The 134,979-nt window shown below is 45.2% G+C and overlaps 1 protein-coding gene across 2 annotated transcripts; it reads right to left on the bottom strand.

Annotated features, from left to right (window-relative positions):
• Positions 1-20,794: 20,794 nt before the first annotated feature.
• LOC120946840 (guanylate cyclase 2G-like) lies at positions 20,795-115,024 on the bottom strand. 2 transcript variants are annotated; one of them, XM_040361626.1, is made up of 22 exons: positions 114,612-115,024; positions 109,563-109,911; positions 103,689-103,813; positions 98,346-98,522; positions 91,998-92,142; positions 85,564-85,699; positions 82,008-82,111; positions 79,128-79,294; positions 75,473-75,625; positions 72,878-72,964; positions 59,885-59,989; positions 53,324-53,395; positions 50,517-50,685; positions 43,382-43,537; positions 41,187-41,364; positions 40,958-41,098; positions 34,259-34,451; positions 28,093-28,267; positions 27,232-27,330; positions 25,390-25,481; positions 22,948-23,055; positions 20,795-20,881 (listed from the first exon to the last, which is right to left on the bottom strand). In XM_040361626.1, exons 1-22 carry the CDS (start codon positions 114,966-114,968, stop codon positions 20,858-20,860), a joined length of 3,312 nt encoding a protein of 1,103 aa, XP_040217560.1. In that variant the 5' UTR covers positions 114,969-115,024; the 3' UTR covers positions 20,795-20,857. The 2 variants fall into 2 exon arrangements, 1 of the variants encoding a protein (XP_040217560.1); XR_005750791.1 differs by lacking the exon at positions 20,795-20,881 and having other exon boundaries at positions 22,968-23,055; positions 27,228-27,330.
• Between the last annotated feature and the right edge of the window lie 19,955 nt (positions 115,025-134,979).

Here is a 134,979-nt window from a genome sequence, read left to right as displayed (position 1 = left end):
TCCACTTAAAGATGGCTTGGCAGGAGATTGGTAATCCACCCAAAGGTAGGACATTGAATAATGGCCCTAACACTGGCAAAGCCCATGGCAAGACTAGCAAAGAAGTATTTGCTCTTTACTCCTGTAGCCCTGTTGTGATTTTCAGCCATTTAAGAGGATGTAGATATATATATATATATTGCAGCAGGTGGAGCCAGAGAGCACATATTTGGAGGCTGCAGTACAGAACAGACATAGAGATACATTTCTACAGCAAGGGGCTGGATAACTGCATTTCCCAGGAGGCTTTGAGACAGGAAGTTCCAGGAGAGAGGGGAGTCAGGAGGAAGTAGTGAGGAGAGGGAGTCTGAAACAGTGACCAGGGAACACAGATCTGCATCACAGAGTGATTTAAGACAGCTTGTGTCAGAGCTGTGTGTTTGCCACTGAGACACAGGCTCTATGCAATAGTTCTTGGAGAGACTGATGTTCGTCTACTGAAACAGAGAGAGACTGTGTTTTGAGCGATCGAACTGAGGCCTGGTCGCAGGGCCGATCCAGCCACCGGAGTAATCCAGCCTGCCCAACTGAGTGAGTACAGCTGACAGAGGTTATTGCCAGATTCCCCAGACGGCCCCTAGACGATCTGAGATGTCCTGCCGGAGGCTTTAAAAGACTGCATCCATTTCACAGACGTCGGTCTGAGGAAAGAGGGACACTCGCTTCCGCAGACAACCATCCTCCTTCCCCAAAGAGACATTGGAAGTGGTGAGCGGCCTTTGGCCATTGCAACAAGTGTATTTCCTACATCTGTCATACATCCAGGGCCCCAACGTTGGCTAGCCTAGGACAGAACTCTTTATCTTTGATGCCAGGCGGAAGAAACCACCGACAACAAACTGGACACCATCTCCCATTCTGGGACAAATCATCGCACCTAGCCCCAAAGTCAAAAGTCTGGGAGTCACGTTTGACACCTTCATGACAATGGACGCACAAATAGGGTCCGTAGTCAGCGGGGCGCACCATTTGATGCGCCTACTACGCAGACTGATTCCATTTATTCCTAAAGAAGACGTAGCAGTCGTGGTGGGAACAATCGTGAATTCCAGACTGGACTATGCAAATGCCCTTTACCTCGGGCTACCCAAGTACCAAATCGCTCGTCTCCAAGTCGTACAGAATACGGCCGCCAGACTGGTGACTGGGAAAAAATCTTGGGAATCAATCTCACCTTCACTGAGATCCCTTCACTGGCTGCCAGTGAAGGACAGAATTGCATTCAAAGCACTCTGCCTGACACATAAGTGCATCCATGGGAAGGCTCCTAGATATCTATGCGACAAGATCAAACTACACAATTGCAGTCGCATTTTGCGTTCCACCGACCAAAATCTGGTCAAGGTTCCTATAACTAAATACAAGTCCAAAGGAGAAAGAAGGTTTGCTTTCCAGGGCCCCAGGCTTTGGAATGCCTTACCAACCAGCATTCGGTTGGAGCAAAACCACCTGTCTTTCAGAAGGCAGATCAAAACCCTGCTTTTTTGAAAGGCATGAGACTTAATCAACAAGCGCCCAGAGGCGATTCAGTTCGCATGTGCCGCGCTATATAAATTTTTCATTCATTCATTCATTCAGTACTACTGGCCAGTAGTTTAGGGTGGGGTCGATACTGCTAAGTATATAGATATATTACTGTTCATCGCATTCAATCTAAACGTATTATCTCATTCTGTTATTAGTTGTATTATATTAGAGTGGGGAGACATTAAGGGCTTTTGCTCTATCCCACAGTCATTAAATCTGTTATAAAACTTCACAAGGTGTGCTGGTGTGCTGTGGATTCATTGTTTGTGGTGTGTCACAGAGGTGAGACAGAAGACCCGATAATTCAGCGGCTCCTTCGGGGGTGAGCGCTACACGTGGGGGCTCGTCCGGGATTTCTTCTGATACCTCTCGCAAAGTGATAACCGCACAAACGAGCCAGCAATGGATCCAAACACCGCAGCAGAGTGGTGCAAAGAACAAAATGGCCAATTAGGGCTGAGTATAGTAATGGACATTCCTGCTGACAAATGGACAGAGGAACAGATCCGTCAAGCAGTAACTACACTAGCACCTGACCAGAAAGTGTTTGTAATAGACACGAAAATAGATCAAAAAGTCTCCCATACCTATGCCCTACTAGAATGGAAGAAAGGAGTCCCAACCTGCTTCCAGGGTGATAGCATCCAGCTAGCCGGAGAAGTTAAAGCACGGTTATTCCCTCTACTCACCTCAGCAAGTTGTCTGGAGGGACCAAGCCAGGCCATGTCAGACACAGTGGAAGTAACTACCACTTCTGTACCAACCACTAACTACCCCCAAGCTTCCTTCTTCATGGACATAGGAAAACTGGTAGAGAGCGTTAGAAAAATGTCCTCGCCATCTGTGAACTATGGCTACAGGAAGTTGAGAATTTTTTTCTGGAGTGCAGCCTGTACCTCCTGGAGAAGAAGAGTATGAAACCTGGATGGAACAGGCTATGCAAGCACTGGAAGAATGGGATGTTCCAGAGGCTCAAAAGAAACAACGCATTACTGAAAGTCTGAAAGGCGTTGCAGCAGAAGCCATCCGAAATTTGAAATTCAGTCAGGAGTCTTGTACAGCATATGACTATCTTCGCATGCTACAAGATGAGTTTGGGCGCACAGAGAAAGCTACAGATCTAATCTTCCTATTTGAACACATGTTTCAACGGGAAAATGAGCAGCTTTCCGAGTATATTCGACGACTAAACAAAATGCTATACCAGATTGTACTAAATAAAGGAATAGAAGCCAGGGATATGGATCAAGTTAGAATGAAACAGATCCTGAGAGGCGCTCTGAGTTCCGATCCCATCTGGATCCAGTTGAAGACCTTACAAGGGGGTACCTCTTTGCAATACTCTGATCTCATTAAGATGGTAAGGGAGGAAGAGGCTATCCTAGAGGAGAAAAAGAAGGGCTCAGGATTTTCATTTCCTGCTGAGGTTCGAACGCTCAATGTGTCGAATGGGAATTCAGAAGTGGAGCAATTAAAGGCTCAAGTTTCCCAGCTGATGCAAATGCTAACCCTATTGTCTGCAGGTGTCAAGTCGCCCCTTGAAAAAGTCACTTCAGAACCAGTTCCTGAATCTACTACTCAGGTGGTGCCTATCAAGAAACCGTCAAACATCTGCTATAATTGCGGAGGAGTGGGTCATTACCGAAATATCTGTCCGAGCCCATCGAATTCAAGAGGAAGTTATCGACCGGCGGGAAACTACAGAGGGCCCCAGTGAGGGAGCAAACTGGGTGCCCAACTACTGAAGACTGCTCTGATTCCCAGGATACCAATAAGAGGCCCAAGTCTTTACCCAGAGCCTCACCTGCTACGACAAAAAGATCCCCTCCCCTGGCGTCTGGTCCTGTGTCAGAGGGAGGCAAGGCACACCCACAACCTAAACACCCGAAAGGGGGAAGAAAACAACCACCACAAGCGAGGAAGAGGGCTAGAGTGCAGCCGACTGGGTCTATGCCTTCTACTACTCCGAAGAAGTTCCCTGACCAGTTGATAGGCCCTTCACCCATTATCCCAGTTCAAGTAGAAGGGGTTTACACAAAGGCTCTCCTCGATTCAGGTGCTCAAGTAACACTGATTTACCGGGACTTCTACCAGAAGCATTTGAAGCATCTACCCCTGATGGAGTTAGAGGATCTCGAAATCTGGGGTATTGGGACTCAGAAGCTTCCATATGATGGGTGTCTACAAGTGAAGCTGGTGTTCAGTTCGGCAACTGTTGGACAACCAGGGGTCTGTGACGCCTTAGCCATTGTATGTCCCCGCCCACCAGGAGCTAATCGAAGTTCTATGATTGTGGGAACAAATACTGACTTGGTGAGACGCCTTATAACTCCATTAGTGACGGAAGAGAGTTCTACTTCAGAGGAGATGCACCCGATGTTGCGGCCAATCTACCAGCGGATTATTCAAGAACAGAGGGCCCCTGCAGAAGTGGGACGGCTTTGGAGATTAGAAAGAGCAGAGAAGGTCTTACAGCCAGGAGAAATGACTAGTTTCCGGGCCTCAGTCAAGTTGAATTGGTCACAACCAGGCCCCTATGTGGTCCTGGAAACTGATCCCAGAAATATGAAGAGATCTGGAGTGGAATTGGTGCCTGAGATAATATCCACCAGAGCTCTACAGCGGGCCCGTGGGAGAGTCTCTGTAAGTGTATGCAATGTGTCAGACTCCCCAGTGACCTTGAAGGCACGGATGCCGATTGGACAAGTGGCCACTGCCACACCCCTCTCACCCACTGAATTGATAGATGGAGTAGACAGAGAGATCCCAGCTGAACGATTCTATCCTAAAGATGCCCCTGTCTCGCCTGAGTGGAAGAAGCGAATTCAGTCTCAGCTCCTCAAGTGGCAAGATTTATTCTCCAAGGATGAGTTTGATGTGGGGTGTGCTAGGAGCACTCAGCACCGCGTTCGCCTCCAAGATGACAAGCCCTTTCGAGAAAGGTCACGGCGAGTCCCATTGGGAGATCTAGATGACCTAAGGGAACAGCTGGCTGAATTGAAAAGGACCAGGATAATCCAAGAATCCAGGAGTCCTTATGCCTCACCCATCGTGGTAGTTCGCAAGAAAAACGGTTCCATCCGTTTGTGCATAGACTACCGCACACTCAACCAAAGAACCATTCCCGACCAATACACTACTCCTCGAATAGAAGATGCCTTACAGTGTCTGTCAGGAGCAAAGTGGTTTAGTGTACTTGACCTGCGAAGTGGATATCACCAGATACCCATGCATCCTGAAGATAAAGAGAAGACTGCTTTCATCTGTCCACTGGGATTCTTTGAGTTTAATAGAATGCCCCAAGGCCTCACAGGAGCCCCAGCAACTTTCCAACGACTAATGGAAAAGACGGTGGGAGACATGCACCTGATCGAGGTACTAGTGTATCTAGATGACCTAATAGTCTTCGGAAGAACACTGGAAGAACATGAGCAGCGGTTGGAAAAGGTCTTGAAGCGGCTGCATGAAGAAGGATTGAAACTTTCCTTAGAGAAGTGTCAGTTCTGTCTGCCTTCAGTCACGTACCTGGGACATGTTGTTTCAGCAGAAGGCATATCAACTGATCCTAAGAAGTTGGAAGCTGTGGCTTCATGGCCGAGACCTCGTAATATTACTGAACTCCGGTCCTTCCTAGGATTCTGCTCATACTATAGGAGGTTCGTAGAGGGGTTTGCCAAGATAGCTCAGCCTCTGAACACGCTTCTAAGAATGGAAGGAGCAGAAGATGAATCAATGTCCTTTGAGCCGGGTTCATCAGCCCACGGAACTAGGAAGCCTCGTGAATCAATCCAGGAGGAATGGACCGACCAATGTGAAAAAGCTTTCCTCCAATTGAAAGGAAGTCTAACACAGGCTCCTGTCCTTGCCTACGCTGATCCTGCCAAGCCTTATGAACTACATGTGGATGCTAGCAGAGAAGGGCTAGGAGGAGTACTATACCAGGAATATGATGGCCTCCTGAGACCGGTGGCATATGTGAGTCGGGGTCTCACCCCTTCTGAAAAGAATTACCCCACTCACAAGTTGGAGTTCCTGGCCTTGAAGTGGACAGTGGTGGACAAACTAAAAGACTACCTGTACGGGGCCAATTTCGTGGTCAGAACTGACAACAACCCACTCACTTACATTCTCACTACGGCCAAACTGGATGCCACTGGGCACCGGTGGTTGGCTGCCCTGTCAGGATTCAGCTTCAGCCTCAAATATCGCCCTGGGGTCAATAACCAAGACGCCGATGCCTTATCCAGGAGACCCTATAGCACAGGGGTCCCAGAAACAGAGTGGACTCATTTGACTCCAGATGGAGTTCAAGCCCTATGCCAAGGGGTGGAGTGCCGAACCAAAGGAATGATTGGAGCAGAGGCCATAGGAGTCATGGCTGCCGGTGTCCCTAAAATGTATTGTAACCCTACACAGCTGAGGAGTGAGGGCCTGCCTACTTTCACGAAGAAGTACCTGAGAGTAGATCAGGCTGAAGATCCTTTGATCGGGTTAACTCTGAGAGCAATGAAAGCGGGTCAAAGAGGGCTCCTACTAACTGATTCACCAAAAGAGGCTCGTCTGGTCCACAAAGAGTGGGAACGGTTGAAACTGCTAGACGGGGTGGTCTACCGAAGGGGCCCCTCGGATGACTTAGAAGAAAAGCAGCAGTTGTTCCTCCCAGAGAAGCATAGAGAAAATGTGCTGAAAGCTTTGCATGATGACCATGGTCACTTAGGAGCAGAGAGAACTTTTAAACTGGTCCGAGACAGATTCTATTGGCCCTGCATGAGAACCGAAGTTGAAAGCTACTGCCATTCCTGTCTAAGATGTATCCAGAGGAAAACTTTACCTTCTAGGACTGCTCCAATGAGCCATCTACAGAGTCAAGGGCCTATGGACCTGGTGTGTATTGACTTCCTGTGCTTAGAGCCTGACACTAGTGGACAGGGAAATATCCTAGTGGTGACAGACCACTTTACCCGTTATGCTCAAGCTTTTCCAACCAAAGATCAACGTGCTCCTACTGTAGCCAAAGTCCTAGTAGAAAAGTTCTTTGTTCATTATGGTCTACCTCAGAGGATCCATTCTGATCAAGGCAGAGACTTTGAAAGTCGACTCATCAGGCAGCTCTTGGATCTATTGGGGATTCAGAAGTCAAGAACCTCCCCCTATCACCCCCAGGGTGATGCACAACCGGAGAGATTCAATCGGACTCTGCTCAATATGTTGGGAACACTGTCGATCAGGGAGAAACAGCACTGGAGTCGGCATATCTCTACCATTGTGCATGCTTACAATAGCACAGAAAGTGATGTTACAGGATACTCACCGTACCGCCTCATGTTTGGAAGAGAAGCCCGATTACCAGTAGATTTAGCTTTTGGCCTCTCCCTTGACCAGACGTCTATTGCCTCTCACCAGGGTTATGTGGATAGACTGAGGAGAAACCTGGCTTCTGCATTTGAGAAGGCCCGTTTGACATCCGGGAGTAGAGAACAAAGAAACAAACGGAACTATGACTTGAGGGTTCGGGTACAGGATTTACAGCCAGGTGATCGAGTTCTATTAAGAAATTTGGGTGCTTCGGCCAGACACAAACTAGCTGATAGATGGAGTTCTCAGATCTACATCGTCTGTAAACAATTGCCTGGCCTGCCAGTGTACCAGATTCGACCAGAGGGAAAGACCGGGCCACTGAAGAATTGGCATCGGAATCATCTCCTACCTCTGAATGAAGCTGTGCGGGTACCAGATAGAGATGAGTCTCCTTCACCCATTCCATCCACTTCCCGTCAAGCACCTGTTACTCGGTCCCAACAGCCACCTTCTACAAGAGAAAGTGAGGACGACAGCGATGAGGAAGATGTGTGTCCGAGTTGGATGTGGCCATCTGAACCTATGGATGTTCATCCAACTATTATGACTCCTGAGCCGGATTTGAGCAATTTGAGACCAGATGCCCCTGAATTTGTGCCTCAAGCAAACGAGGATAATTCTGTACCCTCTCAAGTGGAAAGTCTCTTGCCGGAAACCTCAGTGCTAGAAGATACCCCTGTTGAGCCAGTTGAAAAGGAAACTGAATTCCCTCAGTTAACACAGCAAGTAGAAGAGGACTCAGCAGATGAAGGCCCATCCGGGTTTCTAGAATCAAGGTCCAAACGACTGGTGCGACCTCCTCAGAGACTCACTTATGACTCACCAGGGAACAGCACAGAGGAAGCTATCACTACTGTACGCAGATCACCCAAAGTGTCCACCCTAACCACAGAGGTATCAAAGGACTTGTGTCCAATCCCGACCATCAGCACACCTTGGTGGAGTGTTCCTCTGCCCCCTCCACTTGCTAGACGTTGTCATAGACTGCATCTATCTATGCGCAGTAAAGGTATTCAGATGGTCTAGTATAAACTTTATATGTGCCTTTCATACTGTATATATTGTCTGTAGAACTTACAAATACAGTTTACCCTTTGGGGGGGACCCCAAAGACTTTAAGTAGGGGGAGAATGTAGCCCTGTTGTGATTTTCAGCCATTTAAGAGGATGTAGATATATATATATATATTGCAGCAGGTGGAGCCAGAGAGCACATATTTGGAGGCTGCAGTACAGAACAGACATAGAGATACATTTCTACAGCAAGGGGCTGGATAACTGCATTTCCCAGGAGGCTTTGAGACAGGAAGTTCCAGGAGAGAGGGGAGTCAGGAGGAAGTAGTGAGGAGAGGGAGTCTGAAACAGTGACCAGGGAACACAGATCTGCATCACAGAGTGATTTAAGACAGCTTGTGTCAGAGCTGTGTGTTTGCCACTGAGACACAGGCTCTATGCAATAGTTCTTGGAGAGACTGATGTTCGTCTACTGAAACAGAGAGAGACTGTGTTTTGAGCGATCGAACTGAGGCCTGGTCGCAGGGCCGATCCAGCCACCGGAGTAATCCAGCCTGCCCAACTGAGTGAGTACAGCTGACAGAGGTTATTGCCAGATTCCCCAGACGGCCCCTAGACGATCTGAGATGTCCTGCCGGAGGCTTTAAAAGACTGCATCCATTTCACAGACGTCGGTCTGAGGAAAGAGGGACACTCGCTTCCGCAGACAACCATCCTCCTTCCCCAAAGAGACATTGGAAGTGGTGAGCGGCCTTTGGCCATTGCAACAAGTGTATTTCCTACATCTGTCATACATCCAGGGCCCCAACGTTGGCTAGCCTAGGACAGTACTACTGGCCAGTAGTTTAGGGTGGGGTCGATACTGCTAAGTATATAGATATATTACTGTTCATCGCATTCAATCTAAACGTATTATCTCATTCTGTTATTAGTTGTATTATATTAGAGTGGGGAGACATTAAGGGCTTTTGCTCTATCCCACAGTCATTAAATCTGTTATAAAACTTCACAAGGTGTGCTGGTGTGCTGTGGATTCATTGTTTGTGGTGTGTCACAGAGGTGAGACAGAAGACCCGATAATTCAGCGGCTCCTTCGGGGGTGAGCGCTACACGTGGGGGCTCGTCCGGGGTTTCTTCTGATACCTCTCGCAAAGTGATAACCGCACAAACGAGCCAGCAATGGATCCAAACACCGCAGCAGAGTGGTGCAAAGAACAAAATGGCCAATTAGGGCTGAGTATAGTAATGGACATTCCTGCTGACAAATGGACAGAGGAACAGATCCGTCAAGCAGTAACTACACTAGCACCTGACCAGAAAGTGTTTGTAATAGACACGAAAATAGATCAAAAAGTCTCCCATACCTATGCCCTACTAGAATGGAAGAAAGGAGTCCCAACCTGCTTCCAGGGTGATAGCATCCAGCTAGCCGGAGAAGTTAAAGCACGGTTATTCCCTCTACTCACCTCAGCAAGTTGTCTGGAGGGACCAAGCCAGGCCATGTCAGACACAGTGGAAGTAACTACCACTTCTGTACCAACCACTAACTACCCCCAAGCTTCCTTCTTCATGGACATAGGAAAACTGGTAGAGAGCGTTAGAAAAATGTCCTCGCCATCTGTGAACTATGGCTACAGGAAGTTGAGAATTTTTTTCTGGAGTGCAGCCTGTACCTCCTGGAGAAGAAGAGTATGAAACCTGGATGGAACAGGCTATGCAAGCACTGGAAGAATGGGATGTTCCAGAGGCTCAAAAGAAACAACGCATTACTGAAAGTCTGAAAGGCGTTGCAGCAGAAGCCATCCGAAATTTGAAATTCAGTCAGGAGTCTTGTACAGCATATGACTATCTTCGCATGCTACAAGATGAGTTTGGGCGCACAGAGAAAGCTACAGATCTAATCTTCCTATTTGAACACATGTTTCAACGGGAAAATGAGCAGCTTTCCGAGTATATTCGACGACTAAACAAAATGCTATACCAGATTGTACTAAATAAAGGAATAGAAGCCAGGGATATGGATCAAGTTAGAATTAAACAGATCCTGAGAGGCGCTCTGAGTTCCGATCCCATCTGGATCCAGTTGAAGACCTTACAAGGGGGTACCTCTTTGCAATACTCTGATCTCATTAAGATGGTAAGGGAGGAAGAGGCTATCCTAGAGGAGAAAAAGAAGGGCTCAGGATTTTCATTTCCTGCTGAGGTTCGAACGCTCAATGTGTCGAATGGGAATTCAGAAGTGGAGCAATTAAAGGCTCAAGTTTCCCAGCTGATGCAAATGCTAACCCTATTGTCTGCAGGTGTCAAGTCGCCCCTTGAAAAAGTCACTTCAGAACCAGTTCCTGAATCTACTACTCAGGTGGTGCCTATCAAGAAACCGTCAAACATCTGCTATAATTGCGGAGGAGTGGGTCATTACCGAAATATCTGTCCGAGCCCATCGAATTCAAGAGGAAGTTATCGACCGGCGGGAAACTACAGAGGGCCCCAGTGAGGGAGCAAACTGGGTGCCCAACTACTGAAGACTGCTCTGATTCCCAGGATACCAATAAGAGGCCCAAGTCTTTACCCAGAGCCTCACCTGCTACGACAAAAAGATCCCCTCCCCTGGCGTCTGGTCCTGTGTCAGAGGGAGGCAAGGCACACCCACAACCTAAACACCCGAAAGGGGGAAGAAAACAACCACCACAAGCGAGGAAGAGGGCTAGAGTGCAGCCGACTGGGTCTATGCCTTCTACTACTCCGAAGAAGTTCCCTGACCAGTTGATAGGCCCTTCACCCATTATCCCAGTTCAAGTAGAAGGGGTTTACACAAAGGCTCTCCTCGATTCAGGTGCTCAAGTAACACTGATTTACCGGGACTTCTACCAGAAGCATTTGAAGCATCTACCCCTGATGGAGTTAGAGGATCTCGAAATCTGGGGTATTGGGACTCAGAAGCTTCCATATGATGGGTGTCTACAAGTGAAGCTGGTGTTCAGTTCGGCAACTGTTGGACAACCAGGGGTCTGTGACGCCTTAGCCATTGTATGTCCCCGCCCACCAGGAGCTAATCGAAGTTCTATGATTGTGGGAACAAATACTGACTTGGTGAGACGCCTTATAACTCCATTAGTGACGGAAGAGAGTTCTACTTCAGAGGAGATGCACCCGATGTTGCGGCCAATCTACCAGCGGATTATTCAAGAACAGAGGGCCCCTGCAGAAGTGGGACGGCTTTGGAGATTAGAAAGAGCAGAGAAGGTCTTACAGCCAGGAGAAATGACTAGTTTCCGGGCCTCAGTCAAGTTGAATTGGTCACAACCAGGCCCCTATGTGGTCCTGGAAACTGATCCCAGAAATATGAAGAGATCTGGAGTGGAATTGGTGCCTGAGATAATATCCACCAGAGCTCTACAGCGGGCCCGTGGGAGAGTCTCTGTAAGTGTATGCAATGTGTCAGACTCCCCAGTGACCTTGAAGGCACGGATGCCGATTGGACAAGTGGCCACTGCCACACCCCTCTCACCCACTGAATTGATAGATGGAGTAGACAGAGAGATCCCAGCTGAACGATTCTATCCTAAAGATGCCCCTGTCTCGCCTGAGTGGAAGAAGCGAATTCAGTCTCAGCTCCTCAAGTGGCAAGATTTATTCTCCAAGGATGAGTTTGATGTGGGGTGTGCTAGGAGCACTCAGCACCGCGTTCGCCTCCAAGATGACAAGCCCTTTCGAGAAAGGTCACGGCGAGTCCCATTGGGAGATCTAGATGACCTAAGGGAACAGCTGGCTGAATTGAAAAGGACCAGGATAATCCAAGAATCCAGGAGTCCTTATGCCTCATCCATCGTGGTAGTTCGCAAGAAAAACGGTTCCATCCGTTTGTGCATAGACTACCGCACACTCAACCAAAGAACCATTCCCGACCAATACACTACTCCTCGAATAGAAGATGCCTTACAGTGTCTGTCAGGAGCAAAGTGGTTTAGTGTACTTGACCTGCGAAGTGGATATCACCAGATACCCATGCATCCTGAAGATAAAGAGAAGACTGCTTTCATCTGTCCACTGGGATTCTTTGAGTTTAATAGAATGCCCCAAGGCCTCACAGGAGCCCCAGCAACTTTCCAACGACTAATGGAAAAGACGGTGGGAGACATGCACCTGATCGAGGTACTAGTGTATCTAGATGACCTAATAGTCTTCGGAAGAACACTGGAAGAACATGAGCAGCGGTTGGAAAAGGTCTTGAAGCGGCTGCATGAAGAAGGATTGAAACTTTCCTTAGAGAAGTGTCAGTTCTGTCTGCCTTCAGTCACGTACCTGGGACATGTTGTTTCAGCAGAAGGCATATCAACTGATCCTAAGAAGTTGGAAGCTGTGGCTTCATGGCCGAGACCTCGTAATATTACTGAACTCCGGTCCTTCCTAGGATTCTGCTCATACTATAGGAGGTTCGTAGAGGGGTTTGCCAAGATAGCTCAGCCTCTGAACACGCTTCTAAGAATGGAAGGAGCAGAAGATGAATCAATGTCCTTTGAGCCGGGTTCATCAGCCCACGGAACTAGGAAGCCTCGTGAATCAATCCAGGAGGAATGGACCGACCAATGTGAAAAAGCTTTCCTCCAATTGAAAGGAAGTCTAACACAGGCTCCTGTCCTTGCCTACGCTGATCCTGCCAAGCCTTATGAACTACATGTGGATGCTAGCAGAGAAGGGCTAGGAGGAGTACTATACCAGGAATATGATGGCCTCCTGAGACCGGTGGCATATGTGAGTCGGGGTCTCACCCCTTCTGAAAAGAATTACCCCACTCACAAGTTGGAGTTCCTGGCCTTGAAGTGGACAGTGGTGGACAAACTAAAAGACTACCTGTACGGGGCCAATTTCGTGGTCAGAACTGACAACAACCCACTCACTTACATTCTCACTACGGCCAAACTGGATGCCACTGGGCACCGGTGGTTGGCTGCCCTGTCAGGATTCAGCTTCAGCCTCAAATATCGCCCTGGGGTCAATAACCAAGACGCCGATGCCTTATCCAGGAGACCCTATAGCACAGGGGTCCCAGAAACAGAGTGGACTCATTTGACTCCAGATGGAGTTCAAGCCCTATGCCAAGGGGTGGAGTGCCGAACCAAAGGAATGATTGGAGCAGAGGCCATAGGAGTCATGGCTGCCGGTGTCCCTAAAATGTATTGTAACCCTACACAGCTGAGGAGTGAGGGCCTGCCTACTTTCACGAAGAAGTACCTGAGAGTAGATCAGGCTGAAGATCCTTTGATCGGGTTAACTCTGAGAGCAATGAAAGCGGGTCAAAGAGGGCTCCTACTAACTGATTCACCAAAAGAGGCTCGTCTGGTCCACAAAGAGTGGGAACGGTTGAAACTGCTAGACGGGGTGGTCTACCGAAGGGGCCCCTCGGATGACTTAGAAGAAAAGCAGCAGTTGTTCCTCCCAGAGAAGCATAGAGAAAATGTGCTGAAAGCTTTGCATGATGACCATGGTCACTTAGGAGCAGAGAGAACTTTTAAACTGGTCCGAGACAGATTCTATTGGCCCTGCATGAGAACCGAAGTTGAAAGCTACTGCCATTCCTGTCTAAGATGTATCCAGAGGAAAACTTTACCTTCTAGGACTGCTCCAATGAGCCATCTACAGAGTCAAGGGCCTATGGACCTGGTGTGTATTGACTTCCTGTGCTTAGAGCCTGACACTAGTGGACAGGGAAATATCCTAGTGGTGACAGACCACTTTACCCGTTATGCTCAAGCTTTTCCAACCAAAGATCAACGTGCTCCTACTGTAGCCAAAGTCCTAGTAGAAAAGTTCCTTGTTCATTATGGTCTACCTCAGAGGATCCATTCTGATCAAGGCAGAGACTTTGAAAGTCGACTCATCAGGCAGCTCTTGGATCTATTGGGGATTCAGAAGTCAAGAACCTCCCCCTATCACCCCCAGGGTGATGCACAACCGGAGAGATTCAATCGGACTCTGCTCAATATGTTGGGAACACTGTCGATCAGGGAGAAACAGCACTGGAGTCGGCATATCTCTACCATTGTGCATGCTTACAATAGCACAGAAAGTGATGTTACAGGATACTCACCGTACCGCCTCATGTTTGGAAGAGAAGCCCGATTACCAGTAGATTTAGCTTTTGGCCTCTCCCTTGACCAGACGTCTATTGCCTCTCACCAGGGTTATGTGGATAGACTGAGGAGAAACCTGGCTTCTGCATTTGAGAAGGCCCGTTTGACATCCGGGAGTAGAGAACAAAGAAACAAACGGAACTATGACTTGAGGGTTCGGGTACAGGATTTACAGCCAGGTGATCGAGTTCTATTAAGAAATTTGGGTGCTTCGGCCAGACACAAACTAGCTGATAGATGGAGTTCTCAGATCTACATCGTCTGTAAACAATTGCCTGGCCTGCCAGTGTACCAGATTCGACCAGAGGGAAAGACCGGGCCACTGAAGAATTGGCATCGGAATCATCTCCTACCTCTGAATGAAGCTGTGCGGGTACCAGATAGAGATGAGTCTCCTTCACCCATTCCATCCACTTCCCGTCAAGCACCTGTTACTCGGTCCCAACAGCCACCTTCTACAAGAGAAAGTGAGGACGACAGCGATGAGGAAGATGTGTGTCCGAGTTGGATGTGGCCATCTGAACCTATGGATGTTCATCCAACTATTATGACTCCTGAGCCGGATTTGAGCAATTTGAGACCAGATGCCCCTGAATTTGTGCCTCAAGCAAACGAGGATAATTCTGTACCCTCTCAAGTGGAAAGTCTCTTGCCGGAAACCTCAGTGCTAGAAGATACCCCTGTTGAGCCAGTTGAAAAGGAAACTGAATTCCCTCAGTTAACACAGCAAGTAGAAGAGGACTCAGCAGATGAAGGCCCATCCGGGTTTCTAGAATCAAGGTCCAAACGACTGGTGCGACCTCCTCAGAGACTCACTTATGACTCACCAGGGAACAGCACAGAGGAAGCTATCACTACTGTACGCAGATCACCCAAAGTGTCCACCCTAACCACAGAGGTATCAAAGGACTTGTGTCCAATCCCGACCATCAGCACACCTTGGTGGAGTGTTCCTCTGCACCCTCCACTTGCTAGACGTTGTCATAGACTGCATCTATCTATGCGCAGTAAAGGTATTCAGATGGTCTAGTATAAACTTTATATGTGCCTTTCATACTGTATATATTGTCTGTAGAACTTACAAATACAGTTTACCCTTTGGGGGGGACCCCAAAGACTTTAAGTAGGGGGAGAATGTAGCCCTGTTGTGATTTTCAGCCATTTAAGAGGATGTAGATATATATATATTGCAGCAGGTGGAGCCAGAGAGCACATATTTGGAGGCTGCAGTACAGAACAGACATAGAGATACATTTCTACAGCAAGGGGCTGGATAACTGCATTTCCCAGGAGGCTTTGAGACAGGAAGTTCCAGGAGAGAGGGGAGTCAGGAGGAAGTAGTGAGGAGAGGGAGTCTGAAACAGTGACCAGGGAACACAGATCTGCATCACAGAGTGATTTAAGACAGCTTGTGTCAGAGCTGTGTGTTTGCCACTGAGACACAGGCTCTATGCAATAGTTCTTGGAGAGACTGATGTTCGTCTACTGAAACAGAGAGAGACTGTGTTTTGAGCGATCGAACTGAGGCCTGGTCGCAGGGCCGATCCAGCCACCGGAGTAATCCAGCCTGCCCAACTGAGTGAGTACAGCTGACGGAGGTTATTGCCAGATTCCCCAGACGGCCCCTAGACGATCTGAGATGTCCTGCCGGAGGCTTTAAAAGACTGCATCCATTTCACAGACGTCGGTCTGAGGAAAGAGGGACACTCGCTTCCGCAGACAACCATCCTCCTTCCCCAAAGAGACATTGGAAGTGGTGAGCGGCCTTTGGCCATTGCAACAAGTGTATTTCCTACATCTGTCATACATCCAGGGCCCCAACGTTGGCTAGCCTAGGACAGTACTACTGGCCAGTAGTTTAGGGTGGGGTCGATACTGCTAAGTATATAGATATATTACTGTTCATCGCATTCAATCTAAACGTATTATCTCATTCTGTTATTAGTTGTATTATATTAGAGTGGGGAGACATTAAGGGCTTTTGCTCTATCCCACAGTCATTAAATCTGTTATAAAACTTCACAAGGTGTGCTGGTGTGCTGTGGATTCATTGTTTGTGGTGTGTCACAGAGGTGAGACAGAAGACCCGATAATTCAGCGGCTCCTTCGGGGGTGAGCGCTACACTCCTCTATCAAGTAAGAAACCATTGACCACTATTATAAGGGAGCACTTCTTCTCCCAAGGACTATCAATGCAAGGGGACATTCCCCCTGCCATGACACAAATGTTCCCATTGACCACCACTGTAAAGGGCAATAAACCTCCAAATGACCTTTCAGTGTAATGGGGGTGTAATATGGTATTATTCCTCCCTAATCACCAGTGTAATGGGATATTCTTTCACTGACCATCAATGTAAAGGGGTGCATCCTTCTTTCCACTGGCTACCAAGGTAAGGGGCATTTTTCTTCCCACTGACCACCAATGCAAAGGTGCACTCTTCCTTGCACTGACCACCAATGTAAGGGGGTATTCTTACTCCTACTAACCCTCATTTTAAAGGGGCATTCTTCCTCTCAGTGAACAAACTATGTAAGAGGTCTTTCTTACTTCCACTAACCACCAATATAAAAGGACATTCTTCCTCCCACTGACTATCAATGTAAAGGACATTCTTCTTCACACTAAACACCAATGTAAGGGGGCATTTTGTTTCAATAACCTCCAATAGCTGGGGGCATGCTTCCTTTCCCTCATTTTTCCTCTCAATGACTCCATTGTTTTTTTGCTCTGTGACTATCAATGTAAAGCCTCGTACACACATCCGAGGAACTCGACGGGCGAAACACATCGTTTTGCTTGTCGAGTTCCTTGTGAAGCCGCCAAGGATTTCGGCGAGCCAAATTTTCCCATTCCCGTCGAGGAAAAAAAAGACATGCTATATTTTTGGCCCGACGAGATCCTCGACGGTATCCCCGTCGAAAAGTGTACACACGACCGGTTTCCTTCGCAAAAAAAAAAAAAACAGCAAGCTAAGCTTCTTGCTGGTTTTCGCAGAGAAACTCGGTTGTGTGTACGAGGCCTTAGAGGGTATGGTTTCTCCCACTGAAAACCAATGTAATAGGAAGCATTTTTCTTCACCCACTGATTAGCAATGTGAGGGGGCATTCTTCCTCTATCTAACCCCCAATGTAATGGGACATTATTCCTTCCACTGGTCACTAATGTAATGCGGTACTCCTTCTCCCACTGAACACCAATGTACCGGTCATTCTTGCTCGTACTGTCTCCCACCAATCACCAAAGTAAAAGGCAGCATTCCTCCTACCACTGACTTCAATGTAAGGACCATTCTTTCTCCCACTAACCACCAAAATAAGGGGAAGCCTTTCCCACACTGACCACCAATATAAGGGTTATTCTCACTTCTACTGTCCACCAATGTAAGGGGCATTTTTCTGCTTACTGACCACTAAAGTAGCAGGGGGCATTCCTGCTTCCAGCTACTCAAAATAAATGGGACAGTCTTTCTCCCACTAATCACCAATATAAGGAGGCACTCTTTCCATTGATGACCAATGTAAGGTGATATTATTAGTCGCATTTACCACCAATGTAATGTGACTTTCTTCTCAATGACCATCCGTGTAAGGGACCACCAATGTAAGGAGATTCTTCCACTCATGGATGACCAATTAAAGAGGGCATTCTTTCATCCACTGCCCTTCATTGCAGGGGGGTATTCTTTTCCCCCAGTGACCGCCAATGTAAAGGAACTTTCTTCCCCCATCTTTTTGACCGATAAAGTTTGACTGAAAACAATAAACTCTTTTTGGTGGAAACTTTATCTGGGAAATTGTTAATTAGGGACAAAGTGATTGCAGTGAAATACAGATTAATGTAAAGGACGATACTACAAACTTGCCTTTGTACCATAATGGAGAAAGAACGATGTGGTCCAAGGCACCGTGAGTAATTGGCCTCCATCCCAAATTGAAAGCATGTAAAAGTGTGTAAACATCTAAATAGTAATACTTTCCTAATTTGTGTATTTTGTTAGCCTAATTCATATGTTGAAGATCGGAATTGATAAGGCACTAGGGCAAAGGGAACTGTTCTACTGCTTTTTAAGACATTGTCCCACATGCTACCAACACAGCTGGAAAACTGGTTTGCATAAACCACCTAAACTAGATGTACAGTGTTGTGTACAATACAGCTCAGTCCTCATTAGTACAGTTCTCAGAATCCCTAATGGGAGACCAATCAGTTGCCTCGACGTGAAGCCTCAGTTTGATTTGGGGCCAGTTGGGTAATTAACTGGTTCTCCTGATCTTGCAGCTCTAGGTCCTGGGTTCAGTTTCTACCACCATCTCTATCTGCATAGTTACCGCATTCTCCCTTTATCTTTTTGAGAAAGTGTTAGTGTTGGACTCCAAAATACTGTAGATGTCTCCAGTTAATACATTTTTGAAACAGAGGCATCTTTGTAGACACCAATAACCCTCGGGACACCAGCGATATGTGTAGTCAGGAGAAGATAGTGCCATGAGAGTAGTCAAAAGTCCCATTCATGTTATTAGTTAAATTGGTATCCATGAAGTAGTCATTGGCCCAGATTCAGGTAGCAATTGCGCCTGCGTAACCATAGTTACGCAGCGCAATTGCTGACTTGCGCCGGCGTAACGAGTTCTCCTGATTCAGAGAACTCGTTACGCCGACTGCAGCCTAAAATCTGCGTGGCATAAGGCTGTTATGCCACGCAGATTTTAGGCTGCATTCTAGCGATGACCGCTAGGGGGCGCTCCCATTGTGATCTGTGTACAGTATGCAAATTGCATACTAACACAGATTCACAACGTTGCGCGAGCCCTGCGTACGCAAATTACGTAGTTTGCGTACGTCGGGTTTCACGTAAGGTTACACATCCTAATAGCAGGCGCAGCCAATGCTATAGGATACCCGGCGTTCCCGCGTCGCGACGTTCGAATTTTACGCTGGACGCCATTCACGTTCACTTTGAAGCAAATGACGTCCTTGCGACGTCATTTGCCGCAATGCACGTCGGGAAAGTTTCCCGACGGAGAATGCTCTGTACGCTCGGCGCGGGAGCGCGCCTAATTTAAATGATTCCCGCCCCCGGCGGGATCATTTACATTGCGCGCGCTTACGCCGGGCAATTTTGCCGGCGCACCCTCGCAATTTACGGAGCTACTGCTCCGTGAATCGAGGGCAGCGCAAATTATTTGTGGGGGCGTAGGGCAAAATCGTTGCCCTGTGCCTCCGCAAATAATGCGCAAGTCGTACCTGAATCCGGGCCAATGCATTTTTGGTTTTGGTCCCCCTTCAGGAGGGCTTATAAAGATACGATATGTTGTCCCTTTATTTTTGAAGATTTTTTTACATAGTGGTAGTTTAAATAGCTTCCATTAACCCTGGCCACACTGTGTGGGGGCATTAGAGTGTAAGCTCCTGTGATGCAGAAAACGTCATCAGTGGTTCAATATTCTCTACAAAGTGCTGCAGCGAAAATATAAAGCCCTGTACACACGCTCGGTTTTCTCGGCGGTAAAAAGTCTGCAGAGAAAACCGAGGGGAAAGCCGAGAACCCGGCAGGAAAACTGCCATGGAGCTTTGGCCGGGAATCCCAGGCCGTGTGTATGCTCCATCGGCATTGCCTCGCAGTGTTTCCCATAGGTAAGTAGTAGATCTGTCGGGGAAAAAAAACGCTGGGAATCCCAACAGGAAAACAAAAAGCAGGTTCTCTATTTTCCCGCCGGGATTCCTGACAGTTTTCCTGACGGGAAAACTGCGAGGAAGCATACACACGTCCAGGCCTGGATTTCCCACAAGGCCACTGAGGCCAGGCCTTGGGGCGGCAGGGCTCCAAGGGGCGGCAGTGGCATGGAGTCCTCCGACGCCCGGAACATACAGTTAAGGGCGGTAAGTTATGGTGGAATCCGCTCGCTCGTTAACAAGTGATTGAGGCGATGTCGCCAAAATCACTTGTAAAATATGTGCTCCCGTCCGTCCTCCCCTCTCCCCCCCCCCGCCCCACATACCTCTCTCTGCTGGCTCTGTCTTCGGGACTCCGCCCTCCCCTCTCCCACACCACATACCTCTCTCTGCTGGCTCTGTCTTCAGGACTCCGTCCTCCCCCCAGCCACCGAGTCTGTCTCCTGTCGCCGATGTACACAGTGAGAGGGGAGAGCTGTGCTCTTCCCATCTCAGCTGTGACAGGAGTTCTAGCACAGTGCTAGGACTCCTGTTTTGGAGGTGACAGGGTCAATAAAGAGAACATGTCACCTCCAATTGCTATCACACAGGTAATAGTTTTCTCCTGTGTGATAGCAAAAAAGGTAAGTGTAAAAAAAATGCTAAAAAATAAATAAATAATAAGAAATAATAATTAAATTAATAAAAAAAAAAAGTAAAGAATAAGAAAAATAATAAGAAACATAATAAGAAAATTATACAAAAATTTAAAAAAGTAAGCGACAAGCTACAAATAAATAAAAATAAAAAAAGTGATAAAAAAGTAAAAAAACAAACAAAACATATTTGAACTAACCGTGCCGCACATTCTCTGTTGATTTGGGGGGGGGGGGTTCGGTTGGCGGGGAGGGGGTGCATTGTGGAACCTGGCCTTGGGGAGGCAGGGAGAGCAAATCCGGCCCTGCACACGTCCGGTTTTCCCGTCCAAAAGCTCTCCTGCCAGTTTTCCTGCTGGGAAAACCGGTCGTGTGTATGAGGCTTTAGAGTAAATTAAAACAAATAAGCCATTGTGTTAATAAAGGATAAAAAAAAAACGGTTTATTTTTACTAATATTCAGCAACAGGTCCTCTCATCAGTTCACGATGACCAGTTCCTCCTATAATAAAAAAGTCAAAATATTGGGTACATTAGTAACTTATACTTAAATTCTCACCCTAATTTCTGACAACATTTCTAAGAAACAAGACTCAGCCCATGTTGCCTATTTTATAATATTGCATTGAAAAGTAGGCTACTTTGATATTTTTTCATTTACACTGCAGATGGGATAGTCTGCTGATAAATATAGAAAAGCAAGGTTTGGAACTTTTTTATGTATCACCCAGGTAGACACAACTATATACTATATATACCATACGATTAGTCACTACGTTATACACCCTACGTATATTTTACTCTACATACCCAAATTTACAATTTTTTATAGATGGGATATATCTGTGTGATTTATTATAGCAAAAAGAAAAAAATATTGATTTTTTTTTTTCAAAATTGTCACTCTATTTTTCTTTATAGCGCAAAAAATAAAAACCGCAGAGGTGATCAAATACCACCAAAAGAAAGCTCTATTTGTGGGGAAAAAGGACGCCAATTTTGTTTGAGAGCCACGTCATACGACCGCGCAATTGTCAGTTAAAGCGACGCAGTGCGGAATCGCGAAAACTGGCCAGGTCCTTTACCTGCGTAATGGTCCGGGTCTTAAGTGGTTAAGGAGATATTTGCAGAAAATCGGGCACCGTTGTCTACTGAGTGCGCCGGCCAGGTCTTGACTAGAAATATGCCGGAAAGTGCCAGGAAAGTGCGCATGCGCGGGAGTGACGTCATCACCGCTCCGGCCAATCACAGCGCCGGAGCGGAGATACCTGGAAGTAACCTCCGGAAGCGATGGCTGCAGCTGGAGGGGAAGACAAGGACGGCTTCAGGGGGCTTCGATCTAAGGTAAGTAATACATAATGAGCTAGTATGCTAGTCATACTAGTTCATTATGCCTTTGTCTTGCAGGCTTTTATTTTTATTTATTTTTTAAATTGGGGTTTACTACCGCTTTAAAGTGGATGTGCCACTAAAAAAAAATATTAAAAGCCAGCAGCTACAAATACTGCAGCTGCTGACTTTTAATATTGGGACACTTACCTGTCCTTGAGTCCAGCGCCGTCCGCAGCAGAGGACGAGCGATCGTTCATCACTCTGCTGCTCCCCCCGCCATCCTCAGTGAGGGAACCAGGAAGTGAAGCGCTCCGGCTTCACTACCTGGTTCCCCACGGTGCATGCGCGAGTTGCGCTGCGCCGCTGATTGGCTCCCGCTGTGCTCTGGGAGCCGAGTGTTCCCAGAGCACAATGGGGGGAGGACGGGAGGTGACGTTCTGCCCGCAGTAAACCCGAAACTGTGTGGCCGGAAGTGGGTGCAAATACCTGTCTTTAGACAGGTATCTGCACCCCCCTCCTCCCTGAAAGGTGTCAAATGTGACACCGGAGGGGGGAGGGTTCCAATCAGCGTGAGTTCCACTTTAGGGTGGAGCTCCACTTTAAAGTATTCATGTTCTTGTATCTACTGACATCTAGTGGTAGTACAGAGCCACAGCATTTTTAGTATTTTCCTGCACCCCCTCTTGTTTTATGCTAGTTAGTGCAGTTCTAGCTGGACCCTACCTGGTTTTCTCAGGTTTTCTTCAGTTTCTTTGCAGAGGTGAGGTTTAGAAAGTCACTGAGGTGGATTTACCAAAACTGGAGAGTGCAAAATCCAGTGCAGCTCTGCATAGTATCCAATCACATAGCCCCCAACTGTCCCTTATTTCGAGAGACTGTCCCTGATTTGGAACAAAAACCCTCTGTCCCTCTTTCCTCCTCATGTGTCCCTCATTCTGGTCTGATCTATATAGTTGTATATAAAATGCACTTTTTATCTTTCAAAAAGTGTTTTCCAGTGCTAAACCTTTCATCCATATTTAAAATTTCTGCATTTGTAAATTTCAAAAGCCAATATAAAGGAATAGTAGTGGTAAAAAAAAGCCCTTGTGGGTAATATTTATTTTGTATAGTTCTCCTTTAAGGGGGTGTGGCAGGGGGTGTGTCCTGTCCTGCTTTCAGTACCTGTCCGTGACTGCACTGTCCAGATGTCTTGTTAATACTGAAAAATATGCTGGAATGTTCTGCGCTACCTACCTCCGATAAGTTGTGGAGAGGATCCTTCCAATCTTCTGGGAAATCTGGGAGAGGCATCCGGAACCCGGCCTTACTCTTCAGCCAATAAGTCTTCTGCTTCCCCTTGCCCTAGGAATGTAATCATAATCTCAGTGCTTTTCCTTTATAATCATTTCAGCTCACCTAAAGCTGATACTTCGATGTACATATGTGAATAGGAAGCAAGAATATTTATTTTTTCCTAGTTTTGAATAAAGTGTGGAAGGATGAGAACTAAGGATGAGCTTTGGTTTGTTCCAAACCCAAGTGTGGCCAAGCCTTAAAAAAATTGTCATTGCCGGTGACTTGTTCACAATGTTCCCCTAACGGGGAAGTTCCTTCACTGACTGCGCAGGCGCAAACTTCCCGACAGAAATCTCCGAACCTCGCCCGGCATCCAGGCTCGTTCTTTAACATCCCCGTGGATTGGAGGATGTTAAAAAAAGAGCCAGGAGGCCGACTGGCCATTTACCTCGAAATCCACGTCGCCCTGGATGCCGGCCGCGGTTCGGGGATTTCCGTCAGCAAGTTTGCGCCTGCGCAGTCCTTGAAGGAACTTTCCCGATAGCTGGAACCATCTCAACACATCAGCTTGCGCTGGAACTTCCACGATAGCTGGAACCAGCACGGCAGATCACCGGCCCATTCAGCTGCGGCCACGGAATTCCCCACCCGGCAGCTGCATGTATAAGGAGGGGATACCCGTGACATCATTGGCCAAATATTGCCATATGGTTTTCCCTTTTTGCTCGTTCCCGTGGGTTTGGCAGCCTATTAAGCTCCATTCACACCTGAGCGACAAAACGCCGGACGCCGGACGCTTCAGTCGCTCGAGGGGAGAATTCCCATTGCTGTCTATGGAGATGGTTCACATCTCATAGACGCCGAACGCCTGTCGCCTGAAAAAAAGTCCCGGACCCTTTTTTTCAGGCGACATAGGCGTTTTCCCATTGACAGCAATGGGAAGACTTTGAGAAAAAAAAAAAAAGTGAAAGTTTTGTACTCGCGGCAAAATACGCCACTACACGCGAACGCGGCTGTCGCTCAGATGTGAATGCAGCCTTAAAATGGAATGTCAAATACGCGCCATGCACGTTCTGATTCAGGAAAACTGGTTCTTGGCTTCAGGAAAATATTTTATTTAAATTGTATCTTTAGTCCCGCCCAAAATAAATAAAGAAAACTTTATTTACCTAATTACGGCTGAGCTGCGGGCTTTGCAAGGACAGTACGAAGTAGACCAGGGGTCCCCAAACTTTCTAAGCACAATGTCAGTTTACTGTCCATCAGATTTTAGGTGGGAGAACTGTGGTCAGTGAGAGTGGAAAAGGTCCGCGACTTCAGTGAGAATATATACCGCCCATTCTTTGTTTCAGTGGGTGTAATTGTGTTCATCATTGTGCCCCATTATTGGTGTCATTGGGAGAAATTGTGGCCAATCGTTGGTGTCATTGGGAGGCATTGTACCCCATTAATGGTGTCAGTGGGAAGAATTTTGCCCCATCATTGGTGTCATTTTGCCCCATTGTTGGTGTCATTAGGAGAAATTGCGTCCAATCATTGGTGTCATTGGGAGGAATTGTGCCTAATTTTCAGTGTCATTGGGAGGAATTGTGCCCCACCATTGGTGTCAGTGAAAGGAGTTGTGCCACTTCATTGATGCAATTGGGTCCCATTATTGGTGTCACTGGGAGGAATTGTGCCCCATCGTTGGTGTCATTGGGAGGAATTGTGCCACATCATTGGTGTCATTGGGAGGAATTGTGCCCCATCGTTGGTGTCATTGGGAGGAATTGTGCCACATCATTGGTGTCAGGGATGCTCTGGCCATTGGGACTACAGGGAGTTTCCCGGTGGGCCGATGGCTCAGTGGGCCAGCCTGGGAGTTTCTCACTTCTGCCTAATCTTGTCCCATAAGTTGGGGGCACCAAACTGATTCTTTGCCCCGGGAGAAATAATGTCTAGCTTCCCCACTGGTACTGCCTATAAGAGTACCAGTACCAGCCGTTCTACTCTAATAAAGTAAAAGGGCTAGTGGCTAGTAAAGGGGGAGAGGGGGCTTGGGTGGCCGGGGGGGTGCGGGAGTTGTCCGGCCGCTGTGGGAGAGACCTGTCAAAGTGGGTCAGTCTGGATGAAGTCCAGGGCCAAATTTTTGTCCCAGTCCAGCCCTGATTGGTGTCATTGGGAGGAATTGTGCCACATCATTGGTGTCATTGGGAGGAATTGTGCCCCATCGTTGGTGTCAGTGGAGCACAATTATACTCTACTGTGGGTATCAGGGAATGAAATAATGCCCCAAGGGCTGGATAAAAGCAAGCAAAGGGCAGCATTTGGCCCTCAGACCACAGTTTGGAGACCACTAAAGTAGACAAGTGCAGTGCATGCAGAAGATAAGTCAGTATTAGGGATAGGCTTGGCTCTTACCTTTACCTGGACAAATCCCCTTTCTTTTATTTCATATCCCCCAATGTCTCTCAGAGCGCTGGCTGTGGTTTCAGAGATGTGAATCCGCAGAGCTGCCGGGATAAAGAGATAAAGGAATAGAACCTGGACATATGAATCAGTCTGTGTATAGGATTGGATGTGTGCAAGGGGCAAGCCACCAAAACTGATGTTTCTTTGTTTTGTGGATGATAGAGAGATTTAAATCCCCTGGAATTATTTTCTGTCTCTCCTAGACTTCATTGGCAGGAGTTTCCAGATATATACAACTGCTGGGGCCATTATGAGGGGTTAGCACCATTCCTGTGTTGAGTTCTTGGGTCTGTATACCTGCTGTGCCCATTATGAAGGGTTCCCAATATCCCTGAGCTGAGTTCCTGGTTCTGGTATGGATTTTGAAGGGGAAACCCCACACCAAAAAATAAAAAAAGGTGTTGTGCTCCCACCCCAAAGCACCTTGTCCCTATACTGACGGGGACAAGGGCCTCTTCCCGACAACCCTGGGCGGTGGTTGTGCAGGCAGGGGGCTTTTCAGAATGTGGAAGCCCCCTTTAACAAGGGGGCCCCCAGATCCCGCCCCCTCCTATGTGAATGAGAATCCCGGCGCACTGTAAGAATATCCCCCATCGTAGCTCCAACGTGTCTTCTTCCTCCGGTCTTCTCCATTCGCTGATGTCTTCTCCCTCTTCTGAGGTCTTCTTCCTCCGGTCTCCTCCCTCCGGTGATGTCTTCTGCAGCTGCCAATCCACAATTTATTTATTTTTTAAATGGGGTCTTTGGATGGCGTCACCAGATGGCCACGCCCCATAGATATATAAGAACCAGCAGACAATGTAGCTGACACAACAGCGGGAGCCAGTGTTGGAGGAAGATTGTTTTTTCTTTTTTTTAATTTTTAGCAGGTTGGCGGACGGCCAGAAAAAGACAGCGGTGGCGGGACCGGAGAAAGAAGACACGTTGGAGCTACAACGGGGGACATTCTTTATTTTTAATAAAGGGCTTTTTAAAAACCTTCTCTCTTTTGGTGAATGGGTAGGGGTAAAATGTACCCCATACATATTCACATAGGAGAGGGGTGGAAAATGCTGACCCTCTTGTTAAAGGGGGCTTTCAGATTTTGAAAAGCCCCCTGCCTGCAGACCCCCACAACCACCTCCCAGGGTTGTGGGGAATGGGCCCTTGTCCCCATCAACATGAGGACAAGGTGCTTTGGGGTGGGGGGTGCAGAGCCCCTCTGCCCAAAAGCAGCCACCCCCCATGGCATGTGGATTGGTATGGTCCAGGGGGGCACTTGCTTCCCTCCCCTTTCCTGTCCTGCCAGGCTGCATGCTCAGATAAGGGTCTGGTGTGGATTTTGGGGGAGACCCCACACATTTTTTATTTGTGGCGTGAGGTTTCCTCTTTAAAATCCAAACCAGATGGCCTTGGAGGGACCACTGCGTTTTTGGTTATTTTTTTGGGGTGGGGTTCCCCTTCAAGATTCACAGCAGACCTTAAAGGGGCTAGTATGTATCTGGGGGGGGACCCCACAACGTTTTAAAAAAAAATATTTGGCATGAGGTTTTCTCCATACCAGAAGCAAAGGGAATTATTTTGATTGGTCAAAAGACAAGTCGCAATCATCTCAAATTCGGATCAAAGTTGGATCCAGTTCATTGAAGTCGCAGGGCAAAGTCTGATCAGAACTAGTGTGAACCTGGCCTAAGCAATTTCAGTAGAAGAGAGGAGCTGGTACAACTGTGCAAGACTGAAAGGGAGGCTGGGGGGGCAGCTTTAAGCTGCTAGGGATGACACAAACTAGTAAAATGCACCAAGTTTACCTACGTAGACTGTTGCTTTCCATTCTTGATGCCATGTTAACTGTGTCCCCAAACAGGCAGTACCTGGGCATGGTCACCCCCACCACACCAGCAACCACTGGACCTATAACCAGCAGGGGGCAGAGGGGAGCAAGTTAGAGAATAAAGGACACAAAATGCATCTAAAAATGTACAAATACTGTGTGTTATATGTTAAGTGCAGCATACTATAAGTAATGTGTTACTATAACAGCACCAAGTATTTAATACCACTCACAGAGTACTCCCCCCTGACAATTTAACTGGTTTTCCCTCCAAAAGGACGGTGCCATCTTTGTTCAGGGTAACCATATGATTCCTGGACTGAGATGCCAGCTCAGAGATGACAATCATTTAAATCATGGAGGACTGAAAGGTGAGGGGGGGTGCTTACAATGAACTTGTAAATATAAAATTTCAGCCAATTCATAATGTAAAAGCAACAATATGGGTTCCATTTACAGTGCCATGAAAAAGTATCTAAACCCTTTGAAATTCTCTACATTTTGTCATGTTATTATTAATATTATTATTATTATTATTATTATTATTATTATTATTTCAGGTACTTATATAGCACTGTCAATTTACACAGCGCTTTACATATACATTATACATTTACCAAGTCTCCCTCCCCCCAGTGAACAGACTACATTGTAACTTTGTCCCATGATCAGGGGCTGATCTGTGTCAGACATTTGTGTCAGAAGTATAGAACAAATTATAGAAACAGCATAGGGAAATATTGCCATGCTTGATTGCCAAAGTGGATCTAGTGTACTAGAGATCTGTTCATGTACTGAGGATCTGAAGACACACAAGATTCACTTATGAAATAGAGGCATACCTGTGTTCAGTCCGATCCGCAGGTTCAGCTTCTCGTCTGGCACGTGTCGTATGCGGAAGGACATCATGGCGCTGAGAAAATGGAGAGACATGGTAGAGATCTCTGCCACGTGCTGGATACCATTTCGGAGTGGAAGACCACTGGCGACCATATATGCGTCCCCGATTGTTTCCACCTGCAATTAAAGTGCGTGTTACCCTTAAGATTAATATTTTCCTTATGTGTGTGTTTGCATATGTGAATTTTATGAATTATAGTCTCTATCTTTTCATGTCCTTCTTCCATCTGAAGTACCTGGGTGAATCTGCCAGTCACCTTTTTTTTCCATTCTGTGTTGGTGTGGCTCAGTGTTCATTCTTTGGCATTCAGAGGTACAGGACACTGTGCAGACACACAACGCTTTTCTCATCCACCACACCCCCCCGGCCAATCACACCTTGCCTCTGGCACACACCCCCTCCCAATCACAGCCTGCCTCTTGAACACACCCCCTCCCAATCACAGCCAGCCTCTTGAACACACCCCCTTCCAATCACAGCCAGCCTCTTAAACACACCCCCTCACAACTTACAGCCAGCCTCTTGAACACACCCCCTCCCAATCACAGCCTGCCTCTTGAACACAACCCCTCCCAATCACAGCCTTCCTCTTGAACACACCCCTCCCAATCACAGCCTGCCTCATTAACACACCCCCTCCCAAACACAGCCTGCCTCTTGAACACACCCCCTTCCAATCACAGCCTGCCTCTTGAACACACCCCTTTCCAATCACAGCCTTCCTCTTGAACACACCCCTCCCAATCACAGCCTTCCTCTTGAACACACCCCCTCCCATACACAGCCTGCCTCTTGAACACACCCCCTCCCAATCACAGCCTGCCTCTTGAACACACCCCCTCCCAATCACAGCCTACCTCTTGAACACACCCCCTTCTAATCACATCCGGCCTGTTAAACAAATCCCCTGACCAGTCACAGCTTGCCTCTTGAACACACCCCCTTCCAATCACAGCTAGCCTCTTGAACACGCCCCCTTCCAATCACAGCCAGCCTCTTGAACACACCCCCTTCCAATCACAGCCAGCCTCTTGAACACGCCCCCTTCCAATCACAGCCAGCCTCTTGAACACACCCCCTTCCAATCACAGCCAGCCTCTTGAACACGCCCCCTTCCAATCACAGCCAGCCTCTGGCACACACCCCCTCCCAATCACAGCCTGCCTCTTGAACACACCCCCTCCCAATCACAGCCAGCCTCTTGAACACACCCCCTTCCAATCACAGCCAGCCTCTTAAACACACCCCCTCACAACTTACAGCCAGCCTCTTGAACACACCCCCTCCCAATCACAGCCTGCCTCTTGAACACAACCCCTCCTAATCACAGCCTTCCTCTTGAACACACCCCTCCCAATCACAGCCTGCCTCATGAACACACCCCCTCCCAAACACAGCCTGCCTCTTGAACACACCCCCTCCCAATCACAGCCTGCCTCTTGAACACAACCCCTCCCAATCACAGCCTTCCTATTGAACACACCCCCTCCCAATCACAGCCTGCCTCATGAACACCCCCCCTCCCAATCACAGCCTGCCTCTTGAACACAACCCCTCCCAATCACAGCCTTCCTCTTGAACACACCCCCTCCCATACACAGCCTGCCTCTTGAACACACCCCTTCCCAATCACAGCCTGCCTCTTGAACACACCCCCTTCTAATCACATCCGGCCTCTTAAACACATCCCCTGACCAGTCACAGCTTGCCTCTTGAACACACCCCCTTCCAATCACAGCCAGCCTCTTGAACACGCCCCCTTCCAATCACAGCCAGCCTCTTGAACACACCCCCTTCCAATCACAGCCAGCCTCTTGAACACGCCCCCTTCCAATCACAGCCAGCCTCTTGAACACACCCCCTTCCAAACACAGCCTGCCTCTTGAACACACCTCCTCCCAATCACAGCCTGCCTCTTGAACACACCCCCTCCCAATCACAGACTGCCTCTTGAACACACCCCTTCCCAATCACAGCCTTCCTCTTAAACACAACCCCTCCCAATCACAGCCTGCCTCATGAACACACCCCCTCCCAATCACAGCCTGCCTCTTGAACACAACCCCTCCCAATCACAGCCTTCCTCTTGAACACACACCCTCCCAATCACAGCCTGCCTCATGAACACACCCCCTCCCAATCACAGCCTGCCTCTTGAACACAACCCCTCCCAATCACAGCCTTCCTCTTGAACACACCCCCTCCCATACACAGCCTGCCTCTTGAACACACCCCTTCCCAATCACAGCCTGCCTCTTGAACACACCCCCTTCTAATCACATCCGGCCTGTTAAACACATCCCCTGACCAGTCACAGCTTGCCTCTTGAACACACTCCCTCCCAAACACAGCCTGCCTCTTGAACACACCCCCTTCCAATCACAGCCTGCCTCTTGAACACACCCCTTTCCAATCACAGCCTTCCTCTTGAACACACCCCTCCCAATCACAGCCTTCCTCTTGAACACACCCCCTCCCATACACAGCCTGCCTCTTGAACACACCCCCTCCCAATCACAGCCTACCTCTTGAACACACCCCCTTCTAATCACATCCGGCCTGTTAAACAAATCCCCTGACCAGTCACAGCTTGCCTCTTGAACACACCCCCTTCCAATCACAGCTAGCCTCTTGAACACGCCCCCTTCCAATCACAGCCAGCCTCTTGAACACACCCCCTTCCAATCACAGCCAGCCTCTTGAACACGCCCCCTTCCAATCACAGCCAGCCTCTTGAACACACCCCCTTCCAATCACAGCCAGCCTCTTGAACACGCCCCCTTCCAATCACAGCCAGCCTCTGGCACACACCCCCTCCCAATCACAGCCTGCCTCTTGAACACACCCCCTCCCAATCACAGCCAGCCTCTTGAACACACCCCCTTCCAATCACAGCCAGCCTCTTAAACACACCCCCTCACAACTTACAGCCAGCCTCTTGAACACACCCCCTCCCAATCACAGCCTGCCTCTTGAACACAACCCCTCCTAATCACAGCCTTCCTCTTGAACACACCCCTCCCAATCACAGCCTGCCTCATGAACACACCCCCTCCCAAACACAGCCTGCCTCTTGAACACACCCCCTCCCAATCACAGCCTGCCTCTTGAACACAACCCCTCCCAATCACAGCCTTCCTATTGAACACACCCCCTCCCAATCACAGCCTGCCTCATGAACACACCCCCTCCCAATCACAGCCTGCCTCTTGAACACAACCCCTCCCAATCACAGCCTTCCTCTTGAACACACCCCCTCCCATACACAGCCTGCCTCTTGAACACACCCCTTCCCAATCACAGCCTGCCTCTTGAACACACCCCCTTCTAATCACATCCGGCCTGTTAAACACATCCCCTGACCAGTCACAGCTTGCCTCTTGAACACACCCCCTTCCAATCACAGCCAGCCTCTTGAACACGCCCCCTTCCAATCACAGCCAGCCTCTTGAACACACCCCCTTCCAATCACAGCCAGCCTCTTGAACACGCCCCCTTCCAATCACAGCCAGCCTCTTGAACACACCCCCTTCCAATCACAGCCTGCCTCTTGAACACACCTCCTCCCAATCACAGCCTGCCTCTTGAACACACCCCCTCCCAATCACAGACTGCCTCTTGAACACACCCCTTCCCAATCACAGCCTTCCTCTTAAACACAACCCCTCCCAATCACAGCCTGCCTCATGAACACACCCCCTCCCAATCACAGCCTGCCTCTTGAACACAACCCCTCCCAATCACAGCCTTCCTCTTGAACACACACCCTCCCATACACAGCCTGCCTCTTGAACACACCCCTTCCCAATCACAGCCTGCCTCTTGAACACACCCCCTTCTAATCACATCCGGCCTGTTAAACACATCCCCTGACCAGTCACAGCTTGCCTCTTGAACACACCCCCTTCCAATCACAGCCAGCCTCTTGAAAACGCCCCCTTCCAATCACAGCCAGCCTCTTGAACACACCCCCTTCCAATCACAGCCAGCCTCTTGAACATGCCCCCTTCCAATCACAGACTGCCTCTTGAACACACACCCTGCCAAACACAGCCTGCCTCTTGAACACACCTCCTCCCAATCACAGCCTGCCTCTTGAGCACACCCCTTTCCAATCACAGCCGGCCTACCTACACGGTTAAGAAGATTTTTTCCAAAAATCGGGCACCGATGTCTACGGCGCATGCACGCCATAGACAACGGCGCAGGCGCACTGAGCGCGTCGTTAGTGAGGGCGATCGTGGCTTCACTAGTGGCTCCCGTGGGCATGCGCTGCAGTGATGGCATCGCTGCTCCGGCAAGTCACAGCGCCGGAGCAGTGATACCCGGAAGTCACTCCGAGAGAGATGGCGGCGGAGGAGGTGATCGAGGACCGCTGTGGGGGCTTCGATCTCCGGTAAGTAATAATGAGCTAGTACTAGCTTATTATGCCTTTGTCTTGCAGGGTGTTTTTTTTGTTTTTGTTTTTAGAGAGGGTTTACTTCCTCTTTAACCCCTAGATCCCTGCACTAGCACGCCACAACCGCTTGCATTGCACGCGGTTTCGGGTCTCTTGCTGAGCAGCCCCCTTCACATGCATGCTTCATCTGCAGCAGGCTCTATGCTCTGCTGAAGGTGACAGGTAGAATAATTCCTGGCCACAACATAAGTACAACCCCAAGGCTCTGCCTCCGCAGCTAAAGGGGGGTAGTGACTGCATTAGATAACCCCTGAGGAGAAGCGCTCTCCCGGGGGGGGGGTTTCCTTACGGGCACGCTCCGGAGTCCAGAATTTGCGTCTATAGATGCGAATGCTGGACTCGGCCCCACCCCCCAGCGCCCGCATCATTGGATTTGATCGACAACAGGTGGTAGCCAATGGCTGCGCTGCTATCAATCTATCCAATCAAGAGCCGGGACCCCATAGGGAGAAGGACGGTGCGTCCCCGCTAGGGTGACCACATTTCCAAACTGCTATTCAGGGACCCCTCCCCCCACCTCTCCAAAAATCAGCTTGTGCTGTACCAAATCACAGCCGTTACAGGGGGGCTCTCTGCCCAGAAGCACTGATCACGCCCCCGGGCAATCCGGCACACATGGGGCCAGATTCAAGAAGCAATTGCGCCTGTGTAACCATAGGTTACACAGCGCAATTGCTTACTTGCTCCGGCGTAGCGAATGCTCCTGATTCAGGAACATCGCTACGCCGACTGCAGCCTAAAATTTGCGTGGCATAAGGCTCTTATGCCACGCAGATTTTAGGCTGCATTCTTGCGTTGACCGCTAGGGGGCGCTCCCATTGTGATCTGTGTATAGTATGCAAATTGCATACTAACACCGATTCACAACGTTGCGCCAGCCCTGCGTACGCAAATTACGTAGTTTGCGTACATCAGGTTTCACGAAAGGTTATACATCCTAATAGCAGGCGCAGCCAATGCTATAGGATACCCACGTTCCCACGTCGCGATATTTAAAATCTACGTCGTTTGCGTAAGTGAATCGTGAATGGCGCTGGACGCCATTCACGTTCACTTTGAAGCAAATGACGTCCTTGCGACGTCATTTGCCGCAATGCACGTCAGGAAAGTTTCCCGACGGAGCATGCGCTCTACGCTCGGCGCGGGAGCGCGCCTAATTTAAATGATTCCCGCCCTCAGCGGGATCATTTACATTGCGCGTGCTTACGCCGGGCAATTTTGCCGGCGCGCCCTCGCAATTTACGGAGCTACTGCTCTGTGAATCGAGGGCAGCGCAAAATATTTGCGGGGGCGCAGGGCAAAATCGTTGCCCTGTGCCTCCGCAAATAAAGCGCAAATGTACCTGAATCTGGGCCATGGTCACCCTAGTCCTCGCCGAGGAGATGTAGGTAATAAAATGGGGGGGGGGGGGCGGGGACTGCCAGGTGTTTTTTCACCTTAAAGCATTAACATTTACAACCCCTTTAAGGCGGCGCAATTTCGTCAATTGTACACCCAATTTCTTCTGATCTAAGTGGATCCCGTATCTTTCATTGGCCTCATGGACTATTCTATCTACACTTGGATTTGGAGGAGGAGGTTTGGCTCATTTATTTTTGTATTGTAAAACCCAATAAAAATGTATGTAATAAAAAGGAATCCTTTGTACCTTGTATACATCATACGTCTTGATGATCTCATCGAACAGGCTGTACAGGTCATTGAGCAGATCGACCACCTCCAGCGGAGTGCTGGAAGAGCAGAGCGTCGTAAAGCCCACAATGTCTGAGAAGAAGATGGTGACTGAGCTGAAACTCTCCGGCTCCACCGATTTACCGGCCATCAGCTGCTCTGAGATGAAGCTGAACACAGAGAGTTATAGACTTAAAGTGGACCTGTCATCAAATACTTTCTACTTTCATGTTAACTTAGTGCGTACATGCTAAGTAAAGCGCAACAATCAAAAGTATTTATTACCTCCCACAGAGGGCACAGCACTCCCCCTGACAATGTTATCATCTGTTTTCCTCTCTAGAAGGACAGCGCCGTCTTTATTCAGCCATCATACAAGGTGACCGACTCACTGAGGTGCCGGCTCTGAGATGACACATTCATGTAAACCCGGGTGCCCGGTGATCTTGGCTGTGTTCATAAATGTCCTTCTGACTTGTTATAAAATTACAATGTTGCAGTCTAATCATTGGGCATAGGCATGCACTAAGGGTGTGCCGGGTGTGCCTGGGCATACCCTAATCATCCTGTGTGGTGCCGATTCTCCCTGCTTCCTGGCATCTTCTGTCTCTCCCCTACAGTGCTACCAGCTTCCCTCCTTACCTCTCCCACCTGCTTCTGCGGAGGATGTTTCAGAATGGATAAATTAATGAACACAGTGATCTGTAAAGATCACGCCTGTGTTCATTCTTAGCCACTTAAGGACCGCTTCCTGCACATTTACGTCGGCAGAATGGCACGGCTGGGCACATGCACGTATAGGTACGTCCTGTGCTAGTACTCAGTCGTGGATCGCGGGCGCGCGCCCGCGACTCGGTCCAAAGCTCCGGGACCCGCGGACCCGATCGCCGCTGGAGTCCCGTGATCGGTCCCCGGAGCTGAAGAACGGGGAGAGCTGTGTGTAAACACAGCTTCCCCGCTCTTCACTGTGGCGGCGTTATCGATCGTCTGATCCCTTTTATAGGGAATCACAATCGATGACCTCACACCTACAGCCACACCCCCCTACAGTTGTAAACACACATGAGGTCACAGATAACCCCTTCAGCGCCCCCTGTGGTAACTCCCAAACTGCAACTGTCATTTTCACAGTAAATAATGCATTTTAAATGCATTTTTTGCTGTGAAAATTACAATGGTCCCAAAAATGTATCAAAATTGTCCGAAGTGTCCGCCATAATGTCGCAGTCACGAAAAAAATCGCTGATCGCTGCCATTAGTAGTAAAAAAAATATTTTTTTATAAAAATGCAATAAAACTATCCCCTATTTTGTAAACGCTATAAATTTTGCGCAAACCAACCGATAAACGCTTATTGCAATTTTTTTTTACCAAAAATATGTAGAAGAATACGTATCGGCCTAAACTGAGGAAAAAAAATGTTTTTTTTTATATATTTTTTGGGGATATTTATTATAGCAAAAAGTAAAAAATATTGAATTTTTTTCAAAATTGTCGCTCTATTTTTGTTTATAGCGCAAAAAATAAAAACTGCAGAGGTGATCAAATACCACCAAAAGAAAGCTCTATTTGTGGGGAAAAAAAGGACGCCAATTTTGTTTGGGAGCCACGTCGCACGACCGCGCAATTGTCTGTTAAAGCGACGCAGTGCCGAATCGCAAAACATGGCTGGGTCCTTTAGCTGCCTAAAGGTTCGGGTCTTAAGTGGTTAACTGAAGCATAGTAAGCTTCAGTTTGTGAATGAACAGGAAGCAACTCAGCACAGAGCACGTCCCATTCGTTCACTGTCCAGTGCAGCTGAGGCTGCAGAGAAAGGGACTTGTGAATCTCTGTCTTCAGTCCCTTTCTCTCTGTTTAAACTTTAGACCCTTGATATTTCACCAAAACCCCCCAATTGAGGCTCCTAAAAAAAAAAAAAACTACTGACACCATCCAATGCACTACTGAACCCAATTTCTGCCCTGTCCACTGCTCTGCTGATATACTGTACATGCAGATGTGTTTGTGCTCCGGGGTGCACACCCTAATGTAATAACCTGCGCACACCAATGTCAGCGGGGGAGAGGAGACTGAGGAAATGCTTCCTCCTGCTTGCAGGAGACTGATTACATCTCAGCCTAGGCAAAGTCACTAAACGGAAACACAAGGACAGATTTAGATGATTTTTTTTTAAATAGTATTGTTGCTGTATATTGTGATGTGTTAGAGATGTATTAACGCAGCTGTAAAGTTACTAAAAGTGGTACTTTTAAAGAAATAAATAAAGACACATTAATATCAATTCAAGCAATGTTGGTACAGAGGAGGGCAAAACACAACGTCAGTGGCAACCTCTGACCATATCCTACAACAGCAGTCTCTACACTACAGATTATTGCCTAAAGGGCTCCAAAGGGAGCAGGTTGGGTACCATCCAAGATAGGCTTTCTTTATACTCTAAAAAGAAATGATTGAAACAAAGTTATAAAGATTACAAAGATTGGATATGAATTATTGCAAACAGTTGTGTTGCAATGCTGCCATCTTGTGGTAAAATAGGAGTTGACAGCGAGTTGGATCAAAAACTAAAGTTTTTTTGTCAGCAAACCCCATGCAATCTTAGGCTCCATTCACACTAATGCGTCTTTTTCATGCTTTTTGCAGAAATGCAGGACAATATTTTTAACATTGGTTCCTATGGAACAAGTTCACATCAATTAATTTTTTGTGCCTCTGCGTTTTTGTAAAGGGTCAGGGGCTTTTTTTCCGCAGCATGCAGCATTTTGCTTGTAATAGACTTCAATGCAGGGCCATCTTAATAGCATCATGGGCCCCTGGGAAAAGTAATGCACTGGGGCCCCCCACCAGCTTGCCCCAATTTGCACACCTACTTTCAAGAAATAAAGTATAAATAGTTGATAGAATTAAACATATATCCATTAGTACTTTCAATAAAAATCGATTTTACAAAAGGAAAACATTCCATAAATCAAAGACTAGTCAACACAAAGGGCACAGCACAGGGGGGAATGCAGAAGGTCACAGTGCAGGGGGGGTCAGGAGGGCACAATACTGGGTTTAGGAGGGCACATTATAGGTTCTGGGATGCTTCCCAGGACACAACCATATCGGGACAGTTTAGTAAAAAGTATGACTGTCCCAGCTAATCCGGGACAGTTGGCAAGTATGATGTGATGCGAGATTATTGTGGGGCCCCCCCATGTACCTGGGGCCCCTGGGCAGTGCCCATGAGTGCCCTTGCATTAAGATGGCCCTGCTTCAATGGACTCGCATTCACTGCATTTTTACCATGATTTTGCTGTGAGTTGTGTTTTTAATTTTTTTGGCTATACTTTCACTGTATATAGCTGGTTGCTAAGAAGTGGGCTGGGTAGCCGACCCCCATGTCCTTAGCAACCGATGAGTTATCAGCTGTCAGTGGGGTTCCCTGCTGACAGCCGAGTGTAAAAAAAAAAAAGAAGATTTGCTGGCTAAAAAAATTCACCAAAAAAAATGTGTCGGGTCCCCCCCTCTAAAACGATACCGAACCTTTTGGTCTGGTATGTATTTGTAATGGACACCCGCCCCCCCCCAAAAAAAATTTAAAAGAAAATAGCGTGGGGTTCCCCCCAAAATCCATACCAAAACCCTACTCATCAGTTGTTAAGGAAGTGGCAGCCAACTTCCCGGCCACCTTCTTAGCAATCGGCTACATACAGTTAATGTAAAAAAAGAAAAAACGCAAATCGCTGCAAAATCGCGGCAAAATCATGGTAAAAACGGAAACCACTGCAAAAAGCACTGCAAAAACGCTTAAGAGCAAGATGCATAGATGTGAAGCGAGCCTTAGGGTGAGATGTGTTCATGCATACACATACTACAATACTGACTTCCCCTGCCCCTCTTCACATGACATTTTTTGGGCCATTGGCCATTCAGACTCGAGTTCTGCATCCTGGGAGGAGGTCACATACATGGAAGCACAGAGTATTTCCCAACAACTCAGGTGGAGTAACACAACAGTGGGGGTTGCAAACAAAAATTCTGTATTAGCAGATGGGGTTTGCTCTTTCAAGAGAACCTGTTACTGTACCCTGAATGGAGTCTTCTTACAAATATGGCAATAAATAGTAAATGGCACCAGGATCCCCATTAAAGTGCCCTTACATCACAGTCCCCATCTGAGTCACCTTTACATCAGGTTCCCCTTAGAGTCCCCCTTACATTAGGGTCCCCCTTAGAGTCCCTCTATGTCAGGTCCCCATTAGATTCCCCTTCTACATCAGCATCCCCCAATACATCAGGTTTCCTAGCAGAGTCCCCTTCTACATCAGAGTCCCCCCATACTTCAGGGTTCCCACCATAGTCCCTATTACATCTGAGTTCCCATTAGAGTCCTGCCTTATATTAAGGTCCACATCAGAGTCCCTTTCAGAATCCATCTGCCCTTAGCTCAGGCATGCAGGCAGGGGGTGGGAGGGTGCTTAGCTGAGAAAGCCCCTCCTTCCCTCCTGGGATGTATGACATCATTTGCCTAGGCATGGAAACCAGGAAGTAACTGAAGAAATGCAGAAAAAGTTTAAAATAAAAAAAGCATATCTAATACACTTTTCTATCTATTTACTAATACCAGCAGCATAAGAATTACAAATAGTCAATATTGATTGAGAAAGTGAAGTTCCACTTTATTAAGAGTCCCATTGTATATCATAGTCCCCATAGGTGTGCACGGAGGGGGGGTGTACCAGGTGTCCCTAATGACTACGGGCTTTCTCTTCCCCCAGCTGCTGTAGGATGGAGAGTTGGGGAAGGGGCTAGTAAATATGTAATTTACCAGTGCCTTTCTTTCAGGGCCGGAGCTACCACTAGGCAAACTAAGCAGCCAGCTAGGGCACCCGACACTGGTGTTTCTACTCTCTTCTCTCTGCAGCATGCAACTAAGTCCTACATAGTGGCAGAAGCGCAGAGGACTGTGTCTGTGTCCCGACCCCTGAATGAATGGAAGCAAGCAAATATTAATTGATGAGCGCTGGTAGGCTGCATTGATGGATGCTGGTGTGGCTGAATTGATGGGGCCTGGTAAAGCTGCATTTGATGGTGCTGGTGAGGCTGCATTAATGGGTGCTGGTGAGGCTGCATTTGATGGGCACTGGTGAGGCTGCATTTGATGGGCACTGGTGAGGCTGCATTTGATGGGTGCTGGTGAGGCTGCATTTGATGGGCACTGGTGAGGCTGCACTTGATGGGCGCTGGTGAGGCTGCATTTGATGGGCGCTGGTGAGGCTGCATTTGATGGGCGCTGGTGAGGCTGCATTTGATGGGCGCTGGTGAGGCTGCATTTGATGGGCGCTGGTGAGGCTGCATTTGATGGGCGCTGGTGAGGCTGCATTTGATGGGCGCTGGTGAGGCTGCATTTGATGAGCGCTGGTGAGGCTGAATTTGATGGGTGCTGGTGAGGCTGAATTTGATGGGTGCTGGTGAGGCTGAATTTGATGGGTGCTGGTGAGGCTGAATTTAATGGGCGCTGGTGAGGCTGAATTTGATCGGTGCTTCATTTAAAAGGTGGGGTATGCATGGGAAGGGCAAAGGGGGTGGAGTCAGGGGTGGAGCGGCAAAATTAGGTTTCGCCTAGGGTGTCACAAATCCTTGCACCAGCCCTGCTTCCTGTTCTAAATGTACACAGAGAAAACACCAACTCACTGGGGGTTATTTACTAAAACTGGAGAGTGCAAAATCTGGTGCAGCTCTGCATAGAAACAAATCAGCTTCTAGGTTTAATTGTCAAAGCCTAATTGAACAAGCTGGAGTTAGATGCTGATTGGCTAACATAGGTACAAATTTTAAGTGCTCCATATTTAGTAAATCTCCCCCAATGTGTTCATTCATAACTGAAACATAGTAAACTGTGCATACCTCCCAACATTTTGAGATGGGAATGAAAGACTCCTACTAGCAAACGTATTTAGGCATGGGACACGCCCCCCCTGCCACACCCCCTTAAAGGAGAAATAACCAAAAAAAGGTAAATTAAATCCACAAGGGCTTTTTTTATCACTACTATTCCTTTATATCGGCTTTTAAAATTTACAAATGCAGCAATTTAGAAATTGGATGAAAGGTTTAGCACTGGGAAACACTTTTTGATAGATAAAAAGTGCATTTTATATACATCTATATAGATTAGACCAAAATGAGGAACACATGAGGGGGAATGAGGGACATTGCTCCAAATCAGGGACATTGCTCCAAATCAGGGACAGTCCCTCAAAAACAGGCACAGTTGGGAGTTATGACTGTGTTCAGTTTGTGAACGAACAGGAAGCCGCTCAGCACAGAGTACTTGCCATTCATTCACTGTTCAGTGCAGCTGAGGCTGCAGAGAAAGGCATGTGTGTTGGAGCTTTGGGATGCACGTCCTAATGCAATAGGCTGTGCACACCTATGATAGTCCCCTTTAAATCAGAGTCCCCATCAGAGTCCCTCCTTATAGAGTCAAGGTGTGGGTTGTAGGGGTAGGGTGAGCTCTGCTGACCTCAATCCTCATTCTGTGCACAATGGGTACCATATATGCCACTTGCCCTAGCTACAGGCCAGATAAAATATTGTAGCCAGCCACATGTGGCCCATGGGATGTAGTTTGGAAACCCCTGCCCTAGACCAAGGGTCTAAACCATGTCCAAACAGCTCATCATCCTACCTTGGCAGCATCGTTGACAGCAACTTGTCCGTTTTCTTCTTCTCGGCTATCAGCTGCACAGTGCGTTCATCCACCACATCCTCCAAGTGATTGGCGTATTTCTCCAGCTTATTCACCATGTTGTCTAGAATGCTGACATGTCTGCGGAGATACATCAGATAAAGATGAGATTACTTTACACAGGAAAGGCTTGATGACCGAGCATCACAAAGAATGGGGGGTATCTTACCCTTCAGGACTGGCTCCTCGCAGGCTCCTCTTTATGGAGGTGAAGGACGGCCTCCGATCTGGGTTCTCATCCCAGCACATCTTCAGCATGGTCACGATGCGCTCATTACATTTCTCTACTGATATGGTCGGTCTCATCGGAACCACGGCGTTCGGGTCTTTGATTTTGTGAATGATGTCTGAATTTAAAATAAGAATTGAGTGTTTAAGTTTAAAGCTGATCTCCACATTTAATGTCCCTTTAAGCATTTGCTTACTGGGCACTTAAACCCTCCTCCTGCCCACTGTGCCCAGACCAATTTTCAGCTTCCAGCGCTGATGTACTTTGAATGACAATTGTGCGGTCATACAACACTGTACCCACATTTTTTCACACAAATAGAGCTTTCTTTTGGTGGTATTTGATCACCTCTGCGTTTTTTATTTTTTGTTAAAAAAAATTAAAAGACAGATTAAAAAAAATGTTAAATTATATTTTTTTATATTTTGTTATAAAATTTTGCAAACAGGTAATTTTTCTCCTCCTATTGATGTACGCTGATGAGGGTGCAACGGCGGGCACTGATGGGCTGCACTGATACCGATGGGCTGCATTGATGAGCGCCGATAAGGCGGCACTGGTGGGCACTGACAGGTGACACTGAGAGCTGGCACTGATGGGTGGCACTGAAGGGCATGGATAGGTGGCACTGAGAAGTGGCACTAATAGGTGGCACTGATAGGTGGCAGTGATGGGCACTGATGGGTGGCAGTGATGGGCACTGATGGATGGCAGTGATGGGCACTGAACGGCACTGGTAGGTTACACTGATAGGTGGCACTGATTGGCACCACTGGTGGGCATTGATAGGTGGAACTTGTGACCATTGATAGGTGGCACTTGTGGGCATTGATTGGATGGCACTGGAGGGCACTTTGGGCACTGGCAGGTGGCAATGGCAGGTGGCACTGGCAGGGGGTACGGATTGCACAGATGAGGCAGATGTGCCCCCTTCCTCTTCAGGACCGATGGCCCTTGCTCATAAGCCGGTGATCTGCTTTTTTTTTCACTGTCAGTGTGAGAAGAAAAAAAAACGATTACCGAGCTTTTGTTTACATCACGTGATCAGCTGTCATTGGCTGAAAGCTGATCACGTGATAAGGGGCCGGGATCGACCCCCTACTCAGATCTGTGATTACCTGAGTCTCAGTGACCCAGTGATCACAGCACAGGCCGCACGCAAACTGCAGGGGCGCGCAGGGAGCGCGCGAAGGGGAGGACATCTTTTGGTGGCCTCCAGGCAATTGGGGTCCGCGCTGTGGCTGTCATTCGGCTATAGTGCGGATGCCTAGTAGTTAGATATTTTGTTTGGGCCAGTTTGTCCCGATGAACTCTTGATATTTAATGTGGAGATCAGATTTTTGACATTTTTGAATAAACCCTTTCCATTTTCATTACATACCTTATTTTAGACTCAATGGCATTATCACTGTGCTTCTCTATGCAACCCTTTTACCGAAGAGGAACCCGTGAAATAATTTTTAGGTCTCACAGAACCCTTGTTAAATTTATTGGTGGCCAGTGGGACGAATGCTACCCTACAGACAGCTAAACAGATTGTTGGCGTCATGCAGCTGGCTCTGCCAAATGGTACGATATAAACAATTCATAAAAGGGTTATAGCGTAGCAACTAGGGTTCCTCTAGAGCAGGGGTGTCAAACTCAATTTCCTTGTGGGCCGCATCAGCATTATGATTGTCGTCAAAAGGGCCGGTTGTATCTGTAAGATTAGATGTCCAGCACATCCCCTCCCCTTACATTGGATGTCAAGAGCCACCCCACCATCAGAAGTTGAGTCCCCCACTCTCCCTTACTTCACAGTGCACCCCCCCCCCCTTTCCTTATGCTGCTGCTGGGAATAAGCTGGATGCATTGCTTGAAAGCAGAAAGTAGGGGTCTGGAGGAGGACCAGAGGAGGGCTGGAGCTCTCCTGCAGCTGCAGGAGGGGTGTGAGGGCCACATGAAATGGCCTGGAGGGCCGGATTCGGCCTGCAGGCCTTGTGTTTGACATCTGTGCTCTAGAGGTTCTTGCAACTAATCAAATGGGAGTTCCACCAGCCACAGCTCAGGGAAGCCCTGAGAACCTATGGAGGAACCACAGGCTTCCACTAAACCCTGGCTGCTCTGTAACCTTTCTAATCTGTTAGACATTTTACCTTCTGCATCCATGTTGAAGTCCTGGAAAGGTCCGTCATCACTGTTATGAATGAGCTCTCTCATAATTATGGCGAAGCTGTACACGTCCCCTTTCGGTGTGCCCTGGAAAAGGAATCTCCCCATCCGTAACAGCTCTGGAGCTGTCCAGTAAAGTTCTATAAATCAGACAGAGAGAGAAAGCGCTGATGAATACAGTATCTTGTTTGTGCTGAAGACCACGCTGGACTGACTGGATCAGTCACTGGTCATGGGTGGGTAATTGTTTGGGTGGGGATGTCCCTCCAATAGGCCGTGCACAATGATGGACACTGGCGGTAAACCCTCTGCTGCCTTTCTGGTACGGCCTTAAATAGGAGATCCATCCAAAAGGGGAAGCTCCACTTGTACGCAAACCCCCCCCCCCCCCCTGTCCACTGCCACAATTGGCACTTTTTTTGGGTCGGAGCGGGTACCTGGTTTTGGAGAGGTACCCACTCCCACTTCCGGGGAAGATCACTGCAGCGATCTCCGAGTATGGCGGCCGCCCCCCCCCCCCCACCCCCTCTGCTTTCTGGGACACATACAGGTCCAAGAAGATGGTGGGACCATTCAGAAAGTGCAATGTGACTTGCGCAGTAGGAAACTGGCTGTGAAGCCCTAAGGTTTCCCTTAGTGAAAATGCCAGCACTTGCACCCAAAGCTGATTAACTGCTTGCCGACTAGCGCACGACTATTTACGTCAACAGCATGACACTGACAGGCAGAAGGACGTATATATACCTCCCCTTTAAGAAGCCGACATTGTGGGTGTGGGTCCTCGATGTCCGCGGGCATACTCGTGATCGTGTCACAGTGAGGAAGAAGGGGGAAATGCTTATGTAAACAAGCATTTCCCCAGTCTTCCTAGTGACAGGAAAGTGTACACAGCTTCCTGTAAACAGAAGCTATGATCACTGTCATGTCACACACAGCCCATCCCCCCTACAGTTAGAACACATCCCTAGGCACACTTAACACCTTTAGCGCCACCTAGTGGTTAACCCCTTCACTGTCAGTGTCTTTTTCACAGTAATGAGTGCATTTTTATAGCACTGATCGCTGTAAAAATTACAATGGTCCCATAAATGTGTCAAAAGTGTCCAATGTGTCCGCCATTTGCAGTGCATTTTTTATAGCACTGATCGCTGTAAAAATGACAATGGTCCCATAAATGTGTCAAAAGTGTCCGATGTGTCCGCCATAAAGTTGCAGTCACGATAAAAATCGCAGATCACCGCCATTACTAGTAAAAAAATAATAATAATAAAAATGCTATCTACCTACCAAAAATATGAAGAAGAATACGTATTGGTCTAAACTGAGGGGAAAAAAGATTTCTATATATTTTTGGGGGATATTTATTATAGCAAAAATGTAAAAGTATAGAATTTTTTTCAAAATTGTCGCTCTATTTTTGTTTATTGCGCAAAAAATAAAAACCGCAGAGGTGATCAAATACCACCAAAAGAAAGCTGTATTTGTGGGGAAAAAAGGGCGTCAATTTTGTTCGGGAGCCACATTGCACGACCGCGCAATTGTTAGTTAAAGCGACACAGTGCAGAATTGCAAAAAGTGGCCCGGTCATTGACCAGCAAAATGGTCCAGGGCTTAAGTGGTTAAGGTTTCGGCTCGGGGTGCCAACATTGCTACATCCCTGGACAGGTACGTCTTATATTAAAAGTCAGAAGCTACAGAATTTGTAGCTTCTGACTTTCAATTTTTTTTTTGGCCAGACTGGAACTCCTCTTTAAGGTAATTTCCACATATTGGGGCAGATCCACATACATACACTGCGCCCGGCGCAGATGAAAGATACGCTACGCCGCTGTAACTTACCTGGCTTTGGTTTGAATCCTCAACGAATTCGCGCCATAAGTTACGGCGGCGTAGTGTATCTCTCGCGGCGGAATTCAAATTGGGCGGGTAGGGGGCGTGTTTCATTTAAATGAAGCGCGTCCCCGCGCCGAACGAACTGCACGTGCGCCGTCTGTAAAAACTCCCAGGGTGCATTGCTCCAAATGACGTCGTAAGGACGTCATTGTTTTTAACGTGAACGTGATCGTAAATGGCGTCCAGCCCCAATTACCGACGACTTACGCAAACAACGTAAAAATTTTAAAATTAGACGCGGGAACGACGGCCATACTTAACATTGAGTACGCCACCATATAGCAGCTTTAATTATACGCCGGAAAAAGCCGAACGGAAACGACGTAAAAAAATGCGACGGCCGGTCGTACGTTCGGGGATCGTCGGAAATAGCTAATTTGCATACTCGACGCGGATTACGACGTGAACGCCACCTAGCAGATCCCGAAAAATTGCATCTAAGATCCGACGGCGTATGAAGACGTACGCCTGTCGGATCTAACACAGATGCCGTCGTATCTTGTTTTGTGGATACCAAAACAAAGATACGACGCGCAAAATTCGAAATTACGCAGCATATGAAGAGATACGCCGCGTAATTTCTTTGAGGATCTGCCCCATAGACTTGGAATAATAGGAAAGAAGGAGCGCCTGATTGTCAAGAGTATATCAAGCCAACGTGTTTCAGGAGAAAGTGCTCTCCCTTCAGGTCTGTTCCTGCACACTTTTAAATGGGAATGATTCCCATGCTGGTTATATATTTGCTGCCGCGCTAACAAGAAACATTATTGATATGATAAAAATGAATAAAATGTGACAAAAAAATAAGTAACGTACAACAAATAGGTCATTATAATGTCTCATAGAAAAGATAGATGTGTGGATTCCACTGAATAGAAACTCCCATCATGTGCATCCAATATAGGTCTAAATGACAAATCAATAGGTAAATCACCCAAGTGCACCTCCACCGAAGGGTAAAAAATGCCTTCTTACCGAAAAGAATGGACTTTTTATAAGAATCTATGAAGCCAAAATCGAAATCCAGTGTTTCCTCTTATGTTGATTAAGACAATATCATATTGTGACATACATGAAAAAATAAATTGGAAATATGCACATAGTGTAAAACCATATATTGTATTTATTAAAAACAAAACAATACTAGTAACTCACAATAGAGATGATAAAATCCAGCATGTGTACACAGGTACTGGTCCTGGGAAACCGATCCAACCACCTTGTGGTTTCAGTGTGTGGTGACGTTACAAGCGTGGACTCTGCCCTGCGTGTTTCGTCAGAATTTACATCATCTCCAGTATCTGTGTACTTTATCATTTCTATTGTGGGTTAATATTATTGCTTTGTTTTTAATAAATACAATATACAGTTTTACACTATGTGGATATCTCCAATTCATCTTTTCATGTATGCAGGGCCGTCTTTACCATAGGACAAACAGGGGCAGCTGCCCAGGGCCCTGTTACTGTTGGGGGCCCAAAGCCGCACCCTTTGAAAAAAAAAAAAATTTTTTTTTTTTTTAGGGGTCCGGAGGTCCCCAGATGGCAACCCCCCCCTTTTTTTTTTTTAAATATATATTTTTTTAATGTATTTTTATTTTTTAATAAAGGGCCAATTTTTTTTAGGGGTCCCCAGGGGCCCCCAGGGCCCCAGATGGCAACCCCCCTTTTTTTATTTATTTTTAAATAAAAAAAATTAATATATTTTTATTTTATTTTTTATTAAAAGGGCCTGAAGCTGTGTAAGGGGCCCCATAATTCCTGATGGCGGCCCTGCCTCCCGTTAAGCCCCTGTGCTGCCCACAAATCAGGCTGAAAATCATCAGCGGCACGCAGCCAGTGACAGTACTGCTTCCCTTCCCAGTGTTTTAAAATGTACAGCACCCCTGGCTTCCCTTTAGACGTGCACTTCTCCCTTCCTGCCACTGGGTGCTGCTTGTATATAAAAGTGAATTAGAATGTGATTTTATAACATCCCCAGTTTGCTCTTCCCGAGACTGACTTCTTCATGTCCTGCTCCTCAAGGTATGTCACTGTTTGCTAATCTATATTGTAAACAGAAGTTTTCTGTAGAGTGTGCCCAAAGTCTTTATAATATTTAATGATTCACTGCAGGTCTGGTCAGTGTTTTAAAAAGTTCCTCTATTTTACACATGGCATGGCATGGGGGTCACAGCACTGTCTGTCCATTCTGCTTTAGCACCATGGGACCCCATGCCATGCCATGTGTAAAATAGAGGAACTCTTTAAATCACAGACCAGACCTGCAGTCCAGGCTGAGTAAGGCCTCAGAGCACATGGCATTACTGTCTGTATTTAACTGCTTGATGGGCTTATTTTGGGCCTGGCTGGTTCACATGTATGTGTTTTGGCGGCCCACATTTGCGCAGGCACAGCAGCCCATTCATTTGAATGGGCCGCCATGCCTGCGTTTCCTGCAAAGAAAAGCGCATGCCTCATGTAATAGGCTGCGCACACGGCACACCTATGCCCATCAAGCACTGAAATACAGCACTGTCTGTCCATTCTGCTGTCTGCTGTGACTTATCTGCAGTTCCCTCACTGCCAAACTTGCTGCATTTTTAGACGTTTAGGTCACGCTTTTAAAAACACAGTGCGTTTGTGTGTGCAAGAACTGCAGGTAAGTAGCATGGTGCAAAAGCAGAATGGATTTCAAGGCAACTGTATTTTTAAAATGCTGAATGCACCTTTTTTTCTGCAGGAAACGAAGGCATGGCAGCCCATTCAAATCAATGGGCTGCTGTACCTGCACAAATGAGGGCCGCCAAAACACATACATGTGAACCAGCCAGGCCCAAAATAAGCTGGAGGGGGGGCCCAAAAAAAATGTTTGCCCAGGGCCCAAACCATATTAAAGACGGCCCTGCATGTATGTCACCATGGAGCTATCCCTACCATGAGTTATTATATTGCATAAGAGGAAAGAAACACTGGATTTCCATTTTGGATTTATTTATAGCACTTTTGACTCTTATAACTTAGAGTCCATTCTTTCTGGTAAGCAAGTCTTCGGTGGAGGTGCACTTCTGTGATTTACCTATTGATTCGTCATTTACACCTATATTGGACGCAAATAATGGGAGTTTCTATTCAGTGGAATCCACACATCTAACTCTTCTATGAGACATTACAATGAACTATTTGTTGTATGGGACTTTTTTTTTTGTCACATTTTATTATTTGCATGGCCAAATTTGATCTTACACTATTCCCAGTTTCATCCAATTGTTCTGTTGCCAGCAGCTTGTTTGTTCTACCAGCGCAATAATTTCTTTTAAATATTTGCTGCCCCTGGAACCTCAGCTGTCACTCTTGTCTGAAACTTCGCAAATATATAACTGTTATTAGCGTGGAAGAAGGGAGAGCCCTTTCTCCAGAAACACGTTGGCTTGATACACTTTTCGCTATTTTCAATAAACGCCTCCTAATCTACCATCAAACTTGAATTCTTTTTTACATTGGGTACTGCAGAATACAGGGGACAGTTCAATGTTCAGTTATTACTAGACATGTGCAATTTGTTTAGTTCCGAATTAGTTTTTTAAGGAATTTAAAAGGTTTGTTAATTCGAAAATATTAGAATTTCCGAATTTTTCTGAATATTTGGAAATTCGGAAATTCCAAAATTCGGAAATTTCGACAAAGCGTAAATTTCAAAAATCGAAAATCTGAAAATTCTGAAACTCAGAAATTAGAAAATACAAAAATAAGAATAAAAAACCTGAAACTTCAAAAGAACGAAAATCCAAAAATAAGAAAGAAAATCCAAAGATTAAAAAAAAAAAAAATTCATCAATCTGAAATAACTAATAATAACTTAAATATTACTAACTATTAAATTATAGGCATTGGAAATTGCTTTCGAATTTGGCTGTTAGTGAACGTAACGAATACAAATTTATCCAAAGTTACGAATTATCTGTAATAACGATTGTCGTATCTAAACAAATGGAACATAATGAATTAATAATAATAAATAACAATAATAATAACTTATTATTATTATTATTTAGTATTATTTCTTTCCGTTCCATTTGTTTAAATACGTTCCATTTGTTATTTTAGATATTTGATAACTTCAGATAAATTTGTAATCATTTCGTTCACTAACAGCCAAAATTCCAATACTTATAATTTAAAAGTCAGTTATTATTATTTAGTTAGCTAGTTATTCTTACAAATTTTCGAATTTTCCTTTGTGATTTTCTAATTTTCAGATTTTCGAATTTCCACATTTTTGAATTTCCGAATTTTTGAATTTTCAAATACCAAATTTTCTAATTTACGAATTTTTGAAATTAACAAATTTTCTAATTTACAAAATTCCACATTTTCTAATTTTCAAATGTCTGAAAAAAACCAAAACAAAAATGAACAAATGTTTTGGCAGTGCACATGTTTAGTCGATACCTCAACAGTTACTTTTCAGCTGCTGTAAATTAATGCCGCTAATTCTGGAATTGACACAAACATTTTCAGCACCTGAATTTGGACAATCCTTAAAGCTGAATTTAGGGTTAGGGATATGGTTAGGGTTTCCCCTTGAAGAATAAAGCTAGGACTCAAGAATTGGAATAGGGACCTCCCCCAGAGGTCAAAAGTCAAAAGGTGGGTTCCCAGAGGTCAATGGTCATGAGGCGTGGCTTACCCACCCCCACCAAAGTGTGCCGCCTACCCCAACTAAGTCAGAGAATGAACTAGGTGGGAAATGAACAAGTCGGGGAAAGCTCTTAGCAAACAGCCAAAATACACACATGAAACACATATAACGAAGCTGTTTTACTAAACAAAGTATTGCATTTTCTGTCACTCAAGTCCAAATATTTACACAGCTCTGCTGTACAGCAAAGCCCTAGCCCTGAATTAGACTCATCAATGAATGTGAGAGAAAGATAAGTTCAATGTTAGAAGAAGTTCAAACAAATCCATATGGGGCCCAATGTCTCTTTTGTGGCTTCTCCTAAAGACAAATAGGTTACCCCTTAAAGCAGACCTTTACATGTTCTGGCAAGTCTGCCTCCCTTGCGCCAATCTCCCAACCACATTTTTAAAAGAACCAGCCCATCCCCCTATTCTTGCCTAGGCTGCTGCTCGTGGACAGAGCCTGATTCAACCAGCAGCATCACACCATACCAATGTTTTCGTTTTGGTTGTCCCCTCCCCTTTAGTGTTTTAGGTGATTTTACAAAGGATATGTGCTGCGTACCGGAGTGGATGACATTTTTAAGAGTGATGTCTCGATGTGTCGTTCCATATTTGAATTCCCATAAGCCAAAGCCGGAGAGCTTGACCTGCATGCGGCTGTCTACCAGGCAGTTGGTGGGCTTCAGATTTCCGTGAGAGACCAGAGGGCTGCTGTGGAGAAAGCCCATCCCCTGAGGAGACATATACAGGTATATTCAGTAACGTTGGCTAAAAAATTGATATATGGTGTAAATACGCTTTAAAGGATGTGTGCCAGAGCGTCCCAGAGGGAGCCTGGGAGAGTCCTGCTCGGGGTTTATATATCTCCCAAGGTCCTCTTATATAGGTTTAGGGATCTCAAATGCACGGTCCAGCACAGGGTTTACTCCTCTCCCCTCTGATAATTTAATCTCACTTGGCCGGGCTCTCACTTGCCAGCTTCCACATGCACAGTTTGTTTCCCCAGAAGCCCTCCCAGACAGGACTTGTTTGGTTCCCCAGGCCAAGAGCACTGGCTGTCTGTCCCAGGTGAGAATAAATTAGCAGAGGGGAGAGGAGTTAATCATACAGAGTCCAAATAATGAACAATCCATAAATTGTGATCAACAGTCCATAAAGTTGTGATCCCCAAACAGTAGTGTTAAAATCAAAAAATTGTGTTGAAACAATGATTTTCCAGTGCACAAACTGCCAGCATCCAGAAATTGTGAAGAAAAGAAAAACCTCCACCATAGGTAATAGCTGCCTCTTACCGACTAATATTTATCTCTAGTTAGGAGATGACAATCGCTTAAAGGTTGATATTCCATACAGCTTTCCACCAAGGGAATCGCCTGCCCACGTTGACGTCACTGCGTTACCAGCTGAACCCGGAAGACGGGCAGGCATATCGAGGAGTCGGCCGGCTCGATTTATTACATGCATCAAATTTTCATCTACATTGTAAGTGCTCTTTTTTACAATTTATATTAAACACACCTTGGATTTTACACTATGCGAGTTCTCTTTTTATGGCATATCGGTATATGTACTGGATGTGAATACCTGCATGGAGGATTCCCTTGGTGGAAAGCTGTATGGAATATCAACCTTTAAGCAAGTGTGATCTCCTAACTAGAGATCAATATTAGTCGGTAAGAGGCAGCTATTACCTATGGTGGAGGTTTTTCTTTTCTTCACAATTTCTGGATGCTGGCAGTTTGTGCACTGGAAAATCATCGTTTCAACACAATTTTTTTATTTTAACACTACTGTTTGGGGATCACAACTTTATGGACTATTGATCACAATTGATGGATTGTTCATTATTTGGACACATTTGATTCACATTTCATTATTAATCTATTCACTTCATTTTTTATATAAAGGTCCATAAAGACATGGATGAGCAAGTTTGGGATGGAGGAACTTGACTGACCTCAACCTGATAGAACATCAGTGCCTGACCTCACAAATGCGCTTCTGGAAGAATGGTCAAACATTCCCATAGACACTCCTAAACCTTGTTGTCAGCCTTCCAAGAAGAGTTGAAGCTGTTATAGCTGCAAAGGGTGGGCCAACTCAATATTGAACCCTATGGACTGGGATGCCATTAAAGTTCATGTGCTTGTAAAGGCAGGCTTCCCAATACTTTTGGTAATATAGTGTAGGTGTGTGCAACCTATTGCATTAGGGTGTGCCCCCAAAGCTCAAATACACACACCTTTCTCTGCAGTCTAAACTGCAAGGGGCAGTGAATGAATGGGAAGTACTCTGTGCTGAGTGGCTTCCTGTTCATTCCCAAAGTAAAGCATAATAAACAATTTACAATGCTTCAGTTATGAACGGACACAGTGAGCGACTGTGTTTACTGCATTCATTTAGAAAAGGAAGGGGTCTGTAAATTACATATTTACTAGCCCCTTTCCCTGTCTCCATCCTGAAACATACCCCACAGCAGACAGGGGGGGAGGAGAGGAGGGGAGCCAGCAGCATTGCGGGGTGGGGGGCCAATGGGGGGGGAGCCTGGGCAGTAGAGGGAATCGGCACTGCACATAGTGATTAAGTTGTGCCCAGGCACCCCTAGCAGACCCTCTGCATACGCCTATGCACAATGAGTATATGGAGGTACTGTATGTCAACGCATAAAGCGGAATTTGAAACAGAACATGTCCCCTCTTATACACAACTTTTGAGGATAAAAGTCTTGAGTTTCTATTTTTTCCAAAAATGGCCGAATCTCCTTTATTTTTAGTAATGCCCTGTACACACGTTCGGTTCATCCGACGAAAGCGGACTGATGGATTTTTTCATCAGATATCCGATGAAGCTGACCTTCATTAGTCGTGCCTACACACCATCGGTTAAAAAAAACATTGTGTCAGAACACGGTGACGTAAAACACAACGACGTGCTGAGAAAAATGAAGTTCAATGCTTCCAAGCATGCATCGACTTGATTCTGAGCATGCGTGGATTTTTAACCGATGGACGTGCCCACAGACGATCGTTTTTTTCTATCGGTTTTTTAACCATCAGATAATTTTAAAACAAGTTCTTAGTTTTTTAACAGATGGATAAAAAACCGATGGGGCCCACACACGATTGGTTTGTCTGATGAAAACGGTCCATCAGACCGTTATCATCAGACAAACCGATCGTGTGTACGGGGCATAAGTCTTTATTTGAGGCGCACAGATGGGAGGGGGAAGTAGTGTTGCCGATATCTGTACAGAATACAGCATACAGCTGGATAGGCCTGGTAGTTACTATTGTGCCCTCTGCCCCCTTGAGCCTGTGGACAGTTACGGACCCCTTTGTGACCAGTATAAGTTAGATAAAAGAGACTCACGTTAACAATGTCATATGCAAAGGAGAGCTTGAAGACCCAATCCAGCTCAATGTCAATATTGTGCAAAACATCCTAAAATTCAGAAAATATAGGCGGTTATCTACAAATGTCTACTATACACAGAAGCTCCAAATACACACTCAAAACAATACTTTCCAATACACACAGACATGTGTCCCAATCTCTGGGGGCTCTCAGTTATGGCTATGGGCTACCCAATCTAATACATGGTTTTATTTAAACATATTTCTATCTAGTTATGGAATGTGGCACTGTCACCCCTTTCCTGCCCAGGCCAATTTTCAGCTTTCAGCGCTGTTGTACTTTGAATGACAATTGCTCGGTCATTCAACACTGTACCCATATGACATTTTTATCATTTTGTTTACACAAATAGAACTTTTTTTTTGTGGTATTTAATCACTACTGGGTTTTTTACTTTTTTTGGGGGGGCGGGGGCTTCTTTTTTGCTTCTGTTATAACATTTTGCAAATAAATAATCTTTCTTCATAACTTTTGCCCAAAATTTATTCTGCTACATTTCTTTGGTGAAAATAACCCAAATCAGTGCATGTTATTTAGTCTGTATGAAAGTTATAGAGTTTACAAACTATGAAATATAGTTCAGATATGATATCTAAAAATGTATCAATCCTGATGTACTGACGGCCTATCTCATTTCTTGAGGCCCAAAAATGCCAGGACAGTACAGATATCCTCTAAATTACCCTTTTTTGGAAAGTAGACAGTTTAAGGTATTTAAAGGGGATGTAAAGGTTTGTTTTTTATTTTCTAAATAGGTTCCTGTAACGGAATGGCCTGTGATACCCAGACACTTTTGAAGGATGCGGGGTACTCCTGTGCCAGCTTCACTAATGACTCTTGGGTCTAGGGTCATCCTATGTCCAGTAGGGGCATAGGATGACTGAGAAATTATATCATGAACTACATGAGATGGGACAGTAACGATAATTCATGTATTGCAGGATATCTTGAAATATTACAGGTGGTTAATTCTGACCCCAACAGGTCAATAACAGAGTGACTCATTCATGTGGGGACACATAGACTGTTGAGGTGCTAATTAAGTCTACCTGGTTGTAGTGATAAAAGCTTGCTGTGTTTGCATTCTATTGTCTATTGTGTTAATTAAGTCTGGCTCCTAAGATATTTCATTGTGCTATGCTAACTAACCCTGTATTGTGTGAAAGTTCTATTGATGATAGATATGTGTTGGCAGTCTGAAAGGTCAGATGTCTGACCTTTCAGGTGTAGTGGATTAGCATGTCAATTATGTTTACTAAAGGAATGTGTTTTATGTAGCAGGTGAGAATAACTTATCGCAGAGTCAGAACGTCTGGGTAATGATCAGTAATTAGCTCATCTGAATGTCATTATCTAACGGAATGTGTATTGAGCACCCATTGTGTCATGTTATGGGTGGAGTTGAGTCATTGTCCATATTTGGCTTCTAACTGTATAAAAACCTGAGAATTTACCATTAAAGTATTCATTCGTTTTGGAACCAGAGAACAGAGCTGTGTGTCTCGTTATTCTGGGAAAATCCATATGGATCGTGTCTGCTGGATTGTGGAGTGTTGGATAAGCTGTCTTGGGTTGGTGGAATGGAATATCGTAAATGGTGATAACCCCTGACCGTTACAGTTCCTTTAACCACTTGACCACTGGGCACTTAAACCCCCTTCTTAACCAGTCCAATTTTCAGCTTTTGGTGCTCTCACATTTTGAATGACAATTACTCAGTCATACAACACTGTATCCAAATTAAATTTTTGTCCTTTTTTTCCCCACAAATGGAACTTTCTTTTGGTGGTATTTAATCACCGTTAGGTTTTTTATTTTTTGCGCTATAAAAGAAAAAAGACTGAAAATTCAGTAAAAAAAATAATTTTTCTTCACTTCTGTTATAAAATTCAGCAAATTAGTAATTTTTCTTCATAAATTTTGGCCAAAATTTATACTGCTACATATCTTTGGTAAAAATAAGTACAAATTTGTGTATATTATTTGGTCTTTGTGAAAGTTATAGAGTCCACAAGCTACAGTGCCAATATCTGAAAATTGATCACACCTGAAGTACTGACGGCCTATCTCATTTCTTGAGACCCTAACATGCCAGAAAAGAACAAATACCCCCCAAATGACCCCTTTTTGGAAAGAAGACATTCCAAGGTATTTAGAAAGAGGCATGGTGAGTTTTTTGAAGTTGTCATTTTTTCCCTCAATTCTTTGCTAAATCAAGATTTTTTTTTCCTTTATTTATTTTTTCACTAAATTGTCATATTAGCAGGTTATTTCTCACACACAGTATATGCATCCCACAAATTACACCCCAAAACACATTCTGCTATTCCTCCCGAGTATGGCGATACCACATGTGTGAGACTTTTACACAGCGTGGCCACATACAGAGGCCCAACATGCAGGGAGCACCATCAGGCGTTCTGGAGCACCCAGGCCAATTCTGACATTTCTCTCCTACATGTAAAAATCATCATTTATTTGCTAGAAAATTACATAGAACCCCAAAACATTATATCTATTTTATTTAGCAAAGACCCTAGAGAATACAATGGCGGCTGTTGCAACTTTTTATCTCACACGGTATTTGCGCAGCAATTTTCCTAACGCGTTTTTTGGGGGGGGGATGTTTTGTGCTTTATTAAAAACAAAACGGTAAAGTTACATTTTTGATTGTTAACTTATATCTTCATATGGAGCCAGTTGGCCAAGATATTTGTATAACTTGTTTATGAATTTATTAAACTTGTGCTGTCAAACTGATACATTGCTCCACTTATGTGCCTCATACAAAGTCCCAAAACTCCCCCCTTCTCACTTTTATTCACTATACATAACCCTTTTTTTTGTAAAATATAAAAGATGATGTTATGCTGAGTAAATATCTACCAAATATGTCCAAAATGTACTATCCAAAAGCTGGAGCGGCACTCACGGGTCTTGAAAGGTGAACGCAAAGAGTATGTTTTATTTTGACGTTTCGACCAGGCAAAAGATCGTCTTCCACAGGACAACAAACAAGTGAACATGTTTGTTGTCCTGAGGAAGACAAGCCTGTGCCTCATCTAAACATCAAAATAAAACCTTCATTGTGCGTTCACCTTTCAAGACCCGTGAGTGCCCTCTCTTTTAGATTATATGTACTACAGCCTTTGCTGCGCACCCGGGCCCATTTTTTTTATCTCTGATATGTGTGTAGTGGCAATCATTGCATATTATTAAATTTTACTATCCATAGGCGACATTTTAAAAGCCTTTACAGGTTACCACTTTAGATTTACACATGTGGTCTGGTGCTAGAATTACTGCCCATGATCTGATGCCCATGGTGATACCTCACATGTGTGGGACAATCGCTGCTTGCGGTGCGTGCGGGACCCATGCATGCATTTACCTTTGCGTGCGAGCACAGGACGGGGGCACTTTAAAAAGAAAAAAATGTAATTGTTATTTTTTCTTTTGTTATTTTTACACAGTCACAGTCGTTTTTTTTTTTTTTATCACATTTATTGCGGTCACAAGCAATGTAAACATCCCCTGTGACAGCACTAGGCATGGGACAGGTACTCTTTATAGAAAGATCTGGAGTCCCTCCTCTGCACTTAAAAGCATTTGATCACACCAAAATCGGTGAGATCAAATGCTTTTCATTTTTGAAAATGGCGCCGTTTACTTCTGGGGAAACTGGAAGTGATGTAAGGCTTCTGGGTTCCTGTATCAAAAAGGAGATCAAAGCCGTCCCGAGCAGAAGAGCCGGCTGCTCGATCGGGACTCCTGGTGGGATGGGAGATCCCAGTAATCCCACGGAAGGTGGTGGGAGGGGGGTTGTCCCCTCTTGCTGCTTGTAAGTCAAAATCCAGCGGCTAATTAGCCGCTAGGAATGCTTTTAAATGAAATAATCAATTACTAAAACATTTTTTTCATTAATTGGTTATTTCTTACATATATTTGGATGTACTCATGTACTGGGTAAAATTATATTATTATTTACTTGGGTGGGTGGAGCCTCATGGATGACAGGGGTGCTCAGCTCCTCCCCTACCTGCTACCTAATTTCCTGTTTTTTCCCTATTTAATTCTCCACACTTTGCAGACTAAGCAGATAACCTGAAGAGCGTGACATGTAGTGTCTGCTGTCGGCAATATGGGATCCTCTTTTTTTTTTTGGCACCAGCAGCTTCTGATCGGCCCCAGCAGCAGGGTTTTAGCCTTTGGATCCCCTTGGCTGGTTTCCTGCCAGGCTTTGATGCCACTTCCGGGCACCAGACACAGTCCAAGCAGCCTTTGGCCCCCTGGCCCCCACAGTTCCCATGGCTACAGTTGCAGCTCCCCCTTCATCAGACCCCTGGCCCTACAGTTCTGGTTAGGTCCCCTGCCAGAGGCGCTCCTGCACCTCCTGCTCCATGGCTCTGCTTTGTTTTCCCTGAGCCCCTGTGACATCCATGTGACTCCAGCCTCCAAGTACTGCCAGCTCCTTATCCAAGTCTTTGACTGTATGACCATTCACAGACTGCTGCATGCTTTGGTGATTACCTTCACTTTCAATATAATAAAGTGTCATTGCTTTGTACCTCAGGATATTATTTATGTCTGTCGTTCAGCGCTATTCTTTCCCCTGATTGTAAGAGTTGTTGTGTGGCCATTAGTTCTTGTGACCCATGACCTGACCTGTGTTCTCCTATTCTGTATTTGGCCTGGCTTGCCTCCTGACTCCAGATCTCCAATTGCTTGGCTTGTGTCCCCACCTCACCTTCTGCCTGCTTTCCATCAGTCATTGACATTGGCCTGGAAATCAACTGCTTTGCACAGGACCCAGGAAAATCACAGCTATCTGACTACTACAGAGATTGTCAGCTTACACAGCAGTTACTCAGGTATAAGATAATCACACCAGAGGCTTTTTTTCAGCAGGAACATGTTGGTATGCAGTTCCGGCACTTCCAGTGCTGAATGTATGTATTGGCAGTGGGTGTTGTGGTATGCTGAAGGGTCAACTGATTCTGACTGCTGGGGAATCTATTATCATTGTGGGGTGTAGTGTTGCTGGGGTGGTCTATTGTAGCTGGTGAGGGATCTATTGCTGCTGGAGGAGCCTATTGTTGCTGGGGTGATCAACTGTTGCTGGGGGGATTCTATAGTTGCTGGCTCCAGGGGGTATCTATTGTTGCCCATGGGGACCTATTGTGCTGGGGGAAGTGTATTGTTGTTTGGGGGATCTACTGTTGTGGGGGTAGTCTTTTGTTGCTGGCTGCCTGAGGGATCTATTGTTGCAGTGAGAGTTTGTAGGCAGGTGCAGTCTACATTCTCCATGACAGGTGCACTGAAGATGGAGAGTAAGTCAAGAGGAACATAGTTCCTCTATGGTTTCCTGGGTCACGAGGGGAGCTATCCGATTGGATGCTGCCACCCCATGTGATTCTGGCCGCCATCTTGGGTCAGGAACAGCCTATTTAAGGTCCTGGCTACCAGTTTTGGCATGCAATTGTGAGAGGCCAATGTAGAGAAAGGTACCCCGCCTTATAGGGACAGTAAAAGCAGTAGGAAAAGGTTGCTGGCGAGGAGGAAAAGCATAGGGTCTGCTATTCCTCTGGACATCTTCCTAAATGGGCACGAGATGGCCAGGCCACATTCTGCCCTCTTTACAGGAACTGTCAGTCCGTCTGAGCATCTTGCCTCGCTTTTTGCTGAAAGCCGTGAGTGCACCTGGTTGGCGGTTCTCCCTCTGGGCTTTGTTGCATACTGTTACTGCATTACTTCAATACAAGTTCTCTACTGTATGCTCCTGACTGTATGAATTATTGACATCGCACCATGCTGCACACAACTGTTGTTGCTGGAAGGGGGGGGGGATGTTGTTGCTGGAAAGGATCTAGGGTTGCTGAGGTTTCATTTGTTGCTGGGGGGAGGGGGTGTTGTTGCTAAGCAGGTCTATTATTGCTAGGGAGGATCTATGGTTGCTGGGGGATATATTACTGGGGTAGTCTATTTGTGCTTGGGGGGGGGGGTCTATTCACGAGGGCTGGTAGTGGATCTATTAACTGCCTTTTTCCATATATATCACTTAACACCACAAAGTAATACTTAGCTCTGTATTCTATAAAAGGAGTGGTAGTAGGAGGTGGGTTGAGGTGGAGACAAGGGACAGTGCTCAGAGGTGGGTAGGTGGGTAGGGGCAGAAACATGGGTTGACTAGGGGGATGAAAGTACCTGCAGCTATTCTCTGAGAAAAAAAGCGCAGTGCATACCAATATAAGTAAATGATTACGATCATATCTGGAGTTCAGCTATAAAGAATGTAACCTTGAATTGAACCAGCCAATTAAAACTTAGTAAAGTCTTAGTTTAATTTTTTTAATTTAAATTATTTATTCATATTCTTTTATATATCATATATCTTGCACTTCATGACAACCATGAAATGACTTTGCCAGCTATCACCTAGTGATAAGTGTGTGACCAACATCTGTAAGAATGGCTAATAATAATTTGATTGCATAAAGAGGCAATGAGCCCCCGTACCTTCAGACTGCCCTTCTTGCAGTACTGGCTCAGAATGCAGACATTGGGGGGCTCAATGCAGACACCATAAATAGTGATGAGACTCTCATGTTTCAACTCTCGAATCTGGAGAAGGAAAGCAAAGGCTTTAGAGAACACACTTTACAAATCTACTCATATAAGGACTCTATTCAGCTAAGACTGATGTTTTAACATTCATATCAGGAACATATTTAAAGACCTGTACTATGGAAGCTGCAGTCCAAAAGGATTTGTGATAAGAATTGCCTATAGGCTTCCAACAGTAGGGATGAGCTTCGTATTTGAGTCAAACTCATGTTCGACTCGAACATCGTATGTTCGATTGTTCGTCGAAATACGAACAAAACGGGTCGTTCGCGCCAAATTCGTGTTACGTTTCACAGACCATAATTCACTGCGGCATCGCTGGCTGATGATTGTCCAAGCATGCATGCTTGGCCAATCACAGCTTGCAAAAAAACGGAGAGCCATAATTGGCTTTGGCCAATTATGGCTCAGGGGGTTTAGTACACGCAGGTCGGCCTTGTGTAGTGTGTTGCGGTGGTTAACAGAGGACAGAGAGAGTGTCATTTTTTGCAGGTAGATAGAGCAGGCAGGCTAGTCAGTTAATGTTACAGTGTGTAGAGGATATATATACATCCCAGGTGTTGTACATATATTTATACACTGTATAGTTTAGCTAGATCAGTTCTTCCTAATTTACTGGCAGGCAGGTGATTGTGCTAGCTGCAGTATTCCTACGTGGTTTATTGCCTGTGTCCTCTGTAGTTTGCACCTAAAGCTACTTGGTGTGTACTGGCCGTGTGCTCTGTAGTTTGCACCTAAAGCTACTTGGTGTGTACTGGCCGTGTGCTCTGTAGTTTGCACCTAAAGATTCAGGAGCAGTGATTTTAATGATGCTTAACCACTTGACAACTGGGCACTTAAACACCCTTAATAACCAGACCAATTTTCAGCTTTCGGTGCTCTCACATTTTGAATGACAATAACTCAGTCATACAACACTGTAACCAAATTAAATTTTTGTCCTTTTTTTCCCACAAATAGAGCTTTCTTTTGGTGGTATTTGATCACCTCTGCGGTTTTTATTTTTTCCGCTATAAATGAAAAAAGAAAGAAAATTTGGTAAAAAAAATGAATTTTTCTTCATTTCTATTATAACATTTTGCAAAAATTTGGCCTAAAATGTATACTGCTACATATCTTTGGTAAAAAAAAAAAAAATTGGGTTATTATTTAGTCTGGGTGAAAGTTATAGGGTCTACAAGCTATGGTACCAATTACTGAAAATTGATCAATTTGATCACATCTGAAGTACTGACAGCCTCTCTCATTTCTTGAGACCCTAACAAGCCAGAAAAGTACAAATACCCCCAAATGACCCCTTTTTGGAAAGAAGACATTCCAAGGTATTTAGAAAGAGGCATGATGAGTTTTTAGAAGTTGTAATTTTTTCCCACAATTCTTTGCAAAATCAAAATTTTTTTTTTTTTTTTTCTTTTTAACAAAATGTTCATATTCGCCGGTTATTTCTCACACACAGCATATGCATAACACTAATTACACCCCAAAACACATTCTGCTATTCCTCCCGAGTATGGCGATACCACATGTGTGAGACTTTTACACAGCGTGGCCACATACAGAGGCCCGACATGCAGGGAGCACCATCAGGCGTTCTGGAACACCCAGGCCAATTCTGACATTTCTCTCCTACATGTAAAAATCATCATTTATTTGCTAGAAAATTACATAGAACCCCAAAACATTATATATGCTTTTTTAGCAAAAACCCTAGAGAATACAACGGCGGTCGTTGCAACTTTTTATCGCGCACGTTATTTTCGCAGCAATTGTTCGAATGTGTTTTTTTGGAAATAAAACGGTTTTGTGCTTTTAAAAAAAAAAAACATTAAAGTTAGCCCAATGTTTTTGCATAATATGAAAGATGAAGTTACGCCGAGTCAATAGATACCCAACATGTCACCCTTCAAAATTGCACACGCTTGTGGAATGGCGGCAAACTTCGCTACTTAAAAATCCCCATAGGCGACGCTTTAAATATTTTTACTGGTTACATCTTTTTAGTTGGAGAGGAGGTCTGGGGCCAAAAGTATTGCTCTTGCTCCAACGTTCGCAGCGATACCTCACATGTGTGGTTTGAACACCGTTTTCATATGTGGGCGGAACTTGCGTGTGCGGTCGCTTCTGTATACGAGCACGCAGGAACAGGGGCGCTTTAAAAAAAAAAAATATTTTTATTGTTCATTTCACTTTATTTATTTTAGTTTGATACGTTTTTCCCAAAAAATAAATGTTTTGATCACTTTTATTCCTATTACAAGGAATGTAAACATCCCTTGTAATAGGAATATAGCATGACAGGTCCTCTTTACAGTGAGATATGGGGTCAATAAGACCCCACATCTCACCTCTAGGCTGGGAAGCCTGAAAAAAAATAAAAAAAAATAAAACGATCCTGGTTTCGATCGTAGCGGTGAGTCAGAAGAGGCACCGGAGGGAGAAGGGAGGGGAGACGTCCCCTTTCGCCTCCCGTAAGAACAATCAAGAGGTGGAACAGCCGACATGATTGTTCTTATGGTGTAGGGAATCGCCGGCTGAAAAAAATGATATCTGAATGAGGCCTGTAGCTGCAGGCATCATTCAGATATCCCCGCACAAAGTCAAGGACGTCATGACGGCCGGCGGGCGGGAAGTGGTTAAAACGCATTTTTTTCCCCAGAGTATTTTCTGGGTACTGCAGAGTATTAGCCGGGGTATTGCAGAGTATTGGTGTTGGGGTATTGCAGAGTATTGGTGTTGGGGAATTGCAGAGTATTGGTGTGGGGGTATTGCAGAGTATTGGTGAGGGGGTATTGCAGAGTATTGGTGCGGGGGTATTGCAGAGTATTGGTGCGGGGGTATTGCAGAGTATTGGTGCGGGGTATTGCAGAGTATTGGTGCGGGGGTATTGCAGAGTATTGGTGCGGGGGTATTGCAGAGTATTGGTGCGGGGGGTATTGCAGAGTAATTGTGCAGGGGTATTGCAGAGTATTGCCGGGGAGTAATGCAGAGTATTGCCGGGAAGTAATGCAGAGTATTGCCGGGGAGTAATGCAGAGTATTGCCGGGGAGTAATGCAGAGTATTGCCGGGGAGTAATGCAGAGTATTGCGCAGGGGGGTATGCAGAGTATTGCGCAGGGGGGTATGCAGAGTATTGCGCAGGGGGGGTATGCAGAGTATTTCGCAGGGGGGGTATGCAGAGTATTTCGCAGGGGGGGGGTATGCAGAGTATTTCGCAGGGGGGAGTATGCAGAGTATTTCGCAGGGGGGGTATGCAGAGTATTTCGGAGGGGGTATGCAGAGTATTTCGCAGGGGGGTATGCAGAGTATTGCGCAGGGGGATATGCAGAGTATTGCGAAGGGGGGTATGCAGAGTATTGCGCAGGGGAGGTATGCAGAGTATTTCGCAGGGGGGTATGCAGAGTATTGCGCAGGGGGGTATGCAGAGTATTGCGCAGGGGGGGGTATGCAGAGTATTTCGCAGGGGGGGGTATGCAGAGTATTTCGCAGGGGGGGGGTATGCAGAGTATTTCGCAGGGGGATATGCAGAGTATTGCGCAGGGGGATATGCAGAGTATTGCGCAGGGGGGTATGCAGAGTATTTCGCAGGGGGGTATGCAGAGTATTGCGCAGGGGGGTATGCAGAGTATTGCGCAGGGGGGTATGCAGAGTATTGCGCAGGGGGGTATGCAGAGTATTGCGCAGGGGGATATGCAGAGTATTGCGCAGGGGGATATGCAGAGTATTGCGCAGGGGATATGCAGAGTATTGCGCAGGGGGGTATGCAGAGTATTGCGCAGGGGGGTATGCAGAGTATTGCCGGGGGTATGCAGAGTATTGCGCAGGGGGGGGTATTGCAGAGTATTGTAGGGGGTATGCAGAGTATTGCGCAGGGGGGGTATTGCAGAGTATTATAGGGGGGGGTATTGCACAGTATTGTAGGGGGGGGTATTGCACAGTATTGCAGGGGGTTTCAGGGATGGCTGAGCAGGGATGGATGGATCTGTGACTGCAATAGTCACAGATCCATCCACAGCGCTGCTGACACCCGCGCTCCCCCTCTCACACTGTACCGCTCGGTACAGAGAGAGGAGGGAGGAACCGGCGTCATCAAAAGACGCCGGTTTGTTTACATGTGATCGCTCCGTCATTGGACGGAGCGATCACATGGTAAACGGCCGCTATCAGCGGCCGTTTACCGCGATTCGTGATCGGCCGGGTCCTCTGGACCCGGCGGTCACGGATGTTCCCGTGTGCGCGCCCCAGGGGACGCGCGGGAGACGGACTCTGGGAGGACGTACATTGACGCCCTCCTAGAGTTAACCACCCGCCCTGTAGACGTATATTGTCTATGGGGCGGTTACCAAGTGGTTAAATAAAAAAAATAAAAAAATGAAAAATTCCTTTAACAATTGTACCTGCTGGGTATCTATAGTATGCCTGTGAAAACATCTTTGAGAACCCGGGCCTTGCCCGAGGGAACATGTATCAATGGAAAAAAAGTTTTAAAAACGATTGTTTTTTCAAGAGTCCTGAAAAAAACTACAGTTTTTTAAAACTTTTTTTCCATTGATACATGTTCCCTCGAGCAAGACCCGGGTTCTCAAAGACGTTTTCACAGGAATACTATAGACACCCAGCAGGTACAATATTTAAAGGAATTTTTCATATTTTTTTTTTTTTTATTTAAGCATCATAAATCACTGCTCCTGAAAAAACTACAGTTTTTAAAACTTTTTTTTCCATTGATACATGTTCCCTGGGGCAAGACCCGGGTTCTCAAAGACGTTTTACAACAATAACTTGCATATTAGGCTTTAAAATGAGCACTTTTGAATTCGAACGTTCGAGTCCCATAGACGTCAATGGGGTTCTAAATGTTCGCGCGAACGTTCGGTCTGTTCGAAGGTTCTGGTGCGAACTGAACGGGGGGGGGGGGGTGTTCGGCTCATCCCTATCCAACAGTAAATCTTTTACCATTAAATGACTTATCATACATTGTGGATGTAGCCATTCTTGTCAGAGCTGCCACTCTATCAACTTTTGCGGAGCTCACCTGCAGTTTGAGGTCCCTGGGTCTCCTCCCGTAGTTGTACCCACAGCCAGAAACAGAATCACAAATAACCCCTCTAACTCAATGAACAGTCTGGGGGTATGGTTTTCTGATGCTTTATTGGAAAACTTGAACTTGGGTAAGAGTAGGGTAACTGAGGAATACTCCAGTAACTCTAGTAGCAACTTGGGCACACTAATCTTCCTCCTGTTCTTGTGATCAGAGTCCTTTCACAAGCAGATAGTGGATTGAGCTATACCAGGACCCCTGACACAATGTCTTCTCTGAGCAACGCTGACTCTAGCACTACGAGGGATATCAGCAGCATACAGTCTCAAGGATCTCTCTCTCCAGTCTGTACTTACTAATTGTGAAGGACTTTTTGCCTATGTGCTTCAGTCTAATGCTCTCCCTGCTAACTTAATGCTGTGGGTTAGAGGTAACAGGTGTTCATGTGTGATTCATCTCTCTCTGTGAACACTGTTCATATGTTAAATAAGGCTAGCTTTTGAAAGGCCTTTAATTGTGTGATAACCCTGTCTAAAAACCTAGTGATTCTCAGAGGTGTTAATAGGTGTCAAACTGGAAGCAGACGAAACGTCTGCTTAGGAAACTCAAGTGTGTGAAGGTGGTTTGTTGTTTAAGGAATGTGCAGTGATTAGACATGATAATTGTCGGTCGGTGCCGACCTGTCTAGAATGTTTTAGTAATTAGCCTTAGTGTGTGATTAGGGGGGGTGGAGATTTCATTGTTGCTTGAATGTCTTGGACTGTATTAAAAGCTGAGAAGAAAACCATTAAAGTCTGTGTTGTTCCAGCAGTAAGCTTGTCTCATGTGTGGCTTTCTGGGCGACTCCAGGGATATTCCTCCTCGTGGAATATTGGGGTGATTTTCGTTATGGGAAGAAGGGAACGTTGACGGGGATATCATTGTAATACCGTCACAACTGGTTGGCAGCAGCGGGATTTTCCCTTCTACTCTCCTTTACACCCGGATTCCAAGCAGACACTGGAAGAACTACTGGAAGTTTGTGGAAGAATTGCTAGCAACAAAACCAAGCGGGTCACCATAGCAGAATCAATGGAGCTAGACCAGGAGGACGGGATTGCAGCAACGCCAGCAGTACAAGAGATGGAGACACCAGTGATTCAGGAGGAGGAATCGCCAGCCAACAAGCTAATGAGAGAGAAGCTAGCATGGTTCGGTCCGAACCCAACGGCAGATGTGGTGCTGAGAGTGATGGAGCTACAGGAGGCTAAAGAAATAAGGGACGCAGAACTACAGTTAAAACTGGCAGCAGTCCGACAAGCAGCCGCACATTCTCCAAACAGTGAGTACAGCACAGCAGACACAAAGAAAGATTCCGTTTAGCGCTTTTAAAGCTTTTGATGAAAAGGACTGTGAAATTGATAACTATCTGGCAGATTTTGAGCGACAATGTAACCTGCACCGAATAGCTAGAAGAGAGTGGGTTGCAATATTGTCAGGCAAACTGTCAGGCAAAGCTTCTGATGCTTTCCGGACCGTGCCAGATCAGGATATCCATAGCTACGCCCGGGTTAAAGAAGTGCTCCTGGCTCGTTATGCAGTAACCCCAGAGTCCCACCGACAGAAGTTCAGGGACTCACGCAAAACCACGGAAGACTCTTACGCGGAATGGGCATGCCAGTTATCCCTGTCGGCCTCTAACTGGGTTAACAGCAGCCAGGCCACCACCGCAGAGGACATTTTGCAACTAATGCTCCTGGAGCAATTTTACAATCACATCCAGATGGATGTCAAAGATTGGGTGAGAGATCGCAGGCCCATGACTCTACCAGAGGCCGTGAAGTTGGCGGATGAATATGCAGATACTCGCAAGACAAACCAGGTCACACCACGGGTACAACCTCCACGACCAACGGTGCCCTCACACCCACCAGCCGCTAGATACCAACCTCCTAACAGACCGGTGACATCTAGCCCTCGCTATCCACGCCAGGAGGACAACGAACAACGCTGCTTCCGGTGCAAACAGCTGGGTCACTTCAAGCAGAATTGCCCCATGAACGACAACACGAGGTCAAATTGGTCTCAACCTGGGTACCGCCCACCAGCAGCAGCCCATTGTGTAGACTCGGCTTGGGATCTCCAGGAGCTGGGTCCGGAAGAACCATTGGACACCATTTACGAAGTCCTCACGGTACAATCTGGTATTACGGACAACAGGGAACACCATTGTCAGCTGGGCATGGGCGACAGCAATGAGCCGGAGGGGCCCTGGAGGGAGCTGGGCAGAAAGAGGCACCGCCGGCCACCCTCCAAGAAGAAGAGGTCCTGGAAGCCGTATAACGAGCTGACCTGGGAGGAGAAGAAGCGACTGGAGGAGAGGGAGTCGCAGCGGGCGTCCCAGATGCGGGCCGAGATGTTCGCCAAGGGCCCACCGGTGGCCCCTTACACCACCACCCAGTTCCCGATGATGAAGGACCACGTGGAGAGCCTGCAGGACATGAGCAAGCAGGAGCTGATCTGTGAGTACATAGAGCTGGAGGAGTGCATAAGCCGCATGGAGGAGGAGAACAACCACCTGAGGTCACAGCAGGCTGACCCCCCCAGGCTCCATGAACTGGAGATGGAGAAGCTCAAAGAGGAGAACTGGCGGCTGCGGAGGTAGCAGAGGGTGGCTGACCCTATGGGGCCCTGATCCTCCCCCCCCCCGAACTCTGAGCACCGGTGCTACAGCATTTCAACAAATATAACTTTTTCTTTTTTATGAATCTCCTGTGATTGTCACTTCAGAGCCATAACCTGCCCCCTCCCATAGCGGGACACCTAGACGGCGGCGCACAGACCCATTCGCTGTCTTCACACTGACTTCTGGTGACTCTGCAGATCGCACAAAGACTTGGACTGACCGGCATGTGATCTGACGACCCGGTGACATACCTGAGTCGGAAGCAGTTGCCAAGGGAGGTCAGTTACACCAAACGGAGTTAACCTCGGACTGAAAGCTCTGAACCCGTCAACCCTACTGGACCAGGGAAGGTCCAACCGGGTTTGCCAGAGCAGGGAGAAAAGGGGCGGCCATTGTGAAGGATTTTTTGCCTATGTTCTTCAGTCTAATGCTCTCCCTGCTAACTTAATGCTGTGGGTTAGAGGTAACAGGTGTTCATGTGTGATTCATCTCTCTCTGTGAACACTGTTCATATGTTAAATAAGGCTAGCTTTTGAAAGGCCTTTAATTGTGTGATAACCCTGTCTAAAAACCTAGTGATTCTCAGAGGTGTTAATAGGTGTCAAACTGGAAGCAGACGAAACGTCTGCTTAGGAAACTCAAGTGTGTGAAGGTGGTTTGTTGTTTAAGGAATGTGCAGTGATTAGACATGATAATTGTCGGTCTGTGCCGACCTGTCTAGAATGTTTTAGTAATTAGCCTTAGTGTGTGATTAGGGGGGGTGGAGATTTCATTGTTGCTTGAATGTCTTGGACTGTATAAAAAGCTGAGAAGGAAACCATTAAAGTCTGTGTTGTTCCAGCAGTAAGCTTGTCTCATGTGTGGCTTTCTGGGCGACTCCAGGGATATTCCTCCTCGTGGAATATTGGGGTGATTTTCGTTATGGGAAGAAGGGAACATTGACGGGGATATCATTGTAATACCGTCACACTAATGTCCTTGGATAGTTGGATGCCTTCTACCAATATCTTCCAGACACCTTTTTTTTCCTGGTGATACCAGACCAGATCTCAGATGAAAGTCTGCCAGTCAGCTCCAGCAACTTTCAACAAAATTGGCCCCCAGCTAGCCAACTGGGACCTCCGTGAACAGCAGACATATGGCAAACCTTCCCAGGAGTGCAGTTGCCCCCCGGGCCGGGATCTCCTCCTCTGGAATAAGAATCCCTTGGCTTCAGGTCTCAGATCATTTATGCTCCTTCCCAGCCACCATCTGGGCACCTCTCTCCAGGGATTGGACAAGGCAGCATAAATATTTAGGTGCTGGTTTGACTCACCCGGCCCACCATCTTCCAGAACCTTTCCAGACAGGGGAAAGCAGTCACCCATGCAGCCAGTAAAAAACAGAACAGACCAAAACAATCGCAGGCAGCTCAACTGATTACAGTGAGCCAGTAACTAAATTTACCTAACCTAGCACCTATCTAGGCAGGTGCTACATTCCTCCCCCCAACATTTACTGTTGCTCTAAAGTGTGGTGGGGTTGTAGGCAGGTGCAGCTAGTCTCCAACCTGTAGGTGGCGTTGTGCCAATGCTTCTGCATGGGAAGAGGGGTCCTGTAAGTAAATTGGTTGCTTAGGGATTTCTTACTTGGATGAGGGAACCTAACGGGTGACTTGATTCATTGTTGCTTGAATGTCTTGGACTGTATAAAAAGCTGAGAAGAAAACCATTAAAGTCTGTGTTGTTCCAGCAGTAAGCTTGTCTCATGTGTGGCTTTCTGGGCGACTCCAGGGATATTCCTCCTCGTGGAATATTGGGGTGATTTTCGTTATGGGAAGAAGGGAACATTGACGGGGATATCATTGTAATACCGTCACACTAATGTCCTTGGATAGTTGGATGCCTTCTACCAATATCTTCCAGACACCTTTTTTTTCCTGGTGATACCAGACCAGATCTCAGATGAAAGTCTGCCAGTCAGCTCCAGCAACTTTCAACAAAATTGGCCCCCAGCTAGCCAACTGGGACCTCCGTGAACAGCAGACATATGGCAAACCTTCCCAGGAGTGCAGTTGCCCCCCGGGCCGGGATCTCCTCCTCTGGAATAAGAATCCCTTGGCTTCAGGTCTCAGATCATTTATGCTCCTTCCCAGCCACCATCTGGGCACCTCTCTCCAGGGATTGGACAAGGCAGCATAAATATTTAGGTGCTGGTTTGACTCACCCGGCCCACCATCTTCCAGAACCTTTCCAGACAGGGGAAAGCAGTCACCCATGCAGCCAGTAAAAAACAGAACAGACCAAAACAATCGCAGGCAGCTCAACTGATTACAGTGAGCCAGTAACTAAATTTACCTAACCTAGCACCTATCTAGGCAGGTGCTACATTCCTCCCCCCAACATTTACTGTTGCTCTAAAGTGTGGTGGGGTTGTAGGCAGGTGCAGCTAGTCTCCAACCTGTAGGTGGCGTTGTGCCAATGCTTCTGCATGGGAAGAGGGGTCCTGTAAGTAAATTGGTTGCTTAGGGATTTCTTACTTGGATGAGGGAACCTAACGGGTGACTTGATCCACCTGCTCTGGCGCTGCCCCAAACTCCACAGGTTCTGGAGGGAGGTCCTGGACACGCTCAACTCTGTCTTCCAGACTTCCGTTCCCCTGGAACCGGTCTATTGCCTGCTAGGAGTATTGGAGGGAGCGTTGGCGGAGGAGATGACTAGAATGGCATTTAATAGAGCTTTATTCCAGGCCAGAAAGGTCATTCTCTTGAAATGGAAGCTGGAGGTACCCCCCACGTTTAAACTATGGGTGGCACATATGGGCAAGATGCTCGTGATGGAAAAATATATCTATCAGCACAGGGGTAGGGCGGGCAAGTTTGACAGAATATGGGATGCATGGCTCGCCACACCAGGTCTGAGCCCTGTGGAGCTCGTTCAGATGAGATTGCTAGGAGGCAATTAAACCCGTTAGAACTGGGAGAGTGGGATGGGAGGGCGCATTATAAAGCAGAATGTATTCATGCATGTTCCTAACGAAGAGATGTATGTGAAGTGTAATGTTTGTAACCTGTATGAGATGTCATACTGTTGATTTCTTGCTTGTTCTGTGAGCAATAAAAACTTTTATGATTAAAAAAAAAATAAGGGAACCCGTGTTACTTTGGCGCACTTTGGGTAAGTGGTTGGACATGGACAAAAACCCTCTTGTGAGGGACAGTACTTAGCATAGGGAGAGGTTAAAGTTGAGTAGAGAAAACTTAGGGAAGGTTCCTTCAACACTGCATTCACTCTGCTGATCAGTACCCCTCTTTTGTTTACCACAGAGTCAGCTCTCTGAGGACAGCAGTCGCCATTGAACAGCCACATCACCTGCATTTTTAACCATTGAACTGCCTGTTACTATTATTTCTAATGGACTAATCACCATAACCCTACTTATACATGCACTTTGTATCTGCGCTGACAGTTACCTCTCCTATAGTATGGAAGCATGTGGCCAGTGCAATTTGCTAAAATAACTGTTTGCTAAGGTATTCCGTCATGGAACAACAGAAGTTATTCCGTGGGAAACACATCAAATGCTGATTATTCACTGAACTGTTGTATTAAGTGCCAGACTCGCATATCTGTTATACTAAGAAGCCTGCTCAAGATCAATATAAAATACCTCAGTGCACCATATACTGTGTGTGAGTGACTCCTTCCAAAAGAGTACCTAACTTAGGCCCCACCTACAGGGTAATGACAGAGGTGAAGGAAGCACAGATCCACTGAATAGATGAAGTAGGGAGATTCGTGCCCTGCAGGTCCTCAAGTATAGCTTCCCTTCCAGCAAAGAGAACATTGAGCAGCAAAAATGACATCACCAAATCTCTCTCCATTTCTGGTGAGACTAGCAGTAAGAAGCAGCAGTGCCCTAGGTCAGTGGTCATCAACCCTGTCCTCAAGGCCCACTAACAGGCCAGGCTTTGTGTATTTCCTTGGAGAGATGCAGACTAGAATACTGCAATCACTGAGCAGAAAATGGTATCACCTGTCATGTATTTCAGTTATCTTGCAAACCTGGCCTGTTAGTGGGCTCTGAGGACAGGGTTGATGACCACTGCCTTAGGTGATCTCACATTGCTTAAATGCAGTTACAGGCTACGGAGAAGTGCACAGGAAGTACACTGCTATTTTTCTGGAGGTATAAAACACAAAAGTTTGATATTTTTTTAGTGCCATTATTAACTACTTGCCGACCTGCCGCCGTCATTCTACGGTGGCAGGTTGGCTCTCCTGCGCGAGAGCCTGTAGCTCTACATCGGCTCTCTCGCAGGCCACTAGGGGCGCGCGCGTGCCCGGCGAGCGCGATCGCCGCCGGGCACACGCGATCGCTCGTTACAGAGCGGGGACCGGGAGCTGTGTGTGTAAACACACAGCTCCCGGTCCTGTCAGGGGGGGAAATGCTAATCCTCTGTTCATACAATGTATGAACAGAAGATCAGTAATTTCCCCTAGTGAGGCCACTCCCCCCACAGTAAGAACACACCCAGGGACATACTTAACCCCTTCCCCGGCCCCTAGTGTTAACCCCTTCACTGCCAGTGGCATTTTTATAGTAATCCAATGCATTTTTATAGCACTGATCGCTAAAAAAATGCCAATGGTCCCAAAAATGTGTCAAAAGTGTCCGAAGTGTCTGCCATAATGTCGCAGTACCGAAAAAAATCGCTGATCGCCGCCATTACTAGTAAAAAAAAACAACGCTATAACTTTTGCGCAAACCAATCAATAAACGCTTATTGCAATTTTTTTTACGAAAAATATGTAGAAGAATACGTATCGGCCTAAACTGAGGGAAAAAATAGTTTTTTTATATATTTTGGGGGGATATTTATTATAGCAAAAAGTAAAAAATATAATTTTTTTTCAAAATTGTTGCTCTATTTGTTTATAGCGCAAAAACTAAAAACCGCAGAGGTGATCAAATACCACCAAAAGAAAGCTCTATTTGTGGGAAAAAAAGGACGCCAATTTTGTTTGGGAGCCCTGTCGCACGACCGCGCAATTGTCAGTTAAAGCGACGTAGTGCCGAATCGCAAAAAGTACTCTGGTCTTTGACCAGCAATATGGTCCGGGGGTTAAGTGGTTAACATGTGGAGGTTAGTATTGAAAGTATTTTTCTCATGAAAGTTTTCCCCTGTTTTGGACATACTCACTATGCGAAATTCCTTTAGCACGGATGGCTTCTTCACTCGCAAAGACGCTATTTGGTCAATGAGAATCTTAAGGGCCACATTGCTACCCTAAAAAAACAAAAATGCATTATTATTAAAACCTTAATCACTACAAAGATACAGTATATGATGTATTTCACAGTTGAGGAGGTTAAAAACATTTGCATGGCCTTTCCTGCTGAAAGAACTATTAGCTATTTGTATGCTGCTTTGAGTTCAGCCCCATGTGTGACTTCAAGCAATGAATGATTCTTGCCTGGGGCGTCCAGATCGAGATTATATGAGCTGTCATGTCACTTGGAAACCACATATATTGAATCCACAGAGCTCATTGGGCAATACATATTGGGACACCATTGAAAATGCGAACAGTGTGACAGTGGGGTAGATTCACATAGATTAGCGGATCTTTAGATCCGTGTAATCTATCTGAATTACGATCCGCCGGCGCAATTTTGCGAGGCTAGTGCAGTATTCACAAAGCACTTACCTCCAAACGTAACTCCCCAGCGGAATTCAAATTCCGCGGCTAGGGGGAGTGTACAATTTAAATCGGGCGCGTCCCCGCGCCGATTTAACTGCGCATGCGCCGCCGGTGAAATTTCCCAGTGCGCATGCTCCAAATGACGTCGCTAGGACGTCATTGTTTTCAGCGTGAACGTAAATTACGGCCATCCGTATTCGTGACCGACTTACGCAAACGACGTAAAAATTCAAAACTCGGCGCGGGAACGGCGGCCATACTTAACATTAGCTACCCCTCATATAGCAGGGGTAACTATCCGCCGGAAAAAGCCGAACGCAAACGACGTAAAAAAAAAGCGACGGGCGGGCGTTCGTTTCTGAATCGGCGTATCTCCTCATTTGCATATTCGTCGCGAGTAAAACACAAAACGCCACCTAGCGGACAGCGGAAGATTGCAGCCTAAGATCCAACGGTGTAAGTCACTTACACCTGTCGGATCTAAGGGAGATCTATGCGGAACTGATTCTTATGAATCAGTCGCATAGATCCGACCGTCGGATCTCAGAGATACGACGGCGTATCAGGAGATACGCCGTCGTATCTCTTTCTGAATCTCCCCCAGTGAGTTTAACGACTTGACCTCCGGAAGATTTATCCCCCCCCCCCCCCCCCCTTCATGACCAAGCCATTTTTTTCCCACAAATAGAACTTTCTTTTGGTGGTATTTAATCACCTCTGCGGTTTTTATATTTTGCGCTATAAACAAAAAAAGACTGACAATTGTGAAAAAATATATATTTTTTACTTACTGCTATAAAACAAATTCAATAAAATAAAATAAAAAAAATCATCATTTTAGTCCAATATGTATTCTGCTAAATTTTTTTTGGTCAAAATTATCCCAACAAGCGTATATTGATTGGTTGTCCGGCTGATATGGGAGAGACCTGTCAAAATGGGCCAGTCTGGATGAAGTCCAGGGCCAAATTTCTGTCCCAGTCCAGCCCTGCATCATACTAACAGTAAGTTATGCCCCTTGTGCTGATTGGCTGCTTGTATTTTTGGCTGAACTTGGGTTCTAAATGTGGCTGAGTAGAGGGAGTAAACAGCTTGGAATTTCTAGGAATTTTGGGCCAGATTCTCAATGGCGTTACGACGGCGCAACACCATTTGCGCCGTCGTAAGTCCTAATCTGGCCCCGGGTATCTATGCGACTGATTCTTAGAATCAGTTAAGCATAGATACCCATTAGATCTGACAGGCGTAAGGCTCTTACGCTGTCAGATCTTAAATGGAATTTTTTTTCCCGCCGCTAGGTGTCGCATCGTCGTTTTCCCCGTCGCTTATGTAAATTAGGTAATTACGCGAGATTCCCGAACATACGCGAGGTCGACGCTGAGAATTTACGACGTTTCCGTAGCTTAAGCGACGCGTAAAGTTGCCCCTGCTATTATGAGGGGCAACCAATGTTAAGTATGGCCGTCATTCCCGGGTCTAAATTTTTAAAAATTACGTCGTTTGCTGGACGCCATTTACGTTAACGTCTAAGCAAATGACGTCGGGGCGACGTCATTTAGCGCAATGCACGTCGGGTAATTTACCCGACGGAGCATGCGCAGTACGCTCGGCGCGGGAGCGCGCCTAATTTAAATGGTGCCCGCCCCATTTGAATTGGGCGGGCTTAACGATAACGATACACCGCCGCAAGTTTACAGGTAAGTGTTCTGAGAATCAAGGCTGTAAACCTGTAAACCTGCGGCGGTGTAACGTAAATCACATACGTTACGCTGCCCAGGAGCAACGTAATTGTATGAGAATCTGGGCCTTTAAATATTAAATCACTATGATTTGTTTTTCTATATTATTGTCTTTCTGTACATTTTGTTGCACATGATAATATACCACAAACCCCAACAGAAATTTCCTGTCACTATATGTACTACACACACTCAATATTATAACAAAGGCATATGTATAAAAGGCTGCAACTGATTTTGTGTCATGTTTTCCATGGGAAATATTAATTACAACAGCTTATCCTCTATACAACTGCATGCATAGAACTCATTGCACAGAAAAAGAAGAGATTTGAATGGATGGGAACTTGGCACCTGGTAAACACCAACGTTGGTATATACGATCTCTTTTCCTTGCTTGTCAGTAAAGCCGTAACTCTGATTGCTGGACATGACGGCGCTCGATCCAAAACTCCCAAACCGCTTTGATGCTGTTGGCGTACTGGTGGCCGATCCCCCAGGATTGGCCTAAGAAAAGAGTCACAGCATATATGATTTGTTTATTTCAGCTGTTGTATGGGAAACATGTTCACTACCAGTTCAGGTCATTCTCTAACAATCTATTATTTGTTTCATATTAGAAGAAAAGAAGTTGGAGAAGTCTGCACTGTTGGAGAACTCTTCTCTCCTGAAATACTCTGCACTGCTGGAGGACTCTGCTCCTTCCTCTATCTAACTCTCCTCTCCTGAAATACTCTGCCCTGCTGGAGATCTCTGCTCCTTCCTCTAACTCTCCTCTCCTGTAATACTCTGCACTGCTGGAGGACTCTGCTCCTTCCTCTATCTAACACCCCTCTCCTGAAATAGTCTGCACTACTGGAGGACTCTGCTCCTTCCTCTAGCTCTCCTCTCCTGAAATACTCTGCACTGCTGGAGGACTCTGCTCTTTCCTCTAGCTCTCCTCTCCTGAAATACTCTGCACTGCTGGAGGACTCTGCCCATTCCTCTATCTAACTCTCCTCTCCTGAAATACTCTGCACTGCTGGAGGACTCTGCTCCTTCCTCTATCTAACTCTCCTCTCCTGAAATACTCTGCACTGCTGGAGGACTCTGCTCCTTCCTCTATCTAACTCTCCTCTCTGCACTGCTGGAGGACTCTGCTCCTTCCTCTATCTAAGACCACTTTCACACTGAGGCAATTTTCAGGCGTTTTAGCGCTACAAATAGCACCTGAAAACTGACTCCTATTCATTTGGAATGGGTGCTTTCACACTGGGGAGGTGCGCTTGCGGGGCGGTACAAAAAGTCCTGCAAGCAGCATCTTTATGGCATGTTTGAAGTGCTGTAAAAAGCGCTTCAAAAACACTTTTGCCCATTAAAAGCCTTAAAAGCGCTATTCAAAACGGGTCTTTTTTGTTGTTTTTTAAAGACACCGGATATCCCCCTGAGGAAGATACTCCCGGTTTTGACACGCGTAGGGGAGGGGACAGGACGACGAAGGAGACAGTGGAGCGTTCTCAGCTAAAGGAAAGGACACATTACTTCAGCAGTACTTCAGCAGTATCCCTGAGCTTGTAAATAGTGGGGCACTGTAGCACCCATGAAATGTGAGTACCCCACAGTGGGGGCTAAGTTTTATTTACACAATAAATTGTTTAAACAATATCACACTATCAAGTTTTTCCATCATACACATGTGGAACGCGTTACCAGCAACCAGCCCAGGATTCCATCATAATCATTGAACTCAGAGGTGGTTCATATGCGTGTTCTCACCAGGCTTAAAGGAGTTGTAAAGGAAAAAACGAGTAAATACCTATTAAATTCCTTCATCTATATCACCTCCGGCATTCTAGTTTCTGTTCTCTCATTCACTTCCTGGTTTGCATCGCTCGTTCATGTAAGAACTACATTTCCCAGTATGCATTGCGGCACGCCCAGTAATTCACACCTCCTTGAAGTCTCTAACAAGTAGAGAGCGTCCTGCCGCACAGATGTAGTTCCCAGGAGGGGGCGAGCACGTTACTGACCACCGCAGTAAAGCCTCCCATCACGGTGGTCAGTAAAATCAGACAAGCAGGAAGTGAACAGAACAGAGAAGAAATAGAGCAACTTCTGAGCAAAAATGAACAATGAGGAAGTGAAAAGAGGAATGTCTGCAGGTAAAGGATGCTTATTATGGAAACATATTGTTTTCTTTACAACCCCTTTAATTGCAGGGTCACACGCTCTAAGGTGAGCGCATATACGGAATATTATTATTATTATTATTATTAAAGGACCCAGAGGTCCCCAGGGCCCCGGATGGCAACCCCCCTTTTTTTTATAAAAAAAAAATATTTTTTTATATTATTATTTTTTTTTTTCTTTTTCTTTTCTTTTTTATAATATAAATATATAGGGCCCCATGTGGCAAACACCCTTTTTTATTTTTTTATAAATGTTTATTTTTTTATTTTTGTTTATATATATATATATATATATATATATTTTTTTTTTTTTTTTTTTTTTTTTATTTATTTATTGTATTAAAGGGCCCAGAGATCCCCAGGGCCCTGGATGGCAACCCCCCATTTGTTTTATTATAAATGTTCATATAAAAAAAAAAATATATTTTTTTACTAAAGGGCCCAGAGGTTTATTTTTTTTTATTTTTATTAAAGGGCCCAGAGGTCCCGGATGGCAACCCCCCTTTATTTGTAATTTCTTTTTATAAAAAAAAATATTAAAGGGCCCAGAGGTCCCCAGGGCCCCAGATGGCAACCCCCCATTTAAATAAAAATATATATATTTTTTTATATATATATTTTAATTCTTTTTTTTATTAAAGGTCCCAGCGGTCCCCAGGGCCCCGGATGGCTACACCCCTTTCTTTTTTTATATATATTTTTCTTTATTTCTTCTTTTGTATGTAAGCTGTGTATGTAAGGGCCCCCCATGATTCCTGATGGCGGCCCTGGGTTTTCCCATCGGGAAAACTGCGGAGAGAACTTTGGTCAGGAATCCCGGCCGTGTATATGCTCCCTCGCAGTGTTTCCCTATAGGAAAAATGCCAGGTTCTCTATTTTCCCGCCTGGATTCCCGGCAGTTTTCCTTTTGGGAAAAAACTGCGAGGAAGCATACACCGTCCGGTTTTCGTGCCCAAAAGCTCTCTTGGCAGTTTTCCTGGCAGGAAAACAGGTCGTGTGTACAGGGCTTCACACTAATTTGAGTTAGTGGTGTCATTATATTAATTCTTATGTGGATTTCTACAGACATAGGGGGAGATCCACATACATAGACTGCGCCCGGCGCAGATGTAAGATACGCTACGCCGCTGTAACTTACCTGGCTTTGGTTTGAATCCTCAACGAATTCTCGCCGTAAGTTAAGGCGGGTAGGGGGCGTGTTTCATTTAAATGAAGCGTGTCCCCGCGCCGAACGAACGGCGCATGCGCCGTCTGAAAAACTCCCAGGGTGCATTGGTCCAAATGACGTCGCAAGGACGTCATTGTTTTCAACGTGAATGTAAATGGCGTCCAGCCCCATTCACGGACGACTTACGCAAACGACGTACATTTTTTTAAATTAGACGCGGGAACGACGGCCATTCTTAACATTGAGTACGCCACCATATAGCAGCTTTAATTATACGCCGGAAAAAGCCGAACGGAAACAACGTAAAAAAATGCGACGGCCGGTCGTACGTTCGTGGATCGTCGGAAATAGCTAATTTGCATACCCGACGCGGAAAACGACGCAAACTCCACCCAGCGGATGCCGAAGTATTGCATCTAAGATCCAAAGGCGTACGAAGGCGTACGCCTGTCGGATCTAACCCAGAAGCCGTCGTATCTTGGTTTGAGGATTCAAACTAAAGATACGACGCAGGAAATTTGAAAGTACGACGGCTTATCAGTAGATACGCCGGCGTACTCTCTCTGTGGATCTGCCCCAAAGTCAAGCGTGTGTATATATGTGTAAAAAAACGTTTCTGTTACTTTTTACTCTCCTCTCGTGAAATACTCTGCACAACTGGAGGACATCATACCTTGGTGCCCTTCAAAAATGTGATGTCTTCATATTTAATCTGCCACCAAGTGTCGTCATCAAACTGCTTTCTAAGTTTTCCTTTCTGAACCAAGAGGAATATGGCAAAAAAAACTCCTCCCACAGCAGTCACTACGAGGGAACCAATCAGAGCGATCATAGGGGTGTCTGCCAAAAAGTTAAATTACGTAACATTACTTTTAAAACAGTATCATTATTATTATCATTATTATTATCACAGGGCTGTTCAACACATATAAAAGCAATTAGGAATGCGTGTAATACAGAATTTACAACAAATGGAAAGAGAAACTAGATCTACTGGAGACCTTTCCTGCAGAGCAGAGTATTTCAGGGGAGCAGAGTTAGATAGAGGAAGGAGAAGAGTCCTCCAGCAGAGCAGAGTTTTTCAGGAGAAGAGAATTAGATAGGGGCAGAGTTCTCCAACAGTGCAGAGTATTTATGGAGAGAATTAGAGGAAAGAGAAGAGTCCCCCAGCAGAGCAGAGTATTTCGGGACAGGAGGGTTAGGTAAGGAAGGGGCAGAGTCCCCCAGCAGAGCAGAGTAGTTAAGGGGAGGAGTTAGATAGAGGAAGGAGCAGAGTCCTCCAACAGAGCAGAGTATTTCCAGAGAGAAGAGTTAGATAGAGGAAGGAGCAGAGTCCTCCAACAGAGCAGAGTATTTCCAGAGAGAAGAGTTAGATAGAGGAAGGAGCAGAGTCCTCCAGGAGTGCAGAGTATTTCAGGAGAGGAGAGTATAAGAAAGGATACAGAAGGTGGATAAGCTTACAATCCAATAGGGCATCCATTCCCAACCTTTTTAATATGGAGGAACCCTTGAAATAGTGTAAACCCCTGCTAAAAATTACTTTATCTACATCTCACTGTACATTGGTGTGATGGTGAAGGAGAAGATTGCTCCTTACATTTGTAGTCAGTGGGGTAGATTCAGGTAGCAATTACGCCTGCGTATCCATAGATACGCAGCGTAATTGCTAAGTAGCGCCTGCGTATCGACTTTCTGTATTCAGAAAGCTCGATACGCCGACTGCAGCCTAAGATATGACTGGCATAAGGCTCTTATGCCGTCGTATCGTAGGCTGCATTCTTACGCTGGCCGCTAGGTGGCGTTCCCGTAGTGGTCAGCAAATTGCATACTCACGCCGATTCACAACCGCACGCGCGCCCTGCGTTCAAATTTTACGTTGTTTGCGTTCGTCGGTTTCTGCGTAAGGCTGCTCATGCTATTAGCAGGTGCAGCCAATGCTAAGTATACCCGTCGTTCCCGCGTCGCGATTTTTGAAAATTACGTCGTTTGCGTAAGTGAATCGTGAATGGCGCTGGACGCCATTTACGTTCACGTTGAAGCAAATGACGTCCTTGCGACGTCATTTACCGCAATGCTTGTCGGGAAAGTTTCCCGACGGAGCATGCGCAGTACGTTCGAGCGCGGGAACGTGCCTAATTTAAATGATCCACGACCCCTACGGGATCATTTAAATTACACGCGCTTACGCCGGCCACTTTTACGGAACGCCCCCATAATTTACGGAGCTACTTCTTCGTGAATGAAGCGTAGCGCAAGTAATTTACGGAGGCGTAGCGTAAAAACGGAACGCTGCGCCTCCGTAAGAGTGCGCAGCCCTACCTGAATCTACCCCAGTGGAAATAAGTCCCCCCCTTACAGATAGCTAAAAGGATCTTTGGTTTCAGTGGCAACTTATCTCAGCGGAAGCAATTGCTCATTCCTTTAGGGAACAATTAGCAAGCTCTGGAGGACCCCTAGTTAAAGCGGAGTTCCACCCAAAAGTGGAACTTCTGCTTAATCCACTCCTCGCCCCCTTACATGCCACACTTGGAATGTCATTTTTTTTGGGGGGGGGGAGTGGGGGCTTCAGGAGGAGTGGGACTTCCTGTCCCACTTCCTCCTTCCGCCGATGGGCTGCTAAGGCAATTTGTCATATCGCCTTTTGGCAGCCCCTCCCTGTAGGCGATCGCCTGGGACACTTGACAGCTCCCAGGCGATCGCCTGTCCAATCGTATGGCGCAGCGCCGCTCGCACATGCGCAGTGGGTGCCCAGCCGTGAAGCCAAAAGCTGTCACGGCCGGGTGCCCACACTTAGAATGAAGACGCTGGAACGTGGAGCAGGTGAGTGTATGTTTATTAAAAGCCAGCAGCTACACTTTTTGTAGCTGCTGATTTTTAATAAACATTAAAAATGACTGGAACACCCCTTTAAGAAAGCCATGTTAGGGGTTAAGGGAAAGTAAAAGGTAGAAGAGCCTACAATCTTTTAGGGCAGGGGTCTCCAAACTGCGGCCCGAGGGCCGAATGTGGCCCTTTGCTAGCCTTCACCTGGCCCTTGGGGCACTATTGCTCCCAATGATATGAGGCACTATTCCTCCCAATGACACCAACAATGGGGCACTTTTTTCTTCCACTAACACCAATGATGGAGCACTATTCCTGCTCCTACTGACCACCAACACTGAGGCCGTGTTTATTCTCACTGATGCTTGGTCTGGGGCATTTTTTGCCCCCACTGGTCGGAATCCGGCCCCCCTGAAGTCTGAAGGACAGTAAACTGACCCTTTGCTTGAAAAGTTTGGAGACCCCTGTTTTAGGGTATAGAGGAAAATATAGATGGTGGAGGAACTTATAATCTATTAGGGTATAAGAGAGAATACAGAAAGTAGAAGAGCTTACAATCTTTTAGGGTATAAGAGAGAATACAGAAAGTAGAAGAGCTTACAATATTTTAGGGTATAAGGGGAGAAATACAGAATGTAGAAGAGTTTAAAGTCTATGGGGGTATAAGTAATGTGGACTATATAGTAAGTATATCAAAAATATTAGCGTGTACAATTTCCAGCCCACTTACCGATTATTGTTGCCTGGCACAGCTCATTGGAGAAGCCGCAGTCTGGACGGTCATCAGGGCGATGGGGTCCAGGCCAGCTGATGTATTGGAAGGCATCTGTAGGGCTAGCACATCAAACAATTGATATAGAACCAAAGTCTGCAAATACCCACCTCCTCTCCAGCAAGCAACCTTCGCTAGTGCTGACATGTTCTCCTTGGTTTCAGGTGCGAGGTCTTCAGCTATCTTCACTGGCCAGCATGGGATGACCCAACTCCTGCACATGCACACAGGAGTTAAAGCATCCCAGCATGGTAGATACCAGAATCGTACATCGAGCTGTGGACGCAGCCCAATTAGCTGGGAAGCATATTTTTCCCGGTCACCAGGCGGTCACCAAGGGTGTTTAGTAGGGTCCCTAAACTGTCCCCCCTATCAGGAATCTGTTCCCAAAGCTACACCTATGTTTTTTTACACACAAATGGGTATCTGTCCCTACCTGAAACTATTCACAGACTGTGGGTACACCAAAACGGCACAACATGGGCTATACTGTATGGGCCAGATTCACAAAAGAGATACGACGGCGTATCTCCTGATACGCCGTTGTATCTCTGTTTCTATCTATGCGACTGATTCATAGAATCAGTTATGCATAGATAGCCATAAGATCCGACAGATGTAATTGTTTTACACTGTCGGATCTTAGGATGCAGTACCGCGGCCGCCGCTGGGGGGAGTTCGCGTCGTAAACCAGCCTCGGGTATGCAAATTAGGAGTTACGGCGATCCACGACGGATTTTCGCATTCGCTACGTCGCCGCTAGTCTAGTTTCCCGTCGCAAAGTTAGTCGTCGTTTTGGGTGCCCTAACTTTAGTCAGCAAACGTATTGCTGTCTAAAGTATGGCCGTAGTTCCCGCGTCGTAATTTAAAAAAGAACGTCGTTTGCGTAAGCCGTCCGGGAATACGGAACTACGCTACGCGCGTCGCCGTTCGAAAAAATGACGTCACTGCGCGCAAAGCACAACGGGAATTGCGAAACGGAGCATGCGCAGTAGGTCCGGCGCGGGAGCGCGCCTAATTTAAATGGCACACGTCCATTTGAATTGGCCCGCCTTGCGCCGGACGTATTTGCGATACACCGCCGCAAGTTTCCAGGTAAGTGCTTTGTGGATCGGGCACTAAAACTGGAAACTTGCGGCGGTGTATCGTAAACCGGTTACGTTACACCTGGCGCTCTTCTATGTGAATCTGGCCCTAAATACCTAGGAAAACAACTGTGCTCAATGCTAAAATGAAATGAAATAAATGATACCAGGGTAATTAAGCAAATAAATAAATGAAACATTTAAAAAAATTTAAGTGCAACAGCGGCACTCAGGACAACATAAAAAAAAAGTGTCACAAATAATTTATACAGATACTGTTGTGCTGGGTATAAATATCAATGTAAAATATTAGACCCCTCCAACTTATCAGAATATCACCAATATTAAAAATAGGAAAGTAATAAATGAAATGACACCACATGTGAATCATTCATAATAAGTTCATAGTGGACTGATGGATGCATCTTGAAGAAGGAGCGCATGCTCCGCAAACGCGTCGCCTATTGGTTCCCCGCTACCCGGAAGTGACGACATCCCCCTGGCTCCATCAGTGTGAGTTCCAGTCACAGTAACCACCGGCGCAGCCTGTATACAGAGACCGCAGCCATCAGCCTACGGATCTACAGACTTCACGGACGTTTGACATTTATGTCTACATGCCTGTTATGATTGTACCTTTGTCTATGGGTGGAATAAAAATATTATCGATATATACTGCACTTAGAGTGGCGACTGTGTTTTATCTCCATTTCTCATCTCTGCTACCCTCCAAATTCCCCTTCCCATCACAAATCCCCCACCCTCCCAATCTCCTTGAGGTGCTTCCCACATCACATAATACCACAGTGCCCAGGACAGCTGCTCCTTTGGCCCACCATTTGTCCCAGCCCTGGGTTCACATGTGGTGTTATTTACTTTATTATTTTCCTATTTTTCCTATATTCTGATAAGTTGGATGGGTCTGATGATTAAATTGGTTGAAGATTGGTTAAAACTGATATTTATACATAGGGGCTACATATAACCTCTCTGTCTCAAATCTCAGTTCTGTATCCAATTAGACACAGGCTCTCCCAAGATGGCCACCAGAGTCCATCGCTGAGGGACAAAAGGAAAGATATTGCTCTAAAAAACCTTTTCAATTAAAGTGATTGTAAAGGTTTATTTTTATTTTTTTTAAATAACAAACATGTCATACTTACCTCCAATGTGCAGTTCGTTTTCCACAGAGTGGCCCAGATCATGCTGTTCTGGGGTCCCTTGCCATCTCTCGCGGCTCCTCCGTGCAATAGCTAACCCCCTCTGGGAAGCTCTCTCCCGAGAGGGTTACCTTGCAGGCGCGTTCCCTGTCATACACTCTGCGTCCATACACACAGAGTGTATGACTCAGCCCCGCCCCCCTGGCAGTCGCGTCATTTGATTTGATTGACAGCAGTGGGAGCCAATGGCTGCACTGCTATTGTTCTATCCAATCTGAGACTGAGCTGAGACTCCGTGAAGAAGAGGACGCCGGGGGGCACGCACAGCAGGTGAACTGGCTCAGGTAAGTAAAACGGGGGGCTGGGGTGCCCGTGACAACAAGGTGTTTTTCCACCTTGATGCATAGGATGCATCAAGGTGAAAAAACAGGAACCTTTACAACCTCTTTAAGGAACTAAAGACGGGTGGTGCATGTTGTGGTGAAAAGTAAGAACTATGGGCTAGATTCACAGAGATGTGCCTATCTATAGGCGGGCGTAGCGTATCTCAGATACACTACGCCGCCGTAAGTTAGAGCGGCAGGTCCTGTATTCACAAAGAAGTTGCGCTCTAACTTACGGCGGCGTAGTGTAACTGGGCCGGCGTAAGCCCGCCTAATTCAAAATAGGCTGGTTGGGGCGTGTTCTATGCTAAATACTCGTGACCCCACGTATTTGACGTTTCTAACGAACGGCGCATGCGCTGTCCGTGGACGTATCCCAGTGCGCATGCTCCAAATTACGCCGCAAAGACTCATTGGTTTTGACGTGAACGTAACTTCCGCCCAGCCCCATTCACGGACGACTTACGCAAACAACGTAAAACGTGAAAAATTCTACGCGGTTCCGACGTCCATACTTAACATTGGCTGCGCCATCTTTTTGGTGGTTTATCTTTACGCCTGAAAACGCCTTACGTAAGCGGCGTATCTTTACTGCGACAGCAGGGCGTACGTTCGTGAATAGGCGTATCTAGCTGATTTACATATTCTAGGCGTAAATCAGCGTACACGCCCCTAGCGGCCAGCGTAAATATGCAGCTAAGATACGACGGCGTAGGAGACTTACGCCGGTCGTATCTTAGCAACATTTAAGCGTATCTCAGTTTGAGAATACGCTTAAATATACGACGGCGGGAATTCGGACTTACAACGGCGTATCTACTGATATGCCCGTCGTAAGTCTTCATGAATCTGGCCCTATATGCCTAACACCCTGTTACACACTTACCTGATCACTTTGTGGTAACTGTCATACTGCAGAACCGCGACAAATTGAGACATATTGCTAACCGACTGCAGGTCATATACGGAGTAATCAATGAAACGCTGTCCCTTTTCATCAATGCTCAGCAAGCCAGTGACTCCTGTGGAGCAGAAATACTAACATAAATGCCATGTAAGTATAGCATAGCAAAGATTCCAAATGTACTTCATAGCAATATTTCATTTTTACTTTGGGATGGTATATGGAAGGGTTAGAGCCCCTGTCAGGTGTTTTATTGCTGTCTGTGTCCCCACTGGGGGGGTTTACCCTCTCTATGTTTTCTGGTGGCCATTGTCACTGAGTCAGGAAATTATACAGTTGTCATCAGAATGAGAATAGAGCAGAAATCGTCCTCCTGTTCCACTGACAACTGTCTAAGGGGAGATTTGCTCTTACTTCCAACAAGCAGGCAGGAGACACAGGAAGCTGCATTATTGCAGTGGAAAGCAATGGTGTCACCCTCTAACACAGGGGTGTCAAACTGGCGGCCTTCCAGCTGTTCCGAAACTACAAGTCCCATCATGCCTCTGCCTGTGAGAGGCATGCTTGTAACTGTTAGCCTTGCAATGCCTCATGGGACTTGTAGTTTTGCAACAGCTGGAGGGCCGCCAGTTTGACACCCCTGCTCTAACAGTATAACATGACAGTATAACATGAGAAATACCAGGAATGAGCAAACAATATTGCAAAATTTTGGCTTGTAAAACAGATCACATATATGTAGACATGTGCAGTTCGAAAATTCATACACATTTTTCATTATTTGGGAATTCAGATATATCCGAACTTCCAAATTACAATAGTACTGAATTACAACGAATCCGAAAACAAAAAAACTAAAATTTCGGACGAAATTCAGATAGTTTTGAAATCAAATTTGAATTTCAGAAGAGAATAAAATAGAATAGAGAATAAAAAGGTATAGAATAGAAATAAAAAATAAAATAATAGAATATAATAGAGTAAAACCAAACAGAATACAAAATAAAAGAATGGAAAAAATAGAATCACAAATAAAGAAATAGAATAGAAAATAATAGAATAGAAAATAATAGATTAGGATAGAATAGAATAAAATAGAAAAAATATAATCATCTTCCAGAATTAGAATTTCAAATAAAATAACATTTGAATAGAATAGAAACGAATTGAAAATGAAATAATAGAAAAGAATAGAAAAAACAACAGCATAGAATAAAATACAAATAATATAACCTTCTTCCGAAATTCAAATAGAATAAGTCTGAAGAGAATAGATTAGAATAGAAAATAAAAGAATGGAAAAGAATAGAATAAAATAGAAGAATATACCGTATTTATCGGGGGTATAGCGCGCACCCCTAAAGTTGCCCCAATTCCTGTGGAAAAAGATTTTTTGTACTTACAGTTTTGGTGTCTTGCACGGCGTTCATCAGCGGCCTCGTCGGGTCCGGCGTCTGTCTGCGGCTTCGGGTGTCCTCTTCGTCGGGTCCGGCGGCCTTCTGCGGCGTCCTCGCGTCCTCCCCGCTCGTTTCCCGCGCCGAGTTTGAATACTGCGCCGACATATACCGAGCGCAGTACACTCGTGTATCGTTGGGCAGGCTCGGCAAACCTCGCGCTGACGTCCTGTACGTCCAGGACGTCAGCGCGAGAGGAGCCGAGACTGGCCGACGATACACGAGTGTACTGCGCTCGGTATATGCCGGCGCAGTATTCAAACTCGGCGTGGGAAAGCGGGTATCGGCGAATACCGCGCACCCACGATTTTGCCCTGATTTTCAGGGCAAAAAAATGCGCGGTATACGCCGATAAATACGGTAATCTTCTTCCAGAATTCAAATTTCAAATAGAATAAATTTGAATAGAATATAAAAAAATAGAATTGAAAATGAAATAATAGAAAAGAATAGGATAGAAAAAACAATGGAATAGAAAGAATATAAAAATATAACCTTCTTCCAAAATTAGAATTTTTAATAGAATATATTAGAATTTGAATGCATTTCAAATGGAATTCAAATTGATTAGAATGTTTCTGAATTTGGTCGAATTGAGTTAGCAAAAACTAATAGAATTCCGAAAATGAATTAAACAAATTTAACTAAACAAATTTAGGTAAATAATTAATCAATTCAACCCGAATAAAGGAAACGGATTTCAAAAACAAATTAAATGAACCAAACAAATTTAACTAAACTAATTTATATAAATTACTAACTAAAATTGAACAAAACTATTTTTTTCATTCTGCACATGTCTAATATACAGTATAGTTGACTTCATTTTTGTTTTCTATTCCATAGTGACTTTTTACACCAAAAATTGCATTAAAAACTCATCATATTGAAAATTATTATATTTTTCTCGGGATTGTCCCTCATGCCCCAAGTTCTGGCATCATATAGGGCAGAAAAAGCCGCAAGCTAATGGTCATTTGCTCCACAATTTCTAAACAATGGCCCGGATTCAAAGAGATTTGCCCCTTTTTTACGGAGGCAAAGGGCAGCGTTTTTGCCCTGCGCCCCCGCAAATTATCTGCGCTGCGCGCGATTCATGGAGCAGTAGCTCCGTAAATTGCGTGTGCGCTCTTTAAAATTGCCCTGCATAACGGCGCCTAATGTAAATGATCCCGTAGGGGGCGGGAATCATTTAAATTAGGCGCGCTCCCGAGCTGAGCGTAGAGCGCATGCTCCGTCGGGAAACTTTCCCGACTTGCATTGCGGCAAATGACGTCGCAAGGACGTCATTTGCTTCCAAGTGAACGTGAATGGCGTCCAGCGCCATTCACGAATCACTTACGCAAACGACGTGAAATTCAAATTTCACGACGCGGGAACGGCGGGTATACTTTAGCATTGGCTGCCCCTACTATTAGAAGGGGCAGCCTTACGCTAAAGACGCCGTACGGAAACTCCGTAACTTGCGTACGCAGGGCCCGCGCAACATTGTGAATCGGTGTTAGTATGCAATTTGCATACTATACACTGAGCACAATGGGAGCGCCCCCTAGCGGTCATCGCAAGAATGCAGCCTAAAATTTGCGTGGCATAAGAGCCTTATGCCACGCAGATTTTAGGCTGCAGTCGGCGTTACGATGTTCCTGAATCAGGAGCATTCGTAAAGCCGGAGCAAGTCAGAAATTGCGCTGCGTAACTATGGTTACGCAGGCGCAATTGCTCTCTGAATCCGGGACAATGTACATGGCAGAGAAAAAGCCAGTGGCACACCAATAAAATTGAATGCAGCTGTAACTTTATTGTTCCAGGATAAGCAGACACAGTAACTTATAGCAGGACTTAAATATTGTGGCAAATAATCAGACACTGACGCTTTTGACACTTTGTGGGAACCAGTGACACTATTACAGTGATCAGTGCTAAAAATATGCACGGTCACTGTACTAATGATACTGGCTGGGAAGGTTTTAAAAGGTCTAGGGTGATCAAAGGGTTAAGTGTGCCTTACCAGTGTTTTTGTGTACTGTGTTAGGTGCTTTTACTAAGGCAAGAGATGGATTTTGTTCCCTGCTTTGCATAAACACACAGTAAAATCCATCCCTTCCCCCCTGGTAGAACTGAGATCTGCTTTGTTTACATGGGGCCCGGATTCAGATACAATAGCGTATCTATCGGCGGGCGTAACGTATCTCAGATACGTTACAGCGCCGTAACTTAGGGCGCAAGTTCCGTATTCAGAAAGAACTTGCGCCCTAAGTTAAGGCGGCGTAGCATATGTGGTCCGGCGTAAGCCCGCGGAATTCAAATTCTCCATGCAGTGGCCGTGTTGTATGCTAATGATGGCTGACCCCACGTAATTGACGTTTTTGACTAACGGCGCATGCGCCGTCTGTGAACGTAACCCAGTACGCATGCTCCAAATTAACCTGCAAAAAGCCTATGCTTTCGACGTGAACGTAAATTACGCACAGCCCTATTCGCGAACGACTTACGCAAACGACGTAATCAACGTAAAATTCGACGCTGGCCCGACGTGCATACATAACATAGGATACGCCTCATATAGTAGGGGTAACTTTATGCCGGAAAAAGCCGAACGTAAACACGTAAAAAAATGCGCCGGCCGGACGTACGTTTCTGAATCGGCGTATCTACCTAATTTGCAAAGTCCTCGCGTAAATCTACGGAAGCGCCACCTAGCGGCCAGCGTAAATATGCAGCCTAAGATACGACGGTGTAAGAGACTTACGCCGGTCGGATCTTAGGGAAATCTATGCGTAACTGATTCTACGAATCAGTCGCATAGATACGACCCGGCACACTCAGAGTTACGACGTTGTATCCGGAGATACGCTGTCGTAACTCGTATCTGAATCCGGGCCATAGGCAGTAGACATGTGCATTCGTTTTCGTCCGAATTTCAGTTATTTTCGTTATCGTTTTAACAAACTAAAACGAACGTACAGAATCCGAAATCTGAAAGATCCAACATAAAAAAATCTTTATTTTCATTGCTACAACAGTTCGACGGTGACAATAGGAGATTTGACGGTGACAATAGCGATCTGTGTCTATCAAATCTGCGGTCGAATGTGCCTAACCTTAACTCTATTAGTCCAAGATTATTCTACATAGAGAGGAAAGATTTGACACAGAGAGAAAAGATTGGACATTATAGAGACAGTGTTGAGGTAGACCATTCCACATGAACAACGAAAATTCGAAAAAGCAGCGAAAAACATACAAACAGAATCTGTCATTGAAGGCTTATGGTGTCTGTCGAAAGTTCTAAGAAGATTCGACAAGCAGCTAAACTGTATGACGCCGCAATCGTACATTTCCGGTCAAATGCTCGGCCTAAAGGCTATAGAATAATTTGAATGTTGGTTGACTAGTAATAATAATTTATAAATATAATTACTACTAGTGTCATACAACATTAGAGTTCTTCTATAGCTTGTAGGGGGAACATTCGACCGGAAACGTATGATTGCGGCGTCGTACAGTTTAGCTGCTCCGTCGAATCTCCTTAGAACATTCGACAGACACCATAAGCCTTCAATGACAGATTCGTTCTTAATTAATTTGGATTTTCTAACTAAACAAAATAAATAAAAAACGGATTTCGGGAGTAACTAAATAAATTTATTTTTCGGACGAAAACAAAATTCCGAAACAAAATATTTCAGTGTGCACATGTCTAATAGGCAGATCTCTGTGGCCCAGATTCTCAAATGAGATACGACGGCGTATCTCCAGATACGCCGTCGTATCTCTGAGTCTGGGCGGTCGTATCTATGCGCCTGATTCTTAGAATCAGTTACGCATAGATTTCTATTAGATCCGACCGGCGTAAGTCTGTTACGCCATCGGATCTTAACTGCATATTTACGCTGGCCGCTAGGGGCGTGTACGCTGATTTACGCCTAGAAATATGTAAATCAGCTAAATACGCAAATTCACGAACGTACGCCCGGCCGACGCAGTACAGATACGCCGTTTACGTTAGGCTTTTCCCGGCGTAAAGTTACCCCTGCTATATGGTGGCGTACATGCGGCGTACCAATGTTAAGTATGGACGTCGTTCCTGCGTCGAATTTTGAATATTTTACGTAGTTTGCGTAAGTCGTCCGTGAATGGGGCTGGACGTCATTTACGTTCACGTCAAAACCAATACGTCCTTGCGGCGTACTTTGGAGCAATGCACACTGGGATATTCCACAGACGGCGCATGCGCCGTTCGTGAAAAAACGTCAATCACGTCGGGTCACAAGTTATTTACATAAAACACGCCGACCCCTGTTCAAAATTTGAATTAGGCGGGCTTACGCCGACCTATTTACGCTACGCCGCCTCAACGGAGCAAGTGCTTTGAGAATACAGCACTTGCCCGTCTAAGTTGCGGAGGCGTAACGTAAATAGGATACGTTACGCCCGCACAAAAATACGCCGATCTACGAGAATCTGGCCCTGTGTGTATTACCAACGATCAGTGAGTGTCGGAAGACATCGAGTTCTCAGCACCCGCAGATCATTTTCTGCTGTGAATGCTCACAGCAGAAGTGCCCCCCAGGACTGTGCGCTCCCATGCAGGCAGAATGCAGAATCACATTCAGTATATACATGATTTAGCACAGGAGAGCCACCCTGTTACAGTAAAACTGCTAAGGGGTGGGAAAACAAGTGGTCAATGGTGTGCCACAGGCTTTTGCTCTGCTGCTTATCCTTTTTAGAAAACTTATCCTGCTTATCCTTTCACCCGAAAACTGGGCTTATTTGTAGAGGAGGATCTCCTAGGGGTTACTTTGCGTATGCATGTCTGGAACAATAAAGTTACACCTGTATTGAATTACAATGGCGTGCCACTGGCTATTTCGCCTTTGGATTTACTGGTGGTTGGGCACCTGCTTGAATTCTGGTACACATTCTTTCAAGTGACTGACCCGGTGTCACTGTTCTCACCATAGAGCTGCGTGTTGTTGTATCCTCTCAGACTTTCCACCATTGACCTTCCATCCATCATATGCTTCCCTTGCTTCAGATTTAGCCTTAATCCCAGCATATACATTAAGACCGAGTCATGAAGGTAAGCGGCATAGGGGCTCACCTACAAAGCAAGAACACATTAGATAGGAAGTTATAGGATCTTGTCAATGGAGATGAGCAAAATTTTTTTTTTACATTTACTCAAAACTCTGGTAAAAAATAAGGGATTTCTGTAAAATCTGCCATTTTAGGCAAAGCTCTCCACAGGTGGTCCTCTTGGACAACTCTACTGATAATTATTTTCACTCCTCAGTCAGAAATCTTGCAAGTAGCACCTTCCCTGTGGCCGGTTTATGGTGAACTTATGTTCTCTTCACTTCTGGATTATGACCCCAACAGTGCTCACTGGAACATTCAGAAGTTTAGAAATCCTTCTGAAACTAATGCCATCAGTATGTTTTGCAACAATAAGGTTGTGAAGGTCTTGAGAGAGCGCTTTCCTGTTATCCATCATGAGATGTTTCTTGTGTGACACCTTGGTAATGAGACACCTTTTTATAGCCCATAAACTGAGACTGAACCAACTGATATTCATTTTCACTGACAAGGGGCAGCATTGTTCTCTAATTACTGATAGATTTCAGCCGGTGTCTTGGCTTCACATGCCTTTATTGCACCTCCATTTCTTCATATGTTCAATACCTTTTCCCTGTGGCATTCTATTTTATTACACATAACTTAATTTGTGAACATATATGTTTTTGACTTTTGAAATACATTTTAAGTCCAGCAGTCCTTGGTTTTCATATATATATATATATATATATATATATATATATATATATATATATATATATATATATATATATATATATATATATATAAAGGTAATTCTCAAAAAATTAGCATATTGTGATAAAGTTCATTATTTTCTGTAATGTACTGATAAACATTAGACTTTCATATATTTTAGATTCATTACACACAACTAAAGTAGTTCAAGCCTTTTTATTGTTTTAATATTGATGATTTTGGCATACAGCTCATGAAAACCCAAAATTCCTATCTCAAAAAATTAGCATATCATGAAAAGGTTCTCTGAACGAGCTCTTAACCTAATCATCTGAATCAACTAATTAACTCTAAACACCTGCAAAAGATTCCTGAGGCTTTTAAAAACTCCCAGCCTGGTTCATTACTCCAAACCGCAATCATGGGTAAGACTGCCGACCTGACTGCTGTCCAGAAGGCCATCATTGACACCCTCAAGCAAGAGGGTAAGACACAGAAAGAAATTTCTGAACGAATAGGCTGTTCCCAGAGTGCTGTATCAAGGCACCTCAGTGGGAAGTCTGTGGGAAGGAAAAAGTGTGGCAGAAAACGCTGCACAACGAGAAGAGGTGACCGGACCCTGAGGAAGATTGTGGAGAAGGACCGATTCCAGACCTTGGGGGACCTGCGGAAGCAGTGGACTGAGTCTGGAGTAGAAACATCCAGAGCCACCGTGTACAGGCGTGTGCAGGAAATGGGCTCCAGGTGCCGCATTCCCCAGGTCAAGCCACTTTTGAACCAGAAACAGCGGCAGAAGCGCCTGACCTGGGCTACAGAGAAGCAACACTGGACTGTTGCTCAGTGGTCCAAAGTCCTTTATTCGGATGAAAGCAAATTTTGCATGTCATTCGGTAATCAAGGTGCCAGAGTCTGGAGGAAGACTGGGGAGAGGGAAATGCCAAAATGCATGAAGTCCAGTGTCAAGTACCCACAGTCAGTGATGGTCTGGGGTGCCATGTCAGCTGCTGGTGTTGGTCCACTGTGTTTTATCAAGGGCAGGGTGAATGCAGCTAGCTATCAGGAGATTTTGGAGCACTTAATGCTTCCATCTGCTGAAAAGCTTTATGGAGATGAAGATTTCATTTTTCAGCACGACCTGGCACCTGCTCACAGTGCCAAAACCACTGGTAAATGGTTTACTGACCATGGTATTACTGTGCTCGATTGGCCTGCCAACTCTCCTGACCTGAACCCCATAGAGAATCTGCGGGATATTGGGAAGAGAAAGTTGAGAGACACAAGACCCAACACTGGATGAGCTTAAGGCCGCTACCGAAGCATCCTAGGCCTCCATAACACCTCAGCAGTGCCACAGGCTGATTGCCTCCATGCCACGGCGCATTGAAGCAGTCATTTCTGCAAAAGGATTCCCGACCAAGTATCGAGTGCATAACTGAACATAATTATTTGAAGGTTGACTTTTTTTTAATTAAAAACACTTTTCTTTTATTGGTCGGATGAAATATGCTAATTTTTTGAGATAGGAATTTTGGGTTTTCATGAGCTGTATGCCAAAATCATCAATATTAAAACAATAAAAAGGCTTGAACTACTTCAGTTGTGTGTAATGAATCTAAAATATATGAAAGTCTAATGTTTATCAGTACATTACAGAAAATAATGAACTTTATCACCATATGCAAATTTTTTGAGAATGACCTGTACATACATAAACACACACATACAGTCCTCAAAATGTATATTTGCCTGCTCACATTTTGCAAGTGGAAAATGATTGAGGGCAAACGTGGGCTGTCTCGGGGGGGGGGGGGGGGCAAGCAGGTGGGGTTGAATGGGAGCTGTTCTCCCAGCGATCTCACAGAGGAAAAGAGAGATGAGGAAGAGTAGAGCCGGCCGGATCATCACAGAGTGGGGATTACTTACTGTAACATCTTTTATTTGCATTGCCGGGTGCTCGCCGTCACACACAGTCCGGCCTGCTGGCCCGGCTCCTTTGATAGACAGAACACCGGTCCAATCCTGGGACGTGTGACGTCTATCAAAGGAGCCAGGCCAGGAGATGGGACTGTGTGTGAGGGTAGGGCCTGGCAATTCAAATGAAGGCTGGCAATCCCTGCTCTTTTGTGATCCGACCATCTCTCCTATTCCTCCCCCTCTCTCTTCCTCTGCACTGGTCACATTGCATTGATGGACAGAGGTGAGGCTGCATTGATGGGCACAGGTGAGGCTATATTGATGGGCACAGGTCAGGCTGCACTGAAGGGGACTGGGCACTCTGCATTGATGGGCACAGGTGAGGCTGCATTGATGGGTACTGGTCAGGCTGCATTGATGGGCACAGGTGAGGCTGCATTGATGGGCACAGGTGAGGCTGCACTGATGGGCACTGTTGAGGCTGCACTGATGGGCACTGATAAAGTTGTTGTTGTTAATATTTATTTTTGTAATTTAATTCTGCATAAAACATTTAAGTGTCACTTCATGAGATAATTTATGAGGGTGTGTTTAGGGGCGTAATTAGGGGCGGGCAGGGTAGGGGTTGGGTGGGGCAACTGGTGGTGAGTAACCCTCAAGACCTCTAGTAGCTCAGGACTTGACATTTTGAGATATAGACATAGATGGATAGATAGATAGATAGATAGATAGATAGATAGATAGATAGATAGATAGATAGATAGATAGATAGGGCCAGATTCTCGTACCTGCGGGGCAGCGTAACGTAACCCGTTTACGTTGCACCGCCGCAAGTTTTCAGTCTAAGTGCCCGATCCACAAAGCACTTACCTGTAAACTTGCGGAGGTGTATCGTAAACACGTCCGGCGCAAGGCGGTCCAATTCAAATGGGGCGGGTACAATTTAAATTAGGCGCGCTCCTGCGCCGGACGTACTGTGCATGCTCCGTTCGCAAATTTCCCGACGTGCTTTGCGCGAAATTACGTCAAGCCGACGTGTTGAGAATCGCGACGTGCGTAGCGTACTTACGCCGGGAAAACAAAAAAATTCAAAAGCGACGCGGGAAAGAACGGGCATACTTTAACATGGTGGAGTAATTTTACACCATGTTAAAGTACCCCTAACTTTGCGACGGGAAACTAAGACTTGCGCCGACGTAACAACGGGAAAAACCTTCGTGGATCGCCGTAACTGCTAATTTGCATAACCGACGCTGGTTTACGACGCAAACTCCCCCCAGCGGCGGCCGAAGTATTGTATCCTAGGATCCGACGGTGTAATTCAATTACACCTGTCGGATCTTAGGGCTAGCTATGCGGAACTGATTCTATGAATCAGTCCCATAGTTGGAACGGCCCTAAAACAGAGATACGACGGCGTATCAGGAGATACTCCGTTGTATCTCTTTTGTGAATCTGGCCCATAGATACAATAATGAATTTAAAAGCGAAGAAATTAACATTTAATTAAACTACAAATCCCCACGCCAAAAGAAGCAATGTACATTAAAAAAAATAAAAAAAGCAAATTTCATCTAAGCAACTCAGCAAATTTGTGAATTTTCATTTTGGTGACATCAGAAAAATCCATAATTTATAGGAGAGATTATTCTGCATAAACACCAATTACTTTTTTCTACCTAGAGAATCATATGTGGGCAAAAATTTCAAACAGCAATTGTGGATGTTATTGAGATGATACATCCATGTATTGTGGGAGATCATTTCATTGTTGTAAGATAGCAAAATGGGCGAGGGCAAAGATCATTCATACGATGGAGAATAGATTAAAAGTTCCTCTGCTGCATATCAGTTTTTTCTCTGCTTTCAGGATTGCTTTCGTACATTTTTTTACAATGCAGGCAAAGGGGTAAAAAGAAATATAATTTAGTGAGGAATAAAGGACATGCAGGTTCTGCTTCCTGCTTTACTGTGCTACACAATAGTTACTGTTCCTTCTAACAATACATGTCTGAGTCAGCCAACCCATTAAAACCAATGAATTTCTTGTGTGGATGATATTTTATCTCAACAGCAGTTAAGAATTAGACAAAATAATTTTGCTAAGCCACAGCGCTGATAGCGCCCTCTAGTGCTGCCATTCTCAACCAGAGTTCCATCAAACCATGGGGTTCCTCCAGAGGTTGCTAGGGGTTCCTTAACAATTTATGCATCTAAATTAAGTTACTACTAATACCAGTGATCTTTTCAGTTATCGTACTGACCACCAATGTAAGGAACATTCTTCCCACTGACCACCAATGTAAGGAACATTCTTCCCACTGACCACCAATGTAAGGAGCATTCTTCTCACTGACCACCAATGTAAGGAGCATTCTTCCCACTGATCACCAATGTAAGGAGCATTCTTCCCACTGATCACCAATGTAAGGAGCATTCTTCCCACTGATCACCAATGTAAGGAGCATTCTTCCCACTGATCACCAATGTAAGGAGCATTCTTCCCACTGACCACCAATGTAAGGAGCATTCTTCCCACTGATCACCAATGTAAGGAGCATTCTTCCCACTAATCACCAATGTAAGGAACATTCTTCCCACTGATCACCAATGTAAGGAGAATTCTTCCCACTGATCACCAATGTAAGGAACATTCTTCCCACTGATCACCAATGTAAGGAACATTCTTTCCACTGATCACCAATGTAAGAAACATTCTTCCCACTGATCATCAATGTAAGGAACATTCTTCCCACTAATCACCAATGTAAGGAGCATTCTTCCCACTAATCACCAATGTAAGGAACATTATTCCCACTGACCACCAATGTAAGGAGCATTCTTCCCACTGATCACCAATGTAAGGAGCATTCTTCCCACTAATCACCAATGTAAGGGACATTCTTCCCACTGATCACCAATGTAAGGAACATTATTCCCACTGATCACCAATGTAAGGGACATTCTTCCCACTGATCACCAATGTAAGGGACATTCTTCCCACTGATCACCAATGTAAGGGGCATTCTTCTCACTGATCACCAATGTAAGGAACATTCTTCCCACTGATCACCAATGTTAGGAACATTCTTCTCACTGATCACCAATGTAAGGAACATTCTTTCCACTGATCACCAATGTAAGGAACATTCTTCCCACTGATCACCAATGTAAGGAGAATTCTTCTCACTGATCACCAATGTAAGGAGCATTCTTCCCACTGATCACCAATGTAAGGAACATTCTTTCCACTGATCACCAATGTAAGGAACATTCTTCCCACTGATCACCAATGTAAGGAGAATTCTTCTCACTGATCACCAATGTAAGGAGCATTCTTCCCACTGATCACCAATGTTAGGAACATTCTTCTCACTGATCACCAATGTAAGGAGCATTCTTCCCACTGATCACCAATGTAAGGAACATTCTTCCCACTGACCACCAATGTTAGGAACATTCTTCCCACTGATCACCAATGTAAGGAACATTCTTCCCACTGATCACCAATGTAAGGAGCATTCTTCCCACTGATCACCAATGTAAGGAGCATTCTTTCCACTGATCACCAATGTAAGGAACAGGGTGGAGTGCCGCTTTAAAAACACAATAAATCACCTGGCTCTCAGAAGTGATTTCGCTGTAGTACGGAGGTCCTTTCAGTTTCTCATAGACCTTCTTCAAGAAGGACGTGTAGCTGTAACTGGAATTCAGGGCAATCATGAGCACCGGGTCATAAGCCTTGAATTTATTTTGGGTGCTTTCGCCGACGAATGAGTCCTTCCAAAACAGTTCCTGAAAAAAGAAAAAGAACACTTTAGATTAGGAAAATAAAATTGCATTTAATTTTGCTACACATTCTTACAAGGTTTATGAAAGTTCTAAATAGAAAGATGCAGAAAAGAAAATTAAAAATGGTAAAAAGTAAACAAACTGGTAAAAAAAAGGGCAAAAGCAAAAAGAGGGTAAAAACCGACATAAAAAAAAAACAAAAAAACACAAACACTTTAACCACTTGCCTACCGGCACTTTTACCCCCTTACTGCCCAGATCAGAAAATGTCAGTTTGTTCCTGGCGGGCATGGGCACATGGCCTGCGCTCATCCCTACTCTAGAATCATGGCCCCAGTCTCCAACTCCTATAACATCCTTGGTCATCCATGATCTTGAACCATCTCTTAATGGAGTGTTTCTCAACTCCAGTCTTCAAGGCACCCCAACAGGTCATGTTATCAGGCTCTCCATTATTTTGCACAGGTGATTTAATCAGTTTCCCTACCTTATGGCCCATACACAAGATCCGAAAACCGGACGAAAAATACCGCTTTCGACGCGATCATACGATAATCTGATCGTTAGTACAGAACTTTCGAGAGACGATCACGACAGTTCACCCAATATTATCCGAAGGGACAAGCACGAATTTTTTTCTCGTATGATACCTGACCGTGCGATTTTCGTTTAATCAGTATTCACTACATGATATGATAGACATGTGCACTACCAAAAAATTCGTTTTTTTTTTAGTTTATGTGATTTTCGTTTTTTTTTTTTTCCTGAAATTCGGAAATTCGGGAAATAAAAAAAATAAAAAAAGTTTTCGTTTTTGTTTCATTCGTTTTTTTGATTTTTTTGGATTTCCGAAAAAGAAAAAAACGAATAAAACAGAAAAAAATAAATTTCCGAAAAAACGAATGAAACGAAAATGAAAAAAAAACGAATTTTCTGAAATTCTGAAATTCTAAAAATTCTGAAATTTCCCATTTTCCCAATCCGAATTTCCGAAATTCGAAAATACGAAAATTCTGAAATTAAAAAATTCGGAAATACGAAAATTCGGAAATTAAAAATTCGGAAATTAACAAATTCGGAAATTCGAAATTTCGGAAGTCTGAAAAATCGGAAATTGAAAAATTCGGAAATACGAAAATTCGGAAAGTCGAATTTTCGGAAATTCGGAAATAAAAAATTTCGTTAATTTCGAATATTCTGAATTAGTGAAAAATAGCAGACGAACTGTCGTCCAATTTTCAGATCGCGTGTACGAAAGAAATCCTGAAAACATGACCTGTCGGTGCGCCTAGAGGACTGGAATTGAGAAACACTGTCATAATACATATCTGCAGTCTCTGACCACCTCCTGTCGCATTCCATTCACTGAATATTACAGTATGTGCAGCCCTTTGGTGATGTCAGGGGCAGCATTTGAGGCCCCTCTATATCAGAGTTTTTCAAAATTTTTGCAGTCCAGGCAACCTTTAGAATTGTGCACAACCCCCGGGGTGCGTCGGAGCCCAATCGCTTTTTTTGTTGTTGTTTTTTTTATCAAGTTGTTCTGTTCACGTTAAAACGTGTGAAATCGCGCCCTTTCCTGCACCACACAAAACTACGTTACCTTTTGCAGTTGCGCACAGGTTCCATTAATTCCTAATGGCACCCTTACACATCCACCAATTGCATGGTTGCGCCCACTTAAATGCATGGTACCAAAATATCATGGGGCTCAATTTAAAAATCATGCCATCACATTTTTTTGCATGTTTCACAAGCATAGAACAACCTAATAAAAAAACAACAAAAACACCTGGTGTGAAAAAGCCCTAAAATGTAGTTTGTAAGGCAGAGTTAAGTAGTCAGTAGGTTGTAAATCCATCCCATCCCCCCTGCTAGAACAACCCCCCCCCAAAAAAATCTCCCCCCTCCCCCGAAATCTCCCCTCCTAGCATAAATCCTCTGTCTTGACACAACCCCCACCCCACCCCCAGCACAAATCCCACCTACTAGCCACAAATCCCCGTACCTAAATTCCCTACCTAAATCGGAGAGCCGATAACCGGCATCTGGTGCTGGTTCATACAATAAATCACACAGGAACGTCCTGTGCGTTCCTGTGCAATTAACACACATTTTTTTAACGCATAGCAACAGGACTGCATAGTACTACTGTACTATGCGATCCGGTGCAGGCAAATGCACTTGCATCTGGGGTGTCGTTAAGTTAAGACTGACATTCACTGCAGATCACAAGTGCGGTGCATTGCGGGAAATGCGCTTGACCGTTTGTGGACTGCAGTCTTAAAGTCTTTCCACAAATTTTCAATGGTGTTTAAGTCTGGGCTCTAGCTAGGCTATGCAAGGACATTCACCTTTTTCTCCTTCAACCTCTGTGTGGTCACTTTTGCTGTGCTTTGGGTCATTATCATGTTGGAAGCTAAACCTTCTTCCCATTGACAACTTTCTGGCAGAGGGCAGGAAATTTTCCTTAACCCTCCTGGCGGTATCCCCGAGCGTGACTCGGGGTGGATTTTTTCTGCTATAATCGGTATCCCCGAGTCACGCTCGGGGTAGATATGCAGAGCCTGCAGCGTGCGCTGGCTTACCTTGTCCTGGATCCAGCGATGTCACCGCGCTGTGTGAGCGAGCGGGACCTCGCTCGATTCACACAGCGTCTTCCTGTCGCGCCGATCTCCGTTCCCTGCGACGTTACGACGCACGGGAGCGGAGAACGGCGCCAAATTCAAAAACATAAACAAACACTATACATACAGTATACTGTAATCTTATAGATTACAGTACTGTATGTAAAAAAAACACACCCCCTTGTCCCTAGTGGTCTGCCCAGTGTCCTGCATGTCATTTTATATAATAAAAACTGTTCTTTCTGCCTGAAAACTGTAGATTGTCCATAGCAACCAAAAGTGTCCCTTTATGTCAAAAATTGTTTTAGAGCAGCTAGAAAACAGCGATAATAAATTATAATCACTTGCAGAATTGTGCGATAGCGATTTGTGGGGAAATTCATCATAAAAAAAAAATAATGACAGCGACAATTCTGCAACTGAGCAAATTTCAGTGATTTTGATTTGATTACATTATTGAATAATTTTTATTAGAATTATATTATTATTTGTTATAATTATTTATAATTATTTATTATATTATAATTTATAATTTTGTTTTTAAAAAAATGTCATACCCGGGATGCCTACAAGACTCTTGTTTGGTCAGATTTAAGTGAGTTATTCCTAAGAATTACAGGCCTACAGTATAAAACGCCAAATTTCCTTGCAAATAATTGTACCGCTTTTGGTACGTAATTCCAGACAGAATCATACCGCCAGGGAGGTTAAGAATTTGATAGTATTTTGTGTAAAGGAAATTCTGTATATTATTGTATTCTATTTTGTACTTATTGCACACTGCAGTCATTGTGCACACGGCACTAATGATGTTTTCATTACATGTTTGCTTTCTTTCGAGTCCTGATTAGAATTAGCCTTCCTATGTTACGCCCCTTGTTACTGTGTTACAAGTACAATTGTAATATTATTGTAATACCTACGTAATCATGTGTATAAAAACCTTTAATTGCATCAAATAAATCAGAACAGTTTCTTTGGAAAGATGCTGTGTATCTTTTGTGTCTGTTCCCTACTGCAGTAGTTCTTAATAATTTGGAACCACTAATCAGTAACCAATAAAAGAATAGGAGTTGCCTATCTATAACACTCCCCGAACATTTGCCCCATCTATTTTTATTCTATCCTGACAAGTGCTCCAGTCCCTACTGCAGAGAACCCCCCCCCCCCCATAGGCCCCTTTCACACGGGGCGGATCAGTAATGATCCGCCTCCGTATGCTCCGTATGCTCAGCGGGGATCGCTCCGTTGATCCCAGCTGAGCCGGCGGATGACAGGGCGGTCCCCGCACACTGTGCAGGGACCGCCCTGTCTTTTCTCCGCTCTCCCCTATGGGGGGATCGGATGAACACAGACCGTGTGTCCGTGTTCATCCGATCCGCAGACGGAAGAAAAAATAGAGTTTTTTTCCGTCTGCAGAATCGGATCTTTGTGGAGGCGGACGAGATCGGATGTCAGCAGGTGTTCATCCGCTGACACCCGCAATCTCATAGGGACCAATGTATGTCCCTTTTTCATTCGCAAACGGATGGATGAAAAAGCGGACATACGGTCCGCAGGTGTGAAAGGGGCCTAACAGGATATTACCACCGCCATGCTTTACTGTAGGAATTGTGTTATTTAGATGGTGAGCTATATTTCTACCAAACATATTATTTTAGTGTTGGGGACAAAAAATTACATTTTAGTCTCATCTGACCACACACCAAACACCTTTTTCCATTTGTCCTCAGAATCTTCAAAGTGCGTTTTGGCAAAGCTTATTGGCTCCCGCGGCTGTCAGTCAAATCCTGTGATGATGGAGAGGGGTAGTGGGATTGAGCCGCCCTGTCTGTGTCTGTAGATGCAGGCAGCACCAAGAAAAGGAGAAGCCATGAGTGCCAGCGGGGGACCCCAGAAGAGGAGGATTGGGGTCGCTCTGAGCAATTTCATTGCACAGAGCACTTAAAGGGGTTGTAAAGGTTCTTCACCTTAATACATTAATGCATTTAATGCATCCCCCCAAATTACCCCCTTTCGGAAAGTAAAGACCCCAAGGTATTTGCTAAGAGGCATGGTGAGTATTTTGCAGCTCTCATTTGTTTTGCAAATTTTTTGCTTTCTTTTAAAAAATTTCAAAACTTTGTAACAAAAAGCGAGATCTGCAAAATACTCAATGTACCTCTCAGTAAATAGCACAGTGCCACCAGCAGGTGAACTTAATCTTAACAGGTGCCTTGGCAAAAATGCCCAAAAATTGCCCAAAAATGTTATACAAGCCAGGGGGTGGTTGAAGCCTGTCTTTTAGTTACACAAAGCCACAGGTTTTTGAGTCAAATAATCCAAACAATTTACAGTGTAAACTGGAATTCCATCCAAAGCTTTGTTCTCTTTCACTGGCTTGAGCAAGCACCTACTGTAGGTAAGGAAAGACGCCACTGCTGTCTGCAGAGGCCTGGATGGCAGTATATTTAGAGCCAAATGGCCATATGTGGCCCCCGGGCCACAGGTTGTGTCTCAGGGCTCTGTAGTTGTCTTCACCTTCTATCACTTTGGTACTCACCAGGAATCCGCTGACTTCGAACTGCTGCAACATAATAAACACGTAGCGTCCATCTGTTAGTCCTTGTTTCTCCGCCTCCTGTAAAACGACTTTGGCATCTGCTGAGCTGGTCACTAAAATGATCACTGGAATAAAAAAAAATATTATTTTTTTTACTAATCAACTGCAGAAAATGTATTTAACACTTCATCCCCTAAAGGATTTACCCCCTTAATGACCAGGTAATTTTGCGATACAGGACTGCGTTAATTGCGCGGTGGTGTGACACTGTACCCAAATAAAATTGATGTCCTTTTTTCCCCACAAATAGAACTTTTTTTTTGGTGGTAGTCGATCACCTCCGCTGTTTTTATCTTTTGCGCTATAAACCAAAAAATAAATTTTTGGAGAAAAAAGCAATATTTTTTACTTTCTGCTATAATACATATCCAAAAAAACAATATATAAAAAAACAAATGTATTCATCAGTTTAGGCCAATATGTATTCTTCTACATATTTTTGGTAAATAAAATCCCAATAAGCGTATATTGATTGGTTTGCGCAAAAGTTATAACGTCTACAATATAGGGGATAGATTTATGGACTTTTAATTTTTGTTTTTACTGGTAATAGGCGGTGATCTGCGATTTTTAGCAGTGACACCAATACAGTGACCAGTGCTAAAAAAAAATGCACTGATTTACTAAAGGAAAATCTACTCTGCACTACAAGTGCACTTGGAAGGAACACAGGTAACCCATTGATCACCGCTGTAGTTAACACGTTCCCTCCCAGTGTCATTTATATAGTAATCAGTGCATTTTTTTTTAGCACTGATCACTGGGGATTTGCCTTTAGTAAATCAACCCCATTGTGTTTCTGTGTGGGGGTAGTGCTGGCAGGAACAACACAGAGATCCTTGTTCCAGATCACGTGGAACAGCAGATCTCTATGTTGTCCCGTGTCAAAACGGGGATCTGCCTTGTTTACATAGGCAGATCCCCATTCTGCCTCTGTACCATGATCGTGGGCCATCATCCACATACAGAGGTAGAAGGTCAAATGTAAAAAATTAAACATTGTGGCCCGGATTCTCAGAGGACTTACGACGGCGTAGCGCCATGTACGCCGTCGTAAGTCCGAATCCGATCTGTCGTATCTATGCGCCTGATTCTTAGAATCAGTTAGATTTCTATTCACTTACGCCGGTCGGAGCTTAAGTGCATTTTTACGCTGGCCGCTAGGGGCATGTAAGCTGATTTACGTGTCGAAATATGTAAATCAGCTAGATACGCGAATTCACGAACGTACGCCCGGCCGACGCAGTACAGATACGCCATTTACGTTAGGCTTTTCCCGGCGTAAAGTTGCCCCTGCTATATGAGGCATAACTGCAATGTTAAGTATGGCCGTCGTTCCCGCGTCGAAATTTATACATTTTACGTCGTTTGCGTAAGTCATCCGTGAATGGGGCTGGACGTCATTTACGTACACGTCAAAACCAATACGTCCTTGCGGCGTACTTTGACGCAAAGCACACTGGGATATTCCACGGACGGCGCATGCGCCGTAAGTGCAAAACGTCAATCACGTCGGGTCACAGCACATAGAATAAAACACGCCCCCCTGTTCAACATTTGAATTAGGCGGGCTTACGCCGGCCTATTTACGCCTCGCCGCCGCAACTTACGGAGCAAGTGCTTTGAGAATACAGCACTTGCCCATCTAAGTTGCGGAGGCGTAACGTAAATCGGATACGTTACGCCGCCGCAAAGATACGCCGTTCTACGAGAATCTGGCCCTGTGTGTTTAGTATCACTTTAATTCTTTATTTATTCAGTTCAACATTTATAGAATAAATTATTGACCATTACAAAAACAGGCCAGGTATTTTTGACCCTTCGCTACTCTACCTAAAACTAAGACATTTTGGGGCTCCGCCTTCACATCAGAATACACAACTCTTATGGCATCACTCTTAGGGCTAGTACACACGACCGGTTTTCTTTGCAAAAACCAGCAAGAAAACTGCTTCTTGCCGAGAAAACCGGTTCGCGTGTACGAGGCTTTCAGATTTCTCATCAGGAAATCTGGCCAGAATCTCGACGAGAAAAATAGAGAACATGCGCTCTTTTTTCTCGTCGAGATTCTTGTCGGCCTGTTTCCCGACGAGAAACCCGAGAGTGTGTATACTTACCTGTCGCCGTGGAAACCCGCGCATGCTTGAAATGACTTTGACGCATGCACGGTAGCTTCCACGGCATAGGTAGGGTAAGGCAAGATGGTGGCGACGGCATCGAATGTGACGAGCGCATGCTCGTCGTACACGATGACGTCACCGCGTTCTTTCCTTTCAAGAGAACCGCAGTTCTTTTGAAAAGGTCAGTGTGTACACTCGGGGGGCAAGAGATTCTTGCCAAGAATCTCGTCAGGGAAAACAATGTTTTTTTTTTCCTGACGAGATTCTTGCCCGTGTGTACAGGGCCTTATTCATAATTCCGCCAGGTTCCGATATAATGCCATGACATCAGCCACGGTATAACCTTACCCTTCACCCCCCACCACTATTCTTTTGTCCTCGCCACCCCTTTCCCTTTTTATCATTCTAACCCTTTGACCTCTACCCAACCCTAATAACCCCTTTTCACCTCTCTTACCCACCTGCATGCAGTCTTTTCTCTCACCTTACTAATTTTCCATGTTACCTGTGTTCTACTCCTGACTCATTTGAAACTTTAACCACTTGGTATCTCGGCCATATTCAAAGGACGGCCACAAGGTGGCTCTCAATTGCCCGGAGGACTTCTATAGACGTCCTCGGCTCCTCCGGCCACTGGGGGCGCACGCACGCACCCGCCGCATCACTGCGGTGCCGATGCACGTGCCTGGTGGCCGCGATGTCCGCCAGGTACCCGCGATCGTCCGTTACACAGACAAGGACGTGGAACTGTGTGTGTAAACACACAGATCCACGTCCTGTCAGGGAGAGGAGACCGATGCTGTGTCCCTTGTACATAGGGACACAGTTCGGTCACCTATCCCAGTCAGTCCCCTTCCCCCACAGTTAGAAACACTATGCAGGGCACACATTTAACCCCTACCTCGCCCCCTAGTGTTAACCCCTTCCCTGCCAGTCACATTTATACAGTAATCAGTGCATATTTATAGCACTGATCGCTGTATAAATGTGAATGGTCCCAAAAATGTGTCAAAAGTGTCCGATGTCGCAGTCCCAATAAAAATCGCAGATTAAAAAAACAAAAAAAAAACGCAGATTTAAAAAAAAAAGATCCCAGAAAAAAATAATTGAAAAAAATCATAATTCTGTACGCTATTTTGTGGGCGCTATAACTTTTGCGCAAACCAGTCGCTTATTGCGATTTTTTTTTTACCAAAAATATGTAGAAGAATACGTATCGGCCTAAACTGAGAAAAAAAATTGCGATATTTATTATAGCAAAAAGTAAAAAAATATTATGGGCCAGATTCAGATACAATTACGTTGCTCCGCGGCAGCGTAACGTATCCCATTTACGTTACACCGCCGCAGGTTTACAGCGTAAGTGCCTGATTCACAAAGCTCTTACCTGTAAACTTGCGGCGGTGTAGCGTAAATCAGCTCGGCGCAAGCCCGCCTAATTCAAATGGGGCGGGCACCATTTAAATTATGCGCGTTCCCGCGCCGAACGTACTGCGCATGCTCCGTCGGGAAAATTACCCGACGTGCATTGCGCTAAATGACGTCGCACGGACTTCATTTGTTTAGACGTTAACGTAAATGGCGTCCAGCGCCATTCACAGACGACTTACGTAAACGACGTGATTTTTTAAATTTCGACGCGGGAACGACGGCCATACTTAACATTGGTTAGTCGACCTAGAGGGCACCCCTAATTTTACGACGCATATCTCGACGGAAACAACGTAAAGTTAGAGCGACGGGTAACGCGGACGTTCGTGGATCGCCGTAACTAGTCATTTGCATATTTTACGCCGACCGCAATGGCCTCGCCACCTAGCGGCCGGCATAGAATTGCATCCTAAGATCCGACAGTGTAAGTCAATTACACCTGTACACCTGTAAGTCAATTACCCCTGTCGGATCTTAGGGCTATCTATGCGTAACTGATTCTATGAATCAGTCGCATAGTTAGGACGGGCGGATCACAGAGATACGACGGCGTATTCAGGAGATACGCCGTCGTATCTCTTTTGTGAATCTGGCCCTATGTTTTTTTCAAAATTGACGCACTTTTTTTGTTTATAGCGCAAAAAATAAAAACCGCAGAGGTGATCAAATACCACCAAATACCACCAAAAAAAAGCTCTATTTGTGGGGAAAAAAGGACGTCAATTTTGTTTGGGAGCCACGTCGCACGACCGCGCAATTGTCAGTTAAAGCGACGCAGTGCCGGAAGCTGAAGTTTTGCCTGGGCAGGAAGGGGGTATATGTGCCCAGTAAGCAAGTGGTTAAAAGATCACAACTGCTGTCATATCAGTCTTTATCATATCTGTAAATATTCTTTTCTATGCTTGGGATTCTTTTCTCTTTTTTGTCACCAAATTTTTAAATAATAATAAAAAAAATAAAATAAAAAAAAGGAAAGAAATTATGGGCCAGATCCTCAAAAGGGATACGCCGGCGTAACTGCTGTTACGCCGTCGTATCACTGTTTCTAACTATGGAACTGATCCACAGAATCAGTTTTCCATAGTTAGGCAGAAGATCCGGCATGTGTAAGGGACTTACACTGCCGGGTCTTAGGATGCAGTACCGCATCCGCCGCTGGGGGCATTTCGTGTCGAAATGCCGCCTCGGATATGCAAATTAGCACTTACGGAGATCCACAAAGCTTTTCAGCTTCGTTTTTTCTCCGTAAGTTTTAGTTTGCAAACGCAAAATTAGGGCTGCTTTTACAAAGTGTAAACTGTTTACACCATGTAAAAGCAGACCCTTCTGTCCAGCGACGCGATTTTTTTTTTGTTTTGAATTTTTTTTTTCCGCGCCGTATCTTTTTTTTTTCCCGACGCAACTTTATTGACCCGTCGCAATCCACAAAGCTCGGCGTAACGCAATTTCGCGCTATGCACGTCGGGAAAATGACGTCACAAGCATGCGCAGTACGGCCGGCGCGGGAGCGCGCCTAATTTAAATGGGAATCGCCCCCATGAAAAGAGGAACGCCTTGCGCCGGCGGAATTTAAGTTACACAGCCAAAAATTTCTAGGTAAGTGCTTTGTGGATCAGGCACTTAGGTAGAAATTTTAAGGCAGTGTAACTTAAATGGGAAAAATTAAGTTACGCCGGATCTTTGTGGATTACCCCCTAAGGCCCCGTACACACGATAGAATCCATCCGCTGAAAAATCCCAGCAAATGGGTTTCAGCGGATAGATCCTATGGTGTGTACACTCCAGCGGATCTGTTTCCGCGGATATTTCTCCCCTGGGATGGATTTCCAGCGGATAAATATTTGCTGACATGCCAAACAAATCCATCTGCTGGAATCCATCCCAACGGATGGATCCGCTGGTCTGTATAGACTCACCGGATCCATCCGTCCGAAGGGATCCCCCGCATGCGTCGTAATGATTCGACGCATGCGTGGAATTCCTTATATGACAGCGTCGCGCACGTCGCCGCGTCATAATCGCGGCGACGGCGCGACACGTCATCGCCAGAGGATTTCGGCGCGGATTTCAATGCGATGGTGTGTACACTCCATCGCATGAAAATCCGCCGAAATCCTCGAGAGGATTTATCCACGGAAACGGTCCGCTGGACCGTATTCGCGGATAAATTCTCTCGTGTGTATGGGGCCTTAGACGTTAGATACACTTTGGGTGGCAAGCAAAGAAAGCAAGAAAATGATAATAACACAGGATTTTTTTTTACCTCGTGCAGCTGAAGCAACTAAAAGAAGATTTTCCCGAACATCGTCCAGGTTCCCCATGTCAAATTTGATCTTGGCTGTGATGGTGAAGTTGGCAGCCAGTTGTCTTTGCAAGGAACACCAGAGTTCGTCAATTTTCTCCCAGGTTGAGCCCCCTGACGCCCCTCCGAACAAGGCGATATACTGCCATTGGAAATAATTCAAGGTCTTCTCGCAGGCTTCCGCTATTCTTTGGAGGGGTGACACCATTTTGATGTAAGTGTCATAAAGAACAATGTTATCCATTTTTGCTGTCTGACTCACAAACCCGAACATGGGAATATTCCAAGCGGAGGCCAGCAAGCCTGTGACCTGGACGGAGAAGAAACAGAACGATTCCTTTGACTGCTGTAGGCTCTCTAACCTAAAACGTGAACTTTTAACCCTTCAACACTCCAACAAAAAAAAACACATTTTGGTTTAGTTGTATTTGAAAACAATATTAAACCCAAAAGCAAACATTTATTATATTGCAGCTTACCAATTCTTACATGTGATGGCTGCATTAGTTTCCTTTTTTAGGTTTTCTTTCTTCTATTTTCATCTGGTGATCCACCCAGCACGTCTGTTATTTTTCACAGCACAAACTCCCCAGCAGAATAGATCGGTTTACATGGATGAGACAAACCACTAAACCCAGGAGCCTGCATCAGAGCCGCCTTAACCTGCCTGGCGGTATTCCCGAGTCTGACTCGGGGTTAGATTTTCCTGCTGTGATCGATAACCCCGAGTCAGACTCGGGATCGCCTCGCTAGATCCACAGGCACTGTTTACTTACCTTGTCCCTGGATCCAGCGATGCCACCGCGCTGTATGAGCGAGCGGGACCTCGCTCGATTCACACAGCGTCCTCCTGTGCCGCCGATCTCCGTTCCCTGCAACGGTACGACGCACGGGGACGGAGAACGGCGCCAAATTCAAAAACGTAAACAAACACTATACATACAGTATACTGTAATCTTATAGATTACAGTACTGTATGTAAAAAATACACACCCCCCTTGTCCCTAGTGGTCTGCCCAGTGCCCTACATGTACTTTTATGTAATAAAAACTGTTCTTTCTGCCTGCAAACTGTAGATTGTCCATAGCAACCAAAAGTGTCCCTTCATGTCAAAAATGGTTTTAGAGCAGCTAGAAAACAGCGATAATAAATTATAATCACTTGCAGAATTGTGCGATAGCGATTTGTGGGAAAATTCGTCATAAAAAAATAAAAGTAATGACAGCGACAATTCTGCAACTGAGCAAATTTCAGTGATTTTGATTTGATTACATTATTGAATAATTTTTATTATAATTATATTATTATTTGTTATAATTATTTATAATTATTTATTATATTATAATTTTTTATTTATTATTTTTTTTTTATTTATTATAATTTATAATTTTGTTTTTAAAAAAATGTCATACCCGGGATGTCTACTAGACTCTTGTTTGGTCAGATTTAAATGAGTTATTCCTAAGAATTACAGGCCTACTGTATAAAACGCCAAATTTCCTTGCAAATAATGGTACCGCTTTCAGCATGTTTTTTCTGAAAGAATCATACCGCCAGGGAGGCTCCTGGGCAAAGTAATGCTCTGGGGCCCCTACAATGATGACAGTGCAAGTAAACAGACATTAAGGGCCAGATCCACATAGAAATAGATCGGCGCAGCGTATGGGAGATACGCTACGCCGCTGTAACTTACTTTTGGCTGCTTTGAATCCTCAAAGAATTCGCGCCGTAAGTTACGGCGACTTAGTGTATCTCTGGCGGCGGAATTCAAATCGGCGATTAGGGGGCGGGTTTCATTTAACCACTTGGGATCCGCGCTATGGACGGAAGACATCCACATCGCGGCTCTCAAGTGCCGGGTGGACGTCCCTGGACGTCCTGTTGTTGTTGTTCCCTGTGCGCGCCGCTGGGGGCGCGCAGCGGGGAAACAACGTGCCCGGCGCATAGCTCGGGAGCCGATGCGTGTGCCTGGCGGGCGCGATGTCCGCCAGACACCTGCGATCGTCGGTGACACAGCAGGACGTGGAGCTCTGTGTGTAAACACAGAGCTCCACGTGCTGTCAGGGAGAGAGGAGACCGATCTGTGTCCCTTTACATAGGGACACAGCATCGGTCACCTCCCCCAGTCAGTCCCCTCCCCCCACACAGTAAGAACACACCCAGGATACACATTTAACCCCTTCCTCACCCCCTAGTGTTAACCCCTTCACTGCCAGTCAAATTTATACAGTAATTAGTGCATTTTTCTAGCATTGATCGCTGTATAAATGTGAATGGTCCCAAAATGGTGTCAAAAGTGTTCGATATGTCCGCCGCAATATCGCAGGCCTGACAAAAAATCGCAAATCGCCGCCATTACTAGTAAAAAAAAAAAAAAATCATAAATCTATCCCCTATTTTGTAGGCGCTATAACTGTTGCGCAAACCAATCAATATACGCTTATTGCGATTTTTTTAAACAAAAATATGTAGAATACGTATTGGCCTAAACCGAGGGAGATTTTTATTTTTTTTAAAGAAAATTGGGATATTATTATAACAAAAAGTAAAAAATATTGTGTTTTTTTTAAAAATTTTCAGTTATTTTATGTTTATAGCGCAAAAAAATAAAAATCGCAGAGGTGATCAAATACCACCAGAAGAAAGCTCTATTTGTGGGGAAAAAATGATAAAAATATAATTTGGGTACAGTGTTGTATGACCGCGCAATTGTCATTCAAAATGCGTCAGCGCTGAAAGCTGAAAATTGGTCTGGGCACGAAGGGGGTTTAAGTGCCCAGTAATGAAGTGGTTAAATGAAGCGCGTCCCTGCGCCAAATGAACGGCGCATGCTCCGTTTCTAAATTTCCCGCCGTGCATTGCGTGAAATGACGTCGCAAGGACGTAATTTTTTAAACTTAGACGTGACTTACGTCCATCCCGATTCACGGACGAGTTACGCAAAAAAAAAAAAAATTCAAATTTCGACGCGGGAACGACAGCCATACTTAACATGGCAAATCTAACTATACGCCGCAAAAAAGCAGCTTTAACTATACGCCGGAAAAAGCCGACTAGAGACGACGTAAGAGAATGCGACGGCCGCGCGTATGTTCGTGGATCGTCGGAAATAGCTAATTTGCATACCCGACGCGGAAAACGACGTGAACGCCACCCAGCGGAGGCCGAAGTATTGCATCTTAGATCCGAAAGGCGTACGAGGACGTATACCTGTCGGGTCTAACCCAGATGCCGTCGTATCTTGGTTTGAGGATTAAAACGAAAGATACGACACGGGAAATTTGAAAGTACGCCGGGGGATCAGTAGATACGCCGGCGTACTCGCTCTGAGGATCTGGCCCTAAGTGGGTAGGAGGCAGACTGCCTCCCCTTTGCATCTATCACTCTCAGTGCCATCATGAGGCCCCCAATTTCGGGGCAGTGTGGGCTCAAGGACCAGCTGCTTTGGGGAAAGTGCAGGGCCCCAATGCAGCTGGGGACCCTGGGCAGTGCCCAGGTGTGCCCTCTCATTAGGACAGCCCTGGCCTGCATTCACTATATCTGGCCTCCCATAGAACATGGAAATGCAATTACCGGTATTTTAGTAAATATAAACTGCCAAATACCTTATCTCATCTTGTGACGTCTATCAGTGTCTGGTTAAAGCTTGTAGGAGAAGTTTTCATTCTCCCCTGAATGTCCTGAGGCTGCATGACCCCTGATCCTATATCTGGATAGTGCTGATTGGCCCTGTGCTGATCACATGCACCCTCCCAAGAAAAAAAAAAATCTCTAGCAATACACACCAAACTGAGCATGTGCAGAGTTCCCCCAAGGTTCTGTGCCTTTTTACACAATTCAGAGAATTAACCCAATAGGTTCCACAATGCGTATAACAAGCATGCTTTACTGCATATACAGACTGTTCTGGGTTTAGTAACACTTTAAGACTGGAAAGCGATTAAAATAATCAGATTTTTATTTATTTATGCAAAACCAAATGGAAAAAAAAACCTGTTTGCTATAACTGATTATAAAGTGTGAGCTGGAGATTGGCTTCAATGTGTTAGTGTATCTAGATCTGCACACCCTAATCACCCTGTGCTGCACGGATTCCCCCTGCTACTTTGCTGCAGCAGAGAAAGAGACTGGGGAATCTCTGTCCTCAGTTCCTTTCGCTCTCACAAAAGTGAGACATCAGGGGTCTGTTTAGACCCCTGATATTTCACCAAAGCCCCCCAATGGGGCTCCTTAAAATTTGTTTAAAACATAATAATATATATATATATATATATATATATATATATATATATATATATATATATATATATATATATATATATATATACATTTTTTTTTTCTTTTTAAATAATAAAAACATTTAATTGTAAAAATAAAAAAAAAGTAAACTACTGATACTAATATCTGCCCTACTTACACCATCCACTGCTCTACTGACACTGTCCATTGCCCTACTGCTAAAAATATAATATATATATATATATATATATATATATATATATATATATATATATATATATATATATATAAACACTCACCTCCCCTACATATTGACAATGCTCCTGTCTGCTGCGCCTCCTATTCTCATTCCTCCAGAGCGGTGTTGTGTGTTACTGACCAGATCACCAGGTGAAAACAGAGGGAAATAGCCAAAGAAAAGAAAACAAATGCAGCTGCCACATCTAATGATTGGTAAGCTGCAATTTTGGTTTGGGGCTTAATAGCGTTGGTTTACTAAAGGCAAATAAGCTGTGCAAAGTGCAATTGCTCCAGAGCTTAGTAAATGAGGGAAAGCTTCACTTTGCAAAGAATACCCAATCAGGTGTAAGGAAAATAGAAAAACAGCATTTTTGCTTGCACGTGATTGGATGATGGAAGTCAGCGGACCTTCTGATCATTTACTAAGCTCTGGAGCAACTGCACCGTCTATTTGCCTTTAGTAAATGAACTCCATAGTTACATAGAAGTTAGTAGCTGCCTGTTCCCAGCCCTAGAGAACGTCACACCTACCTCGGCTGCTTCTGGACAAACTGGCCCAAAAATGGCGGAAATGTTGTGATTCTTGAACTGATCGATGAACGCAGGGAGGGCGGTTTTGGCGCTGCAGCCGGAATCGGTGTACACCACCTCCCAGGTCTTGTTCCCCATCCCCAACTGCTCCATGTCCCACTCTTTGTAAATCTTATCGATGGCCAGTTCAATCGCAGCGCCCAGGCGCTGGGCACTGAACGGGTACGAGAAATTCCACGGGGCCTGGAAGCCCAGAAATACTTTTGACCCCAGTCCTTCTGTGTCGTTGCCCACGTTGATCACATGAGTCTCTGCAACGAGAAAACAGATACAAAGGGCATAGAGGATGAGCGGCATTGTGGAGGAAGAGCAGAAGGTTCAAGTAACAAGGGAGGACTTTTCTTTTTTTTTCCCTACCCAAGACGCGAAGACCGCACCGGTGTTCGATCCGAGCTACTTATACCTGATATCTGTAGAATTCTCCTGTGTCTTCTACATGTCCCTTATGAAACAACCCTCATTAGCAGAGTCACACAGCCTCCAGTGACAGCTGAGGTCCTCATTGGCCCTTAATTCTGTAACCCTTTGAGGGCCACCTCTGGAAATAGTCATTTTATAGAGCATCTTTCACCCTTCATTCCTTCCAGAACACTAGGATCATGTTTGCTGCGAGTGTGAATTGTTACATTGTGTTTATTCTACTTGGGAGGTTATGTAACAAATAAATAGTTGACGTTTATAAATATCAAAGTTGACAGGTTGCTTTATTTTTGTGCTTCAGGCGGCTCTGTTGAAAAACACTGGGCCAGATTCACAGAAGAGATACGCCGGAGTATCTACTGATACTCTGGCGTATTTTCAAATTTGCCGCGTCGTATCTTCATTTGTGATTCACAAACAAGATACGACGGCTTTTGGCTAAGATCCGACAGGCTTACGGCTTTGTACGCCTTCGGACTTAGGCTGCAATACTTCGGCCGCCGCTGGGTGGAGTTTGTGTCGTTTTCCAGCGTCGGATATGCAAATGAGCTTTTACGGCGATCCACGAAGGTTTTCGCGTTCGTTACGTCGTCGCTAGTCGTTTTTTCCCGTCGCAAAGTTACGGCTGCTTTAACATGGCTTAAATTTAGACGAGACATGTTAAAGTATGGCCGTCGTTCCCGCGTCGAATTTCAATTTTTTTTTTTTTTTGCGTAAGACGTCCGGGAATATGAAAGTACGTTATGCACGTCGCCGTTCAAAAAAATGACGTCACTTCGCGCAAAGCACGGCGGGAATTTCAAAACGGAGCATGCGCAGTACGTCCGGCGCGGGAGCGCGCCTAATTTAAATGGTACACGTCCCATTTGAATTAGGCGGGCTTGTGCCGGACGCCTTTACGTTACACCGCCGTAAGTTTACACGCAAGTGCTTGGTGAATCAGGCACTTGCGCTGAAAGCTTGCGGCGGTGTAACGTATAGACGATACGTTACGCCGCCGTAGTTATATGTGAATCTGGCCCACTGATAGGTAGATTCAGGTAGAGTTAGGCCGGCTTATCAGTAGATAAGCCGACCTAACTCAGAATCTACGCCGACCTATGTTTAAGCGTATGCTCAAACAGAGATACGCTTAAACATATCTGAGATAGGACGGCTTGCGCCGTCCTATCTTAGATTGCAATATTTTGGATGGCCGCTAGGTGGCGCTTCCATTGCGGTCGGCGTAGAATATGTAAATGAGTTGATACGCCGATTCACGAACGTACGCCCGGCCGCCGCAGTCGGATTTACGCCGTTTCCGTAGGGCATTATCAGGCCTAAAGTTATTCCATCTATTAGGTGGAATAACAATGTTAAAGTATGGCCGCCGTTCCTGCCGCGAGATTCGAATTTTTTACGTTGTTTGCGTAAGTCGTCCGCGAATCGGGATTTACGTAGTTTACGTCCACGTCAAAATCAATAGGCCCGTGCGGCGTACGTAGCCGCAATGCACACTGGGAAATGTAGGCGCCCGGCGCATGCGCAGTTTAAAAAAAACGTAAAAAACGTGAGGTCAAGCCTCATTACCATCAAACACGCCCCCCTCCAAGATAAATGGGAATTCGGCGCCCTTACGCCCGCCTGCTTTAGGCTACGCCGCCGTATATTAGCAGGCAAGTACATTGAGAATCATGTACTTGCCGAGCTAACTTACGGCGGCATGGCCTAAACAGGCTAAGCTACGCCGCCGCAAGTTTAGGCACTTCTCTCTGAATCTACCTAATAGGGCCAGATCCACAAAGATCTGCCTATCTTTAGGCAGGCGTAAGCGTATCTCAGATACACTACGCCGCTGTAACTTAGAGCGTAATTTCCGTATCCATAAAGAATTTGCGCCGTAAGTTACGGCGGCGTAGTGTAAATGTGTCGGCGTAAGGGTGCAGAATTCAAATGACTAAGATGTGGGCGTGTTTTATGTTAATTCATCTTGACCCCACGTAAATGACGTTTTTTTTTAACGGCGCATGCGCCGTCCGTGGACGTATCCCAGTGCGCATGCTCGAAATCACGTCGCAAATAGTCAATGCTTTTGACGTGAACGTAATTTACGCAAAGCCCTATTCGCGAACGTTTTACGGAAAATTCTACACTGTCCCGACGTCCATACTTAACATTGCGTACGCCTCATAGACCCAGGGGTAACGTTACGCGGAAAAAAGCCTTACGTAAACTACGTAAAAAAATGCGCCGGGCGGACGTACGTTTGAGAATCGGCGTATATAGCTAATTTGCATTCTCTACGCGGAAATCAACGGAAGCGCCACCTAGCGGCCAGCGTAAATATGCACCTAAGATCCGACGGCGTACTAAGACGTACGTCAGTGGGATCGAGCCCACATTCAGGCGTATCTTGTTTTGTGGATACAAAACAAAGATACGACGGCGCATCGTAGAACTTACGTGGCGTATCAATAGATTTGTGGATCTGGCCCATAAAGTCAGTTTTTGATGGGTGTCCAGAACGTCTAAGCCCTTGGTTCACGCCGAATGCGACTTGACTTCACTTGAGGTGGCACCATTCCAAAAGCACAGGTCCTTGTGATTTCAGGTGCTGAAATCAGAAAAAATAGCGCAGAAACCTTCTTTTTTTTAAATTGGTGCGGCAGTCGGAGTCGCACTGATTTGTACAGTTCCATTGATTTGTCATGCGATTTGTAACGGTCGCACCTGGGGGAATGGGGGCTTATGGTTGCCTGACTCCCAGCATGCACCTGTAAAAACATGGTCAAATGACTAAAAAAAAATGCACCAAAAATGCAACAAAAATATTGCATCATTGCAGCCTCACCAGTGCCCATCAATGGCCATCAATGCCGCCTCACCAGTGTCCATCAATGCGGCCTGATCAGTGCACATCAATTCAGCCCGACAGTGCCCATCAGTGCAGCCTCACCAGTGCCCATCAGTGCAGCCTCACTAGGCCCTATCAATGCAGCCTGATCAGTGCCCATCAGTGCAGCTTCACAAGTTCCCATCAATGCAGCCTCACCAGTGCCCATGAATGCCCACCAATGCAGCCTCACCAGTGTCCATCAATGCAGCCTGATCAGTGCCCATCAATGCAGCCTCACCAGTGCACATCAATGCAGCCCCGCCAGTGACCTAAAGTGCAGCCTCATCAGTGGCCATCAATGCAGCCTGATCAGTGCCTATCAGTGCAGCCTCACCAGTGCCCGTCAGTGCAGCCTCACCAGTGCCCATCAATGCAGCCTGGTCAGTGCCTATCAATGCAGCCTGATCAGTGCCTATCAATGCCGCCTGATCAGTGCCCATCAATGCAGCCTCACCAGTGCCCATCAGTGCAGCCTCACCAGTGCCCCTCAATGCAGCCTCACCAGTGCCAATTAATGCAGCCTTACCAGTGTCCATCAACGCAGCCTCACCAGTGCCCATCAATACAGCCTCACCAGTGCCCATCAATACAGCCTCACCAGTGTTCAATGCAGCCTGATCAGTGCCCATGAGCACAGCCTCACCAGTGCCCATCAATACAGCCTCACCAGTGTTCAATGCAGCCTGATCAGTGCCCATGAGCACAGCCTCACCAGTGCCCATCAATGCAGCCTCACCAGTGCCTATCAGTGCAGCCTCATCAGTGGCCATCAATGCAGCCTCATCAGTGCCCATCAGTGCCCATCAGTGCAGCCTCATCAGTGGCCATCAGTGCAGCTTCAGCAGTGGCCATCAATACAGCCTGATCAGTGCCTATCAATACAGCCTCACCAGTGTTCATCAATGTAGCCTGATCAGTTTCCATCAGCTCAGCCCTCAGCCCGACTTCCCAGAAAAAAATTGCAGCGCCAGCCGTTTTGACCCATAAATATAATTTTCACCTTTTTTTCATTCCTTCTTCCATCACCATTGGACCATATCCTTAATAGTGAGGAAAAAGATGATCCGCACTCCGGTCGTTGCTCTTAAATAATAGACGTATTTATTGACAAGTCACAGTGGACAAACGCAATAGGAAAGGTTGACGTGTTTCAGCCTATAAGGCCTTAGTCATAACCAACCAGATCCTTAATAGTCACAATGATGTATCTTGCTTTTTCCATAGATAAAGAGATAGATAGAAAGAAAGTAGAAATAGACACTGTACATAAGAAAGAAAGAAAGAAAGAGAGAAAGAAGGAGATTATGTACATATATAAGAAGAAGAAAGAAAGAAAGAAAGAAAGAAAGAAAGAAAGAAAGAAAGAAAGAAAGAAAGAAAGAAAGAAAGAAAGAAAGAAAGAAAGAAAGAAAGAAAGAAAGAAGAGCTACTGTACATATGAAAGAAAGAATGAAAGAAAGAAAGAGATACTGTACGTATATAAGAAAGAAAGAAAGAATGAAAAGGAAAGATATAAAGAGAGAAAGAAAGTGGTAATAGACACTGTACATATATAAGAAAGAAAGAAAGAGAAAGAAAGAAAGAAAGAGAGAGAGAGAGAGAGAGAGAGAGAGAGAAGAAAGATAGAATGAGAGAAAGTATAGATACTGTACGTATATAAGAAAGTAAGAAAGAAAGAAAAAGAGAAAGTAAGAAACAGATACTGTATGAAAGAAAGAAAGAAAGAAAGAAAGAAAGAAAGAAAGAAAGAAAGAAAGAAAGAAAGAAAGAAAGAGAAAGACACTCTTCTGGATGGTAGAATTTCCATGTCACACAGTTACATCATCATTTTCTTTTTTCTCTGCACGAGGTATAACGAGGTCTCCCAGTAATGACCAATCAGCCAAAACAATGTGACAGACGTTGTGGCACAGTTGGAAGGGAAATCAGGTTAAACTGAGAATTGATTGAATGTTGCCAGCTGATTTCCTCTTCCTAGAAACCCAAGTCCTGCAGCGTCTGGATTAGTATAATTAGACCACAGCCACGACTGTCTGCATTTCACAGTTAAGCCGGCCATAAATGAATCGAAACTCGGCCAGGTCAGCTGGGATCATCCAAGTTTTAATCCATGTATGGGCAGGCTGGTTGTACACAAGTCAATCTATCGATCGCCTTGTCTGTTGGAAAATTTTCACTTAACCAGCAACACTGGCTATATCCTGCGGTACTGATGAGTGTATTCTGACGGTGGAGAAATCTCGCCGCTGTCAAAATAGAATAGCTCAGTGGAAGTGATTCTCTCTTCCACATTGAGTGTGTGGATGGGGAGAATCGAGTCATTTTCCTTTGTGCAACTCGCTGTATGGGCCACCATTTCATCATTAGTGGTAGTTCATACCACCAGGGCCGCCATCAGGGGGGTACAGGCATTAGACCTGTAAGGGGCCCGATGGTCCCCAGGGGCCGGGCTGGCCCCCCTCCCGTTTTGTTTTATTTATTTCCTATTTATTTTTTTGCTTTACACCTGTAAGGGACCCGATTGTCCCCAAGGCCCCCTCCCGTTTTTTTTAAATGTATTTATTTTTTTGCATTACACCTGTAAGGGGCCCAATGGTCCCCAGGGCCCCTTACAGGCCCGGCTGGCCCCCCTCCCGTTTTTTTTATTTTATTTATTTTTTATTTTTTGCATTACACCAGTAAGGGGCCCGGTGGTCCCCAGCTACCCCCCCCCCCCCCCCCCCCACACTTATTATCTTGCAGAGATTTTTTTTTTTGTCAGTACCCCTCCCCCGGTTCTCTGCTCCAGGGGGACCCTGCCTAAAGCTGTGTAAGGGGCCCCAAAATTTGTGATACCACTTACCTTTTCACAACTTTTTTTCTTTTAAAGTTTTCCCTTGACCAGCATTGATGTGGCCAAGGGCAGCCGGGGTCACAACATGTGCATACCAGTCCTTATGTGGTTGTTGCATTAGTTTCCTTTTAACATTCTTTATTTTTAATTTTCAAACAGCGACACAGTCATAGATAAGATGTATACTGATACATCACATTCACAATTCTAAACTTCGATTTTTAGAAACATTGTAGCATGAGAATGTACAGGACACGTGAACAGATGGTAGGTTGAGAGCCGGTTCACACAGGGGCGACCTGTCAGGCGACTCAGCCGCCTGACAAGTCGCGGTCCAATTCAATGGAACCGTTCTGTTCTAATAGGAGCGAAGCAAGTCGGTCCGACTAAGAAAAGGGTTCCTGTACGACTTTGAGGGGCGACTTGCATTGACTTCAATACAGAAGTTGTAACGAGACCCTATTGAGTCAGCTTGCAGATCGCAACGTCTGATGGTTAGGTCATCCAGGGCTCCGGGATCCGAACTACAGCTATGTGCCATTCGGAATCCATTAGAACAAACACCAGGCAGGCTGTATGTAAGTTCAAACAGGAAGACCTTTATTGGAAACACACAACACACTTTTATACAGATTTTGGAACATCCCGCCCCCAACAACCGCTTTCCTATTGGTCAATTGTAAAGTACATGTAGTTCTCCTTCAGGTCCTCTTAGCCATGCAAATGAGGACTTGAAAATGAGTCAGCAGGGATTGGTCCGATAGCTTGAATAGAAGGACTGCTATGTGTAATGAGACAGAAGCCCCAGGGGGCAATCAATGTACATAATAGCCAGACACAGAACAATGAAGCCGTCTGGAGCCTTAAGACAGAGCAGAAGACCCCCCACTATGTAACATATTTCAAGGAGGAACACTTCTGCATTCCAAGGTCCATGACAGAAGTCATTTTGCAAGGTGCCTCTCAAGTCGTCTTGAGATCACCTTGCCGAGTCGCCCCCAAAGTCGTACCACCTGTGTGTGAACCGGCTCTAAAGAGAGTAGACAAATTATTAAAGTTCCAAAGTCAGAGGTGAACTTGTCCATGGAAATCACAAAGAATGTACAGTATACAACAGTGTGAGATAAGCAATCAGTCAGTTTTTTTGTTTTTGTTTTTTTTTACTTTATTTTCACTTGTTGATCCTGCCATTAACAAGCATCATTTTGGGTTGTGACACATTTTGACATGCAGTACAAAGTACATTGCAACGTGTTAAAACCCAGCCCATGGAATGGTAAGCTGCAATTAGTAATGAGCCAAGCTGCCAAGCTGCCCTGGGGTTGGTTTGAGCAAGTTTAGTGAACTTCAAGAAGTTTGGATGCCGAAACCGAACCCCACTGAAATCGATGGGAGCCAAATCAGTCAAATTAAAAATGCCCATTTTCTGTGCTAATAGGCAAGGCTGTGTCAAAAAATAAGACTGTGGGGTGGGCACTTCCCTGGGAAACATGTACCAAAACACATGTGCCAAAAAACGTTTTTACAAATTCCATGCAGCCGGGAGCAGTGATTTTTGAAGCACTGACATTTACAGGAAAAATAGTTTTAAATTGCTGAAAAATAAATTTCCCTGCTCATTTCCCTGCTCATTTCCCTGCTCGTTTCCCTGCTCATTTCCCTGCTCATTTCCCTGCTCACTAAGGCCGCATTCACACCTGAGCGTAGCGTTTTCGGTCGTTTTTTTTTACGGCGTTTTGACGGACGTTTTGTTGCGCGTATTTGCGCGTTTGCATACAGCGTTGTCCGACGTTTTTGAGCTTCGCCATTTTTTATTTTAGCCAATAGGGAAAAATCATCATCTCTTTCATCATTTGTTGCTATGTTTTTAGATTTTTTTATCTTCTTCCTGGGTGAATATTCTATTTCACAGAACAGATTAAAGCGACAAAACGCCCGTAGAATAGCTCGTTGTCGTTTTTTCCAGCGTTTTGTCGGAGGTTTTGTCACGCATTTTTGCGCGTTTGCATACAGCGTTGTCCGACGTTTTTGAGCTTCGCTGTTTTTTATTTTAGCCAATAGGGAAAAATCATCATCTCTTTCATCATTTGTTGCTATGGGCCAGATTCAGAAAGGACTTACGACGGCGTATCTCCAGATACACCGTTGTAAGTTCAAATATGCGCTGTCGTATCTTTAAGCGTATTCTGGATACGCTTAAATGTGGCCAAGATACGATCGACGTAAGTCTCCTACGCCGTCGTATCTTGGGTGCATATTTACGCTGGCCGCAAGGGGCACTTCCGTAGATTAACGCGTCAAATATGCAAATGCACAGTGGCTGCATATCATGGGCGCAGTGGCTGCATATCATGGACGCAGTGGTTACATATCATGGGCACAGTGGCTGCATATGGTGGGCACTACACAGTGAGGCTGCATTTGATGGGCACAGTGGCTGCATATCATGGGCACAGTGGCTGCATATCATGGACACAGTGGTTGCACATCATGGGCACAGTGGCTGCATATCATATCATGGGCACTGCACAGTGAGGCTGCATTTGATGGCCACAGTGGCTGCATATGATGGGCACAGTGGCTGCATATGATGGACACAGTGGCTGCAATTGCTAGCACAGTGGCTGCAATTGATGGCACAGTGGCTGCATTTGATGTTTTTTTCAGTATTTTTCAGTTTGTTTGTGCCCCCCCCAAAAATTTTGAGCAGCAGCCTCCACTGGTAGAACTCCTGGATAGGCCTCTCTCACAGACCTAGCAGACAGTAGAACTCCTGGATAGGCCTCTTTCACAGACCTAGCAGCCAGTAGAACTCCTGGATAAGCCTCTCTCACAGACCCAGAGCTACCACAGTTTAGATTGTACAATAGGATTCAGCTTCACAGTGTCAGAACCAAGAAGCCACCCAGCAACACTGTAGATACGTTTAGGTGTAGAATAAGTTCCAGCTTCACAGTGTCAGAACTAGGGATGAGCCGAACACCCCCCTGTTCGGTTCGCACCAGAACCTTCGAACGGACCGAACGTTTGCACGAACATTTAGAACCCCATTGACGTCTATGGGACTCGAACGTTCGAATTCAAAAGTGCTAATTTTAAAGCCTAATATGCAAGTTATTGTCAGAAAACGGGTTTGGGGACCTGGGTCTTGCCCCAGGGAACATGTATCAATGTAAAAAAAAGTTTTAAAAACGGTCATTTTTTCTGGAGCAGTGATTTTAATGATGCTTAAAGTGAAAAAAAAATGAAAAATTCCTTTAAATATCGTACCATCTGGGTGTCTATAGTATGTCTGTGAAGTGGCACATGTTTAGAACTGTCCCTGCACAAAATGAGATTACTATAAGAAAAAAGAATTTTAAAACTGCTCGCGGCTTAAATGTAATGTCTGATCCCTGCAATATGGATGAAAATCATTGAGAAAAATAGCATGGGTTTCCCCCAACTCCCTCCAGGTCATTACAAGCCCTATATACTTTGAACAGCAGTATATAGGCGGTGCAAACAAGACAGGGACTGTAGGTTCGTTAAGTGAACAAAGAAGGGCGCTAGAAAGTGATTATAAAAAACACTCATAAATATTAAATATACTAAAGTGAGAAAAATACAAATCATAAAATTTTCCTAAGTGGATAAACCAGTGATATACAATTAGTGGTAATAAATCTTTAAAATAAATCACCAAAAAGTATTACACACATAATATAAGTCCATAAAGAAAGTGTTTGACTCTTTCTAAGGAAAAATATACAAAGCAAAAAAGATAAAAAAAATTCCCAATTGAAAAAAAAAAACAAAAAAACAAAAACAAAAGCATTCGACCGGATAAATTGGCAATTTATGTTTTCAGTGCTGAGACACATGGGGTTCGGTAGAAAGATGTTGCAATGGATTGCAAGTAGTTACACACATCCAGTGGCGCAGGTTAGAGTGAACGGAGTTTTGTCATCACCCTTCAAACTTTCTAACGGGACAAGGCAGGGATGCCCTCTTTCGCCGTTATTGTTTGCTTTGACAGTGGAGCCCCTTTTGAGTAAAATACGGTTGAATACTGGTGTTAAAGGGGTGTCTTTGAGAGGTGCAGAGTACAAATGTTCAGCATACGCAGATGACATGATGTTTAGTTTAACTAGCCCAATGGAATCCCTGCCCAATTTAATACAAGAACTGAGTGAGTATGGAGAGTGGTCAAATTTCAAGATCAACTATGATAAATCGGAGGCAATGGGAGTGGCGGTCTTAGGGAGAGATTTAAAGTTATTGAAATCAAAGTATAGATTCAGATGGTCAGACACCTCCCTTACGTATTTGGGTACATCCATCCCGGCGGATCTAACACAGGTTTTTAAACTTAATTATGTACCTCTATTGTCTAAAATACGGACCCTCCTGGATGGATGGCAGAGGGGGTTCCATTCGTGGTTTGGACGATCTAGTATCGTCAAAATGAGTGTGTTGCCCAAGTATCTGTACCTCTTCCAGACCCTCCCGATCGCAATACCGAAATTCTTTTTTAAGCAAACACAGTCCCTTATTAATAGATTTATTTGGGCGAATAAACGCCCAAGAATTAAGGCTCGGGTAATGTCACTGGCAAAACGGGATGGAGGAATAGCGGTCCCAGATATCTATAGATATTACCAGGCAGCGTTACTATGTCGACTTGTTGATTGGAGCAGACATGCAGGAGACAAATTATGGTCAGGGTTGGAGCAAGATCAGTGCGACTGCATACTGCAGAGGGCGGCATGGTGCTACCGGGAGCTCCCAAGTGACGTTAAGAAACATCCGTTGATAGGTCCTACTCTCCGGGTGGCTCATAAGTTATTTGCTAGAGGGATACTATCAACGAATGATTCACCACTATTCCCAATCCTGGGAAACCCACAGTTTAAACCAGGCTGGATGAAAGGACCATTTAGTAAATTAATAGAGCAGGGGTGGTTCCAGGCTTCGCACTTCCTGAAGGAGGGGGCCTGGACTACTCGACAGGAGATGATATCAGGTGAGCTACCCTATCAACTCGATTTTTGGCGGTCTTTACAATTACAACATTATTTCAATACCTTGAAATCCCCAGTTAGTTACGCACGAACTTTGACAAGGTTTGAGAGGTACTGCAGCGGGGGAGGGACCCTACGGCACCCTTTATCGAGAATTAGAGAGTTACTGAACACCCCAACAGAGGAGTTTCAGATACCCTTCTTCCATAAATGGGAGCGTGAACTGGGGAGACCTTTTACAGATGAACAAAAGAACAAAATAATTCGGAATATTTTTGAAACATCTATGTGTGTAAAGACACAAGAGATGAATTACAAAGTCCTGCCAATCTGTCAACATATGACGAAACGCGTAGGTGTGGCCTGCGTCCCGACGTCATCACGCTCTTCTGAACTATCTGACCCAGGAAAAGGAATCAAAGAGGACGCTGAGATCCCATTTTTTAACTGCACATGGTGCATTTTATTGGGCTTGAATTTCTTCAATTACCTGTAAGTGCAATACTTTTCTTTTACAATAAATCTAAAGTTTTGCAAAGTTGCACTATGGGCCCCCTTCTCTCTTTTTGTATTTGAGCCATCCATTCGCTTTGGTTGATCGGATCTGATCTGAGGCAGCTCCAACACACAGCATATAGTCGTTTGGGTGACTTTAAAATAACCCGCGCCCAGTCTGACCGCCGTTGTGGTCAGTACATCTGGTAAGGAGATTTTACTTCTGTCACTCGGGTGCACCCTTGGTGGAAGGTGGTGCCAGCTTTTAAATACCCTCTATTGGAAGATCGTTTTCTGGAATTCACTTTTCATGAATGTTTCTTTAGACACTTGGGAATTTTTTTATGGACACATATATATATATATATACTTTTTATATATTTTATGTAATCACTCAATGGTTATTTATTTGCATTTGTAGTTTATATATCAGTATCAATTTTTTCTGATTAGCATATTTTTCACAGCTAATTTTGTTCATACATTATTGATGCATGGTGTTTTTGTTATATCATTTATATCATTTTGGATTATTATCAGAATTTCAATTATTTTGTTTTTGCGCTGTACCTCACTCTTTTTCTGAAGTAGGATCAATGTCGGACCAAAGTAGTACAGGGAGCATTTGCAAAGTCGCCCCGACATGTGTCGGACCAGTTAAGACAGCTCTCATAGGGAAACATTGATTTTCACACGTCATGCGAAATGAGCTCCCAATGTCGGAGCGTATGTCGGACTAGTGTGAACCCAGCCTGAGTCTGGTAAGCACATTCCCCTTCTGTGCACTTTGGGTGTCTTATGCTTGCGTATGGTGAAGGAACAAGTTTGCACTGTCTGGACAATAATCCTTTTACAGCAAGATTTTGTTTTTTGTTGGTGGATGGATTTTGGAAATTAATCACATTTTTTTTTTTTTTTCAATTGGGACAATTTTTTTATCTTTTTTGCTTTGTATATTTTTCCTTAGAAAGAGTCAAACACTTTCTTTATGGACTTATATTATGTGTGTAATACTTTTTGGTGATTTATTTTAAAGATTTATTACCACTAATTGTATATCATTGGTTTATCCACTTGGGAGAATTTTACGATTTGTATTTTTCTCACTTTAGTATATTTAATATTTATGAGTGTTTTTTATAATCACTTTCTAGCGCCCTCCTTTTTCACTTATCACTTCGTAGTAAGAATTCTATTTTTTACTATTAGAGGAGCAGCTTAATAATTTAATTGAAATAATCACTTTTAGATAATTGGCGCGGATTTATTCTTTTTAAATCACTGTAGGTTTGTTGTTAAGTAGAATCTGTTTGTAATTGTGAACTGGTACTTTTTTAAAGTGTAGCTCCAGCCATAACATCTATTTTTAAGCTTTTCTGAAAACATAGAGAAGGGTTATCACCCCTGTAAACATGTGTTTTGCTGTCTGTGTGCATCTGTTCAGAAGATTGCAATTCATTTTCTGTCCCAATGACAAATGATTTTTTGAAAATGTGGGTTTTTTAGTAAAACAAGGATTGGTGATAAAGCATCAGTGGATAGGAGACACCTCTTATAGAAGAGAATTTCCCTTCCTAGGGGTAGATTTCCTCTCACTTCCTGTTGTCTCCTTCCGTTTGCAAGTAGGAGTCGTTTGTAAGTTGGATGTTTGAAAGTAGGGGTCTGCCGTATATTCTCTGAATAAATTTGGGCCCTAGGTGTTGGTGTTGCCACAACACTGTAAGCCCTCACAGTTAGTCTTGGTGGGCGCTGGAACGCCCTGCTGTGTGAACTATTATATCAAGAACTGTAATTACATGCCATTGTTGAACAGTGGTAGAAAAATTGGGCCTTTGGTGCTGGTGCCACAACACTGTAAGTCCTCACAGTTACTCTTGGTGGGCACAGGAATGGGCCCTGCTGTGAAATTTTAGATCAAGAATTGTAATTACATGCCCCTGTTGAACAGGGGCAAACAAATTGGGCCTTTATTGGTGGTGGTGGTGGTGGTGCTGGTGCAACCCCTCACAGATACTCTAGTTGGAGCGCAGGAATGAGCCCGCTGCAAAGTATTGCATCAAAAGTTGTAATTACACGCCCACGTTAAACAGGGGCCGAGAAATTAGGCACAGGTGCTGGTGCCCAGAACCAAAAATGTTCTTACAAGCTATCAGCATAAGCATGATCATTGAGGAGGAAAAGTATAGTCACTCAGCATAACAGGATAGTCACTCCGCATCAGCATAGGCAGTGACCTCATCATCCCCTCCCTCCTCATCACTGTAGAAAACCTGGCAGTATGCTGCAGCTGGGGGAACATGACTGCCAGATTGCTGTCCTTCTTGGGCACCCCCTCTCTCTGGGCTCACGTTACTGCCTTCCTCTAGTGTACCATCATCGGAGCCTTCAAAACGCTGCGCATCCTCATGCAGCATGTACCCAACACTGTGGTCAAACAGTTCGGGGGACTCCTCAGGAGGACATGGTGGGGCTAGGGAAGGAGTGACTGATGCCATTGAGCAGAGGGAAGAGGCCACCTTGGCAGCTGCTTTGCCAGACAAAGTAGCCTGAGCCTGGGTGAGAGAGGATGAGGAGGATGAGGACGGCTTGGTCATCCACTCTACCAAGTCTTCAGCATGTTGCGGCTCAACACGGCCAGCTGCCGAAAAAAAGGATGAGCGTGTCCCACGGCCACGTGCTGATGAGGATGCACAGTGTCCATGACCAGCACTGTTGCCTCTAGACGCAGAGCCTGCTTGCCCTCTTTTATCGGCTCGTGACTCTCTGCCTCTCCTTGTTGTCCTTCCAGACATACTAATGGCCTGCACACTGCAGAGGACCACGTAGCATTAGGTGCACACTGCAGAGGACACAGGCAGTACACACACCACTTGTTCATTCCCCAACTTAGTTGGGGTAGGCGGTACACTTTGGTGGGGGTGGGTCAGCCACGCCCTGTGACCTTTGACCTCTGGGAACCTGCCTTCTGACCTTTGACCTCTGGGGGAGGTCCCTGTTCCAATTCTTGAGTCCTAGCCATATTCTTCAATGGGAAACCCTAACCCTAACCATAACCCCAAAAAACAAAATGTACACTATAGCCCCAGTTTACGAACAGTTGTTCTAAAAAAACACTTGTTTTAAGCTTCTTTTTTTTTTTTTTTTTTACATTTCTTCAGTTACTTCCTGGTTTCTGGCCTAGGCCAAAATTATGTCATGTATCCCAGGAGTCTTCAGGAGGAGAGGAAGGGCTTTCTCAGCTAAGCACACCCATCTGCCTGCACGCCTATGCTAAGGGCAGATGGATTCCAGGAAGTAAAAGATACATATATCATCTGCCCTTGCTCAAGATGGCCATGATGAGAAATGCTAGGGTTTTTATTTTATTTTATATGATTTCTCAGCAAAGTGATGGATGGATGGGGGAGTTGTCTTTGAATATTAAAAACAAATTACATAGCGTTTTTGATTTGTGGTGCTCAGATGCTGTGTAGTTCCACTTTAAGGAACTTCACTCATGAAATAATGATGGCAGATTCAGCTTGTCATTGATTATCCCAGGGAGGTAATTAGACTTTGGCACAAACACAATAAGGGGCACCCTAGAGAGTCATCACCACCTTGTGTACAGTTCTGAATGCCTTGCCTCCCCCTGAGAATTTATTTAAATACTAATAATTTGTCTTTATTTTTCTAATTAAAATATTACACCTACTGCACCTCTGTGTACCAGATAGGGATCACACCAAAAATATAAATTAATTTTATTTATTACAGACAATTGTAATTACCCCACCTGGCCTTGTTGGTGAGTAAGGATTTATGCCAAGTATGATGGCGCCCTCCTCTGGATGGAAAAATATCTACCCGCCTCTGTCCCTGCTGTGTGATAAATAGCATATTGGAAGAACAAAGAGGGGGGGGGGGGGGACAATAACTTTTTAACAGGATATAGGGATTTTGCATGACAACCTTGATAAAATAATGGGCAAACACATATTTCTGTATTCCCATATGCTCTATCTAAATAAAGAATTTGACGGGAAAAAAATGAATGCGAGCTACACGCTAGCTAAAGAGAGAACCTCCGGGGGAATCAAGGATGAACAAAGATCTGGGGGTCCTAGTTGATGGCTCAGAAATAGCATGCAACACCAAGCTGCAGCAAGCAATGCCAGTAGCATTTATTAAAAAGGGTATTTACTCAAAAGATAAAATGATAATCCTGCCACTTTATAAAACTCTGGTTTGGCCACATCTGGAGTATTCTGTCCAATTCTTTTTACAAATTCTCAGAAAGGATGTGCTGAAATTGGAGAGAATTCAGAGAAGGGCAACAATGCCAATAACAGAGCTGGAGGATCTCAGTTATGAGGAACAATTACAAACATTAAATGCATTCTCCCTGGAGAAAAGATACTTAGAGCCGGTTCACACAGGGGCAACACGACTTTGTGCACGACTTTGCGAGGCGACTTGGACACGACTTGAGCGTGAACCACAGCGCGACTTGGAGCAACTTACAATGCGACTTGAAGTCGCCTCCAGGAGGGGGAACTACACGCCAAATTTTAAATAAAAAAACGGCATGGGTTCCCCTCCAAGAGCATACCAGGCCCTTAGGTATGGTATGTGTTTTAAGGGGAATCCTTTATAGGGGATCCTTTACTGTTAAAGCAGTAAGGATATGGAACTCCCTTCCACAGTCAGTGGTGTCAAAGTTTAAAAAAACTTTTAAATGGGTGTCTTACTGAACACAATATACAGGGAATTGGGAAATGATACAGACATAAATACACACACACACACACACACACACACAACACACAGGTTGAACAAAAAGGACTGGTGTCTTTTTTTGACCTTACCAACTATGAAATCAGCACTTGTGTCTGCAGAATTCTAGCTGGACTGTCACTGTAGGGCTTGTTTAGGTGGCAAAGATATAAAGGGTCAGTGAATTGTGGTACCCTATCATCTACTGGTCTTCCTTCCTTCCTGCCTTGCTTTCCTCTTCTCTTCTATCTCTCCCTATCTTCCTTCCCACCCTTCCTCCCTGTTCTTCTATATTTCTCCTTACCTTCCCCCCTACTGTCCCTTTAGGAGAAAAAAAAACGTAGTCCTCCATATCTTTCTTCCTTCTCTCCTATCGTCCTTCCATTCCTTTTTCCTAATTTCTTCCCTCCCTCCTTAATTTCCTCCCTTCCCCCTTTTCCCATTTCCTCCCTCCCTTCCTTCTCTCTCTTCTTATTTTCTTCCTCTTCCACACTCTCTTTCAATAAAGGGAAAAAAACAAACAGTCTTTCCATCTTCCCTTCAACATTTTCTCCCATACTTCCTTTTTTTGCTTATCCTTAATACCTTCCTTCCTTATCTCTTTCCTCATTTCCCCTGTCCCTCCCTACCGTTCATCTTTTCTCCCTTTCTTTCGTAATTCCCCTCCCTCCCTCCCTCCCTTCCTTTTCTCTCTTCTACCTGACTCCCTTTCCTCATTTCCTCCATCCTTTCCTTCCTTCTTTTACCCTTTCCTTATTTTCTCCCACCCTTCCTTTCTCCCCCCCTCTCTCCCTTCCTTCCCCTTTCCTCCTCTCTCCCTTCCCTCTTTACTCATTTCTTCCCTTCCTTCCACTTTACTCCCTCCCTCCCTCCCTTCCCTCTTTCCTCATATACTTCCTCCTGCTTTTCTCCTTTTCCTTATATCCCCCCCCCCACCCGCTCTCTTTCTTTCCTCTTTACTTCCTCCCTCTCCTCCTTTCCTCTCTTCTCCCTCACTCCCTGACCTCATTTGCTCCCTCCCTTCCTTACCTCGTTCCCTTTCTTCCGCTTTCCTCCCTCCCTCCCTTCCCTCTTTCATCATTTCCTTTCAAATATTTATTTTATTTTCAACAGAAAGGCAGTTCCATGTCAACCAGACAATAATTAAAAAAAACAGCGATGTACCAATAAACATTGCATAAATACATCCGACAATAGGTAAGAACAAAAAAACACTGAATACGCTAAGTCTTTCATCATTTCCTCCCTCCCTCCCTTCTGCTTTCCTGCCTTCCCTCTTTCCTCATTCATTTCCTCCTGCTTTCCCCCCTCCATTCCTTCCCTCTTTCCTCCCTTCCTTCTTTTCCTAATTTCCCCCCTCGCTCCCTTCCTTTCCTCTTTCCTCCCTCCCCTTCCTTTCCTCTCTTCTCCCTCACTGCCTTTCCTCATTTCCTCCCTCCTTTCCTTCCTTCCTTTACCCTTTCCTCATTTTTTCCCTCCCTTCCTTTCTTCCCTCTCTTCCTTCCTTCCACTTTCCTCTCTCCCTCCCTTCCCTATTTCCTCATTTCCTTCCTCCCTTCCTTCTGCTTTCCTCCCTCCCTTTCCTCTTTTCTAATTTCCTCCCTCCCTTCCTTCCCTTCCTCATTTCCTCTCTCCCTTCCTTTCCTCATTCCTTCCTTCTATCTCTCCTTCATTGCTTCCTCCTCTACACTCTCTTTCAAAAACAATAAAAAAAACATAACCTTTCCATCCTCCCTCTGTTCCATCCTTCCTCCCTCTCTCCCTTCTATCCTTCCTTCCTTCCCTCCCCACTCTCTCAACTCTTAGCCTGGCTACGTATTTCTTTAGCCTGTACAGTGTATATGTATTCCAGCTTGACATTCAGCTATTTGGTTGGTTCGATGTCTTTGTTATGGTTTTACTTCAGTCATCTTTACTTGTTTTCCTTCCTTGTTTTGTTTTTTTTTTTCATTTTTTTGGTTGATAAAAAATCTTTCCTGTGATTAGGTCATGTGACGCTGTCAGAAAATCAATTCACAACAGTGCCCTTTAAACCTTTTTATAGTAATTGCCGCAATGATCAGATAAAGCTCCTTCGATACAACAGCGGCTTATCACCAAATGGTTCCAAACTCTAAGGAGCCCGTGCCCGATCCATTCCGCTGACTCCTCCCCACCGCCGCCGTACAGTCAGTCTGTGCCTTGGTCGTTAACATAAATCCTATTAAAGAACAACTCCGATGTGATCTGTTTGGCCTAATACATACCTCCACAATGACAGCTACTGATTTGAAAGAAAAAAAAAAATGAACTACCGTATATACTCGAGTATAAACCAAGTTTTTCAGCCCTTATTTTAGGGCTGAAAATAGCCCCCTCGGCTTATACTCGAGTCAGTGTACCTGTCGGGGTCGCGGGCGTCCATTTTTCAAAAATCGCAGCTTCCCCCTGGTCCGTGATAGGCGTTTGACACTGTGTTCCGCTACCGCTTATCACGGAGGTCCTCTGGCTGAGCCAGCTGCCAGTCAGACATCTGTGTGGATCCCGACATTATTGGCTAGATCCTTCCAGTGAGTGGACCAGCTCTGTGATGTCAGCTGACAGAGGGCATTAGAATCTGCACTCATGTAATCTAGAAGAGAAGTATGGCCAAAAAAGCTTTGGCCTTACTTTTTGAAGGTAGCACATTAAACTTAATGGATTACCAATGCACCCTAAGGTGTCAAAAATCAAATGTAACCCTTTTGTTTGGAATGCAACCATAGGTGTGCGCAGCCTAATACATTAGGGTGTGCACCCCAAAGCTCAAACACACGTCTTTCTCTGTAGCCTCAGCTGCATGGCGCAGTGAATGAAAAATGAATGGGAAGCGATCTGTGCTGAGTGGCTTCCTGATCATTTGCAAACTAAAGCATAGGAAGCACAGTTTCCTATGCTTCAGTTATGATTGGACACAGTAAGCGGGTGTGTACACTATGTTCATTTAGAAAAGGAAGGGGCTGGTAAATTACATTCCCCCGAAGAGAGGATAGAAGTCAGCAGCACTGCATGGATGGGTGGGGGGCAATGAGGGGACGGGGAGCCCGTGTAGTAGGGGGAATCGGTACCGCACATAGAGATTAGGGCGTGTCTAGGCGCACACCCTGTGCACACTTATGAATGCATTGCAGCTGCATTGCCCTTGTGTTGGGTTGCTATTCAGTATGTAGGGTCCATTTAGATCCATCTCCTGACCAAGGCTTGTTAGTATCTGCTGCCAAGGCAGATTATATATATTTTTTTGTGCCTTCAGTTCCCAGGTCTGCTGTGCCCATTATGAGGTGTTCCCACCATTCCTATGCTGAATTCTAGGGTCTCTACATCTGCTGTGCCCATAATGAGGGGTTCCCACCATCCCTGCACTGTGTTCCCAGCTCCCCACACCACCTGTGCTTATTATGAGGGGTTACCACCATCCCTTCTCTGAGTTCCTGGGTCTGCAAACCTGTCAGGTCCATTATGAGGGGTTTCCACCATCTCTGTGCTTAGTTCCCTACACACCTGCTGTGGCTATTATGAGGAGCTCCCACCATCATTTCCATGACTTTCTGGGTCTGCACACCTAATGTGCCCATTACGAGGAGCTCCAATTATCTTTTCTGGGTCTGCACACCTGCTGTGCCCATTATGAGGAGCTCCCACCATCCTTTTCATGAGTTTATGGGTCTGCACACCTGCTTTGCCCATTATGAGGGGCTCCCACCATCCTTTCCCTGAGTTTATGGGTCTGCACACCTGCTTTGCCCATTATGAGGGGCTCCCACCATCCTTTCCCTGAGTTTCTGGGTCTGCACACCTGTTGTGCCCATTATGAGGAGCTCCCACCATCCTTTACCTGAGTTTCTGGGTCTGCACACCTGCTGTGCCCATTATGAGGGGCTCCCACTATCCTTTCCCTGAGTTTCTGGG

This window comes from Rana temporaria, chromosome 8 (assembly GCF_905171775.1).
Source record: "Rana temporaria chromosome 8, aRanTem1.1, whole genome shotgun sequence".
NCBI lineage: Eukaryota > Metazoa > Chordata > Amphibia > Anura > Ranidae > Rana > Rana temporaria.
The sequence above is the reverse complement of the archived record's forward strand: the minus strand, read 5'-3'. Positions and strand labels throughout refer to the sequence as shown.

Bases quoted from the DNA above. Each gene is read 5' to 3' on its own strand.
- LOC120946840 (XM_040361626.1), bottom strand. From the start codon at position 114,968: ATGCCGCTCATCCTCTATGCCCTTTGTATCTGTTTTCTCGTTGCAGAG. The intron at 72,965-75,472 runs GTGCCAAGTTCC...TTGTTTTTTTAG, and splicing joins CCAACGTTGGTGTTTACCAG to GGTAGCAATGTGGCCCTTAA. The intron at 59,990-72,877 runs GTGAGTATGTCC...TTCCTTCTCCAG, and splicing joins TGCTAAAGGAATTTCGCATA to ATTCGAGAGTTGAAACATGA.